A 144,179-nucleotide genomic window follows, 5' to 3' on the forward strand; every position below is an offset into this window, starting at 1 on the left:
GAGAGAAAATGGATCTAGGCTGGAAAATTTCTTCAAGTCAGTGAAAGTGTGCCACAGTTTCTTTCTCTGCAGGATCCCCACAGCTTCTGCAATAGGGGTTGTACGGAGTTCGAAGCTTCTCCCTGTGAGTACCAATCACCCAGTGACCAGTGAACACCGCAATGAGTTTGGAAATTGAATGGCGGGGGATTCCCATCACCTTAAGCGTTCTGTTTCTATCACAGTGTTTTCGAAATAGCACACGATGAGACAGAACTCCATCTTTCTTGCGCTTTTCTTAGAAAGAAATTGTGTAGTTTTCCTTTAACAACGGACAAAGGGACACCGATGTCTGAGAGGGGGACAGCTGAAACCGGTTCTGTCGACCCCTTCCTGGCAAGCTTGTCGGCAATTTCATTTCCCTCTATATTTCTGTGCCCAGGAACCAAATAAGGGAGATGTCTCCTGCTCGATCGAGATGTTTGAGTTCCTCCTTACAGGAGTTCACCAGAAGAGAGCTGCAATACGGCGACGACAGTGCCTTGATCGCAGCTTGGCTTTCGGAAAAAATATTAATGTCTCCCTCCTAACAGCGATCTTGAAGCATTTTGCATACCTGCAGGATCGCGAAGACCTCTGCTTGAAAAACGCTTCTCGTTTCCAGCAGGTTAAAGGAGACCGAAATGCTGGCTGATTTAGAGAAAACCCCTGCTCCCACTCCAGATTCCTTTTTGGATCCGTCAGTGTAAACAGTCTTGCCTGCTCGGAAAGATAGCCCTAGCACAACCCTCAAAACACAGTTTGCGGATGGAGATATCAGTGCGAATAACATAGAAGGAAGGGGAGATCTGCTTCAAGATGCTACTATGTCCTACAGGAAATTGTCTGCAGAGGCCAAGCTCCTTCAACGTGATAGCACTCTGAGCAGCAATGGATTTAACCTGCAGATCCACAGGAAGTATGTGCAGAAAATCATTGAGCGCAGCAGTAGGACTTGTTCTACAAGTACCAGTGATGCCCACACATGCAGTTCTCTGCACTCTCTCTAGTTCAGTGGTGTTGCATCCCTTCCGAAGAGCTACCCACCAAACTAGGCTAGTGACAACGCCCTCTCTTATCGAACCGGAAAACTTATTGAACAGCCTAGTATTTTTATAAGAGTCATTTGTCCTCCTCATTGTCGCATTTTTGGTTACTGTTTCTCTCTCTCTCTCTTTTATAAAGGAGCGAGCTGGATAGCCACAGGTGAAAACCCGTATTTCATTAGGGTCCACCTTCTGTCGATTCTCTCTTTAAAATATTATTTCCTCACAAAATTGCACATAACTAACTTCATTCAAGAAAATATTATAACTTGCAATAAAACTTATAGACGGATTAAGTGCTTAATCTTTATCTTATCTTTAGATATTGAAAATTTTTTCATTGACTGGAGTACTAACGCCTCAGAAACGTGTACAAATCATACAATTGTATTACAAAAATCGACGCTCTGTGAACAGTGCTCATCGCGCGCTAAGGCCAACGTATGGTGTTCAGAGATTTTTTTTTTTTTTTTTTTTTTTTTTTTTTTGCCTCCTTTATTAATTACACCTGTCGTATGACACTAAGTAATTCTTTCTGCAGCTTGGATTTTATAACATTAATCATTATCAATATTACATTTGGGTTAAGTTGTTGTGTGAGTTTACAAGTGTAGGTATGTGCATAGCTTTAAATTATTCTAGTTATCAGCTGAGTTGGGGTTGGTCGTTTGAGCCGCCTAGAGTTTGCCCTTTCTGCTGTTGGGAGTTGTCGCATGTCATTATTGGAATGGTTCATTAAACGGACAATATGATTTGTGCTGCGTTTGCGGATGATTTCTGCTATTGTTTCGATGTTGAGATCGCGATGAATGTCTTCGTTTGGGATGTACCAAGGTGCATTGGTTATAGTTCTGAGTATTTTTGATTGTAGTCGTTGAATAATGTTAATGTTACTTTTGCTTGCAGTACCCCAGATTTCTATGCCGTATGCCCAGATTGGCACAATCACAGTTTTGTATATAAGTATTTTATTCAGCAATGACAGTTTCGAACGCCTGCCAAGTAGCCAATATAGTTGTCGGAATCTGTTTTTTACCTCATTTCTTTTCATCGTAATATGTTCTTTCCAGAGAAGTTTGGAGTCAATAGTCATTCCAAGGTATTTTGCTTTGGTGTCTATTGGGATTTGTGAGTGGTTTATTGTCAGATTCTTGTGTCTTACTTTCTTGTTGGAATAAACTACATGAATTGTTTTGCCGCTATTGATTTGTATACCCCAAGCATTAAACCATGTTAGTGTTTTGTTCAAAATTTGTTGTAACTTGTTTGTTGCTGCTTCTAAGGTTTTATGAGTTGCCAATAGGACAGTGTCATCTGCAAAAGTTGCTATCATGTCGATACTTGCAGGCAGGGGAATATCAGCTGTGTACAGCACATATAGTACAGGCCCTAGTACACTGCCCTGAGGTACACCGGCTTCCATGAGTTGAATATTAGAGTATTTATCTCTATATTTCACATAAAAGAATCTGTTTGCTAAATAGCTTTTCATTAACAAATAGTAGTCGAGTGGAAGATACTGTTTAAGTTTAAATATTAAACCCTTGTGCCACACGCTGTCGAAAGCTTTCGCTACATCAAGATACACAGCAACACATGTATTTCTTTTGTCAATTTCTGATAATATTTTATTTGTTACTCTATGTACCTGTTCTATTGTTGAGTGTTTTTTACGAAATCCAAATTGGTGTGAGGGAAATAAGTTTCGCGCCTGTAGAATGGGGTCAAGGCGGTCAAGTATAAGCTTCTCAAAAAGTTTAGATAATGATGGTAATAAACTAATTGGTCTGTATGAAGAAGCTTCAGAGGCATCTTTATTGGGTTTGGGTATTGCGATGATTTCAGCAACCTTCCAAGGCAGTGGAAAATACTTCATTCGTAATGCTGAGTTAAATACATTTCTTAAGTACAGAGTTGCTTTGTCAGGTAACTCCTTTAGAATCCTTCCTGTGATTCCGTCATATCCTGGGGATTTATTTACGTCAATTTTTGTCTCAATTGCTATACGAATTTCTTTTGAAGTTATTTTCTTAATTGGTATGTTTATGTTATTTGTGAGGTGGGCATGAAATTCAGAATTGTCAATGTCTTGGTTGTTATGTTGATTTGTAAATGTTTTTTTTAAAATGATCAGCGAGTATATTTGCTTTTTCTTTTGGTGTTTTCGCCCAAGAATTTGTACTTGTCCTTAGAGGGGGTTGGTGCATAACTGCGTTTTCGATTTTTTTGCAGGCCTTCCATAGTGTATAGTTTGTAGCTCTAGTAGCTCCCAGTGATGCGATATATTTTTCAAATTTTTCGTCCTTGTCCACTTTTAATATATCTTTAATTTCTTTTGTTGCTGTATTCAGCCTTTTTTTGATATCTGGTGAGCGTGTAGATTGCCATTGTTGCCTTAGTTTTCGTTTTTCTCTGATTTTTTCCAAGATTTTATGGGGCAATTTGTGTTTGTTGTTACTCATCTTGATTATAGGTGTGGAAGTTGTTGTTGCATACACTATACTGTCATTGAAGTATGCGATTGCGGAGTCTATTTCTTTTTCGCTCTTTAGGGGGACTTTTATGTTAAGGCTTTGCTCCATAATTTCACGAAAATAGTTCCAGTTCGTATAATTATTGTAAAATGTATGTGTCTTGTACTTTAGGATAGGACTGGTTTCATAGCTTAAGAATATTGGAGAGTGGTCAGATGAGAGGTCAAAGCTTGGATTTATTTCCAGTTGCTCACTTTTAATATCTTTCGTAATATAAAAGTCAATTAAATCAGGTCGCTTCCGCATATCAGTTGGCCAGTAAGTTGGTTCTCCAGAGCTTAAAAAGTCACTTTTATTTTCTATTATTGCATCGTAAAGATTTTTTCCTTTCGTGTTTGTTATTCTGGATCCCCATAAGGTATTCTTTGCATTGAAGTCTCCGCCTGCAATAAAACGGCCTCCAAGAGTTTTAAGAAAGTCAAAGTATAGTGTCTTAGAATTTTTATGTTTAGGGGGGCAGTATATGGCAGAAAGGGTTAAATGACCACTAAAGTCCTCAATTTGTATAGATGTCGCTTGCAAGTAGTCCTGTCTATAATGGTTCACATCAATGCATTTAATGTCTTTGTTTATAATTACTGCCGTTCCACCATGTGCCTTGTCATCAGGGTGATTGGTGTGATAAATAGTATAGTTAGGAATGTTTAAATAATTTCTATCTGTGAAATGTGTTTCAGATATTAGAGCTGCGTCTATGTTATTGTTTTTTAGGAATGTTTTTAGTTCCAGTGCATGTTGGCTTAGACCGTTAGCGTTCCAAAGGACAATTCTTAATTTATCTTGTTCGTTCATTAAATTTAGCGCAAAGTAACGTGATCATGTTTATCATTGCAGACATTTGTGAGATTAATTGTTTCATCATATCTTTCAATTCTGAAATTTCTTTGTTTTCCGTTATAGTTGCTGCAATAGATTGAGCATCATTTTTAGTGTTTATGGCTGTTACTTGAGCGTAAGATAAATTTGGTGTTGTAGTACTGTGTTGGGTTGTCACATTGTCTAGTGTAGTTTGTGATGCAACTTTTTCTTGTGTGTTTGTAATTGTGGTGGGATTTTTGTGTCTGAGACTTGGAAATTGCTGTATTTTTAATGATTTATAAATCATGCATCCCTTGTAATTAGCTGTGTGGTTTTTACCACAGAGAGCACAATTTATTTCGTTAATGTCCTTGACTGGACATTCTATGGCTTTATGACTTCCAGCACATTTGACACACACAGGTGTTTTAAAACAAAAATTTTTTGTATGACCGTATTTTTGGCAGTTTGTGCATTGAGGCAAAGTGCGTTTTTGATGTGGAGGCTCAAATTTAATTTTGCAATGTAGTAGATGTGTGATAGTGTATATATCTTTGTTGTTGGGCTTGGTTTTTAATTCTAGTATAAACAGTGGCAAAGGTGATTTGGTAGTAGCGTGTAAGATGTTATGAATATTTGTAACCTCATGCCCAAGTTCACCTAATTCTTTTACAATTTCTCCTTTATCTGTGGAGTTGTGCAAGTTCCTCAGTATCACTTTAAATCCCCTTTGCTCTTTGGGCTTATATGTATAATACTGAGTATTTTTTCTTTTAATAGTTTAGAGATTTGTGTATAGTGGTATGACTCTTTGGGTTGAATTTTTACTTCATTGTTTTGCAGGACTTTCATTTCAAAAACGCAATTCGGAAGTTTGTTTAGCGCGTCGGTTAAATATTTGATGTATTCAACGTTCTGTACAAATATAGGTGGTGGTTTTGGAGTTTTGGATTTTTGCTGCTCATTAGTGTTGTTTGTCCCACTGTTTTGCGTTCCTTTTTCTTTTTCATCATCAAGAGAGAGTATATCAAATCTGTTTGATGTCAGAGTATGCGGGATTGATTTGTTATTTGTTGGTTTACTTAACCAGTAGGTTGTAATTGTTTTTTGGTTTGCTAATGCTTTATGTTTTTTGGTGGTTTTTGTTGTTTCTGTATTCTTATCTGGAGAATTACGTGTTCTCTTTGGAAGAGAAAGCTCTTTGTTGTTCTCACCTGCTTTTGCCTGCATAACTATGTTTGGGCATGTTGACATGATTGGCGAGTATGAGAAAATTGAAGAGTTTGTAGTAGCGGTTCTGCTTGTTGATGCTGATGTTGTAACTGTTGTGAATGTTGTTGCGCTTGTGAGAGCTACCAGACAAGTGGTGGGATGAGAAATGCTGATTAGTTGAATTGGAGTTTGGCATTGCTCATGCCATGAGTGAGGAGTTGTGGGTATAGAGTTAACGGCGGTTGCCAGGTGAGGTTGTACAGCTGATGACTTGCTCTTTATTTCACTTGCCGAGAACGGAACATTGTAGCTGAACTTAGCACTTGTTAGTTGCTCTTGCGCTGGTGAGCGGAGCCTCTCTTTGGGAGGAGAGCGCCCCACAGGCATTTTAAATGCTAAATTTTTTCACTAGTTGTTTTTATTATTTTTATGTTTTTATTTTGTTTGTATTTATATTTGCAAAACAAAGGTTGGGCTAAGATAGCACAAGATGTATTTTGTTGCAGTATTAAAGCGTCTATATCGCTGTATGTTTTTAAATATTGTACGATTGGTAGATTCACTACGAAACTTTCACAAAGCAAGAGCTAATAAAAGCACGTCTGCACCGAATCGATAAAACTCTATAAAAAGAGAGTTCAGAGATGAGGCCCATTTTCGACTTAATGGCTACGTCTATAAGCAAAATTGGCATATTTGGGCTGAAGAGCAGTTCAAAGCTATTCAAAAACAGCCATTACATTCATTTAAAAAAACAACCGTTTGGTGCAGCCTATTGGCTGGAGGAATCATCGGCCCATATTTCTTCAAGGTGAGGTTGGTGCTAACTGTGAAGGACGAACGTTATTCCGCCATCATAACCAATGTTTTGATGCCGGAAATTGAAGCTCGCGCTCTCCACAACATTTGGCTCCAACAAAACGGCGCTACTTGCCATACAGCCCGATTTACTGCGTCGTCGTCTCGTCTCAGACCAGTGGATTGACCACCAAGATCGTGTGATATCACACATTTGGACTTTTATTTGTGGAGGTATGTAAAGTCTAACTGCTTTGTGGAGGAACCAGCTTCGATTGAGGCATTGCCAACATTACTAAAATTATTAACGAGATACCGACCGAAGCCCCCCAGCGAGTTATTCAAAATTGGTGTTTACGAATGACCGGATTACAGCGTAGTTGTGGCCATCATCAGAAAGGGACTATCTTAAAAAATAAATACCATGGATTATTCTACACCAAACAAATAATAAAAATTGCCCAACCAGTTTGAATTTTCGTCGGCTTATTTCAATTTAAAATCTGATACGTCTAAATTACTCTTTACTATCTGAAAAGCTATTATTCACTACAAAAGGATGATGCTTTTTGCGTTATCTAATGTTTAAGGACCGGCGCCCTTCATTAGAACAAGCTACTCTATTACTATTACTGCTGGTTGGTTGGTTGGTGTAGGTGTTGTCTGAGCGACACACTCCAAACCCAATTAGTACAAAAAATGCCATTTTGATACGCCACTTGTAGAACCATTGCTTTTTATTAGTCGAACCATCTTGATTTTATTATAAATCTGCCTATGTCGTATATTTTCTTTTCTACAATTTCTTTGAAGTTGGCCATTGAGAATTCCCCCAGCGTTCTACGTCGTAGAGCACCCAGACTTGGCACTCACATAGATAGTTAAAAACTGTTAATCTAGATTTTTCTCGATTACAACTTCTACATTTATTGTTGTACAGCTACCCCATCTTCCCCGCATGGCCTCCAAAAGGCCAGTGGCCGGTTGTTGTTGACGTAGTTCTGAAAATTTTTGCTCGCGGCTTTCTTAACAATTCCACAACAGACGGGATTATTGAAATTGGGCCCCGTTTGCTTAGTTATTTTGCAGGTATCCAAGTTAGTCCATCTGTCGAGGGCTTGCTACTGGAATAGCGAGAAGATTTGCCTTTGCACACTCCTTGGGACAGCCTATTTCTACTGCTTCGGAATCGTTACAGAATGCCCTTGCCAGTTTATCAGCTTTCTCATTTCCTTCTATGTTCCTATGGCCAGGTATCCAGATGAGAATGATGCCTGTCGTGCACGCTAATGCATTCAGTTCTTTTATGGATTGTCTGACGATTTTTGAATCGGTTATAGGTGACTTTAAAGCTAAGATGGTTGCTTGACTATCTGAAAAATTACATACTTCCGGTGGTTGTTGCGGATGGTTATTAATTATCCTGAAAGCTTCACTTATCCTGAGAACTTCTGTTTGAAAAATACTACTCCAGTTCCCCAGATTGGAAGTTTGGAGGTCAGCGTAAAGTGCAGTTGTATTCTCTTTGACCTCTGAATTCAAATCCCATTCCTTTCGGGACTTTACTGCAAACTCTATTCTGAAGTCTAGAGTAGCGGTAGTGAAATCTGATGGGCTGCTAATAAGCCTTTGACTGTTTAAAATAACAAAATGATCAACATTCCAAAAACCACCTTCTTTTATCCTGAAGGTGGTATTCGTTGCTGTGAGTCGTAGTTGTAAGTTTATTGGTAACAGGTAGAGTGTCTGCTGGGCACGATCTCATAGTTACATTTATACCAACCCTATTGATTAATGGGCGTCTTAACTGAGGAATGTTGCTTTTGGTTGTAAACAACATTAATTGCGTTTTACTTGGGTTAACATTTAGGCTTGCGAGAAGTGGCCATCTACTTAGTTTCCCCAGAGCTCCTTCTAGTGTTTCGCTAATAGTAGAAGTAAATAAACTTGTTGCTAGAATCACGAAGTCACCAGCGTACGCGGCTATCTTCACTCCTCCTCTGTCGAGTCGCAGTAAATTCTTGTTTAGAGCTAGGGCTATTAGAAGCGGGCCTCTGCTTATAGATTGTGTAACCGATGCGTCTCCGTTTCATGCTAGATTTATTCTGTCCTGAAGCATACATCGGATCCAGTTACTCACACAGTCGTTGACTCAGATAGTTACTAACGAATCTATATGGTTTTAGCTGATATGTTGTTAAAGGCCCCTTCTATGTCTAGAAAAACTGCCATGGGAAAGTGTTTCTTATGTAATGACTTCTCAATGTGCCCAATAACTTCATGAAGAGCTGTTTCCGTACATTTCCCTTTCATGTAGGCATGGTGCGCTTCTCCATTTTCTACAGAGCTAATATGTATATCAAAGACTCTTTCTAGCGTTTTAAGGAGGAAGGAGGTAAGACTAATCGGTCGAAAATCCTTCGCTACTTCATGTTATTTCTTACCCGCCTTGGGTATGAAGACTACCTTAACTCTTCTTCAGCTCTCTGGGATGTAAGTTAAGTGATGACATGCTTTAAAGAAGCTTAAGAGCCAGATTTGTATGTGCTCCAAGAGCTTTTGAAGCATAATTGGCATAATGCCATCTGAAACTGCTGATTTATAAGGCTCGAGACTGTTAATTGAAAAGGCAATCTTTTCTTTACATACTATTTCATGTTGTGGAGGTTTTGGAACATTCCAGTTTCTTGGCATGTCATAGGAATTACCCACAGGAAAGTGGCGTTTAACTAATGCTTCTAGTGATTTCTGTGCAGAGCCCACTATCCAACCTCGCTTCTAATGAAGGTGGGACTGGAGCTTTCGTTAGACATTATCTTGCTCAGCCTTGCGGATTCTCTAGAGCTTTCTATTGATGTGCAATAGGATTGCCAAGATTCAGCTTTACTTTTCCTAAGTGCTTGCTTGAATTATTTCTGTTCCTCCTAACTTTCGTAAAAAGTTTACCTTAATTTATCTCTGAGCTTTTTAAATTCTCCGTTCCACCATGGTGGAGATTTATTTTTGATGTTGTTGTTGTAGCAGTAACTTTGCCCTGTCAGTGTAGTGTAATCAACGGTCGTCTTCGTCTAGCTCATCTAACGGTAAGCCCAGGAAACTGGCTGTTTCGAAAGGGTGGGTCCAGAGGGAGAGGGGTGTTAGATGAGTTGATGAGGCATGTGAAGAGGTGGGTAGTGTCGTGCGGGGTGCCTTACATGCCGGACATATGTTTAGTACGTCGGGGTCTATTCTGGATAAGTAGGAGTTTAACTTGCTACAGTATCCAGAACGTAGTTGTGCCAAGGTTACGCGCGACTCTCGTTGGAGCTCTTCGTCTGCGATGAGTGGTGGGTGGACTCCGCTAACGCCATTCGGGAGATTAAAGAAGTGGTAAGGATCTTCCGATGAATGTCGTTGATTGTCTGTCTGTACACTGTCCGATCCAGTAGCTATCGGTCGGTTTTGTCCTGGATCTCGTCCGCGTAATTGAGGAAGTGCCTCCTGACATGCCTGGGAGGTTGCTCAGGCTCACGAAGGTGTCTGCATGGGTGAGACCTGCGGTAACACCCTAGCAGGAACCACTTGCTGAGCAGTTTGTTATGCTCCTTTACAGGTAGCATATTGGCCTCGTCGTGTAGGCGTTGTATCGGGGACATCATAAGACATCCTGTCGTTGTCCTTATGCTGGTGTTTTGGCAGATCTGTAACTTCGTCCACTGCGTATCACTGGTTCCAGGCAACCAGACAGGGGCAGCATAATTTAGAACCGGTCGGCCTATTGCCTTTAAAGTCGACAGCAACATCTCTTTGTCTTTGCCCCAAGTGCTGGCGCCAAGCGACTTGAGGACCTTGTTGAGTTTTTGGACTGAAGTGGCAATAGCGGTAGTGTACGCAGAGAAAGAGAGCAAACTGTCAAAGGTAACTCCCAATATTTTGGAGTTGTTTACCGTCGGTATTGGTGTGTCATCGACTTTCACCTTAAGTTGCAGCTTGACCTCCTTGGTCCAGCTGGTGAAAAGGGTCGCCGTGGATTCAGTGGGGAAAGTTGTAAGTTCTTCGCAGTGCAGAAGCGAGAAAGGCTGGTGAGGTAGTCGTTTACCTTGGACCTCACGCCATCAATGACATTGCCCGACGCCATTATCGTGCAGTCGTCGGCGTAGGAGACCAGGGAGACTCCCTCTGGTGGCTGGGGAGTTTCGAGATGTAGAAGTTAAAAACCAAGGGCGAAAGGACACCACCCTGCTGAACTCTTTGCTTTATTTTCCTCTGTTTGGATGTTTGGTCTCGAAATGTCACCGAAGAAGATAGAATTTGATTCATATATAATCCCAACAAATGAATTAACAGCAGATAGATTCCGATTACTAGATGTAGATAATCGTGTTATTTTACCAATAAATTCACAAATTCGTATTTTAGTAACAGCCGCAGATGTAATCCATTCATGAACAGTACCCGCTCTTGGACGACTACTCAGGTAGTTCGCGGTCCACTTCTTCAGCCCTGACGTGTAGCGTGGCGTGGCTGACTGGTCGGTAGGTAGGTAGGCAGGTAAAATGGCAAGAGTGCAACAGGCACACTTCAAGTAGCCCTTACGTGCCGTGTTGATACCATAATGTGGACCATTACTTGTGCAAAGAAAAATTCTTGGGAAGAGAGCACCTTCTACAGCCATCCAGTGGAGGAGAGAAAATGGATCTAGGCTGGAAAATTTCTTCAAGTCAGTGAAAGTGTGCCACAGTTTCTTTCTCTGCGGGATCCCCACAGCTTCTGCAATAGGGGTTGTACGGAGTTCGAAGCTTCTCCCTGTGAGTACCAATCACCCAGTGACCAGTGAACACCGCAATGAGTTTGGAAATTGAATGGCGGGGGATTCCCATCACCTTAAGCGTTCTGTTTCTATCACAGTGTTTTCGAAATAGCACACGATGAGACAGAACTCCATCTTTCTTGCGCTTTTCTTAGAAAGAAATTGTGTAGTTTTCCTTTAACAACGGACAAAGGGACACCGATGTCTGAGAGGGGGACAGCTGAAACCGGTTCTGTCGACCCCTTCCTGGCAAGCTTGTCGGCAATTTCATTTCCCTCTATATTTCTGTGCCCAGGAACCAAATAAGGGAGATGTCTCCTGCTCGATCGAGATGTTTGAGTTCCTCCTTACAGGAGTTCACCAGAAGAGAGCTGCAATACGGCGACGACAGTGCCTTGATCGCAGCTTGGCTTTCGGAAAAAATATTAATGTCTCCCTCCTAACAGCGATCTTGAAGCATTTTGCATACCTGCAGGATCGCGAAGACCTCTGCTTGAAAAACGCTTCTCGTTTCCAGCAGGTTAAAGGAGACCGAAATGCTGGCTGATTTAGAGAAAACCCCTGCTCCCACTCCAGATTCCTTTTTGGATCCGTCAGTGTAAACAGTCTTGCCTGCTCGGAAAGATAGCCCTAGCACAACCCTCAAAACACAGTTTGCGGATGGAGATATCAGTGCGAATAACATAGAAGGAAGGGGAGATCTGCTTCAAGATGCTACTATGTCCTACAGGAAATTGTCTCCAGAGGCCAAGCTCTTTCAACGTGATAGCGCTCTGAGCAGCAATGGATTTAACCTGCAGATCCACAGTAAATATGTGCAGAATAACGTTGAGCGCAGCAGTGGGACTTGTTCTACAAGTACCAGTGATACCTACACATGCAGTTCTCTGCACTCTCTCTATTTTAGTGGCGTTGTATCCCTTCCGAAGAGCTACCCACCAAACTAGGCATCCATATGTTAAAATTGGAAAAACCGCTACGTTGTACATTCAAAGTACGACACGTGGCTTGAGACCCCATTTTTTGCCAAATATAGATTTACAGGCGTAGAATTCAATACTGGCCTTCTTCACTCGATTTGCTATGTGCAGCTTCCAGTGGAGCTTGGGGTCAAGTATTACATCAAGATACTTGACTTCCGATGCAAGTATAAGACACTGGTTGTTTAGTCTTGGAAACTTAAGAGGAGGAAGCTTGTGTTGACCCCGGGACCGCAACTGGCGGCCTAACTACTGAGTGGAGCCAGTGCACCTTCCAAATTTCAGCAATTACTGACGGGAAGGGTCCTGAGACCATTAGGACCAAGTCATCGGCATATGTTACCAGCTTAACTCCTCCCCTGTTTAAGCGAGTTAAAGCTTCATCCACAGCTACTAGCCAAAAGACAGGAGAGAGGACATCGCCCTGTGGTGTACCTCTATGAACGAGCCTAGTGATTCTATCCCCTCCTGCCCTAGGATGTATTTCCCTACCGCCAAGCAGGGACTAGATCCAGAGGTAGATAAATCTTTCTACCCCCAGCCGAATTAGAGCAGTGACAATTGACCCAGCCGTAATATTACAATTTTAAATGCGCCCTCTATGTGTATAAAGGCCGCTAAAGTGAATGGTTTTCCCTCTAGAGATTTCTCAACAGTCCCTACTACCTCATGTAAGGCTGTCTCGGTGGATTTCCCTTTCAGGTAAGCGTGTTGGGCTGGAGAAAGTCTGGTTTCCAAGTTCTCTCGAATGTGATAGTCGATTACTCTTTCGAACACCTTGAGAATAAAGGAGGTAAGGCATATGGGTCTGAAGCCCTTGGCCAAGACGTGGCCCCTCCTTCCTACTTTAGGAATGGTCTTCTTGGTTTTCATCCAGCTTGCAGGGACGTGGTTTAGCGAGATACACACCAAAGAGATCTTATGAAGAACGGGAACCTCCAACGGACGGACAGGACTGACTGTGTCGAGAGCCTTTTATAGATCCAATGCTACGAGGACAGTCCTCTCGGAGGGGCAGTGGTGGATGAGTCCGCGGTTTACCTGGGTGCTAATGACGGTGAGTGCAGTGGTGGTGCTTTGCACTCTTCGGAAGCCATGCCGGTGCGAGGATGGGGTCAGGTGTTTCTCATTTTAGACTCATTAGAGTGCTCCTCTCCTCGGAAATCTTTAGTAAAAGGCGAAATATTTATTCGACGCCAGAAGCCGAAAAGAAGCCAGAGTTTTGTTTTTTATTACACTGATTGGTGTGGATTTCTTATTCAGGGCTCTCCAACACATTAACTCTCATATCCAAATCAGCGGTGGAGTGTATCCCCGCTTCGGGTTTTCTACCCCCTAGTTTTCGATTGGATATTCAAATGAATTTATCGCAATTCGTTCTTTTCGGTTTTTTAAATATGGAGGGAGTACAAGTCCTGCCGTGGGGATTGAATACTATGAAACAGTGATCAGACACCGATACTCTATTTGGCACCATCCAATCTTCTACAGAAACAGTACTGCTCTCTGTCAACAGAGTAAGGTCTAGAACTTCCTCCCATCTTTGAAATCTATCTGTACTTGCGAAGATGAACGTCCGTTTGTTACCTCTATTACATATTACTAAGCTTAGTATTTAGAATAAAGTTAAGAAGTGACTCACCTCTATCGTTCGTTGCGCTGCTGTTCCATAAGGTATGTCTGGCATTCGCGTTACACCCGATCAAACAGATTTCCTGTTGGTACTGCTTAAAAGTGACTTTCAGTTCCCCCGGCGGTGCTTCGTTGTCGTTAGGCATGTAGGCTGAGACCAAAATTAGGTTCTGGAACTTAGGTTGCCGTAGCCGAATGGCTTGGAGCGTGACTACCAATCGGAATCCAGAGAGAACGTAGGTTCGAATCTCGGTGAGAGATCAAAATTAAGAAAAAGTTGTTTCGAATAGCGGTCGCCCCTCTGCAGGCAATGGCAAACCTCACAGTGTTCTTCTGCCATGAAAAAGTTCCTCATAAAAAATATCTGCTATTCGAAGTCGGCTTGAAATTGTAGGTCCCTCCTTTTGTGGAACAACATCAAGACGCACGTCACAAATAGGAGGAGGAGCTCGACCAAACACCCAAAGAGGGGGTACGGGCCAATTATATCCAGTTCCTTTATTTAAATTACCGTCATGTCTGGTGTGCTGCAATTGGAACATAGAAAAGCTTATATACCTTTCTTGATAAGAATGCGTCCCCTCTAATTACGTGCCTCTTTTCGGTAGAAAAGATTGTATGCGCTGCTGTTAAGCCACATGACTTTACTGTGTTTGACCCATGGCTCTTGGATGAGGCTAATATGAATATCTTGCCCACTGAGAAGGATATCTAGATTGCTGGTGGTTGTTTTTGAATGATTGAGATTTATCAGACGAATCTCAACATCCTTAATGGTACCGTATATGTATTTACCTCCATAAGTATCTGACTCGAAGCCAACCTCCTCTGTGTTGGGTCGCCTCGGAAGGATTTCATTTTGGCCATTCGAATGCCAAAGCAAATTTTGTTGTCCGCCTTGGACAATTCCTCCAATCATTCTTCACTGATGGTCAAAAGGAGAGAACGGTAGGTTTTATTGGCTTCTTCTACCTCAATCAGCTGCGATGTTGCCTGGTTTGTACATCGGCGGTAACCAAATGCGAGGTATGGATCTACTCGGGATCTCACTCCCCGCGATCAGCTTGAGCTTCAAGCCCGATACCGTGTCACTTAGCTTAGCGACACTGTCAAAGAGGAAATCCAGAGAAAACTAGTCTGAGTATTTGATTACCTTATAACCCGTAAAGGTTTCCGATGAATCAAACTCCGGATGAGGACCTTCGGGATTGTGAAGTGCGTAGTTCATTACGAGTCGAGACATTCCTACATCGATCTCCACATAATTATGCTGAACTGACTGCGGTGTTTTGGTGTCAACTTGTTGCTAATCCCCCTTTTTAGGCTTCTTGCTCATTACCGCTTTCATTATGAGAGCGGTTTCTTATTGGGCTTGACTAACGATGGGGGTAGCAGGTATGGGTGTACGTTCCTGGAACTTCTTGTACTTCTCTAGAACCGCCTCGTACCTTTGCTTGTCGACTTGGTCACGCTCACGCACTTTGCCGGCTGCTGCATTCTTGGCTATTCGTTGTTAAAAAATTTCGACACGTTTCGCAGCATCCCTCGCACGTACCCACCGCTACTAAACCAGCTGACGGTTGGTTTCGTCATCCATTGGATGGCGTCTGCCTTCAGTATTAAAATCAGTCGGCATGAAATGATGAGGTCAATGACTCCTGGCTCCCGGACTATTTCATATTTATGTATATGAGAATGTAAGTCGACACGAATGTTAGAAAATGACAAATATGTATGTGGTAAAGCTTATTACATAATATGGTATAATGACGAAAATCAAGCTGCAATGAGAGAAAAGTATTAAAATATTATAAATTAAATTATAATACTGAACTATGATATTAAACTACACAATTAATCTATAATTAAACTATATCCTGCAAATCAGATGCTGCTCCGAACGTCCTCCCCTCAGGGCTTCCAACAAATTCCTTAGTGGGGATGAGGCAGACTTTAACAGCTCGACGTGTAATGTCTGTGGATGTACGCAGAACAGGTACCCGTGCAACACGGTCCTCTCCAGGTGTGTCTTCGATGGCGCGCGCAAGAGGCCACTTAACAGGCGCTGAGTTTTTATCTTTAATGTATACCATATCGTTGATTTGCACATTGGGATGAGGGGTGCGCATTTTTTCTCTTTGTTGAAGAAGAGTGAGGTATTCTTCGCTCCATCGTTCAAAATAGCTGTTGGCAGTAAATGACACGCTGTCAGTGACCGAAACGATTGTAGTTTAGAAGCGTGATGTTAGGCTCAGGAACAGCTGTAAGCAGACCGCCAATAAGAAAATGGCCTGGAGTTAAAACATCAAGGTCTTCTGGATTTTCTAAAACAGGTAAAATAGGTCGAGAGTTAATTACAGCACAGATTTGACATACCATTATACGCAGCTCATCGGATCCAAGAATTGTAGAGCCAAGAGTGCGCGACAGGGGTTGTTTAGCCATTTTTACTGCGGCTTCCCACAAGCCGCCAAAATGTGGTGAACGAGGGGGTATGATTGGAATCTCAGTGTCCTTTGCCTTGCTCTGAAGAAAAGCGACCCTACTATATGCGCCAACTACCGGGGGATCAGTCTTATCGCCACCTCATGTAAGGTTCTGTTGAGGGTATTGTGTGGAAGACTAAAACCATATGCAAGCTCACTGATTAGACTTTATCTATGTGGTTTTAGACCTGCAAAACTGATTCGACTTTGCAAAATTATATTGAGCAACACGTCCAGCTCTATCAAGGTAAGGAAATACCTTTCCGCACCTTTCAATACCGCGCGAGGTTTCAGACAAGGCAACCCACTATCGTGCGACCTTTTCAACTTTCTTATAGAAGGGGTTTGCGGAGAGCCTGTGTTCTTCGAAATGAAACTGTTTTCGCCAAAAGTGTGCTGCTCCTTGCAAATGCTGATTACATTGACATCATAGGGAACTGCAAGCGAGATGTTACCGCAGCATTTTACGCTATCGAAAGAAGGTTAAATATAGTGGGTCTGGCGGTTAACGAGGGCAGGGCGAAGTATATGCTGTTCACTAGGAAAGATACACGGCGTTTTGGATCCAGCATTTCAGCGGACAACTGCACCTACGAAATCGTCAAGAAATTTATATATCTTGGCATTGCCCTTACAAAAACAAACAATATCAGCCTGGAGATAAACCGACGAATCACTTTTGCTAATAGGTCTAACTATGGTCTCAGTAAGCAAATGCAAAGCCGAGACCTCTCTCGACGGACAAAACTAACACTCTACAAGACTCATCTTGCCCGCACTACTCTATGGCACTGACGCATGGGTTGTGTCGCAGACTGATGCAGCAGCTCTTGCGGTATTCGAGAGAAGGATACTTCGGAAAATCTTCGGTTCTCTTCGAGTTTGCAATAACCGAATGAACCACTAGCTGAATGAGCTCTACGACGAGGTGGACATAGTGAAGAGCATCAATATTCAGCGTTTGCGATAGCTGGGCCACGTCGAGCGCATGGATGCATAAGCTCCAGCAAAGAAGGTGTTCTAATGGCAAGTTAGAGGACAACAACGTAGGGGAAGACCATGCCTCCGACGGAAGGACCAAGTTGCGGTAACCCTATTATCGCTTGTCGTAACAAATTGAAGAAGGTGCGCGCTAAATAGAGACGCCTTAATCCGGTCACGGATTGTGATCCTTAATCTGGCTATATAAGTAAGTAAGTAATTTAGGGCATGCGCAGTAGTTTTCCTACCTCTGAAAGGACAGAATTGCATTCGAATTGCCGCAAGTGCGGATGGTGTGTCTGCATGGCAATTCTTTTTATGAAAATGCATTATTCTGACTGATGTTAATTCGGAAGGATGATCGGAAGCCGCGCTTCGAAGCGCCAGGATATATGTTTTCGAATGTAAGATGCGATGATTTTAACGATCTTGCAATGGTGATAAACTTATGTACGTATCCAAAAATGCGTTGCATCATGATGAAGGACTTAACGGAAAGCGATATGTCGATTTGAATATTCATGGATACCAGAACTCTTTGACGAATTTCCGGGAGTTAAGTTTGGGGCACGCTGAACTTGGGCCAATTACACTCTTCCTCATGCATGAACGGGGGTCCATGCTTCCACAAGTTTGATTGTGGGAGTTCTTGGGAAGCGGCTCTTCTGTATAAGATGTCAGCAGGATTTAAGGAGGTGGGGACGTAACACCACTGCATACCTTCTGTAAGCTGCTGTACGGCACATACTCGGTTGGCGACGAATACGTCAAATTTAGACGGCTTTTCTTGTAACCAGGATAGTACCTAATCTGATCAGCCATAACAAGGACTCCCGAAAAGCGTCTGTTTAGTTATTTCAGCCATTAATTGTGCGAGTAAGGAGGTGGCACAAAGCTCCAGTTTAGGTACGGTTAGTGTCTTCAAAGGGGCGACACGAGCCTTGGAACAAAGGAAATGCACTTGAGCGTTGTCATCTCTGACTGGACGCGCATAAAAACAAATATCGAATGCTTGGAGACTGGCATCACAAAATACATGTAGTTCATGAGGGGCTCCAGGCTGCAATATGTAACGCGGGAATGATAAGTACTGTACATCTATGAAGTCTTTGCAAAAGGCCAATCTGTGTCCAGTGAGAGCGATAGACTGTCATCACATTCGACCTTGTCTCTCCACATCCGCTGTAAGAGAATTTTCGCCGTAGTCAGGGTGAGGCCGATTAAGCCTAACGGGTCGTAACAGCGAGCTATTGTAGATAATGCAGACCGCTTAAAAAATCTGGTACCTCCCAACGTTTTGATAATATTGCTACCGTCATCAAATTTAAGGAAGGTTTCCTTATTCGCATCAGAAATGTGATGAATAACGTCTGAGTTGTTGGAATGCTATTTCCGGAGATGAAATTTTCCACGGGCAAGGAGACTGGTGGTTTGGTGCATCATCTCTCGTTCTTCTTCAACTGAGCTTCCTCCGGAGATCAGGTTATCTACGTAGAAGGCGCGTTTAACAATTTGTGAACTCAAGGGAAAAGACGAGGAGGCTAGTTTATGCCATGCCCGTATAGCTAGGAACGCTGCGGGCTTCGTTCCATACGTGACCATAGTCTCGCCACAATACGCACTGAAACATGTTGTCGGGTGTAGGGACGCGAACGCAACAATACATCTTACAAGTGTCTCCAGTAAGTGCAATGGGAAACGTGCGAAAACGAATAAGTAGATACATCGAAAAGTTTGGGTTGAATGGTCGGCCCCGCCATTAGTATCTCCTTTAATGAAAAACCCGAGATTGTGGCAGCAGAACCATCAAAATCGACATTAAGCTTTTTTTTTTGAAGCTATCTTCCTTAACAACACAGTGATGTGATAAGAACTATTTGCATTCACGGACCTCCGCACCAGGGAGCAGCGATATGTGATTCAGTTCAACGTACTCCTTTATAAATGCCGAGTACTTTAGCTTTAAATCGGCATTGAGAGTTAACTTCCGCTCAAGGCTCTCAAATCGGCGCCTTGCTTGTGTAGATTCTGTGCCATTTTGCTGGAAATGCGCCTCGCAGTCGAGCTCCTCTTTTGTCGTTTTAGTGATTGGCTCAACGTGATCTACTTCCCAGAAGCGACGTACCAAATCGTCTTGTTGGGTATCAGCGTCGATGTCTCTCGAAGACCTTTGATTGGCGATAAATTACGAAAGCTTAGAAGTCGCCAAACCGAGAAGAGTTTTTTGAAGAACTCGAAATCCGGGCGCCAACCGTATCTTTCCAATACAAAGAAGTTCGAAATATAGTCCTGCTCCGATGAGTAAGTGAATACACTGTAGTATGTTGAAATCGGGATCACCTAGTTGCATGTTCGAAGGGACGCTCCAGTCCGCGATGCTCACTGAAAAGCCAGGTTGAAGTCAATGATTGTTTGCACAACGACAGAAGTGATGTGTGTTGAAAAGTCTGAAGCCCGCGACATCAGAACAACAGTTGACCGAATAGCCTTCAATTGACAGGTTGGCATCCCCGATGCCCGAAACTGCCACCGAATATTTGGTCCTACGAAGTTTTAATTGGTTAGCGAAATAAGTTGTGATACAATGGAGCTGGGAACCCGAGTCCAAAAGCGCCCGACATGGCACGGAGGTATCAGCACGATTTTTTACAAAAATTACTGCAAAGGCTAGAAGCACAGCATCAGATGGAGATCTCAAAGTGAGGGCATGAGCAGGGACAGATGATGTTGCAGCTATGGTGTTTGATTGCAATGTGGCTGGTTGCGTGACTGCGTCTGGCATAGAAGTTGAAGCGGAGGATGTGCGGTCAAAATGCAAAAGCGTGTGGTGTTTCAGTTGGCAAGCTCTTTAAGATCCAGATTTGCAATCTCTCATGTGCTGACCACCCTTTAGACAATTAAGTGAAAGCGAATGCTTCTTTGCTTCTTTTTGGCGAAGGTTTGGAGAAAGATTGGAAAATCGCTGACAGTGGTAAATTCTATAATCAGGGTACCGGCAAAACGTGCAACCACCTACTGAGGTATTTGAAGCGACAAATGATTTTCTTTTATTTCAGTTTTCCCGTTTCTGTCAACGTGATCCGTTTGGGTTTGTCTGGCATGCTCCACATTTTCGATGGTACGACACCGCTTTTCCAAACATGCAGCTAACTCATCTCACCATGGAAGCTCGTTGGTAGAGGAATTCTCTTCCGACTTGGATTGAGTAGCCTTGCCCAACTTATGGATTAGTACCTCAACTATGATGCAGTCAGCATCCTGTGACCCAGGCAACTGCAGCGCGCGTATGTGTGATCTAACTTTGTCCGTCAACTCCCGCAGTTAGCTTGTTATCAAAACGTTTTTTAAGTAAATCTGATGCATTTTTGTAATTAGCTTCGTTTATCTCCAGAGATTGGATATTGTCTAAAGCAGCACCACTCAAGCAGGAAGGCAGGTATTGCAGCTTATTGCTTTTCGTTAGGTTGCCATCGTTGTACACATAAATGACGGGGTTGAACACTCGGTGTAGGCGCCACTAAATTTAGGTAGCATTAGCAAAACCAAGCGAGAACGATTTCCATTCACGATGATCGACTGTGAGTCACCAGTGTTCACTCTAAATATTGAGCAGTGCTGACCTGTGCTACGTCTCCCAATCTCTCGTTGAAGGTTTGCCTTAAGTTTCACTAACGAAGCATCGAATTTGCAGGGTCGGTCCCTGACAATACACCCGCATTTCAATTTCTCCAAACTGGTGTGAGCGACAGTGAATGCTGATTTTAAATCACCCAATGATTCGACAATTGCCGCCGAACCGTACTCATCCATGCCTTGTAGCATTTAGTTGTGCATTTCTGCTGTTGTATGCTCAAGTCGACTAAAGACATAGTTTTCAGCTTTAAGAACGAAAAGCGATTTGAAGACGGTTACACACTTGTTGGTGCAGTATTTGGTGAATCATTTCTATAAAGACATGCCGAACGTTTTGCCTGAAGAAATTAACTGACCGATTATATCAATAGCGCACAAATGTATAGGCATGGTTCTATGTACACGAAAACCGTTGGAAAAGTGATCAAATAGAAAACGGTGCAAGTTAATTTTTAGCCGTAAATATAGTTTTCGGTTTTAACTGCTTTATTTTACAGGTCCCGTAAAAAATTACTAACGGGTTTATTCATAAAGTAGATATTAGGCACCACTACACCACAATAAGGAACTACCGTAACAAATATTTTCGAAGCCTTAACCAATATTTTTATGTTAAATAATTTTTAATAATTTTTTTTTATTTTTTTTTTTACACAAGTAAAACACACGACTATCAAGTCGGGGTTACCAAAATATGTTCGCATACCAATCTTTTTTGACAGCTATTATTTTTAAAATTAATTTAAACAGTTTTGTTTTCATAAAATTTATAATTTATTTCGAAATTCACAATTTACGTGGTCGTGTGTTTGCAATTTACAATTTTCACATTTACACCCGTTTTGGGTGTTTGGCCGAACTCCTCCTATTTGTGGCGCACTTCTTGAAGTTTTTTCACAAATGGAGGGACCTAAAGTTTTAAGCCGACTTCAGCAAATATTTTTTATGAGGAGTTTTTTAATGACAGAAATAAACTCGGAGGTTTGCTATTGCCTGCCGAGGGGCGACCGCTATTAGAAAAAACTTTTTCTTCCTTTTGATGTTTCACGGAGATCCGAACCTACGTTCTCGCCGAATTCCGAATGGTAGTCACGCACCCACCCATTCGGCTACGTCGGCCGTACACGATTTAATTAGTGCCGTATTTTCTGATATTTCTAAAAAGATTGGCGAGTAGTCAGAATACAGCAAACCTTCAGAAAGAAACAGATATTTGAATTTACATACATATATATTTTTATATTTGTTTTGTTCATAAATGAATTAATTTTAAAAGAATTAATAAAAAGACAAATTTTAATTTACAACTTTTTATTATCCAAAAAAAAAATACCATTAAAAATACACAACGGCCATGGGAAATACATGGGAATACAAATGCTATGTAAAATTCCATATTAAAATGTACAAAAATGTGTGACGTGGCCTCAGCATGAAAACGTGCGACGTGGCAGCCAACGTGTTAAATGAGAAAATGAACACACCGCAGCCTCTCATAAAGAGATCACGAAACTCACCCATAAAGTCCTCAACTTTGTCAACCACCAATAAAAAACAAACAACAACAACGAATTTGAGCCAAAGCAAATTACCAAACTACTGGCTCCGCGGCGATACAAAGTCCACAAATAAATTTGCATCTCTTGCTATTGTTGACGAAAATGAGAACAACGAAACAAATGCACAAGCGAACAGTGGGCAGAACACTGTTACTAATGCTCAAAATTTAAATAGCGAAAAAAATATTTATAATAAACCACCACCCGTATATGCGCAAGGTGTGGAATGCTTCAAGACACTAAAAAATGCTTAAAGTGCAATAGCAAATAGCAATTTTGTCCTAAAAATCCTAAGAAATAATGAAGTACGAGTTCAAACAAATGACTTAGGAACGCACACTCAAATACATCAAATGCTAAAACAAAAAGGGACAAAACTGCATACTTTCAAACCAAAAAATGAGAGGGGGTTCAAAGTAGTATTACGCAACATGCATCCTTCTGTGGACCAAGAAGAAATAGGGAGTGAAATAAAAGAAGAAAAAGGTCAGTAATATATTTAATATAACACAAAGAACAACAAAAAACCATTACCACCATTTTTTTATTGAACTGGAAACAAATACTAATAACAAAGACATTTACAACATAGACAAACTAATGCTCTGCATCGTATCGTTTGAGGCGCCACATCATAAAAGGATAATTGCACAATGCACGAAATGTTAGAAGTATGGACATACAAAAAATTATTGCACAAGAGACTCAGTATGTGTAAAATGTGCAGGAAAACATTTAACAAGCGAATGCAACAATCCGACCATTCAAGTGAAATGCGCACTATGTGGAGATAACCAATTACAAAGGCTGCGAAATATTAAAGCCATAAAAATTCAACGATTCCCACCTTTACGCAAAAAGCATGTCATAACAAACCAAAACACAAACATCACAAAATCAACCGTAATACCAGGTATAAGTTATGCTGATGCACAGGTAATAGAACCAAACTAACTATCAAACCTCAAAACAACAAAGGTATTGATTAACTCAATGACATAATTACAATGTTAATGAATAGCTCAGATGGACGAAAGTATGATATATTAATAACACAAAAACTCTTATCTGGAATGCAAATGGACTAGCTCGGCAATATTTAGCGCTGAAACGGTTTTTAATTGACAGAAAAATTTATATTGCGTTAATAGCAGAAACACATTTCACAGACAAAAGTTATTTAACATTTCCTGGATATAAATTATATGCAACTAATCATCCCGACGGAAAAGCTCATGGAGGAACAGCCATTATCATCAAAACAAACATAAAGCATACTGAAAGACTGCCCTATGTGTTACCTCACATCCAAGCAACGTCTATACAAATTGTTGACAACAGTGGACCCATATCAATATCCTCAATCTACTGTCCACCACGACCCTTGATAAAGACGGATGAATATGATGATTACTTTAAGACATTAGACAACAGATTCATTGCTGGAGGAGACTTAAACGCAAAGCAGACTGACTGGGATTCAAGGTTGACTAATAAAAAAGGTATATATTTAATTAACGCAATCCATAAAAAAATTGCAGGTTTATAAGTGCGGGTGAACCAACTTACTGGCCTACGGACGTTAAAAAAATTCCAGATTTAATCCACTTCTGTATAACAAAAAATATTAACCATAACCAGCTGAAGCTTAAAGCAAGTTATGAGCTATCTTCTGACCACTTGCCGATAATACTTAACTACACATCAAAAATTGATCCTATAGAGACAACATCCCAAATATTTACAACGAGGACGGACTGGGATGAGTATCGAAAACACATCTCCCAACGACCCATTCTAAGTACACCTTTGAAAACACAACTTGACATTGAGCGTAGCATCATACATTAGTGACATAGTTCTTGACGCAGGATTCAGATTCACACCGCAACAAAAACATTGCATACAAAAATTTTACATGACATTTCTATTAAGAAGCAAATCAACGAAAAAATAAAATTGAGAAAAAGATGGCAAACAACCAGATCTCCTGCAGACAAACAGAGGTAAACTTAGCCACAAAAAATTTGAAGGCTTGTTTTTGTGACATACAAAATAAGGAAATTGAAAAATATCTAAAAAATTTTACTCCTACACATGTCACATATTATTCCTTGTAGAAATGTACAAAAAAAATTAAAAACCACATGAAGCATCAATCCCCCGCTAAGAAAAGATGACAACACATGGTATTTTACAAATGATGAAAGAGTAGCGACATTGGGAAATTATTTTGAAAATGTCCTATCGAACGATGAATATAAACAAATTGACACGATTAGTAATGTTAGTACTGATCTTTTTCTTCTTAATTGGCGCGATAACCGCTTACGCGATTTTGGCCGAGATTAACAAAGCGCGCCAGTCGTTTCTTTCTCGTGCTAACCGGCGCCAATTGGACACACCAAGTGAAGCCAAGTCCTTCTCCACCTGATCTTTCCAACGCAGAGGAGGCCTTCCTCTTCCTCTGCTACCACCAGCTGGTACCGCATCGAATACTTTCAAAGCCGGAGCGTTTGTATCCATTCGGACGACATGACTCAGCCAACGAAGCCGCTGAATCTTTATTCGCTGCGCTATGTCTATGTCGTCGTAAAGCTCATACAGCTCATCGTTCCATCGTCTACGATGTTCGCCGTTGCCAACGTGCAAAGGTCCAAAAATCTTACGCAGAATCTTTCTCTCGAACACTCCAAGCGTCGCTTCATCGGATGTTGTCATCGTCCAAGTTTCTGCGCCATACGTTAGGACGGGCATGATGAGAGTCTTGTAGAGTGTTAGTTTTGTTCGTCGAGAGAGGACTTTACTGCTCAATTGCCTACTTAGTCCAAAGTAGCACTTGTTGGCAAGAGAGATTCTACGTTGGATTTCAAGGCTGACATTGTTATCGGTGTTAATGCTGGTTCCTAAATACACGAAGTCTTTTACAACCTCAAAATTATAACTGTCAACAGTGACGTGGGTGCCGATACGCGAGTGCGCCGACTGTTTGTTTGAAGACAGGAGGTACTTCGTTTTGTCGTCGTTCACCACCAAACCCATTCGCTTTGCCTCTTTATCCAGTTTGGAGAAGGCAGAACTAACAGCGCGGTTGTTAAGGCCGATGATGTCAATATCATCGGCATACGCCAGCAATTGTACGCTCTTATAAAAAATTGTGCCTGAGCGATTAAGTTCTGCGGCTCGTACGATGCTCTCCAACATCAGGTTAAAGAAGTCACACGACAGCGAGTCACCCTGTCTGAAACCTCGTTTGATATCAAACGGCTCGGAGAGGTCCTTCCCAATTCTGACGGCGCTGCTGGTGTTGAGCAACGTCATCTTACATAGCCGTATTAGTTTTGCGGGGATACTAAATTCAGACATAGCGGCATACAGGTAACTCCTTTCCGTACTGTCGAATGCAGCTTTGAAGTCGACGAAAAGATGGTGTGTGTCGATTCTCCTTTCATGGGTCTTTTCCAAGATTTGGCGTATTGTGAATATTTGGTCGATGGTAGACTTTCCAGGTCTGAAGCCACACTGATAAGGTCCAATCAGTTGGTTGACGGTGGGCTTCAGCCTTTCACACAATACGCTCGCTAGAACCTTATAGGCGATATTTAGAAGACTAATCCCGCGGTAATTGGCACAAATTGCAGGATCGCCCTTCTTATGGATTGGGCAGAGCACACTTAAATTCCAATCGGCAGGCATGCTTTCATCCGACCATATTCTGCATAGGAGCTGATGCATGCATCTTACCAGCTCTTCGCCGCCATGTTTGAATAGCTCAGCCGGCAGTCCGTCGGCGCCCGCGGCTTTGTTGTTCTTTAGCCGTGATATTGCTATTCTCACCTTGTCATGGTCGGGTAACGGAACGACAATTCCGTCGTCAACGATTGGGGTATCGGGATCTTCACATTCTCTATGACATGCGCAGCTGTCCCTCCATAATTTAAGATTGCTCTGTACGTCAGTCACCAGATCGCCGTCTTTGTTCTTACAGGACAACGCCCCGGTCTTAAAACCTTCTGTAAGCCGCCGAACTTTCTGGTAAAATTTTCGGGCGTTGTTCCTATTGGCCAGCATCTCAAGCTCCTCGCACTCACGTATTTCGGCCTCTCGTTTCTTCTGTCGGATAATACGTCTTTCTTCCTTTTTCAGCTCTCTGTAGCGATCCCACATGGCTCGCGTTACGCCCGATCGCAGCGTGGCTCTATAGGCGGCATCTTTTCTTTCGGCGGCAGCATGACATTCCTCGTCGTACCAATTGTTTTTTCGGGCATCATCCACGCTTTTAACTCTAATTTGAATTACTCTATTTGTATCTTAATTTTTGTTATAATTCTGTCCTGAGGTAGTTGACTATGACTGATCCTTCGATTTGCTATTACTTCATTATAGGTCCCTTTGTCATTAAAACTTATTTTCTACTTTTCAGTTCGATTAGCAATAAAAGCGTGTTTTTTAGTTTTTTTAAGCTATATTTTATTTTCTACTTTTTAGTTAGATTAGCAATAAAAGCGTGTTTTTTAGTTTTTTTTTAACAATTTTTTTTTTAGTATATGTAGGTGTTTACGAGTAATATACTATTACACAACCGCACACTAAATACTAACCTCAATGGTGGTGTGGAAACTAAAAATTTCCCAATTTTTGTTTAAAAAAATACCCAATTCATGTTTCTACCGGTATGGCAATATTGGCAAATGTTATAAAAAATGCACATTTTTCAGCGCTCTCACGAGAAAAAGAGTTTCCCATCTAGTCATGTATGTTGTGTGTTCCGAGTCGATCAGATTTTTAGAAGCCAGTGAAAATTAAGCTCAAAGATTCCGTTACAGTCATTCATACATACAACCCGAGCTAATAAAAGTGTGTTAAAAAAATAAAATATTAATCCTGGCAATCCTAATAAGGATAATGGAAAATTTATCTCACATGTCTCACACTGCACTCGTTCTTCGTGACTATTTCGCCAAAAATTCCACGCATATCGTTCCGCAACCACCGTATTCGCCTGATTTGGCTCCGTGCGACTTCTGGCTATTCCCAAAACTCAAGAGACCACTACCGGAAATGAACTATTTGGCATGTTTCGGGGATTGGAAAACTCGTTGGCATAAGTGTATTTCATCGAGAGGGCATTATTTTGAAGGGGATGAAATTGATTTACAAGAATAAATGACGATTTTTCATATTACAACCAAATTCACCTTACTTTTTGCCCACAGGTAAAAAAAGAAAATATTAATCCTGGCAATCCCAATAAGGATAATGGAAAATTTTTATCAAATTATTGCATTGTCATCGGTCCTTGATAGGTGAGCAAAATTTCAAGTCGATCAGATGTTTAGAAGCCAATGAAAATTAAGCTCAAAGATTCCGTTACATACATACATACATACATACAACCCGTCCTAATAAAAGTGTGTTAAAAATGTACTAGATGTCAGTATGACAGATGTATAATTAATGTAGGAAATAAAAAAAAAGATTTATAGATGTAGAGATTGTTGTTGCATGCACTATACCGTCATTGAAGTATACGATTGCAGGTTCCATTTCACTCTTTACTGGAACTTCAATGATAAGGCTTTTCGCCACGAGAGGTCAAAACTTGGGGTTATTTCCAGGTGCTCGCGTTTAATATATTTCGTGATATAAAAGTCAATCAAATCAAGTCGCCTCGACATATCAGTTGGTTATCCAGAGCTTAAAAAGTTACTTTTGCTTTCTATTATTACGTCATAAAATTTTTTTCCGTTTGTGTTCGCTTTCTTATGGTACGAATTCTGTCAATCAGCAATCAGCTGTTTGTAAGGAAAATAAAATGATTGCGGGAGTACCCGGATCCTTTCTACGTCAGATGAACAGTTTACTGAAAATTCTCGACTTCCAAAATAAATTGCTAAGAGTTTACTGAGTTTTGCTAAATTGATGTCTTTGGAATACATACATGTATATGCAAACTGAGAAATGGATTTCCTATAGTTCAAGTTTTTTTCTTTATTGTAAGTAATTGCCTAGGCTAAATTGTAAGTAATTGCCTAGGCTAAATGATTTAAAATCACTCTTCAAGGCACACCGGCGAAATAAAATGTTGTTAATAACTTTTTCTTCAATTTTTAAATATCCTTATTGTCATAACCTTTCTGTGGTTGGTTTGTAGTGTTTAGTTTGTTTTATATTAAAAATTAAAAATAAATAAATATCATAGAACAATATGTATATTTACTTAGTTCTGTAATATAAATTATTGCAATATATGGTATATTTCCTCCAATTTTTTAACGAGCATACATTTTTGTTCTATTAATAATCTTTTCAAGAGACGTGTTTTTATGCACACTTAGAAATTGAATTTTTTAACGGAAATATTAGAGAACATGTGGGCTGAGAATTGCTTCTGTCGTTGAAACCTACATATAAACTGAACTGTCCTATGTTACGACCGCTTCAGCTGCTAGCCAAAAATTTAAAACTACCGTCGCGCCATTACACAGCAATCATAAAACAGTTGACTACAGTAATGGTAGTTGACTACAGTAATGGTAAACAGAAGAGAGGGTAATGCAAAGAATTGGTCTGGTTGGTCTGGTTGCTGAAAAGGCAACCTTGAAACTATTTAGACAAATCGAAGAATCGTCCTGGTCACTCCCGAGTGAATGGCGATCAGGGACTTCTACATATGGCACCACCCTCCATTTTTCTGCAAGTATCGTAGGCCATTGAACAATAAGCTATATGAGCCTTACGATGACATGACATAGCGCGGGGTATAAAGATCCAGCGGCTGCGTTGGCTAGGTCACGTCATCATGCAGTGGGTGCTCCTTGGTATATCCGTAGCTCCGATCTCGAGCGCGACCTAAATATTGACTCGATCGCAGATACAATAAAAAAGCAGCAAAAGCCCGCGATACAAGATTTAAAAACCACGTCAATACGGACACCTCGTAATTGGAGAAGAAGATTAAAACGCAAATAGCCCGAAGATTTAATGGACTAAATATAATCTCACCTTAAGTGTTGTAGATATGTACTTTATACTATGAATTCAGAAAAAATTGCTCGTTAGTTAATAATATTTTTCTTTGCAAATAGTCGCAATCTAAACTTAAAATAAATAAAATTAAAAAAAAATTAAAAAAAGAAATGTTTAAATGTCGTGCGAATGGTGATATTGCTCTGGCTCTGGGAATAACGGAGGAAGAGGAAGGCCTCCTCAGCGTGGAAAGGTCAGGTAGAGAAGGACTTGTCTTCACTTGGTGTGTCCAACTTACGCCGGTTAGCACGAGAAAAAAACGAAGGGCACATTTTGTATTATTTGCATTAATACTAGATGATGTACTATCACATAAAAGACCAAGTCTTACAAATAAGAGCACATTTACCAAAAATTAAGAGGCTTGAAGTTTTTATGAAAATTATTATAAAAAGTATGAAACTTTAAGTTATATGGTCTCTGTTGTATTGTAGTAGGAACTCTATTTTTATAAAAAAAAAAATAAAATAAATAGTCAAAACTTTATAATATGTCGCGTTGGTATTATTGTGAAGACATTATTGGTATATACCTATGAAATAAGACTTTCAGCTATTAGTCCATAGATGACGCTTGGAGTATTTTTAAACCTTCCCAAATATCTTGTTTTTTTGTCTGTCATCTGTCAACAATATTCAGTTCATTGTTTGTTACGTTTCATACAACAATGCATTTTCGTCGCTCTTAAAAATTTCGAATTTGGTGCCTTCAAACTATGATTTGCCGACATCGTGAAACCACTTGTGAAAAGGAAGTCTTTTTTGCATCGAATCGTTACGGGTGATGAAAAATGGGTGTATTTCTCCAATCCCAAGCGTAAGCGATCGTTTGGTCCGCCCAGCCACAAGCCAAAAACAACGGCCAAACCAAATCGCTTCGATCGCAAGGCAATGCTGTGTGTTTTCTGGGATCAGCGTGGTATGATTTGATACGAACTATTAAAACCAGGTGAAACAGTATATGCCGATCGGCGTCATAAAGTAATTTTTCTTGATGACAATGCACCGGCACATCGAACAAGAGCGACTCGGGAATTGGTGGAGACGTACGATTGGGAACCGCTGGTGCATGCGGCTTACTCACCAGACTTAGCGCCTTCCGATTACACTGGCACACAAAACAAAAAGTTTGTACACCGGGTGCCACCTATCTGCGGCCATGTTTTTCGACCCGCTGAACATGAATTTCAAGTCAGTTTGGGCCGTCCAGCCTTCAATTACGAGTAAATTGCAAAAAACCCAAAAAATTAGCGAAAATTCGAATAAAATAGCAAAAATAGCAAAAAATGGATAAAATAGCAGAAAATTGCTGCTGAAAAAAATCTTTTAAACACAATTAAATAAATTTTATTGTACTGCTTATTAAAAAAAATACAAGATTAAAATCTGAAAATGCAAAAAAATTGTAAAATCTATGAAAATGCCGTATGAAAAGAATTAGAAGAACGATTTTCCTAACTTTCAAACTGTTGTCCGGTGGTATCGAACTCTTTTATTTTCAAATGATCTACGGAGAGGATTTCTCTTTCGTTTGTTATTATCTTTTGGTATATCTCTTTTGAGTCTCCAGCAATAGCCTGCCATCATGTTGATATTCAAATTTCCTTGATATCTAGTCTCCATTTCACTTATGTCTTGATGAAAGCGTTCTCCCTGTTCTTCACTGTACTCCCCAAGATTCTCAGGAAAGTAGTCGATGTGAGAATCTAGGAAGTGTAATTTTAGATTCATTAAGCATCCTAAGTTTTTGTAATTTGTCACTAATTCTTCGACTATTGTCCTGTAATTTTCACTTTTATTATTTCCTAAAAAGTTATGACACACATTTTTAAGCTTACCCAAGCTGCTCTCTCCGTATCATTCATTTTACCTATAAAATTAGCATCCTGAAATAGAGTTCTAATTTGGGGTCCATTAAAAATTCCCTGTTTTAATTTGGCATCACTTATCGCCGGAAACTGTTATCTCAAGCACTGAAAACAATCACCGTCCCTGTCCAGAGCTTTGACATATTGTTTCATGAGACCTAATTTGATGTGAAGTGGCGGTATCAGATAGCATGAAGGCTGAATTAATGGTGTTCGTATTACATTACCGACATTTAATTGCACTCTCGTAGGCCATTCTTTTTTCACATAGTGATTCTTTCTGTCTCTGCTATCCCACAAACATAGATAGCAAGGATATTTTGTGAATCCTGATTCTTGGCCTAAAAGAAGTGATGCGATTTAGAGATCCCCGAAAATTTGCCATTGGTGTTCTGAATACTTTATCTTGTCCAATACAATTTCCAAATTTTCATAGGTCTCCTTAAGCTTTGTCGAATGGGCTATTGGAATTGGCGCTAATATGTTTCCAATGTGAAGCAAGACAGCTTTGAGACTTCTAGTTGATGAATCTATAAAGAGTCTCCACTCATCGTCTTTATAGATATTAGGTTTTAATTCATCAACCAAGCTTTTAACATTGGAACAGTATACCACCGAGTTCTCATCGTCCTTTGTGAAAAACTTTCGGAACTCCGCTTTTCTATTCGGATAAAAATAAGTACGATCGAAATTAGTAAGTAACGGATCAAAATACATAAAAAATTATGCTTTCCTTAGATCTGAAATTTTTTTTTTTTTTGCCAAAACATCGAATTTTCGCAATTTTTTGGATTTGTTTGCAATTTACTCGAAATTGAAGACTGGACGGCCTAAACTGACTTGAAATTCGTATTCAGCGGGTCGAAAAACATGCCTGTAGATATGTGTCGCTAACGATGGCTATTATTTTGAAGATTAAATTTGTAACCATTTTTTGTTAATAAACGTTTGAAATTGAAAAAAGTCTTATTTCATAGGTATATACATATATTATTACATACATAACTTTATTCGAAATTTACTTACTTTTGCTCTTCTGCCAAGATTTTCTAATGTCTAATTATGAAAAGAGGTGTTTCAGGTTTCACAAATTTTATTTGCTTTATTTTTGCAGACAGTCATGTGATGATGTCCTCTCTCCACGGAGTGTGACTGAATATGTAAGACTAATAGTTTCTGTTCTTTTCCTTTTTTATGAAAATGATGATGTTCTTCTTATTCTCTTCATATTCATCAGGCGTTATTAGGATGTTTACTACTAACACATTCGATGAGCTGTATCCAAATAAAGGATGCTGTGAATTATCCGCTTGTGATGCCGGATGTGCGCATGCACTTTGTGATCCGTGATAATCTAATGGATACAAAAACCCATGCAGCAAAAAATTGGCAATATTTCAATAATGACGAGGTTGCGGTAGATAATGTAAACAATGAAGTCCAAAGCAAAACTATAATCTACAGTTTTGAAATGATATTGAGGGAATCAGTAATGCTACTTGAGAATAAAAATTTGACAATTACTATGAACATCAAGCCAGTGGTACGAAAGATTGCTATGATAGCGCAAGCAATTTCGTCGTCTTCGTCAGAACCGCAAAAAGTCTCACAATATGCTATTCATCTATTTCAGGCGGGCGGTGTAAAATATTTAAGTCGCGAAATTCTCCTTAAACAAAACATGAATATGCTGCACGACTTTAGGGCAACACAGGATACCGCTGCATCCACTATGACAGCTTCAATGTTTCAGAATAATTTTGATAGTTGCCAATCTTGCCAAATGCGTGAAAAAGCGAAACGCAAAAGCCTGGAATCAATAAAAAATCAAATATTAATGCGTTTGCAATTGTCTCGTTTGCCCAATATAACTAAACCCATCGCTGTGCCCCATATTATTATTGATAAGTTTTACAAAAACTTTAATGGCGTTCTAGTAGGGAATAGAAGAAGTGCCACTCTTCGTGATGTAGGATGGGATAAGTTTTCCAACACGCATTTGAGTGCTCCGAGGCGAATTGAAAAAGATGTGCCCTTCTTACCACACCATACCGAGCATGCCGCGAATTTTTTAACACATGCACGCCAGTTTCCATATGGCCAGCAGCAATATTATCAACATTTAAATAATCAACCGAAATATAAAACATTCCACAGACCACAAAACCAACAATTACACAATTCTCGCGTAGCTATTGTAAAGGATAATAGGGATACATTGCTGGAATTAACTGATTTGGAATACCACCAACACGATGATGTACAGAACGATGAACATCAACAGTACAGAAAACAGCAACAAATTTTCAGCAAAATACAGCAACAAGAACTGACTAATTACGCAAAAGGCCATCTGCTTAATACAGAAGAAAACGGAAGATTTTATCGAGCGTCGAACGATGACACCTACACTACACATTATGAACACATAAAAGACTATGATGATGAATCTTACTCGCATGTGAATAGCATTTACATTTTTCCGACGACGAGTAAGTAAAAATAGTTTTAAGTTATTGTAACTAATGCCGCAGTGAGATACATATTATTGTTTCTTCTTATGGTGTGTTCGACTATCATACAACGAACATACAACAATAATGTATAATGTAGTATTGCTGAGATAAAAAAAAAACTAGTACCACCCGTGGACGAAAATGTATCCAATATCATTTCTCACTATACTTGTAACTATAACATCATAATGATTGTCTTGACAAATGCCAAGTAACTCTGTATAAGAGAGAGTGTGTTTGGGATGCCTGAATTCAAAACGCATTTTTTTTAATTTTTACAGTGATAAAAAATGTTAATTTGTTGTTACCACAATATCAGATTTAAGCCCCGCCCCCTTTTTCAATATCTTATGCTTTCCCCTTACGAATGAGTTCTACTAGCAAAGCGCGAGTAGTGCCGACAAGTAGAATAATTGAGCCATAAGTTAGCTCATGGAGCTCACCGCTTGTGCTAGTTAAAAAAAAAATATGGTAGCACACGGTTTTGTGTAGAATATAGAAGGCTGAATGAAGTCACGAAAAAGAACAGTTACCCATTTTTACGACTATATGCCACTCTCGATAGAAAGCTGAATGAAGAAAAATGGTTTTCCACGCTTGATGTAAAAGGTGATTACTGGCAAGTTAAAATTGAGGATTCCAATCTTAAGAAGACAGAATGTAGCATAAATGATGGGTTGTGGCAGTTCTCTGTGAATCCATTCGGACTATCAAATGCAGCAGCAAACTTTGAGCGCCTGATGGAGCATGTCCTGAGCTGGCTCAAATGGAAAACATGTGTGGATGACATTATGGATATAAAATGTAGCGACCTTTTGAAAAACCTGGAAGAAGTTCGTCACCGCAATACCTCCACAGGATTACTATTGCTCGGAGTCTCCGTAATCTCACTAAGAAGAATTTCGCTTTTATGTGGCTCAAAGAATAGGAGAAAGCATTCCAGCAGCTAAAATAACTTTTTTGTATTGGGCCTATGTTAGCATATCTGATCGCGGTAGAAAAGATCATAAGGGAGGTAAGAAAAATTGTTCACATACTTTAGCAGAGTCTTCAGAAAACCGAAGATGAATAACTGCGTGACCCGGCGGGAACTGTTAGCTGTGGCTGAGTTCGTAAAACATTTCTACAAATACTTGTACGCACAACGATTCCAGTTAAGCACAGACCACGTATTTATAGAGTATAAATATTGTTCCAAATCGCGAAATGTGAGGGAATAGTTGACGTCAGATTGACGCAATTGCAACCCGAATATGAATGGGAACCAAGTGCAATAAGAAGAAATCACTTGAATGATCATGCCCTAGCAAAATACGCTACAGAGACCATCTAAAACTGAAATGACTAACGTGCGCGTGAGGGAAAGCGGAGACGGAAATAATTCCCCTAATCCCGTAATCTTATTATAGTTTCTAAATTCAGAACTAAAAAAAAAAACAAATAATTGGCGCGTACACTTCTGTTAGGTGTTTGGCCGAGCTCCTCCTCCTATTTGTGGTGTGCGTCTTGATGTTGTTCCACAAATGGAGGGACCTACAGTTTCAAGCCGACTCCGAACGGCAGATATTTTTATGAGGAGCTTTTTCATGGCAGAAATACACTCGGAGGTTTGCCATTGCCTGCCGAGGAGCGACCGTTATTAGAAAAATGTTTTTATTAATTTTGCTTTCATCGCGATTCGAAACGTTCAAAAGGCAGGAGTGTGGAAGACAATACTTTAGTACAACGCGGATTCATTTTTTGATTCTTCTTTCTCTTGATTGGACCGATACCCGCTTAGGCTATTTTGGCCGAGTTTAACAGAGCGCGCCCATCGTCTCGTCATGCTAACCAGCGCCAGTTGGAAACATCAAGTGAAGCCAGGTCCTTCTCCACCTGATCTTTCCAACTTTCCAACGTAGAGGAGGTATTCCTTTTCCTCTTCTACCACCTGCTGGTACCGCATCGAATAGCCGATGGGTCTTTATTCGCTGCGATATATCCATGTCATCGTAAAGCTCATACAGCTCATTGTTCCATGGCCTACGATATTCGCCGTTGCCAACGTGCATAGATCCAAAAATATTTCTCAGAATCTTTCTCTAAACACTCCAAGGGACGCCGCATCTTATGTTGTCATTATCCAAGCTTCTGCCCCATACGAAAGGATAGGCATGAAGAGAGCCTTGTACAATGTTAGATTTGTTCCTCGAGAGAGGACTTTACTGCTCAATAGCCTACTTAGTCCGAAATAGCATTTGACGGCCAGACAGACTCTACGTTGGATTTCAAGGCTGACATTGTTATCGGTGTTAATGCTGGTTCTTAAATAAACGGAGTATTTTACAACCTCGAAACCATAACTGTCAACAGTGACCGAGGCATACCTGTATGCCAACAATTGTCCGCTCTTATGAAAAATTGTGCCTGAGCGATTAAGTTCTGCTGCTCGCACGATCTTTTCCGGACCCAGGTTAAAAAAGTCATACGCCAAGAGTCATCCTGTTTTAAACCTCGATTGGCATCAAACGCCTCGGAGAGGTCCTTCCTAACATCATTTTATATTGGAGGTTGAATTAGTTTTAAAGGTGACACACAGATGGCGCTATTTATCACTTTATCGCGTTGGCAATACTGAATATATATTCATGACAAAGCCTCATCCCTAGGCTTTGTTTATCAGTATCTGTCATTTCGCTGAAGTATAAACAACGCAGTGTTTTCGTGCTCCGAGTATGTCAACTTTCGTGCCGTCGAAACGCAATTTGCGGGAAGCTTTGCTTTTCTGCTTCAATTTAAAAAAAAAAATACAGCCCAAGCCCGTGAATTGCTGCAGGAGGCCTACCCAGACCATACTCCGTCGATTTCAATATGTGAGTACTGGTTTCGACGATTCAAAAGTGGTGATTTTCACACCGAAGACAAGGAGCGTCTTGGCCAGCCCAAAAAGTTCGAGGACGCGGAATTGGGGGAATTGGTAAATGAGGACTCGTGCCAAGCCCAAGAAGAGCTTGCTGAATCATTGGGCGTTGATAAATCAACCGTTTGCAAGCGTCTCAAAGCGATGGGAATGATCCAAAAGCAAGGACATTGGGTCCCGTACGAGTTGAAGCTGCGCGACGTCGAACGGCGATTTTTTACGTGCGAATTGCTGATCGAGCGACAAAATCGGAAGGGTTTATTGCATCGGGTGGTGACTGGCGACGAAAAATGGATCCACTACGATAACCCAAAACGCAAAAAATCATGGGGTTTGCCCGGCCACGCATCAACGTCGACGGCCAAGCAGAATATTCACGGCAAGAAAATCATGCTCTGCATTTGGTGGGATCAGGTCGGCGTCGTATATTTTGAGCTGCTCCAACCGGGCGAAACAATCACGGGGGATCGTTACCGACTGCAATTGATGCGTTTAAGCCGGGCATTGAAAGAAAAATGGCCGGAAACGGTAAAAAGGCACGACAAGGTTATTTTGCAACATAACAACGCTCGGCCGCATGTTGCTCAACCTGTCAAAAAATACCTTGGAACGCTTGGCTGTGTTAGAAGTGTTACCCCACCCGCCGTATAGTCCAGACATAGCTCCCTCCGATTATCATTTGTTCCGGCATATGAGTCTCGATTTGGCGGACCAGCGGCTCTCCTCGTACGAGGCTACCAAAATATGGGTTGAGTCATGGATAGCCAAGCAGCGGCCAGAATTTTGGAGAAACCGCATCCGGAAATTGCCTGAAAGATGGGCGAAAGTTGTAGCTGGCGATGGCCAATACTTCGAATAAAATATTTTGTACCGTTTTTTCACAATAAAGCCCCAAATCTTCGAAAAAAACCTTTAAAACTAATTCAACCTCCAATATAACCGTAGTGATTTGCGGGGATACCAAATTTAGACAGCGTGGCTTACAGGCAACTCCTTCTCGTACTGTCGAATGCAGCTTTGAAGGCGGCAAAAAGATGGTGAGTATCGGTTCTCCTTTCATGGGTCTTTTCCAAGCTTTGGCCTTTTCGGAATATCTGGTGGATGGTGGATTTTCCAGCTCTTAAGACACACTGATGTGGGGCAATCAGTTAGTTGATGGTGAGGTTCAGCCTTTTACACACTACGCTCTATACAACTTTCTTCACGATATTTAGAAGACTAATCCCCAAAATATCGGTAATTGGTACATAGTGCAGTATCACCCTTCTTATGGAGTGTGCAGAGCACACTTTAATTCTAATCCGTGGGCATGCTTTCATCCGACCATATTTTGCAAAGGGGTTGATGCATGCACCTTAACAGCTCCTCGCCGTATGTTTGAATAGCTCAGCAGGTAGTCTGTCGGGCGTCTTTGTTGATCTTTAGCCGTGTTATCGATTTGGGTATGGAAGTTTACATATTCTGCAGTTGTCACTATATAGCAGATTTGGGAAGTGTTCCCTCCATAATTCAAGCACGTTCTAGATGTAAGTCACCAGATCGCCGTCTTTGCTCTTACATGTAAAAGCCCCGGTCTTGTAATGTTCAGTAAGTCGCCGAACTTTCTGGTGGAATTTTTCGGCGTTTTTCCTAATGGCCAGCATCTCAAGCTCCTCTCACTCACGTATTTCGGCCTCTTGTTTCTTCATCCTGATAATACGTCTATCTTCCTTTTGCAACTGCCGGTTGCGATCTCACATGCCTCACGTTGCGCCCGATCGTAGCGTGGATCTATAGGCAGCATCCCTTCTTTCTGCGGCTGCATGAAATCCTCCGTCATACCAATTGTTTTGTCGGGCTCGCCGAGATCTGATTTTTTCTTCGGCGGCGGAACGTATGGAACAATAAGTACTCCTTCATTGTTCCTGCATGCCGGGTTGTAGGGCCGTACTCTCAGAGAGCAGGAGTGAGGGTGGAGTGACAAATCTTCTGTCCGTCTGTTGCGATTGTCGGCTCATAGGAACGATCCAGGCGCTCAAAGAAGGAATTTTTAGGAGCACCGTCCTTCTCTTCCATAGTGGCCTGGGCGCAAATGAGCAATCCTTTGATAAGGATTATTGCGAGACACTCTTTCACGAACCGAACGAAAGTACTTGGTGGCGAGGTTTCTCTCCCACTATAAATCCAACTCCTTTACATTGTAGCTGTAGTAGACAACGCAAGGTGCAATGCTCTTCTTGCCTTGCCCCGTCCATTTCATGACTGGAATGGCAATGATGTCAGCCCGGAGTCTCATGAAGACATCAAACAGCCGGGTAGAGGCACCTAAGGGACCGGACATTCCAGGTGCATGCCCTCAAATCATAGTCCTTAGTTCATTTGCAGGGGTCGTCATCAGTATAGGAAGTTCTCATCCGAGACTTTGCGTGGTTGTTAATGGGGTAGTTTTTTACGACGTGGGTCCCACCTCCAGCGCACAACCAGATATCCTGGGATGTTTCACCTTCTCACATAAGCTTGCTCTCAAACGGATGTTCGGGAGCACACGCAGGGGATACTTAGGCGAAGCCTAGAAGTTGTGAGCTGCTTAGAACATATGTAGAAGAAACGTCGTGGCCACTCTTAAGTGAATGGTATTCACGAACTTTCCCCACTTGCGTGGACCCCTACACATGAAAGTATTGGCCAATCACCCGCAAGGATCATCTTTGGAAGCCATTGATTGATTTATTGATTTAGCGTTCGGAAGAGATGCCGCTCCTGTAATGGGCGAATGTAGTCATTGGGAAACACCTCAGGGTGACATGGACGAATAACTCTATCATACCCGGCTACTGACCGTAATGTGCACTCCGAAGGACTTAGCAAACATTCTGGGAAGGCAATGCAAAACTGGATAGAGGTAAGTTGTTCACCTGGATAGGTTAGCTCTGTTTGGTTAAAAAAATTTGGTCTGTAATCGACAATCAGGCTTAAGTGGAGGGCAGTGTGGCAAATCACGAAAGTTCGAGAATCGACTGGCATCATAACCGACCGAATGAAATACTAAAACAAAAACATGAATACCAGATGGCAAAACAGAATTTGCCGGAAAATACGAGTTAATACATCTAGAAATTACTATAGTTGTTTAACATGTGTATATAAGTATAAGCAGAAGTACATTAGCACAAGGAAATCAGTCAAAAATTCAACATGTGAACGAGTGAACAGACAAAGTCATATATTTATTTATTTATATATTTAAGTCTATGAATTACAATCCTTACAGACTATGATATAAAAGTTGCTCAGCGTAAACTAAAGGTATACATGTAATTAAAAACATCTATAATATAGAAATCAGGAGATTTAAAAATCCTACTCTTGAAAGCGAAAAATCGAGAAAAACATCATTATGAACTCAATTCCCGTAAAGCACGAGTATTTGGAGCATTACTGGCATACTTAGTTCTAAAGTTTCCCCCATAAAAAGGGTAGAAGTTCCTAAGAGATCGTTGGGGAACATGAAATCGAATCCTTTCCAACAAGTAGGGACAATCATTCACTCCAGTAATAACATTATGAGTAAAAGACAAACACAGACAGACCTACGAATTTCTAAGGACTTGAGACTTAAAAGCATGAGACGAGCAGAATATAACGGCATGGGATCAATAAAATACAGAGACCGAAGGACATATTTGAGAAATATTTTTTGCACACGTTCGATTCTATTGATAACCTGCTGACTACACAGCCTCAAAATAAACACAGCATATTCTAAATGAAATCTAACAAAAGACATATAGAGTAACTTAATAGTGTAGGGATAAGAGAACTTAGTGGCGTTCCGTCTGATGAAGCCCAACATCGAAAAAGATTTTGAAGTAATATAATTTATATGGTTATTAAAAGAGAATTTGTTGTCAAAGATAACGCCAAGGTCCTTAAACTCGCCAACACACTGAGACAAGGACACATGTCGAGATACTGTACTTAGTGCACAAAATGTTAGAGGTTTTCGAATAAGATATTTGAAAGCACTTAGATAAGTTCAGCGAAAGTCGTGAATTCTGGCACCACAAGTAAAGCCTATTCAAATCGGTTTGAAGTTTAGTGGGATCCTCTTGAGTCTTAATCGCTGAGAAGATCTTAAGGTCATCAGCATAAAGCAAAAATTTAGCATAAGAAAGACAACTTTTGATGTCATTAATAAATAACACAAATAAAAGCGGTCCCAAAATACCATCAATTGTTACAACGCAACGTCTATTGCTCGAAAAGTCGGTGTAAGTACAATCGACCTGGAAGCCAGCGGAGAAAGAATCAATGCAGTATTCACTAAAAACAGCCAGATTAGATACTGTAGACCTGTTAGCAATAAACCCATGCTGGTTAGGGCAAATTAAAGATTTAACCGCAAGGGTCAGCTTTGCATAGACCGCGTGCTCAAAAATTTTGGAAATAGTTGACAGCTTTGAAGTAGGCCTATAATTTCTAACGTCATTTGTATTGCCACTCTTAAAGAAGGGCGTAATGAAAGAGAGCTGCCACGCGTCAATAAAACACTCCGACGATAAAGATTTGTTGAAAATAATTTTCAGGGGATAGACCAAGGCCGGACAACTTTTTAACAAAACTGTTAAAAGCCCATCAGCATCAGTTTGAGAGGATGAATTTAACTTAACTAAAGCTTTATTAATACCCTCATGAGAGAGGAAAAGACTTCCAAAGTTCAGGGCATAAACTAAGTTAGAAGAAAAGTCGGACGGAGGATCAAGTTCTTCGTCAACACAATTGGATTTAAAAAACTCCGCAAATAAGTTTGCCGCTTCACTTGGGCTTCGCGCTTGACTATTATCGAAAAAGTGGGAACACTGGCACTACTCGTTCTACAATTTATGTATTTCTAAAAGATTTTGGGATTTGCTTTAATGTTTAACTCCATGTTGTTAATATAGCTATCATAGAGAGAACTATTTAAATCATTGAAATCCTTTAGCATTCGCTATCCCAATTAATGTCCAGTAATAAGTCATTGAAATTGGCAAAATCGCATAATGAATAATTGAATGATAACCTGTCATCAGACGGAATAGTAGCAAAACAGTAAAAGTCGAGTTTGACAACTAAGGGTAAATGGTGGTTATCTTTAGGAGTTATGGGATTCAAACATTCATTGATCTTGTAGTTTATGTTATCACTTACAAATATGAGGTCTAAGATTCTATTCAGAGAATTAGCAAAATTATTAATTTGAAATAAATTAAGAGTAAGTATATTATCAATAAAATATAATTCATGATTTGCAGTAACATTATTTGGTGTGAGAATAGAGTTAGAGACTCTAGTACGCCAGTTTATCTTACTTAAGTTGAAATCACCTAATACACATAAATGATTGTCATTAAGATTATTTAAGACTAGATATACAATGTTGTCAACATGCGCTTTATACAGCTCGTATGAACTTTCAGGCGAAAAATACGAGGCAAGTAGATATAAAGAGCCTTGTGAATTGGGACAACTTATGCAGACGCAGATCTGATCCAACAGAGAGTCAGCGTTCATGAGGGGGCACAAAAATGCGTTTAAGTTACACTTGATAGCAATAAGAACGCCACCCCCGCGCAAGCACCCTGTTTTTGCAGCATCCCTGTCTTTGCGAAAAACGTTAAATAAGTTCGGGTCGAAAAGTTCACTGTCGTGGAAACTTGTATTTAGCCAAGTCTCAACAAGAACGAAGATGTCGTAATCTAACTGCGCACAAGGGAATGTACATACTCAGCCGTTCTACGTATGCCGGATAAGTTCTGAAAATAGACCTTAAGACCACCACTAGGAAGATTCGAAGATGTTGTTATGCCGGTATCGGTGACCCTTTTAATACTGGTTAATGAAACATCCTTTTTAATCAGTTTGAAATAGGAAAGTAAATTTGTACTCAAGCCTGTATGCTTAGAGACGTAATCTTTAATAGCATCTTCAGATACGGAGGGAGAGAAAACAGCTAGGTGTAACCATTTGTATTTGACCGCGACATCCAAATCATTACAAGTATTTGTTCCTATTACTCGTACTTGGTTTTTGCTCCGTTTCTTATTGACAGTGGTCCACTGTGCATTATCAACCGGAGCAGCAGGCGAATGCACAGCGCGAAGTGTCAGGTGCAGCAGCGACTAGCGCAGAAATTTTGACATGTCTTTTGCTCCGTTTATTATTGACCGTCGTCCTTCTTCTTCTTAATGGGCGCGACAACCGCTTACGCTATTTTGGCCGTTTCTTTTTCGTGTTAACCGGCGCCAATGGGATACACTAAGTGAAGCCATGTCTTTCTCCACCTGATCTTTTCAACGCAGAGGAGGCCTTCCTCTTCCTCTGCTACCACCAGCTGGTACCGCATCGAATACTTTCAAAGCTGGAACGCTTGTATCCATTCGGACGACATGACCCAGCCAACGTAGCTGCTGGATCTTTATTCGCTGCGCTATGTCTATGTCGTCGTAAAGCTCATACAGCTCATCGTTCCATCGTCTGCGATATTCGCCGTTGCCAACGTGCAAAGGTCCAAAAATCTTACGGAGAATATTTCTCTCGAGCACTCCAAGCGTCGCTTCATCGGATGTTGTCATCGTCCAAGTTTCTGCGCCATACGTTAGGACGGGCATGATGAGAGTCTTGTAGAGTGTTAGTTTTGTTCGTCGAGAGAGGACTTTACTGCTCAGTTGCCTATTTAGCCCAAAGTAGCACTTGTTGGCAAGAGAGATTCTACGTTGGATTTCAAGGCTGACATTGTTATCGGTGTTAATGCTGGTTGCTAAATAAACGAAGGCTTTTAAAACCTAAACATCAGAATCGTTTTGTCCTCGTTCACCACCAGACCCATTCGCTTTGCCTCTTAATCCAGTTTTGAGAAGTCTGAACTAACAGCGCGGTTGTTAAGGCCGATGATGTCAATATCATCAGCATACGCCATCAATTGTACACTTTTATAAAATATTGTGCCTGAGCGAATAACTTCTGCGGCTCGTAGGATCCTTTCCAACATCAGGTTAAAGAAGTCACACGACAACGAGTCCCCTTATCTGAAACTTCGTTTGGTATCAAACGGCCCAGAGAGCTCCTTCCCAATTCTGACAGCGCTGGTGGTATTGAGCAACGTCATCTTGCATAGCCGTATTAGTTTTGCGGGGATACCAAATTCAGACATCGCGGCATATAGGTAACTCCTTTTCGTACTGTCGAATGCAGCTTTGAAATCGACGAATAGATGGTATGTGTCGATTCTTCTTTCATGGATATTTTCCAAGATTTGGCGTATCGTGAATATTTGGTCGATGGTAGACTTTCCAGGTCTAAAGCTACACTGATAAGGTACAATCAGTTGGTTGACGGTGGGCTTCAGCCTTTCACACAATACGCTCACTAGAGCCTTATAGGCGATATTTATTTAATTAATTAATTAATAGTTTAAAATATACAGTATTTCTTACAGTCTATGAAAACAGATTAATGCTGAATAAATTTATCAAAGTAAAATTAAACTTATAATTATTTAGTTTCAATTATAATGAGTGAAAGAAAAAGATAACATTTCATATTGTATAATTTACAGAGGAAGATTATTAGATAATATTAAAAATTTAGTTCAACAATGCATTTAGTACCAATTTGAAGTGGTTCTTTGTGGAAGCAAAATCTAGGCCAGTATGATTTGAAAACGAATTAAATTCTCCCAGAGTTCTAGAAATCGGAGCATTGGAAGCATAATTAGTTCTTACCATCCCTAACCAGAAAAAATCATGATTCCGTAAACTTCGCTGAGGAATATTGAAATTGATTTTCTCGAGTAGCGATGGGGCGTCAATAACCCCATTTATCAAATCGAAAAGGAAAGTCATGGAGAGAATAGTCCTTCTAATATTTAGTGATTTGAGATTAATGAGCAAGCACCAACTTTTGTAGGATGGAATTGGATCAGTGAAATTTAAAGAACGCAAAGCATAACGCACAAAATCTTTCTGGACACGTTCAAGCCTACTAATATGGCAAGCATAATATGGTCTCCAAATAAAGACGGCGTATCCCAACTTCGAACGTGCCAGAGACGTATATAAGAACTTTAGAGTATATGGATCAACAAGGTCCGAACTAAAACGTCGAATAAACGCAAGTACGGAATAAGACTTTGAAATGGTGTTATTTAAATGTTTTTGAAAAGAGAATTTAGAATCAAATACCATACCAAGATCAGTAATTTCACTTCGATTGGGTAAACTAGAACCACAAATGTGGTAGGAAGTGGGTATAAGAGAACAAGATTAACAACACATTTCCGGGAGGAGAGATAGGATTTAATCCATTTTAAAAGAGTGGAATGGAATCCTTTGGCATTCAGTTTGGCAATTAAAACCCTGTGATAAGCCTTATCAAATGCTTTTGAAAAGTCTGTGTAAACAGCTCACAGCTTTTTTTTAAAGATGATATACAATATTCAGAGAACACCGCAAGATTTGAAACAGTAGATCTATCTTTCATGAAGCCGTGTTGGTCTGCTGAAATATAACGATTAACTGCGAAATAAATTTTTTCTTTCACTATTAATTCAAATAATTTTGAAACCGCACTTTTGAATACTGCATTAATTGTTGTTACTTTCCAGGCATCTATGAATTCTCCTCGTTCAAGGGATTTGTTAAACATGAGGTAGGTAGGTGGGGTGGTTGTCATAAAGACATCCTTAGACCTTTCGCAGGTCCATTGTGATACCACTGGAGCTTATCGTTAATCTACGTGTTCCTTTTCAAACCATCCAGTAGCTTTAATAAACGAGCAGAACTTCGTTAGTTTTAAATGGGCTATGTCCGCTACATCGGTTAGAAATGCTGTGTCAAGAGTGCGCAGCCTTCTCATAGCTTAGCTTTCACACTCACATAAAAGGTGTCTGACTGTTTCCTCTTCTTCTGTATTAAGACAGCTTCTAGAGAAATCGAAGTACGAGAGTCCGAACCTTCTAGCGTGGCTGCCTATTAAACAATGACCAGTTAATACACCTATCATTTTTCTTATAGCTTCTCTGTTAAATCTTAGCAAGATCTTCGATCGACCGCTGTTCCAGTTCGGCATGTCTGTCTGCTTAGTTCGCATGTTGTGAGGTTTTACCAGCTTGTATTTACCTTTTTGATGGTTTCCCTGCCTATAAGTAATTTACAAGTGGCTATGGGCATGGGTATCAGCGCCTTATCCGGTTCGAGATCGAGCGTTGTACCGGTTCGTGCAAGTTCATCCGCCTTGCAGTTTCCTGCAATATTCCTGTGGCCTGGCACCCAGATAAGGTGCACCTTGTAGCACTTAGATACGTCATTTAGAACTGACGAGTGCCTTTTTGATTCAAGCGCTTTTATTGCCGCTTGACTGTCCAAGTAAATGAAGACTTCATTTGTGGATAATACTCTCGTTTTTATTTCTGTAAGTCCCTCTTTTATGGTAGAGACTTGCGCCTGAAATACACTGCAATAGTCAGGTAGGCGAAATGATTGGCATACTCCGAGTTAATCGGAGTAAACCCCTCCACCTACTTTGTTGTCCAGTTTTAAGCCATCTGTGTAGATGTTTAAATCATTTTTCTTTACAATAAACGCGTTATCCCATTCCTCTTTGGAAGGAAATACTGTGACAAAGGATTTATTTAAATTGATGTCGTTGGTCTTACAGAAATCCGTTGTGCCAGGAATGCAGGGCTGGCAGCTGTTTGCTTACGGAATTGCTCTATTGGTAAAATATTAAACTTAATATATAATGCACCTGTTGGTGTGGTCCTAAGGACCCCGCAGATGCAAAGACTGGCCATTCTTTGTACATGTACCATGGTTCTTTTAATGTATGATTTATCTAAAGCCGGCCACCATACTAATACGCCGTATGATAAGATTGGTCTGACAATTGCTGTGTAAAGTCAATATACGATAGTCCTTTCAGCTGTTTACAAGAGTATAGTGCTATTGTCGCCTTTTTTACTCTATATTCGACATTTGCCTTCCAAGTTAGTTTTCCGTCTAATATTAGACCTATGTAGCGGGCCTCATCACTAAATGACAGTGCCGTTCCACCTAGAGTCAGGGGAGCGATATTTGGAGTTTTATGTTTCCTGGTAGATATTTTGAGTTCAGTTTTATTGGGGTTGACGCTTAGCCCATTTGCTTTTGACCAGGTTTCAACCATGTTTTGTAAATCTTGCATGATTTCTCTAAGTGTATTGGGAAATTTCCCTCTTACTACCATTGCAACATCGTCCGCATATGCTACGACGTGTTGGCCTCTTTCTTCTAGGCTCTTTAGCAAGGATTTTAATGCCTGAACCCATAGAAGAGGGGATGAGGACTACATCCGGCTGATCTTCTGCCAGACGATCCAGGAGAGCAAGGCGGGCTTCCTTATAGTGGTGTAGGTTTATCTGAAGAAGATGCATCAGCTGTTAGCGTTATGTCTGGGTCTTCTTTATTTTCGCATAAAAGTTCCCTTTCGGAATACTTACGCTGTTGTAAGGAATACTTACGCTCCCGTTCGAAGTACAACCTCCCTAAGCCCATTTCTGAGCCTGAAGAGGCGTATTCTTCTTCGGTGGGATGGTCGTCTTCGCTCATTGGCTCTGTTTCGCTCATGGGCTCTAGTTCGCTGATGGGATTTCTACTTTTCTTCGTGGTGAGGAACTCTATTGCTTCCGTATCAGTTTTGTTGGTTGGTTGGTTGATTAAAGTGGTGATTCTTCCAGAATCCAACTAGCGCTTCCGCGCTATTTTGTTGCCACATCCTCGTTGCCAACTTGTTTAATGGTTTTTTACAGCATAACTATATCCAGTCTATGCGGTTAAGGAACCTTATTAGGTTGTTAACGTCTAAGCCAGATAGTTGTTCGAGATTCTCGAACACCGGTTGGCCCAGGGTTAACATTCTGTCCTTCCATAGGGCAGGGCATTCACAGAGGAAATGGAAGATTGTCTCCTTTTTCTCCGGTTGTTTACAACTATGACAGTATGTATTGTGAGGGATACCCATTTTGGCTGCTTGTTCTCCGATAGACCGAAAGCCAGTTATGACTGCCGTTAGTCTCCAGGCGTCCCGTCGTTTCATTCTTATTAATGCCGACGATTGCTTGAGGTTGTAGGTGGGCCATAACGTTCTGCTAATTTTGCACTTCGTCTGGACCTTCCCCCTACAGTCAACGATTCGGAGGTATTTTTGGGAAATTGTGCTCTTGACTGCACCTTATGGTGTGAGTACCGATTCTGCAAGAGCGTTATTCATGGCAGATCCCCCTCTTGTCAGTTCATCTGCTTTTCCGTTACCTTCAATGTTCCGATGTCCCGGGACCCAGATTAAGGTAACTCTGTGGTTTTCACTCAAGATGGTGAGGCTATTCCTACTTTGTTCCACCACTTTGGAGGTTGTTGTGGCCGAACCCAGTGCCTGGATTGCAGCTTGGCTATCCGAGTCAGTTTTGTAGATGTGAAGCTTTACTTTTACAAAACCGTATCTCAATTGCCCATCGCATTTCGCTAACGGTTCAATTGAGTTTTCTGTCAAGAGCAGGAGAGTCTACATGGTGGCGCGCTTCTGTTTTTTCGATTTTTCCACGCTGTTCTTGTTGCTTAGTGTTTTAATATACCTCCACTCCTGCGTTGGGATATCCAGATTGCAGACCCGAATGAGCTTCATTATCTCTACCCTGTCTTCGACAGTTGGAGGTAACCAGACCCTTGCTCGCGGCCTGGACGGAATATCCTTCCTGTCCACGACCACTAGCTTGGCATTTGGGTATACTTCGCCGACTTTGGAGATGGCCTCTTTGTACAGCTGAACCGATCTCTCATCGTCGCACGCTATTATTTTTATCTGGCCTTGGTGCCAGCCTAAATCTTCGCACGCAGGCGGGGGGCCGGGGTTCTCCAGAATAACCTTCAGTGCCACTTTCGTTAGCTCGGCCTCGATCCATTTCCATTGGGCCTTGGCGAGCATACCTTCAGGATGGTTCTCGTCCAGAACTCCTATGATAATTCGGTCTTTTGCAACCTCCGCAAATGATCTTCTGGGCGTCACGCCCATTGTTTTATGCCTTTTAGGTTAGGTTAGGTTGAAGCGGTTGTCCTGTGGGACACACTCAGGCTCATAGCCCATTGTGATGCCGCGTGGGGAGCTTGTCCCTATCTCTCCTAAAACCAGTGTGTGCTTTTCAAAAATTTTAAAATATCTCTGATTTCTATAGTACTGAGGTCTTCTAGCTCACTAAAAAATTGTCTACCCAGAATAGTAAACCTGCGTCTGGATAGAGCAGGGCAGTGGCACAGTAGGTGCGAGATTGTCTCTTCCTCGTCCTCATCTAGACAACTTCTACAGAAGTCATGTGTTTGCACACCCATCCTTTGGGCGTGTCTGCCTATTAGGCAGTGCCCCGTTATGACTGAGATCAATGTGCTAAGACTGTGTTTATTTTGACTTAGCAGAGATTCTGTGCGTTTAGCATTTAGAGTTGGCCAAAGTTGACGTGCGATTTTGCAGGTTGCTTCATTTCGCCATCTTTCGTTTGCTTTATTTACAATTTCTTCAAGGATGTGTAGCTTACATGTTTGTAAGGGTATCCCTATGTCATTATCTACGTGCTCGTCAGACAGTTTAGTGCCGGGTCTTGCTAGTTCATCGGCACTACAGTTACCCTCAATGTCGCGATGGCCAGGAACCCATGTTACCTTTAGGTGAAATGACTCAGTCATCTCGTTAAGAGATGTGCGGCATTTCATGGCTACCTTGGAGGTTGTCGACTGTTTTGTGAGGGATTTTTGGCTATCAGTGAAAATGTAGATATCATTTCCGGATATCGCATCACACTGTATCAGTGTCGCGGCTTTTATTATTGCCATCAGTTCAGCCTGAAAGACACTACAGTAGTCGGGGAGCAGAAAACAGAAGGAGATCCCCAGATGTTCAGAATATACACCTCCGCCCACCCTGCCCTCGAGCTTTGAGCCATCTGTGTAAACATGGATGGACTCGCCCTGTCTCACGTCGTCCCGTTCCCACTCTTCCCTTGAGGGTAGGAGGATCGTAAACGATGTAATGGCAAGTATAGGCGGGAGTGCATAGTCCCCCAGTTATTCTTAAAAACTTTGAGTTCATCCTTACGGTGCTGGACCACTGTACACCCACGCTAGGTCCGAGCGGACCTTTTTCTACTCACATTCCCTCAAGGGATGAGTGGGCGGAGTGCAACATTCGGCGGCATGGCAAACATGTTCACGGATGGCCCGAAGTTGGACGGAAGGGTTGGTGGGGGAGTATTCCGTAAGGAGCCTCCCATCAAACTCAAATTTAGGCTCCCGGACCACTGTAGTGTATTCCAAGCGGAGGTATCCGCAATTAAGGAAGCGGTGGACTGGTTCCTTAATTCGGTAATTACCGTTAAGGAAGTAAATATTTACTCCGATAGCCAATCGGCAATTAGGGCCTTGGGCTCGTTGTTTGTGCGTTCGAGATTAGTCGGGGAATGTCTGGCTTCTCTCTCGACTGCATCCGAATACTTCATCATCAGGCTCATTTGGGTTCCCGGTCACAGCGGCATAGAGGGAAACTGCTGGGCTGATGAGCTGGCTAGACAGGGAACTTTGGAGACGGTTTCGTCGCGTAATGAGAGAATTGGGGTTCCCCTGAGAACCTGTGGTCTGCTCCTGGAAAGATGGGCCTCGAGACAACTCAGCGAGCGCTGGGCTAGTGCGCAAACGTGCAAGGTCGCGAGATCCTTCTGGCCACGAGTAGATCGGGGACGCTCAAGGGAACTCCTAAGGCTAACAAAGCCCCAGCTCTCAAATTTGGTGGGCATCCTTACCGGACATTGTCCGTTAGGTGCTCACGCTGTAAGACTTGGGATTACCTCAAGTCCGTTCTGCAGAAACTGTCTGGAGGACGAGGTGGAATCATCTCAACACCTGCTTCTCAGCTGCCCTGCTCTCGTCTGGCAAAGACTTAGAAATCTGGGCTCCCACGTTTTCGCTACGCCTGCGGATATAGCCGGCGTAAGTATCATAAATTTGGTGAAGTTCATTAGTAGCTTGATACGGCTAACTACGAACGCAAATCAGCCCCCGTCGGCGCCGTCGTAAAATGTATGGTCATCATTGTACCTAATCCCAAGGCTCCTTCTTCCTTCCCATCTCCTCTCTCCTCTCCCATGTATGGCACCACAACGGACGAATTTCTTAACATTTGTCCAAGTGAGCCCTTTAGCTAGGGCAGCCATTTAACCTAACCCTATAGTCCACCAGTCCAGGAAGCCCCAGAGTGCCAGCCAGGATTTTACCGTGGTCATAATCCGTGTTTGACCACTTGTTTAGAGTGTTCAGCCTTATTGCCGCACTGCGTGCGTTATATATTGCCTGCAGATCTACCGGAAGGAGGTTTAGTGCCGCATATAATGCTTTCAATGGTGTGGTTGACATGGCACCGGTTATCAGAACAGATGCTAGTCTTTGCACCTTGTCAAGTTTCTTGATGTTCACACCCTTCTGAAGGGCATCTCACCATATTACTATACCGTAGTAGAGAATTGGCCTAACCACTGCTGTGTAGAGCCAATGTATCATTCTGGGTTCCAATCCCCATTTCTTCCCAATAAGCCTTCCGCAGGAGTACATTGCGGTCATAGCTTTTCGTGCTCTGTCTGCGACTGTGAGCCCCCAATTTAGCTTCCTATCTAGTATAAGTCCTAGATATTTTGCCCTTTCTATTACTCTAAGTGGTTTCCCTCCTAGGAATATTTGTTGAAGAGTAGGTGTTTTGTGTTTCCTACTAAAAAGTATCAGATCCGTTTTTTCCGGATTTACCTATAGTCCTCGACTTTTACACCAAAGTGATAGTCTGTTGAGAGATCTTTGTTGGAGGCCACATAATGTTGGAAGGTGTTTCCCCGAGATTGCTTTTACAATATCATCGGCATATGATATTATTTTACCACCAATTTTTTCCAGTTCTTGTAGAAGATTGTTGACAGTTAGGTTCCACAGAAGTGCAGAAATTACCCCACCTTGGGGTGTACCCCTGATCGGAAATTTTTTAAAAAATGTGTCACCCAAATTTGCGTTTATTGTTCGCCCAGTTAACATTCGTTCTATAAACGAGACTATTGCATTGCTTACTCCCATTTCCGTTAGCGAAGTGGTAATTGCTTCCGGATATATGTTATTGAAGGCACCCTCGATGTCTAGAAAGTGAACTAGCTCGACTGTGTGAACTAGCTCATGGAGCGCGGTTTCCACTGGTTTGCCTTTGCTGTATGCATGTTGGGAAGGTGATAGTTTGTGGCTAATCCTTCCGTTGATATGCACATCTAGCAACCGCTCTAAAGATTTTAACAAAAAGGATGATAGGCTAATTGGCCTGAAGTCCTTCGGTTTCGTATGTGTGGTTTTCCCTCCTTTGGGAATGAATACCACTTTTACTTCTGCCCATTTCTTGGGAATATAGTTAAGACGTATCGCTGCCTCAAAAATTAAGGCGAGTGTAGGTGCAATCATATCTTTTGTGTGTTGCAAATCAGCGGGAATGATTCCATCAGGTCCCGGTGATTTGTAAGGTTTGAAGCTGCCAATGGCAAGTTTTATGTTGTCCTCCGTTATGAAATCTGTTGGGGGGTTCTCGTAGTGAACTATAGGGTGGGTTCTACTGTCTTCGTTGCAGAGACAACCTGGAAAGTGCGTCTGCATTAGTAATTCTAGTGTTTCTTCACTGCTGGTTGTCCAGTTCCCATTCTCTCTTATGAGGTAGCTAGGGTTACTGGGACTTGTTGATACTACTTTCCGGAGTCTACTGGTCTCCAAAACGCTTTCTATCTTTTGACAGAAGTCTCTCCAAGACGCCGTTTTTGCTGCCCTTATGGCATACTTAAATCCACGCTGGCATTCTTTGTATTTGTCCCACGAGTTGGTTCTCCTCGCTTCGTTATACATAGTTCTGCATTCCCTTCTGAGGTTTGCTATATCAGTGGACCACCATGGAGGTTTCGGTTTTCCTCTTCTTGTTCTCTGAGGACATGCTGCTTTCGCAGCTTGTTGAAATGCTGAAGTCAGCCCATCAACCACTGAGTCGAGCTGTGGCTCGGAGTTAATTGTGTATGTCGCTGCTGGGAGATTGCTGGATAACGTGGTTTCAAACATCCCCCAGTTTGTGCGTCTGCGGTTTATAACCGGCTTGAACTGCTTAGTTGGCAATGAAATGGTGTACGTTAAGTACCTATGATCTGAGAAGGAGTTGTCCGTAGACACTCTCCAATCCTTTAAAATTTGGGACCCTCGTTCATTGACACACGTGATGTCTAGAACTTCACTTCTCCTAGGTGTTACAAACGTAGGGGTATCACCTATGTTACTAATATAAAGATTGTTACACATAATGAATTCAAAGATGTACTCACCACGTGCGTTTGTGTCTGAACTGCCCCAGACATGATGATGTGCATTAGCATCTGCTCCCAGTATGAATGGGGTGCCACATCTCGATGCTTCATGAACTGCGTCTCTTATGAGTTGGGATGGAGGGAGTTACTCCGCGTCGTGTGCCATATAAGATGAGGCAAGCCATATCGTCCTTCCGCAGGACTCCACTGCCGTGATTACGTTATTCGCATCGCTAAATTGTATTAGTAAATATACATTAATACATTTCTTTGCTAGTATGCACGACCTGGGTTTACCTTTGTCAGTGACATAGACCAATTTGTACTCTCTGCTGCTCAAACCGCAAACCCGATCTTTTACGACCCATGGTTCTTGGATGAGCACGATGTCCTCTTCTCTTTCTGCGAGACGAAGGATGAATGCGGCTGAGGCCGCCTTACTGTGGTGAAGATTGATTTGTACAATCTTCACCATCGCTATTGTAGGTTATTCAAGGGCAGCTAACCACGGTTTGGTCTGCGTTCTCTTCATCGGATATAGGGGGGAGAGACTCCTCCATAGTAGAGAGATCGGAGTATTGCCCCTTCATGTTCTCTAAGGTAACCCTTTCGAAGAGTTCGCCTACCATGCCGGAGTTGGAAGTCACCTCATCGTTGTCTGTGACAACCTCGTTTGCTTCCGCAGATGAAGTTATATTTTCTGCGGAGGTGCTCTTGCTAGCTACATCCTGTCTGTAGACATGGAGAGTCAGCGTTTGGAAGCCGTAATTGATCTTCCATTTCCTGTTGGCAAGTGGGTCCAAAGACTCCTCATTGAGGATTATCACGGCCAGTCTCCTCTTGCCGTCCACTTCGCCAATCTTTGCTACCTTCCAGTCGCTGGTAGGTAGTTCGGGGTTGCCTAGCTTTATTAGATCCAGGACTTCCTCTGGATCAGTATGGAAGTCTGGTATCTAGGCTCTCGATCTTGGCCGGTTGAGAATGTCTTCTCGGCGGACCACATCAAGGCGGGCCCCCGGCCAAGGTTCCCCTATGCGATTAATCGCTAGGGTGTATAGGTCCACGGAACGTTGTTCAGCGCACCTTATTAATTTGACGCGGGATTGAAACCATCCCGCATCCGAGCAGCTGGGTGGAGGTCCTGGATTTTCTTTCAGGATGTCCCTATACACCTTCCAGAGGCTCCTATTGATTAAGTCCCAGTTTGCTTGAGAGATCGCACCATCATGGGAACTGCGATCAATCACTGCCCGTACATGGCTTCCTTTCGCTACTTCCGCGAAAGACCTCTTCGGCGTGACTTTGGTCATTTGAGTGGCGGACACCTTGGTTCGTTTGGCTTCAGCCGATGTCCCTTCACTCGATCTCTTCCGCTTGCCTTGTGCGGAGTCCATTTCGGCCTTCTCCCGGTGTTCGGTAATGAAGGCTTCAGCCCACGCCTTAGAGTCTGACGGTTCCTCCGTCAGATCCTCTTCTCTAATGTCCTTCAGTCTCTCCAGGATTCTGAAGGCCGATCGCCTGGTACGATAGTACCTTTCTGACGCACTTATTTGCTTCCGGGGGTGGGTACTACCCGGGGCAGTGATAGTGCCAGAAAGGCAGACATCGGAAGCCATTGGCTTAGCCATGTGGTCTGATGCTGCCGACGTTGATGGGGGTGTTTCTCCTTTCGGAGTTCCCGTGCCAACTGGAGTGACAGGGACAGCAAGGTCTGCTTGTCTTTTGACAGGGCAGCTCTTGCTTCCCAAGGATTTTGTTGCGAGGGGGGGTCTATTGCTGGCACCAGACGTTGATGGAGTGTCATCTTCGACTTGTCTTAGGACAGGGTTAGGACTGTTGCCAGTGAGAGATCTCGCTGCCGTAAAGGCAGTCCCTGGAGGGACGGAGCGGGAGTTAGGCCCTGGCTTGGCCACAGGCTTCACTCCGCTTACATTAGTGGTCTTCCTTATTGAAAGACCTGACCTTCCTGAGGAATTTGGTCTTGATTTGTGGGTGCCTTGGTTGTCCGAGGCTAGGTTTTTTTTGGAATTCATTTCATTTCATAATCGTCCGCACTGCTCGACGTGGCGATCGTGGCGGACTAGGGTTTTTTAGGGGGGAGAGGGGAGATGTCGACCATGGCAGTCCCCCCTACCATGGCAAGGTCATTCTACCTCCTGAGGTGACCCAGTTTCAGAAAGGCGCCGTTAAAATACAGCCGGATACCCCTGGCTGCAAACCATCCATTGGGCACGGTGACGCGTAACACCCTGGATTAGGGGGGGTACAGGAGAGGAGATGATAGGATACCAGGTTAGGGATAGCAGTGGGGAGATCGTCGGTACGGTACTCTCCGCATGGTGATTGACTGGCCTCCGTCGTTTTCCGGATGGTTGGCCAGCCAATACCCATGTGGAGCTTTCCTCTTTGTTCGTGGTGGGTTAACCCTCATGATATGGGGGCTAAACCAGCACTTAAGCCTCATCCCCGCGGCAAGGAGACCAACTTGATGAGGTTATGCCTTTTTGCGCTTGGCTTATTTTCTTCCAAAGACCGCTGTCGTTTTGGAGCAGATTGTGCTGGCTTAAAGTCGGGGTTGAAATCAGGAATGATCGCTTTCGCTCTTCCAATCGCTTCTTTCAACTCCTGTGACATTTCGCTTTCCTTTGGGTGAGTTTCGTACACCCTCCTTAGGAGCCTAGCTGCGTTTCTGCGATCCTTGTAGCTCGCTTTCGCTGGGTCTACCAGCCTCACAAGCAGCCATCCTTCGGTACCGGAGCTAGCAGTAGCAGTGCTTCCAGGCGGGACCGTTTTTGGGGGCTGAATCGCAGTTGACTGCCGGGCTAGTGCACCTCTACTTGTACTTGGACCTGTGCCCAGTACTGATTGTGTAGTTACTGGCCTCGCTTTCGCTGTGGCTGTCGCTGTTTGCTTCGATCGACTTATTAAGCCAATCGATGGCGTTTTCTTTGAGCTCGGTCCGACCGTTGCTCTTATTGTGGAACTGATTGTTCCTATCGGTCTGTTAGAAGAAGGACCGATCTCCTTTTTTTGTTTATTTTTTAATGGTCACTTTGCATTTTTGGACCCACGAGTGTCGGAGAAAGGATGTCACCGGTGCATAACTCTGAACTACACGGGTAAGGTTAGTTATTACGGAGGGCGCCAGTTATCCGTAAGCTCCGTTCGAGACTTGGTTATTTATTAGAAAGGCCCCAAGCCTGACCGATTCTCGGCACGGGTCGTATCACACCTTAATCCAGCCCTTCACCCCCGACCACGTTAAAAGTACTCTGAGTAGTGCTGTACTATTGAGGAGTATCTAACCCTACCCATAGTACCCTTAACTTAGCTAAGTACCTCCTGAAAATAGGGTAACTGTGGTACTTATTACCAGCCGGCACCCTCAGGGAGGGTTCAGTGGAGGATTTCGCCGCTCGTTAAACATTAACAAAAGTGGATAGGCGATTGCAGAGCAGTTTTTAAGAAGGTACGAAGATAGCCCATCTACATCAGATTTTGTTGATGTTTTGAGTTGGCGAATTCCATCTTCAATATCAGAAAGCATAAAAGTTAAAAATTGATTGAGGAATTCATGTTCGAGTGAAACTCATGAATTAAATCAGAGCCTACTTGAAAATTTGAACAAAAAAAATCCGCAAAAAGATTGGCTGCATCTATAGAAATATGTGCTTGAGTTTCGTTGCAGAAGACAACCGAAGGAATACTTGAGCATGATTTCCTGGATCTAACATATCGCCAGAAGGAACTAGGATTTGATTTAATGTCCGATTCGAATTTGAGAATAAGTTCGCTTTAAGTCCCTATCCAAAGATTTAAGTTCTCTAGAGAAATATAGATATTTATCTCTATCTGTGATAGAATGAGAAAACTTAAACTTTTTGAAATATTTATTTCTCAATTTTTTTAGTTTTCTCAGTTCCTTGGTATGCCGCGGTACTCTATAACTAGTCCTATTTATCACAGGTATATTATTTTAACAGATATCACTTATATTATGCTTGAAAATATCATAACAATTGGCAACTTCAACCCCAGTAAATAAAGAATCCCAACCTAAAATATCAACTGCTGAATTATTTATATTAAAATCAAAGTTTCTAAAACAAAAATTGGTAGTCACATTCTCAGGATACAAATCATTAAACTCATAGAATTCTATATGAAGGATAAGTGGTACATGATGCAGACCAGGAGTAGACAGAGGGTCTACACATTCTAATAGAGAAAAATTTATATTATCATTAATGAAAATGAGATCGAGAATTCGAGAAATACTATTTGAGAAATTATTTATCTGAACCAGTCCAAAACCTAAAAAATTATCAATCAAATAAATTTCAGATATACTACTAACATTGTTTGGACATAATGCAGTACTATCATCTAAACTAGACCATTCAATATTACTCAGATTGAAGTCTCCAACAACACAAAATTTACCATTATTTGAGGTTAGAGCTAAAACGTTATCCACATGTGCTTTATACAGTGTATCAATACTTGACAGAGGAATATATGACGCACAAATCAAGATATTTGAAGCACCATTCACAGAGACACACAGCTGATTCAGGAGTGTATCATTGTTTTTCAGAGATAATAGTGATGAGCGGTACTTCCGTTGAACAGCTATTTAAACCCCTTCACCTCTGCAGAGACCAGTTTTCTCGACATCACGGCCTTTACGATATACATGGTATAAATTTGAATCAAAAAACTCATTATCGAAAAAGTTCTCATTTAACCATGTCTCGATGAGAACCAAAATATCATAATCGATGTGCGAACTAAACGCTAAAAGTTGATTAGATTTAGTTCTCAATCCAGAAACATTTTGAAAATACATGTTTAAATTTTTTTGAACATTCATAAGGGAACAATTTTTTATTGCTGATGCATTGGTGAATCGTTTTTTTTGAAGAAAATGAAAAGGTCGGATTTTTACATTCTCTGGCCACATGTCCACATTGAGCACCTTTTCAAAAGAGCATTTTGATACCCCCAATTTAAAATTAATTTTTCTAAGTGTATTAATTCTGTATCTTTTTTAACAAGTTTGTAGCAAAAGACTTAGTTTCAATTTCAGCATGCTTCGACCCATAAGTCAAGATATCACTTCCTTTGACATTGGACGAGAATGATGATAAGTATAGCCATTTAAATATTGGGACAACTTGTAGCTCATTATTGTTATTGGAACCAATCACAATAGGCTTATTAAATTTCCTTCTACTACTTTTTGTTACCATTTCCCACTGGGACTTCTGTCGTATTGCGGGCACAGATTCAGTAGCAGCATTTAAAACAGAAGTCGCAGAGACCTGAGATGAAGCAGCAACAGAAGCGAAGGTAACTTTTCCAGGTGCAGTAGTAGTAGCAGCGGCCGTCTTAGATGTAGACTTAGCTTTCTGAGAGCAAGAAATCCACATCTGCCTTAGTACACCAACACAATCAAGGTGAAAGAACTCATGACATTCCGCACACTGCACTTTCGGTTGAGGACGATCAACTTTTTGTCCATATACACACGGCATATATGTCTTGTTTTTTATTTACACTAATTTGAATTTAGTTCAGACTATAACAGGTATAGTCTTTTAATTTTTGATATTAACACTAAAATGTCATTATATATTATGTCAAAATAACTTTTGTATAGTAAAAATACAGAGCGATTAGAAAAACACGTCCGACATGTACCGCATACAATTGCAGAATTTAGAAGACTAATCCCGCGGCAATTGGCACATAATGGAGGATCACCCTTGTTATGGTTTGGGCAGAGCACACTTAAATTCCAATCGTCAGGCATGCTTTCATCCGACCATATTTCGCATAGAAGTGAAGCATGCACCTTACCAGCTCCTCGCCGCCATATGTGCCTAGCTCAGCGGGCAGTCTGTCGGCGCCCGAGTTATGGTTTCTATAGACTGCCCAGTTATGGTTTCCGTCTATTTTTTGAAACCTCGAGTTGCGGCCATAACCCCTTTTAATATCCTTCCTCTAAATAATAAATACTTTTTATTAAGTTTATGGAAACTTTTATTACAAATTTAGATTACGGAGTTTCTGCGACTTTTGCCAGTCGCCCTTCGCGGTTCAGCCACAACTGGCTTTTCTTAGATCTTTAGGTCTTAAATATAGCCTTAGTATATACATATTTAGATTGTAAATATGTGTGTTTGTGATGCTACTCAGCACCATCCAAATAGTCTACTTTTTGTTTAGACTTGCAGCAATTGTTTTACTGTGTCCTCTTATTTCACTCAAGTATGTTTTGCATACTTGAGTGTTGACACCAGTATGTTTGTTATCTGCATATACGTATGACTTCACGTCATTCGTATATGCAATGAACGGATTATACTTAAGCATATACATACATATGTATATTTATATTTCTAACTCTAAAGTGCTGAGTGGCATTCCTAAGGTTCATTTTACAATCATAAATTTTATTGGAATATGATTGTTTTCTTTTTCACTAATACTCATTTTACAATTAAAATATGGTTCTTTTCTTTTTGATAATTTTATGTGTGGGAGCGGGGCCATTCCACATAACTCCCCCACCGTTAGAGTTAGAACTCTCCTGAGTTCTTTCATTAATAAGTACATTTTGTTTGGGGTTGGTTTCCATTAACATAATTCCCCCTTCATTATAATTATTTTTATTAACAACTTTTACTTTTATATTCTTCCTTTTCCAATATACAATTATTATAATCAATAAGAGCAATAAACATATTGCTACTGTTACATTCATACCATATGAAACATTTTTATGGTATTTTAATTCTTTAATTTCTTTAATGTTTTCCATATTTGTTCTTCAATCATTTCTATGCTATCATTAAAATGATTATTTATTGCTATTTGCTTATTAACAGTTTCAATAATATTATGGTCATTTTCTTTTTGTACTTCTAAAAAAAAATTAATCAGTATCTCCATTATGGACTATGATACTAAACCTATCATCATCGTAATTATTTTCTGTGTCCAAATTAGGTATGTTCGCAAATTTTTGTGGTCTTTTTATATTAGACGGATGGACGTTTTGCAACGGATTAATTCGGAAATATGGTTGGTCCTTATGTCTTACTCTTTTGTAATTTTTTATGGGTCCTGATTCTCTGTATTCTGTATACTCTTCTCTATTGCTATTATGTTTTGCTATTACTTTTCTTTTTGCCAAATTAATTCTATCTTGTAATATGGATGGGCAAATGCTATCTTTGGCGAACCTTGGAGAACATTTGATGGTTGAGTGATATCGATCATTATAGTTCGCTATAACGATCTGCATCCTCATTTCCGTTGAAAGACTTGTATCATCAATTCCTGTTAATTTCTCCAACAGGGTTGAGTGAAGTCTCTCAATGTCTGCGTTACCAGTGTGATTATTGGGTTTTGTTAAATGGACATATTGAGGTCCAATATATCAATATGGATAATTTCGTTTTTATCCGTAGGGGTTTCCGTCAAATTGAATTTAGGTTTTATAGGTTTTCTATCATATTTTATTTGTGTGCATTTTTCACAGTTATTTATTATTAACTGAATATATTTAGGATTATTTTTCTACCATGCAATATCTTACTTTCAGCTTCAGGGCTATATGTTATTATAATTTGTGTCTTATATTTATTGACAATCTCTTCTTTTATAGCCAAATTTTCCAATAACTCTTCCTCTGCGGAATGTATCGTATCGGAAATTTCAAAATTCGATTTTTTTATCATTATTTTCGTTTATATCCTTAGATGCCATTAAAATTTGGTAACCTTTTGCAAGATCAATAGGGCTAAAGTACTGTGCTTTGCCCAGCTTGTCTAAGATTCCATGAATATTTGGCAAGGGATACTTATCGTCAAGGGTTATTTGATTAAGCCTACGATAATCAACCACTAAACGAAACTTTTTATTTCTTGATTTATCTTCTTTTTTTTTTTTTAACACTGTTATAATAGGAGAGCTATACCTACTCCAGCTTTTTTTGAATTATTTTATTTTGTATTACTCAGTGTGTCCCCATCTTTAAAAAATTATTTTTTCATATTTTTTTTAGCAATTTTTCAACTCCTTTACGATCATCTGATTCTTAGATGATCGAGTTGAATATATTGCAATTTCCCAGACTCCAATGCATAAACCTTTGGATCGTCTTTGAGAGGAATGATATTTTTACACCATTAAGGAGTTCAATTTCCTCCTTTTCTATATTTATCTTCTTTTTTTTACACTGTTATAATAGGAGAGCTATACCTACTCCTGCTTTTTTTTATTATACCTTGTTTTTCAATTCTTCAATTTGCCAGTTATGTGTGGAACAGTTACGTCTGCACCAGTTATGTTTGGGTCAGTAACGTCTGAGCCAGTTATTTTGGGTCTGTAACGTCTGAGCCAGTTATGTTTGGGTCAGTAACGTCGGAGCCAGTTATTTTGGGTCAGTACCGTCTGAGCCAGTTATGTTTGTTATGGTGCAAGCAAACGTACCTGCCTGAATTATTTTATTCTTTGAATAGGGCAACTTCTTTGTGTTGCCTTCAAAAGGATGTAGATATTTTAAGTCTTTCTCCACCTTTTGTCTTAAGGTGGTTCTTTGATATATAGCATTTGGCTGCAATAGTTGCGTTATCGCTACTAAACAAGCCTCCATATTTTGGGCCATTTGCTTTTCGAATCAACAAAGGAGTAGAAAAAAAATATATTTAAATTCAATTTTTTATTATTAGCGATTTACTTTTACCGCACTGGCATACATCTCATGCCTGATTATTAGTTTTTGCTTACTTGCTTCGAGAAAATTTCTTAATTGAGCTCTTAGGCTAATAACTTCATAACGTATGATTATTAGTTTTTGCTTACTTGCTTCGAGAAAATTTCTTAATTGATTTAACGTGCCCAAGCATTAAGTACGCTTGCTCTATTTTTTTTCCTGCACTGGGGCTCTTTCCACAATATTAAACATATTAAACCTGTTTCTATTTGTACGAAGATTATTGCCCGCAAATCGATTAACCATCCTCCTGAATCTTGTGGCACTAGGATCTACCTCCGTGAGGGTTGGATATTCAATCATATTCTTATCTTGGCGTAAATTACTGTACGTCATTTTTTTTTTTTTTTAACTAATTATAAACCTCTTTAAATTTGACACATTTTCTATATTTTTTTTTTCTTTTCCTTTTACTTCGTATTTCTTCTATGTTTCATATTTTCTCTTTACATTAACAATTTTTCACAAAAAAAAAAAAATTTTTTTTTTTTTCACTGTCGTTTTCAAGTATCATAACTTTTCGCAAAATGTTAAAAAATATATGTATCACTAGCTACTTACATAGACTCCTTTCGTCAATGGATGGATCAAAATTTTCAGGATCTCTGCTCTGCTTGGTCTTCACTTATTTGCTGTGATTTGGTTGATGTTTCCGGAGTGCTCACTGGTACTTGTTGAAATGGTTATTCTGCTGCTGTTATTTTGCTGCTGTTGTTTTGCTGCTGATGTTGCTGCTGTTGTTTTGCTGCTGATGTTGCTGCTGTAGTTTTGCTGCTGATGTTGCTTTTGCGTTTGATAGCGATCAAGGAAACAAGCGACCTCTTCGATGACAGAGATATCTGTTGCTGCTGCTTCTTTCACTGCTATTTTATAGTGCAGTTTTTAAATTTTTATGTGTAAATGCTTTCCTTCTTTAAAGATCCCTTAATAAGCAACCACCGTAGCCGAATGGGGTAGTGCCATCCGTATCGCGACTGCGCCAGTTATGGACTGCGCCAGTTACCGACTGCGCCAGTTATGGTTTCTATAGACTGCCCAGTTATCGTTTCCGTCTATTTTTTGAAACCTCGAGTTGCGGCCATAACCCCTTTTAATATCCTTCCTCTAAATAATAAATACTTTTTATTAAGTTTATGGAAACTTTTATTACAAATTTAGATTACGGAGTTTCTGCGACTTTTGCCAGTCGCCCTTCGCGGTTCAGCCACAACTGGCTTTTCTTAGATCTTTAGGTCTTAAATATAGCCTTAGTATATACATATTTAGATTGTAAATATGTGTGTTTGTGATGCTACTCAGCACCATCCAAATAGTCTACTTTTTGTTTAGACTTGCAGCAATTGTTTTACTGTGTCCTCTTATTTCACTCAAGTATGTTTTGCATACTTGAGTGTTGACACCAGTATGTTTGTTATCTGCATATACGTATGACTTCACGTCATTCGTATATGCAATGAACGGATTATACTTAAGCATATACATACATATGTATATTTATATTTCTAACTCTAAAGTGCTGAGTGGCATTCCTAAGGTTCATTTTACAATCATAAATTTTATTGGAATATGATTGTTTTCTTTTTCACTAATACTCATTTTACAATTAAAATATGGTTCTTTTCTTTTTGATAATTTTATGTGTGGGAGCGGGGCCATTCCACATAACTCCCGCGTCTTTGTTGTTCTTTAGCCGCGTTATCGCTATTCTCACCTTGTCATGGTCGGGTAGCGGAACGACAATTCCGTCGGCAACAATTGGGGTATCGGGATCTTCACATTCTCTTTGATATACCTAGCTGTCACTGTTTAACAAGTTCGAGAAGTGTTCCCTCCATAAGTTGAGATTGCTCTGGATGTCAGTCACCAGTTCGCCGTCTTTGTTCTTACAAGAAAATGCCCCGGTCCCAAAACATTCTGTAAGCCGCCGAACTTTCTAGGAGAATTTTCGGGCGTTGTTCCTATTGGCCAGCATCTCAAGCTCCTCGCCATCTCGTATTTCGGCCTCTTGTTTCTTCTTTCGGATAATACGTCTCTCTTCCTTTTTTAGCTCTCGGTAGCGATCCCATATGACGTGCGTTGCGCCCGATCGCAGCGTGGCTCTATAGGCAGCATCTTTTCTTTCTGCGGCAGCATGACATTCCTCGTCGTACCAATTGTTTTTTCGGGCTCGCCGGAATCCGATTTCTTCTTCGGCAACGGTACGTAGGGAACGAGAAATGTTGCTCTATTGCTCGTGCATGCCGGTTTGTTGGGTAGTAGTCTCTGAGAGCAGGAGTGATTGCAGCTTTTCGATGTTGAACATTCTTTACGTAGGTAGATGTACGTTTTTTGCTGCACATTCGAGTCGATGTTGGGTTGTCGGATCGTACGTACATTTAATACACTAGAAGCGTGTCTTCCATCTATCACAACATGATCGATCTGGTTTTGCGTTTTTAGATCAGGAAACAGCCGGGTGTATCTTGTTGTATCTTTTTATGCTGGAATCTGGTGCTGCAGACAACCATGTTTCGGGCTCCGGCGAAGTCGATCAGCCTCTACCCGTTACCGGATGTTTCGTTGTGCAGGCTGAATTTTCCGACTGTGGGACCAAAAATTCCCTCCTTGCCCACCCTGGCGTTGAAGTCGCCAAGCACGATTTTTATGTCGTGGCGGGGGCAGCGCTCATAGGAACGTTCGAAGCGCTCATAGAAGGAATCTTTGGTCGCATCGTCCTTCTCTTCCACCGGGGCGTGGGCGCAAATGAGCGAGATGTTAAAAAATCGCGCTTTGATGCGGATTATTGCGAGACACTCGTCCACCGGAGTGAACGACAGCACTTGGCGACGAAGTCTCTCTCCCACAACAAATCCGACACCGAATTTGCACTCCTTTACATGGCAGTTGTAGTAGACGTCGCGATGCCCTATGTTTTTCTTGCCCTGCCTCGTCTATCGCATATCTTGCATTGCAGTGATGTCAGCCTTTACTCTCACGAGTATTATATGTACAAAATATATTTTAAGATTCCTTTACCTATTGAACAATAATGAAAACGTACACCCGCAAAGTGTTAATTGTATAAAGGAAAATATAAAAATGATAACGCAAACGGGACAATACATCAGTTGCCACTAGCTACAATAACAATACGCGCTCTATATTATTGCAATGGAGCGCAGAGAGCACAGATTATTATATCAGCAGTACCATATCTTTTGCATCATGCGAGAGTGAAACAAACTCATCAACTTGTTCAGCTTTCTCTTGAAATACTACAACTACATCAGCAGAACTACCGATAGCGACTCATCTGACTGCCTCTACGCAATCAGCTTCAGCTTTCAACAAAAATAGACTTATGGATAGCCTTGCAACAGTCTTGCTTTTTGCTGTAGTGTGTATATGTTTATATGAAGGATGGTTCCGTGTGTAGAAGTCCACGCCACTGGGTAAAGCAACCTGATTTCCATTCACTTAGGAGTGGCCAGGACAATTCTTCTGCATACGGTTCAAGCAGCTCACAACTTCCAGGTTTCGCCAAAGTAACCACTGGATAGCTCCCGAACAATCCTGCACCGCGTAAAAATCCTTCATCAATGGAAAGCAAAACAAAGCGTCGGATTGGAACTTCCTATTCTGATGATGACCTCTTCAAACGAAAAAAGGACTATGACTTGTGGGCATGCACCTGGAATGTACGGTCCCTTAATTTGGAAGGTGCGTCAGCCCGGCTGTTTGATGTTCTCGTGAGAGTACGGGCTTACATAACTGCCATTCAAGTGAAGAGCGTTGGAACAGCCCATCGACTGAGTATAGTCAACGCTCCTTCCAATATATAAGCCTTTATTGAGGGGAAGGGTTCTGAAACAAGTGGGACCAAGTCATCGGCATATGGTACTAACTTTACACCACCCATGTTTGAATGAGTTAGAACTTCGTCAATAGCTCCATGCAGTAATCTAGACTCTCCGGCCATAGCATTAATTTCCCTACAGCTTAGCAGGGACGAGATGTAGAAACAGATAAGACTTTCTCTAGCGAGTTCAGTGCATTGACAATTGACCCAGCTCTAACGTTATTGAAAGCGCCCTCTATGTCTATAAAGACGAGCAAAGTGCAAGCAAATTATTTCCCTTCCAGAGATTTCTCTACAGTCCCTGCTACCTCATCTAAAGCTGTTTCGGTAGATTTCATTTTTAAGTAAGCATGCTGAGCTGAAGATAATTTGGTTGCAGAGCGCTCTAGAATGTGATAGTCGATCGCTCTCTCAAACACCTTCAGAATAAAGGAGGTAAGATTTATAGGCCTGAAGTCCTTGGCTAAGACGAGACCCCTCCTTCCTGCCTTGGGAATGAAGACAAATCTGGTTTTCTTGCAGCTATCAGAAACATGGTTTAACGTTACACGCCAAAAAGATCTTATGAAGGGCAGGAACCACCTCTTAAGTATCAATGGCATAATACCGTCAATACCTGGAGATTTAAATGGGAAAAGCTTTCGATGTCCCAGTTGATTCTGCTCACAGAGTGGGCAGATGCAGGAGGGAACCCTAAGCAACCTCTCCTGTCGACTCGCGCCATCATTATAAAGTGGAGCAGAATTTTCGGGAAAATAGGCATCAAAAAAAATTTGTAAAGACTCTTCGGCAGATTCTCTCTTTTTTACCGGAATGGTCTTTGGAGAAGATCTTGCTGAGTCTTTCACGGATTAAATGAATTCGCAGTACTTTTTCCAGGAGCTGCGCTTAGCATGTCTAATGGTTTTCTTAAATGTTCTCAAAATTACCCAGTAAGCTTGAAAGTTTTTAATTTGATAACTGTCATTGAAAGCTCTCCTAACCTTCTCTTTCAAGTTGGTCAGCGTCTTGCTCTTTCAGGAAGGAAAGTTTCTCTTGCTTCACTTGGGGGCGGTGCACTGATCGCCATAAAGATCAATTTATCAGCTATCAAATAATGACAGCTTTGGGATTGGATTCTTAGCTCTCACCGTAAATTATTTGTTTCTTATATTTCTCTAACTACGTATATTCCTACTTATTTAATATAATTCAAAGTAATACCTTATTCAATAAGTTAATCACAACTTCGGATTTTATACTCGTCGATGAAGATTCAATATTTAATTTATTCGAATGCCTCTTTCCAATAAGTAAAACAGCCCAACATCATGTGCCTTTTATCAGAACGCTATTAGCATTTCTTTTAATTTTCGTAATGCTAATTATAAAAAATTTAACGCGAAGTTATAAGATTGGAAATCCATTCTCAAGTCAAGTGATTTAGCTGATTGTTTGGAAAATTTTCTTTGCAAAATTCATTATGTTTTTTCGAACAACCTTTCAGTGAAAGAAAACCCTAAAGTCTTTTGGAAATACATTCGTTCCAAAAAGGGTTGTTCCAATATTCCAACCTGTATAACTTCCAATGGGCTATTTTTATAATCACTGACCGATTATCTCAGTCTTTCTGCATACTATTGAAAGTCACATTTCCTAGTGGAAAGTAATATTGACGATTTTTGCTCTTATTTTCTTAATAGAAATTCGCAATTTGTGTATACATATACAGGGTCCGCCATATAACTTTACGGAATTAAAAATGCTACAATATAAAAAAGAAACTACTCAATATTTTTCCAACTGTTTTCTTTATTAATTTACAGAGCAATGAGCGATCTTTAAATCGGCCCGCCCTAATATATATATATATATAATTGGCGCGTATACCCGTTTTGGGTGTTTGGCCGAGCTCCTCCTCCTATTTGTGGTGTGTTGTTCCACAAATGGAGGGACCCACAGTTTCAAGACGACTCCGATATTTTTGGCAGGTATTTTTATGAGGAGCTTTTTCATGGCAGAAATACACTCGGAGGTTTGCCATTGCCTGCCGAAGGGCGACCGCTATTAGAAAAATATTTTTCTTAATTTTGCTGTTTCACCGAAATGCGAACCAACGTTCTCTCTGTGAATTCCGAATGGTAATCACGCACCAACCAATTCGGCTACGAAGGCCGCCGTAATATATATAAAGGGTTTTTCAGTTAGAGTGCTTCAACTTTAGAACTTTTTTGAATAAAACACAAACGGTTTGACTTTTTTAACTAATTTTTTTTTTATTATCGAGTTTGAACATATACATTTAAGTATAAAATTCGATTTCTTTTGCATGACCACCGCGTGCACGTTTTACGAAGTCCAATCGTTGAACCCAATTTTCGACCACTCTTTTGCATAAATCGGCCGAAATTCCAGCAATTTCGCGTTCAATATTGGCTCTGAGCTCACAAATCGTTGCCGGCTTGTTACTGTAGACCAATGACTTTACATAACCCCAAAACGGGACGGCTTGTTAAATGGACCGTAAAATGGCCGTAATGCTCTTAAAGTAGCAGCAACAGAACGATTATTTTCATAAAAAATTTGCACGATTTGCAATCGTTGCTCAAGTGTGTAGCGTTCCATGATGAAATGTATACTAATGAAGTTTACAAATGACAAGCGAAAAATAAAAAATATTGCGTCGTTCGCCCTCCCTATCGGAAAAAAGTTGAAGCGCACCTATTGAATAACCCTATATATATATATATTTAATCTATTTTTTTCATCTTTCTCCGAGTCTGGTAACGATTACTCTTATTTTTAAATCGGGTAGTGGTATGTAAGGAATTATGGATTAATGCTCATATCTCGAATTAGTGAAATACTTTGCCTACAAAATTCATTTTAGAGCAACACCGGTTTCTCTGAATATTGTGTTTTAGCATTTAAAAGTGGTCTTCAAATTGACACCATTTATATAGACTCTTCGAAAGAGAGTATTACTCGTACATGCAAGTCTATTGCATAAAATCGAATGCATTGGTTTCCACCCTGTTTTCAACAGATTGTTGTTTGTTGCAATAGTCGTTCTCTTTCATAGAGTTCTCAAACGTTCCACAAGGTCCAATTTTATTTACTCTTTTTATTAATGACATTGGTACCAGTTTCAAATATTCGAATTTTATAAATTATGTAGATGATTTTAAGTTGTTTTTTTCGTATTATGTCTGTGAGACCTATATGCATCTCTTGCAATAGAATTTCAGTAATTTTCTCAATTGGAATCGCAGGAAAAAATTATGACCGGAATTGAATGGTACTGATCTGAACAACGTGAATTTTCAACAAGACGGCGCTACGTGCCCCACAACCAACGAAACCATTGATCTTTTACGGGAAAAGATTCCGGACCGTGTTATCTCTCAAAGAGGTGATCACAATTGGCCACCGAGATTAAGCACCTTGTGACTTTTTTCTTTGCGGTCACGTGAAAGAGAAGAGGCTGTTGGCGTGGACCAGCCCAGGGCCGATTCAAGGCCTCAAAGATGGAATTCGTGAGGCTTTCGAGGACATAGGGCAGCCACTTTGCAATTCGGTTATGGAAAATTTCATGAAAAGAATATTGTCCTGTAAGCGTGGTCGCGGTGGTCATTTGCCTGATGGTATTTTCCACTATTAACGGCATACCTTCCTCTATATAATGAAATAAACATCCCATCATTTATATTCAAAAAATATCATTTTTCTTTGAATATCAAAATAACACCTCTTATTGGATAACCCTATGTAATGAATATTAACAAATGTTTCATAAAAACCAGTCGAACAATCTTAATTCGAATTATAGCGAAGACTAATCAACACAGACACATTTTTTACCAAAAGTTAACTGCGAGAGTCTGAATTATGTAAATTTAGCAGCAGTCGATTAGAATTCGTTTGTGATTAGAAACAAAGAATCCTAACGATGTACGCTAGCTTTTTAATATGAATATTTGAATTTTTTCCAAATCATCCAATATTATATGCATATATGTATTATGCCGTGCCAAAAAATATGAATTATGAAGTGTCAAAGAAAATTTTTTCATAATTTACTTAAACAACTTTTTAGGTGTTTACTATGAAGTAGTACATTATTCTTCGATGTGTGAATTTTAATGTTCAAGAGGAAAAGTATGTAATACATTTTAGAAATAAAAAGTGCATATTGACAGAAAAATATTGTATAACGATTTGCGGCTTTGGTCCATTATTATGAACAGCGCTGCACAATTCGCAGAAGCTTCAATATTAAATATTTGGAACTTTGGGCTTCAGCGCTCTGACTTCAAGAGAGCAACTAGTAGCTTATAAAAAATTTCTGTCCCGGACATTTCGATACTAAAGACAATTTCGAAACAATTATTTTTTGTTCTCTGATAGTAGGTAAATATTGATAAAAAGTGCACAAAAACATATGTATATAGCTGCAAAGTTAGAAACTTACTCTGAAATTAGAGTGCGGCTTATTTGGAGGCTACTGTACATAGATATGTACATTCAGCCTTCGGATGAAGCCCAACGTGCTAAATATTTAATATTGAAGCTTCTTTGAACTGCAGTTCATAACAACAGGGACCAAAGGCGCAAATTGTTGAACTAATAGTTTTCAGTCAATATGAGTTTTTTATTTCTAAAATTTATTATATACATACTCTTCCTCTTGAACATTAAAAATCATATATCGAATAATAATGTTCTACTTCATAGTAAAGACCTAAAAAGATGTTTAAGTAAATTATTAAGCAATTTTGTTGACGCTATATAATTCCAAATTTTTGGCACAATGCTGTGAGCATAAATGTGCGCTGGATTCTTTGGGAATTTTTGCGAATCGTAATATTTTTGCTGTGCCAAGTGCGCGCAGCCGCATACATACATATGTATATGTATTCCCATATTTGAATTAGCAAATGTCATTTTCCTGAGTGCTTGGTAATGAAGCAATTCTCTATGAAGGATTTGATTCGGTTGAAGGAAATTTAACAAAGTTTTAAGAGAGATGCGTTAGATAGACAAAATATGTTTATATATTTTTGGATGATTTGCTCTTTCTAAGCCACCATTGAACTTAGCATATTTGTTTTTTATGATAAAGTGCATGTAGCTAGTCTACAGTATTAACATTCTTTCATCTTACTTACAAACGAATTTTACTCAACTGCTGTTTAACTTGCCTAGCTGTGTATCTATGTTAATGTTATGTTGGTGAAAAATAAGTCTGTGGTGAACCCGCAAAACGAGTACCCTCAAAATTCCATGCGTTCCCGTCATTTAGATTTCTCTATACATTAACGTTCTCTGGCAACATTGTCACCGAAATTATACCAAGCTTAGCGACAAATGGATACGTGAAATTATTTTTTAGTTGTAATAAGCTCTTGAAATAAATAACAGCGCATAGCGTTTAAATCAATAACTGGCGCCCAACGCAAAAAGTTAATTTCTTAAATAACGCGAAAGATTTTAACGAAAAAAATTAAAGCCGTTTAAGTGAACGACAAAGAGTAATACAACTCTTAAAAACTTAAGAAAAAGAGGACTTCAACCAGCCTTTCAACTTCTGCCATCAACAAAATTTAATAATGATTAACCACTTATGCATATAAATACTCAGTGATCAATATAAAGCGAGGAAAAAACAGAAGAAAATTAAATGAATTTACACGTAGCATTAAATTTACATTTTTTCTAATAAGCGCATATCAAGGCTACAAATATAAGTGTTTAAGAAACTATTGCCTATTTTTTTTTTGTACTCAAGTCAGAGAAAAATCAAAATGAACGAAGAGCAGTTAAGAATAATGGTGACTTCTGCGGTCAGTCCAGCTACCGAAAGAACTAGGGAGGCATTTGAAAGGACAATAAATCAACTGACGGAAAGAATGAGGATTTTAGAGCCTTCAGTATCGGTTGAGAAATATCAAGCGGTGACTATAGACCCGGCCGTTCGATGCAAGGAGTCACTCGATATTATAAAATCTCTGCCCGAATTCAATGGGGAATTGTTGGGCTATGTAAGTGGAGGGGAAACAATGAAATTTCTAATTGACACCGGTGTGTCTAAAGTTATATTAAAGTAATGTGAGTTAAGAATGTCACAAACTTCTTCAAGGTCAGGTCCACTCATGATTGCGACGAAATTAAACAGAAATTCACCGTAAATATTTTGACAAAAATTCCCAATTTTTTATCCTTCTATCACAGTAGGCATTTGATGGGACTATCAGTTTCGATTTACTTAATGAAATTAATTCTATACTTGATATGAAAAAAGGTATGTTCCTATATGGCAAAGAAAACACACATGCAGTTCCTGAGAAGAGGAGTAATGAAATGATTTCGCAGATTCTGTGGAAACACGCGGAAGTGTTTGCTAATGCAAACGGAGTACCGCCATATAATACCAACATATTTGCTACAATCAGGATAGTGAACAACTAGCCGGTTTATCCAAAATCATATCCAATGACAGTTTCGGAATTTGCAAATGAAAAAGTTTTAAAGTTATTAAGAGATGGCATTATACGCCCACCGTGATTGCCCTCATAAAGGAATACATGAAGACAGTAAAAAGAAAAGGCGTATGGTAATTGACTTTCGGAAGTTATATGCGAAAACAACAAGCGACAGGTACCCCATTTCTGATACTTCGTAGTTTTGACCAATATGGGAAAGTCTGAAATTTTCCCTACTCTGGATTTAAAAACAGGCTTTCATCAGATCATCTTAGCAAAAAAGGATAGAGGAAAAACGGCAATGACAAGTACGAGTTTTGTAGACTTCAGTTTGGCTTGAAAAATGCCCCAGGATTTCTTCAAAGGGTGATAGGCGACATATTAAGGGACGAAATCAGGAAATGCTGTCATGTCTACATCGATAATGTGATAATTTTCACTAACAACAAGAAACGACACTATAAAGATTTAGAAAGAATCTTAACAAGATTTTACGAAGCAAATATGCGGATTTCAATGGAAATATCTAAGTTTATGAGAAAGGAAGCTGAATTTCTAGGTTTTATTGCTTCAAGTGAACGCACCAAAACATGCTCGGATAAGACCACGGGTTAACAGGTTACTATATGAAATTTAGGTAAACGATTCTTCGGTCAGTATAAGTGGTACTTTTCTAATAACCTTACAAAAAATCGCATAAATTATACGGTATTTTTCAACTGCAAAGCAATGGCAGCACTCCACTCAGGAATTCCGCAGTTCGTCAATATAACGGAACATTTGGAAATTCTTTTTTATGTAAAGTCAACCTTTAAATCCTTGGGAATTTCGAAAAATTGCATCAGGCAATTCAATCAGGCTTGATTTAACACATGAAGACCTCGCCACCACCTCCCCACAAGGAAAACGATGGCTTAGAAATTCTGCCAGAGTGTAAGCGTGAGAACGCTCGGGTTAGCTTGTTCATACGCCAAATAATTTAACACCTAAAACCCCTCGCCACAACGACGTCACAGATCAGACGATGGCGTAGCAACTCTGCCAGAGTGTAAGCGCGGGAAAATCTAAAACACTCAGGCCCATTGTATTTAAAGATCTGGAAGGTGAAAGGGTAGATAATCAAGGAGGAAAGGAGAGAAGTAATAGGAGGAAAAAGATGGGATAAAATGGAGGAATAGAGATTTTCCAGATTTTTTGATAAATCTGAAAATATCCTCCAGTTTGAGAGAACGAATTGTAGATTGTAGACTGAGAAAATATTCAGTGCCATACGCCGTCTCCAGGCGATCGGGACGTGAATAATTCCAATGATAGTCATATGTTGGATTGTGTGCTGTAATAATACCGACCACCAAACGAACGTCTTTTCTTTCAAGTTTTAGAAGAAAGTCCGACAGTTTTCTGTTCGGGCTTATCACAAAATACTACATAATCCCGGACCCCCTTCTTGATTCCTGCAAACCTGGTTCCGATTACTGGCTCTGGTCCCTGTGGAGGAACCGCTGATCCACAGTTGGATAATTCATCGGCAATTTTATTCCTTTGAACCCCGCAGTGTCCTGGAACCCATATAAGTATGGGTTTATTCTATCTTGCAACAGAATTAAGCTTCTTCTTACATTATTGAACAATTTTTGGGGTCTCCACTTGACTGTCACTAAAGACTCTAATCTCTTTCCCACTCCATCTCCTCCAAAAGGTTTTCCGTTTGGAAAGCAGTTGCCATTCCTCCCATAGCGTAATGATACTTATTACTCTGGTTTAAGTTTTACCATCGTTAAAGAAAATATCCGTCAAGCCTCTTTCAATGCACTCTGGATTATTCTATTACCCTTGCAATGGATATTTTACATCAAATTTCTTTCCAAATGAGACTATGGGTATCATCCTTAGATGCCAAAAACAGTGGATACTGCTCAGATAGCATTTTAAATTTATCTCTGTGTCAGAGCCCATATTTATGGAGCCTACACATTGCTTTTATTTCTTCCTGTTGTATCTTAAGATCCAAAGGGAGCAAATCAAGCATAGCATTTAGGGTATCGCCGGAGGTTGTACTCATGGCCCCCGTAGTGCATAAACACACACTTCTTTCCAGCCTGAATAGTTTCCTAAGTGGATACTTAACCATAGCCCGTCTCCACCAAACCACAGAAGAATGAGTGATGATTGGTTTAGTAAGTGCTGTATATATCCGACAGATGACAACAGGTTTCAGATCCCAGGTTTTGCCAAAGGCTCTACTGTACTGTTGAAAGATCCTCAATGCGCCATGTGCCTTCACCGAAACATCTGTTTTCCAAGTCAGCTTCTTATCCAAGATTACTCCTAGATATTTAACTTTCTCAGGTAGGCTGAGTGTTACACTTTTCAGTGCTGGAAGACTAAGTCCATCCAGTTTCCATTTTCTCGTGAACAAAGAAGTCTTGTACGGATTGACGAAGGTCTTGTCTCATGCATCAGTCGTCGGTTTTATCCAGAATTCTCCGCACTTTCATACAAACGATGAAGCACCACAGCCGCGGTGGGGCATCCTTGCTTAGCCCTGACGGTAATTAGTTTGTCACAAGAACGTATTAGGCTGATTTCCATGTTCCATCAGGTCCAGGAGACTAAAAATTTTCAAAGGAAGATAAGAAAAATCTTATCGATTCCTCTGTCACCATCCGACTAGCAATAAATCAGCTATACCTAGAGATTCCACCATTGTTACAGTTATTTTCAATTTGGAAATGTTATATGCACCGTCTGGTTTTCGAATGGGATCCAGCCTTACTGAGCGGTCTAGTTGAATCACCTTACAAAGTCTAGCTGTTTCCTTCATTTCTTAGACTTTTCTAAATTGGCGAGATAACCGCTTAAGTGATTTTGGCCGAGTTTAATAAAGTGCTCAGTCGCTTCTTTCTCGTGCTAACCGGCGTCAGTTGGACACACCAAGTGAAGCCAGGTGCTTATCCACCTCATCTTTCCAAAGCAGAGGAGGCCTTCCTCCTCTACCACCAGCTGGTACCGCATCGAATACCTTAAGAGCCGGATCGTTTATATCCATTCGGATGACATGACACAGCCAACGTAGCCGCTGAATCTTTATTCCCTGTGCTATGTCTATGTCGTCGTAGGACTCATCCTTCAAACGCGTGCGATATGCGCCGTTGCCAACGTGAAAAGGTCCACAAATCTTTCGCTCAAACACTCCAAACGTCGCTTCATTGGATGTTGTCTTCGTCAACGCTTCTGCGTCATACGTTAGCACGAGCATGGTGAGAGCCTTGTAGAGTGTTAGTTTTGTTCGTCGGGAGAGGACTTAACTACTCATTGCCGTACTTAGTCCAAAGTAGCACTTGTTGGATTGGATAATGTTGGTTCCTAAATGTACGAAGTCTTTTACAACCTCGAAATTATAACTCTCAACAGTGACGTGGGTGCCGATACACGATTGCGCCGATTGTTTTTTTGAAGACAGGAGGTACTTCGTGTTGTCCTCGTTCACCACCAACCCATTCGCTTTGCCTCTTAATCCAGTTTGAAGAAGTCCGAAGTAACAGCGCGGTTGTTAAGGACGATGATGTCAATATCACCCTGTCACCGAGTGACCTTGTCTGAAACTTCATTTGGTATCAAACGGCTCGGAGAGGTCCTCCCCAATTCTGACAGCGCTGCTGGTATTGAACTACGTCATCTTGCATAGCCGTACTAGTTTTGCGGGGATACCAAATTCAGATATTGCGGCGTATAGGTAACTCCTTTTCGTACTATCGAATGCAGCTTTGAAGTGGACGAATAGATGGTATGTGTCGATTCTCCTTTTCATGGGAGAATGCTTCGCCTTCTCACGTTGGCTCACCTCCGAACGGGACTGTAGATTGTACTACTCACTTGTCTCACTTTTTTCTTGTATACTTTCTGTGTAAGTCGATAATTGATCCAGTCCTCTCTGCTTCGGTTTTTAAGGCCTTATAAAGAAGTTTTCTGGTCTGTACATGAAGCTTCGAAAGCTCAGCGTTCCACCAAGGGACCGTGTTCCCCTCTCTGCTTTTCCTGAGGCAGCACAGTTCTCCACAGCAACTGATTAAAGTACCGTATAATTTTTCAGTAGCCTTCAATCATCTTTTTTTCAGGAAATAATTAATTAATAATTAATTAAAAAATAAAATACGCATTTGTCTTATTTGTAATAGTTATTGTAACAAACTTTCATTATTTGTGATCCTTTTTTAATTTAGCTTTAATTCCAAATTCTACCACCGGACATCCTTTTTCGGAGAATTCGATTAATAATTTTAGATTTAATTTTTTATGGAATAATCTAGTTTTAACAGCGAGTACATTTAAAGAATAACGAATGCAAATGAAATTCTCTTAGTTTTGCTCTCAAATATATGATGTTTAATATCTACGCTCCTTTGTGGGTAGTTGATATGTATCAACTACTAGTAGTACTATCAACTACTACTAAATAGTAACACGAAAAAAAGTTACAAAGTTATTTAAATATTTTTTTTATGGTTAACTATATAACAACATTCAACTTATTAAACATAAAATGCATAATTAATTCTAGATCACAGCATTTGAGTATGCAAGATTTGTTTTAATTTACAATATACATATATATATTTTGTTTGAATCGCTAAACTCACCAACTTGAAAAGTCTACGCTCATTTATAAAAAATTTAAAGTATTCAAAAATATCTCAAAAAAATATGCACGTTTTAATAGCTTTTTTGTACCACGACGTTTCAACATTTCCTTACGCCTTTGAGTTTACGAATTTGGTAGTCTCTTCGACGGCAATCTGATCCCACTCCTCCCATAAAACATCGTTCAAGATCGTTGCTTTTAATTTGGTGTTTCTGTATATTTTTTCCAGAACCTCCCATAGGCGTTCAATAGGGTTTAAACATAACAATTGTGGAGTTGTTGGCCATAGCTTGGGAACATTATAGAGAAGCCATAACCTTACTATAAGAGCCGTATGCTTGGGGTCGTTCATTTGATAACCTTAACAACTCGCCTTTGCTATAAAATATCCAAATAAGCAAACTTATCCATTATTGAACCAATAAACTGAAATTTGCTCACGCCACCAGCTTCCATACATCCCCATACCATCACCCCACTCGCACTATATTTCACTATTGGCAATTAATTTTTTTTATTGAACGCTGAACGAGATTTCCCCCACACATTTTTTCTTGCCATGATAACAATAATATGTTCATTTGCGAAAGCAATGCGTTTCTGCCTATTTATTAGGGGAATAAATGGCTTCTTCCTAGCAACTCTTCCATGATAGCCGGTTTTTCTTAAGACTCTTCTCGCAGTTGATGCACTAATATATTTTTAAAAGTTATTATTGTATCTTTCACTTTTGAAGAAGTTATCTTTGCGTCTTTCTAAACAAGCCCTAAAATACTGCACTTTTCTATTTTGTTAATTTACGAGGGCGCCCTGCTCTTGGCCTTGAAGTTATATTATTTATTTATTTCACGGGTTAATGAATTAAACCTAAACAGTGTGATTTAAGCATCAGCGGCAAAGACCATCGGCTTTCTAAATTGTAATTAGTAATATATAATACATCAACTACATACATATGTTAAAAGAGTATCACACTTCAAAATATATATTTAGTTGAGTTCTTTTTTGTTAGTGGTTTTAACTTTTTTAGTGTTTGTTCTAAATCGTTATTACTTACTTCTTGGCGAATACCATCAACTTCTGGACAATTCTTTTATATATGGATTATGGTAAGATCATTGATACTCGTATTGTAATAGGGACAAGTGGATGGCTGAGATTTGTCGAAGAGGTACTTTTGTGTTAAGCTCGTGTGGCCAAGACGAAGACGTGTATGTATAACAATCTGCCTTCTAGGTAGCCCAACGGGAAATTTAGGTGCTGACCGACCAGGTTTTATTGTTTTGTATCTATTGGTATAATTTTTCCAGTATAGATTCGAAAATTTTAAGTTATGGTTGTAATAGACGGAGAGCTCATGACCAAAAAACCCAACATATTTTATACTTCTTGAAATTTTGTGTGAGATTAGTTTTTTAATATAGAATCGATATCCGGCGGGCTGGCTGCTCAATAGCGGTCTTAATTATGCGTTTTTATTTTTTAAAATTGTTAATAAAAAACATTTACTCAACATATTTTATACCACTTGAAATTGTAACAGAATTTCATTTACGGTCTGTATAAAATGAAGCGATGGTTGCCAGCCCATTCTCGTGGTCCCAAAGTGCTGCCAGCCCATGTTGAAAGTGCGTTGATGGAAGCACAAGTCAACATATTTTATACCGGCTTTCTTTTTTACACAACATTGGCAATACAATAAATTGATGAAATGTGTAGAGCTAGCCCATTCTGATGGTCCCATCACATGGAAAATTTGGAAAATTTCATTCCTGTGCGTGCGAGCGAGACCGACTCACGTGAATGTGGGCGCGCGAGAGATAGCGTATATTGTTCATATTCTGTCTCCGTACAGTCTTGCAAAAATGGGAAGGATGAAAGGTTTGTTCATCAAAAAATTAGAGAATGGGATTTTTTTTTTTCTTTTTCTTAAAAAAGTTTTTATTTCCAATTTATTATTCCTTTATTTATTTATTTAATTTATTAAATGAATAGAAAAAGAAAACAAAATTAAATTTTGAATTTTCTATGTCAGAAATAGATTCCGAATCTGAACTGAAATAGTCATTTTCTATTTCTTCAGCTTCAGCATCTGAAAGAAAATCATACCGTCAATCAAAATACCTGATAGTTGCAATATTTCGGACTATGAATGAAGGCGTAAAATACTATACCTGATTCAATGTTGTCATTCGTTGAAGGAGTTTCTATGACAGCTCCAAGGACTGATTGAGGGAATTGGTCGCCATCAAACCAATTAAAAGAAAGAAATTCTCCATTTCTCACCCAGCCATTCGATTCTGGGAGATAACAAGTTGAAAATTTCAAATAAGCGTTTCGCCATGTATTTCCAATATATTGAGCTCGGAGAAGTTGCTGATGTAACTCGGTTTTACATGGCGGTAAAGACGATGCGTCGAAATTTTTCAGCTGTTTCTTCGTTTACATTTGACGCTTTATATGTCTTCCAGAATTTAGAAAAGCGACCGCTGTTCACGTCATTTATGTTTGTTAAATTGTACATTTCGCATACAAATTTTTCCAGCATTTTAAATATATCATTTTTTGTTGCAATGGAGTTTATATTCCCCAGTTCAATAAAAGCATTTTGATATTCCGGTGATTTTTTTAATATCTGGAAAGGTCTTTTCTTGCCTTTTCTGTAAAAGTCCGGACTGTAATCACAGCCGGTCAGGGCATGGAATCCTGGTAAACTCTGGCATAGGGATGGTCCGAGTTGTTCACTGAGATCACTGATATCTGGCACCAATTAATGTCTCGCCAACTGATATCTCTGTTGTTTTGGAAACCATGATCCGCAGCCAAAAAATAGCCACTGAACTGGGACAGTCTCACATTGATGTCACCTACGACTTAGCTATTGATAAAGTGGCAATGCAGATCCAAGCAACAGAAGAACCACGATTTGACAATTTATTTATCCATCTAGGTGCGTTCCACATAATGCTCGCTTATTTTAAAGCCATAGGCAAATATATCACAGATTGTGGTCTCATGGACGTTGCCGTTGAAAGCGATATTATTGCTGGCGGCTCGGTAAATAGTTTTGTGATTGGAAATATTTTAATAGATGCAAAAGGATACACCCAATGATGGCTTTGGGCTTACAGTGCCTTATGTTTGAAGCATTCGTAAAGCATGAAAATATAAATTATTGTGATGAAGTACGTTCTACCTTAGATGTATATAAGAACGTAGACAGTTACTTCCTTGATGTAGTCAAGAATCGGGATGTTTCAATGTTGTTGACTAAATACTTCAAATACCAAGAAGATTGCTTGAATGGAAAATTTGGAAAAACGCAGCAATTTTACACAATGTACATAAATCTCGTCCATCATTATCTTACACTAAGTCGAAGTATTAGGACTGGAGACTTCATACTTTTCAAATACATATTATCGAAAATAGCAAACATTTTCTTTGTATCCAACCAGCCGAATTATGCACGTTGGCTAGTCAGATATATCGACAATTTGAACAAGATTGAGGAAACGCACCCATCGTTACATGTTGCCATAAAAGAAGGCTTCTTTGGCATAAAACGAACCGACAAAGTTTTCTCAAGACAACCGATTGATATAACCTTAGAACAAACAATTAATGCCGATGCAGCAAAACGATTGACGGGAATAATCCATTTCACAAATTCCATTTCTGCCCGGCAACGTTGGGCAAAAGTCATGCTATTCGTGCTGCCATCATTTCCCATGTATATGAAACTGCTGGTTTGAAGAAACGTCCCGATATCATAACGCAACTGGAACCGCATATCATCAAAAGAGATTCTAATCAACTCCGAAATTGCAAGACTGTACGGAGAGACAGAATATGAACAATATACGCTCTCTCTCGCGCGCCCACATTCACGTGAGTCGGTCTCGCTCGCACGCACAGGAATGAAATTTTCCAAATTTTCCATGTGATGGGACCATCAGAATGTGCTGGCTCTACACATTTCATCAATTTATTGTATTGCCAATGTTGTGTAAAAAAGAAAGCCGGTATAAAATATGTTGACTTGTGCTTCCATCAACGCACTTTCAACATGGGCTGGCAGCACTTTGGGACCACGAGAATGGGCTGGCAACCATCGCTTTATTTTTTTTATACCACTCGAAATTCTGTTAAAATTTCAAGTGGTATAAAATATGTTGAGTAAATGTTTTTTATTAACAACTAGCAAACCCGGCCCGCTTCGCTGGGCAAAGACATGGTGGGTCCACGTTTTGGCATATATTTCGAGACCCTAGTCATCAATAGGTATGAAAATTACCCCACATTAAAGCACTTATCGACAGCTTTCATTTGATGCCCATATTGCACATCCACAACCAAAGGTTACCCGGGCCCACGTTTTGACCTATATCTCGAGACCCCAGTCACGGAGCCGCATGAGAAATACTCTGTACTAAAGCATTCACCAACAGCTTCCAATTGATATCCATATTGTACAAACACATTCTAGGGTCCACGTGTTGGTCTCTATCTCGGGACCCTAGTCACGGAGCGGCATGAAAAATACTCTGAACTAAAGCATTCACCAACAGCTTTCATTTGATACCCATATTGTATATACACATCCGAAGGTTACCCGGGTCCACGTTTTGACCTATATCTCGGGACCCCAGTCACGGAGCGGCATGAGAAATACTCTGTACTAAAGCATTCACCAACAGCTTCCATTTGATATCCATATTGTACAAACACATTCTAGGGTCCACGTGTTGGTCTCTATCTCGGGACCCTAGTCACGGAGCGGCATGAAAAATACTCTGAACTAAAGCATTCACCAACAGCTTCCATTTGATACCCATATTGTATATACACATCCGAAGGTTACCCGGGCCCACATTTTGACCTATATCTCGAGACCCCAGTCACGGAGCGGCATGAGAAATACTCTGTACTAAAGCATTCACCAACAGCTTCCAATTGATATCCATATTGTACAAACACATTCTAGGGTCCACGTGTTGGTCTCTATCTCGGGACCCTAGTCACGGAGCGGCATGAAAAATACTCTGAACTAAAGCATTCACCAACAGCTTTCATTTGATACCCATATTGTATATACACATCCGAAGGTTACCCGGGTTCACGTTTTGACCTATATCTCGTGACCCCAGTCACGGAGCGGCATGAGAAATACTCTGTACTAAAGCATTCACCAACAGCTTCCATTTGATATCCATATTGTACAAACACATTCTAGGGTCCACGTGTTGGTCTCTATTTCGGGACCCTAGTCACGGAGCGGCATGAAAAATACTCTGAACTAAAGCATTCACCAACAGCTTCCATTTGATACCCATATTGTACATACACATCCGAAGGTTACCCGGGTCCACGTTTTGACCTATATCTCGAGACCCCAGTCTCGGAGCGGCATGAAAAATACTCTGTACTAAAGCATTCACCAACGGCTTCAATTTGATATTCATATTGTACAAACACATTCTAGGGTCCACGTTTTGGTCTCTATCTCGAGACCCTAGTCACGGAGCGGCATGAAAAATACTCTGAACTAAAGCATTCACCAACAGCTTTCATTTGATACCCATATTGTATATACACATCCGAAGGTTACCCGGGTCCACGTTTTGACCATTTTCCCGGCAATTATTCGAATTTTTCTCACCTTTAAAACCTTCCCTAGACCTCCACGAATAATTCAAGACCAAGATAAGATAAATCCGTTCAGCCATTCTCGAGTTATAAGCGAACATAGGGACAGATTTTCACATTTATATATATAGATTTTAAAAAATAAAAACGCATAATTAAGACCGCTATTGAGCAGCCAGCCCGCCGGATATCGATTCTAGTATTAAAAAACTAATCTCACACAAAATTTCAAGAAGTATAAAATATGTTGGGTTTTTTGGTCATGAGCTCTTAGACTATAAACTGCTCTTTTAATGTATTTTTTGGTTAGTATGTTGGTCAATCCCAGTGTTCATCTAGTTGCCATTTTTGCTGCGTTATCCGCAAGAGTGTTGCCTGGCATCCCAATATGGCTGAGCACCCAGAGTAGCTTGATGGTGTCTGGGTTTTCTACTAAAGTGTTCCGTATTTCAGAAGTTATTTGGTTGGACTCATTCATATTTAAAATTGATTGATTCACGGATAGGGAGTCAGAGCATATTAAGTACTTGGTACGCTTGTTTTTGACTAAATGTCTAACATGAAGGATGGCTGCTGCCTCAGCGGTAAAAACAGAGGCCTACGGAGGTAGTAAGCTCAGTATGATGGTAGATCCGTTATCGACAACGCTGTAACCAATAACTTCAGTCTCTTTCGGTGCATCAGTATATAAAAATATCCATCTGGCAAGAGAGTTACAGATTTTTGTATTAAGATTCTTGTATTAAGGCGCTGGGAGGGTTGTTCTCCTCTTTGTGCTCTGTAAGGTTTTGAAGTAACCAAGTAGGCGAAAGCGGACTGAAAGAAGCCCTTAAGTTTAAATTCATATCCAGTTCTTTGGTGAAGTGTAGAAGGTTTTGCAGAGCTGATACTTTTTTGGTTGACGTTTTACTTTAATTTTATATTTTACGAGTATAATAGTTTTCAGAGGTGAACTAGTATCAGAGTTTTATAAGTAAGCGTCCCGAAAGGTAGGAGATGCGCTCCTTTAGTTGAGGTAATCCGGATTCAGCAAGTACATATGTTGGTAATTGAGGTTGTGCGGACGGCTCCTAAGGAACGGCGAGCTGCTAAGTGGTATATGGATGAAGTTTTTGATAACTTATTATTTATAGTAGATCCGAAAATTGGTACGCCATAATCTATTTTTGATAAAATTAACAATTTTTATTAGCGCATTTGTATTACTTTCTAACTTAAGGCTACTGAGACATTTAATTACATATAATCTATTTTGAAGTGATGTACAAAAATATTTAACAAGATCTTTCCACATGTATCTATTATTAAATATTATACCAAAGATTTTAAGGAAGTGAAGATTGTACAATTTGATTATTGAAGCTAATTATTAAATTGTAACAATAAAAAGGTCATCTGCATAAATAATATGACACAAATATATGTTGTGATTAATTATTCCGCTTAGGTGATTATACACTATTAGAAAAAGTGGATAAAGAGGAATTTGGCGATAAATCGGATGTGACTCCGTTCACTTTTACGCGTATTTTTCTTTACAAACTTTGATAATCCTTGAACCGAAAGAAAGTGAAAGATAAAAAGAAAGATATTATAAAAAATATGTTATAGTCAAAATATTTTACGCATCAGTGCTAATCCAATAGAAGGAAAGTGCATAAAAACAAGCCAATTTTGTGACTAATAAAGCAAATATTTCTTCAATAAAAATCTTAGCAGTGAACAATGCTACAAAAGCAATGCTTAGTGTCACAAAAAACAAAAAAAAAACGAAAACTGCAAAATCATCTATGAGTCCAACTCAACCAGGTGAAAATGAGTACGGCCTAATAGCATGCAAACTATTTGGTTTCTGTTAAGAGTTGCCAAAGGACTTTTTAACCTAAATAAAAAAACCAACACATATGTAAACATGCCAATTGATCAGCCCCCACCCACAGTGGGCGGTCTCTTACAACAACAACAAAAATTACACCAACAATACCCTACCTAAGAGGGAAAAAGTCAGCAAATGTCCATACAAATAGAACACCAATCACTGCAAAAGCAACATCCATCTGCCTCGTGGCAGGCCCCAAATTCGCTGAGCACGAAATGCGTTGCCCCTAATCAAAATCAGTTGCAAATAGCCCAAAACTCAATATAAAGCAACAGATAGAGCAGCTTCAGCAGCAACTCCATCTGCTTTCTCAACAGGAGTCTCCCGTACAGCTTTCACCCAACAAGTCTATAAGTAGTGATGTGCAATTCTAAGAAATAAAAGAGCGACCCCGAGAAAGACCAGGTAAGCTCAAAATAAACCAATAACAACCCGTACTTGACCAGTTTTGGGTAGGTAGCTCGGAACATTAGAAATCGAGGAGGTACATGAAAACCCTAGGATAAAATGTCAAAACCTCTGCCACTATTCGTTGAGAAAGTTAACAATATCACCCCACTGATGAAGCTTCTAACAGAAAAGGCTACAGTCTCGTATGCCCTAAAGCTCATAAATATTGTGCAGGTTTAAGTACATATGGCCATTCTTGCGATAAAATCGTCCTAAAACCACAATAAAATAATCATTGCAAATCATTGAATTTTATTATAAAAAGACGTGTTCTGTTAAGAAAGTTTATCACGCGCTTCTTCTATTTTATGATCAGTTTAATCGACCCACTGAAGCGGCTATTCGAGCTATTGTGACTAAATTTAGAACCAAATTTACATTATTGGGCATCAAACCACCAATGCGCTTACGTAGAGTACGAACTGAAGAAAATATCGCAGCTGTATCGGCCAGTGTTAATGATGACCATCAATTGTCGATTCGTCGCCGTTCGCAGCAATTGGGCCTCTGTTACTCAACAACGTGGAAAATTTTGCGAAAGGATTTAGGTGTGAAGCCTTTCAAATACAGCTGGTGCATGAATTGAAGCCAAACGACCTACCGCAACGCAGAATTTTCGGTGAATGGGACCTTGGAAAGTTGGCCGAAGATCCACTTTTTTATCGAAAAATTGTGTTCAGCGACGAAGCTTATTTTTGGAACAATGGGTACATAAATGAGCAGAATTGTCGATTTTGGAGTGAAGATCAGCCAGAAGAATTGTGAGAGCTACCAATGTATCCAGAAAAACAGTTTGGTGGGGTTTATGGGCTGGAGGTATCATTGGACCGTACTTCTTCAAAGATGCTGCGAATCGTAACGTAACTGTGAATGGTGAGCGCTACCGTGATATGATATCCAACTTTTTTTTGCCAAAAATGCTAGAGCTTGACTTGCATGACATGTGGTTTCAGCAAGACGGTGCCACATGGCACACAGCACGCGTAACAATGGACTTGTTGAGAGGCGAGTTCGGTGAACATTTTATTTCACGTTCGGGTCCTGTTAATTGGCCACCCAGATCGTGCGATATAACGTCTTTAGATTATTTTTTGTGGGGCTATGTTAAATTTCATTTCTATTCAGACAAGCTTACTTCAATTTACGCATTGGACGACAATATTTAAGCATCTATATGTGAGATACCGGCCGAAACATTGGAAAGAGTATGCGTATTGATTGTTGCGGTATACAGACGTGTTTTGGTTCGCTCCACAATTTGTGTTTATTTTCTAGCGAATCCGCTAAATTAATTCAATTTGTGCCTATTTTAAAAACATGCCTTGCACATGCAAGCAAAAAGTCGACCGTGGTCAGCCGAAAATACAATGTTCCAAATGCAAGGAACTTTTCCATTTGAAATGTGCTAACCTGTCGGAAGCTGATGCTGACGTTTTTGTGAAGTTTGAACGTGATTTTCTTTGTGCAGTTTGCATTAAATTGCGGCGAAACTCAATTCGCTCCCCGCCTCCACCCCGAAACACACCTGATGCATTGCCGCCTGTGGATGATCTGGATATTGCGATTGTGCCAGAAAAACAACAAGGACCATCTGTTCCGCCCGTTTTTTAAAAGGTAAACAATAGTCAACAGAAAGACAAAAAAATGGAATCTGCGCTCATTGCTGTTGTGCAAGAATTAGCTGGGCTTAGAGCAGAGAATGTTCGTGTGCTTTCTCTGCTGCAATCTCTTCACGACGATAAGCAAATGCTACTGGGAAAGGTTGATAATAGGAGTGGGGCTATTTTCGAATAATATTCGAATAAACATTATTCGTATAAAACGAATAATACTATTCGTTTCAAATAATTCGAATAGTTCATTATTCGAATACCTTACTATTCGAATACCTCACTATATCGTCCCCTTAGTATAACAATAGCCTATGTGCTCATAGGCTATTATTTTTTTTATTGAATTTTTGGATTCTCCATCGTCGATTTTATATGTGGTCAAAATTTTTTCAAATTCTAGTTCCACAAAGTGGGTCAAAACGTCAGTCAAAAAATAATAAGTATTTACAGACATAACGAGATTTGAGTGAGAGCTACTTTCGACAAAAAGTTTGAAATTCATTTTCTCAAAACATCAAAAAATTTATAGGCTATTTTAATACTAAGGGGACGATATATTCATTTATATCAGGGAGAAAATGCTTTTAAAAATATAAAAATTACATTGGCCCTTCTCATGGTGCTAATCAGTTTTTTTCGAATTTTGAACATTGTGATTTTTTGATTTGACCGCTTCATGTTTCAATTAGCTAATATGATAATATTTGTTTGGTATTGTTCTTCATAAAACATCGACAGGTATACATACTTATATGTATGTGCATAACTAAATGTGCATAAAAACATCAGAGCGTTTCTAAAAAAATATTTGGTTTTCCCTCGTAACAATTCTTGTGTTTAGACGCCTTAATATTAATATTACGGTGGCCCGCACCGCACTTTTCAATTTCCCATATAAATTCTATGGAGAAATATGACTTCACATTTTCTATGTCCGCATCGGTTTTAACATTCTCGGTAACGGATCGAAATAATGGGGTTCTCTCAAACGATAAATATGGAGCCTTAAAATCTTCTTTTGCTTAATCTACAGATTTAGAAGTTATTCAAGGCCAATAATAGGATAGAATTATATATGTACTTATTTATGTACACATGCAGATTGCTTTGAAATTGGATTGATGCGCAAATGCATGTGTGTATGTATCTATGTATGTATGTAATTTCAAAAAATTACGCTATAGAAGAAATTAAATAAAAATATCACTTACTTTTTGTTGCTAATGTGTGTACAACAGATGCATGACAACAACAACAGATACATGACATATGTATGTATATGTACATGTACCTATCCTGCTGAGTGGTCAATAGTAGGTAGATATTTCTTTGTATATTTAGTTATAAGACACTATTTGTAATAAATAATTATCATAGTAAATGGTTTTTGAAGTATTTATGTACGTATGCTTTTGCTAAAGGCAAAATACCTTAACGCTCTTCCTTTTAAAGTAAACAATTTTTTTTAATTCGATAATAAAATATATATTATTTATTTCTCTTAAAAAGAAGTCTGAAATAGATTACGTATTTCAGTGTCACATGAAGTTTATTTTCTTATTAATAAATAAATAATGAATTTAAACTTAATTAATTCTAAAATCTGTTTAAATATTTATTTCCTTTTGTTTTGGTGTAGAAATACTAAAGCTGATACTAAGTATTGTTTTAATTTACTCCTTGAAGGTTGGACAATATTACCAGCACTAGAAAAAACTCTCTCGGAACTTGCTGATGTAGCTGGTATTGCAAGATATTTCTTGGCTAGTAGTGAAAGGATGTGATACTGCTTTTCGTGATCCTTCCACCAAACTCTCGCCTCTAAATTATGGTTAATTTGAGGCTCAGAAATATACTTTTAAAACTCACTTTGCATTTCATTTATGTTATCGCCACCAAGAAGTATATCCATAACTGTTGGAGTATCATCTGCGACCGAAGTTGGCGGCATGTTCAAACAAGACTGATAAATTTCCTTTGCCGTTGTGAAGATCTTTGTTCTAAACTCCTCGGAACTTTCAAAAAGTAAGTTCTTATGTCGCGGATTTAAGAATGATGCGCTGTGAGATGGGTCCACGCAACGTGTCTCCAACGTAGTATTCAGTCCAAACCTTTGAATTAAGTCAAATGAAATTTCATTTTTGAGATCCGTTACAAAACTGGTATCATTGCAGTTCACGTTGAGGTGTTTCCTCACTAAACTATTCATGATGGGCTGAACGAGAGATATTGTAATTTTGGATTCAGAACACAAAACAGCTGTTGCATTTGCTAATGGCTTCAGCAAATTTGAAACCTCACTTAACTTAAGCCACTCGTCCTCGAAAATTTCTATTTTTTGGGCCGTACGACCATCAAAAATTTCTCGATCTGCGAGCACTGCCACCAATGAGGGTCTCAGCCTTAATAGCCGCTCGACCATATAAAAGCTGGAGTTCCATCTTGTCGTGCAACTTTGTATCAGCAACAGTACGGGTTTTTCAAGTTGCTGAAGGTGTTTCTCCTTTTTTAATAAATGTCTGCAGTCTTCCATCTCCATGCCCTTTTTTATGCTTAATTGCAGTGTATGTGCTGCACAAACAACGCTGTCTATGTTGTCCAAATTCCTAACGGCGTTTGTAATATTTTTTGCATTATCGTGGACTATAGCTGAAACTCTTGCGGAAATTGCCCACTCCTCTATAGAGTCCAGAATGAAGCTTCGCAAGTTTTCCGAAGTGTGGCTTGTACTCAATTCTTCTGTTTTCAGGTTCATTGAATGAAGGGCCCAGTCGGAATCAAAATAATGCGCTGCAAAGAAATTTGTTAGCAAAAAAGTACTTGTGTAATACAATTTTTTATTTTTATGTAATGGTAAATAAAGGCAATATTTCGGCTGTGTAAGAAACGAAACGGGAGGATGGTTCCATGTGTAGAAGTCCGCGCAAGTGGAGAAAAATACTGATCGCCATTCACTTGGGAGTGGCCAGGACGATTCTTCTACATATGGTTCAAGCAGCTCACAACGTCCGGGATTAGCCCACGTATCCTCTGGTTAGCTTCCGAACACCCGTTCGGGAGTGAGCTAACGTGAGAAGGTGAAGCATCCCAGCATAGCTGGTTGTGCGCTGGGTTTGGGACCCGCCACTTAAAAAGCCCCCCCCCCCCCCCCAATGAAAACAGCAACAAAGCGTCGGATGAGAACTTCCAACACTGATCACGACCCCTGCAAACGAAATAAGGAATACGATTTGAGGGCATGCTGGTTGATGTCCTCGTGAGAGTAAAGGCTGACATCACTGCCATCCAAGAGATGCGATGGACGGGGCAAGGTAAGAAAAACATAGGATCTTGCGACGTCTTACAGCTGCCATGTAAAGGAGCGCAAATTCGGTGTCGGATTTGTTGTGGGAGAGAGACTTCGTCGCCAAGTACTGTCGTTCACTCCGGTGGACGAGCGTCTCGCAATAATCCGCATCAAAGCGCGATTTTTTAACATCTCGCTAATTTGCGCCCACGCCCCGATGGAAGAGAAGGACGATGCGACCAAGGATTCTTTCTATGAGCGCTTGGAACGTTCCTATGAGCGCTGCCCCCGCCACGACATAAAAATCGTGCTTGGCGACTTCAACGCCAGGGTGGGCAAGGAGGGAATTTTTGGTCCCACAGTCGGAAAATTCAGCCTACACAACGAAACATCCGGTAACGGACAGAGGCTGATCGACTTCGCCGGGGCCCGAAACATGGTAGTCTGTAGCACCAGATTCCAGCATAAAAAGATACACCAAGCTACCTGGCTGTCTCCTGATCGAAAAACGCGAAACCAGATCGATCATGTTGGGATAGATGGAAGACACGCTTCTAGTGTATTAGATGTACGTACGATCCGAGGAGCCAACATCGACTCGGATCATTACCTTGTTGCAGCCAAACTGCGCACACGCCTCTGTGCAGCAAAAAACGTACATCTACCTACGCAAAGAATGTTCGACATCGAAAAGCTGCAATCACAACAGACAGCCAGAAGATTCACCACTCGACTCTCACTCCTGCTCTCGGAGAGCACTGCCCAACACACCGGCATGCGCGAGCAATGGAGCAACATTTCTCGTTCCCTACGTACCGCCGCCGAAGAAGAAATCGGATTCCGGCGAGCCCGAAAAAACAATTGGTCGACGAGGAATGTCATGCTGCCGCAGAAAGAAAGGTTGCCGCCTATAGAGCCACGCTGCGATCGGGCGCAACGCGAGCCATGTGGGATCCCTACAGAGAGCTGAAAAAGGAAGAGAGACGTATTATCCGACAGAAGAAACGAGAGGCCGAAATACGTGAGTGCGAGGAGCTTGAGATGCTGGCCAATAGGAACAACGCCCGAAAATTCTACCAGAAAGTTCGGCGGCTTACAGATGGTTTTAAGACCGGGGCGTTTTGCTGTAAGAACAAAGACGGCGATCTGGTGACTGACGTACAGAGCAATCTTAAATTATGGAGGGAACACTTCTCGAACCTGTTAAACGGTGACAGCTGCGCATGTCACAGAGAATGTGAAGATCCCGATACCCCAATCGATGACGACGGAATTGTCGTTCCGTTACCCGACCATGACGAGGTGAGAATAGCAATAGCACGGCTAAAGAACAACAAAGCCGCGGGCGCCGACGGACTGCCGGCTGAGCTATTCAAACATGGCGGCGAGGAGCTGGTAAGGTGCATGCATCAGCTCCTATGCAGAATATGGTCGGATGAAATCATGCCTGCCGATTGGAATTTAAGTGTGCTCTGCCCAATCCATAAGAAAGGCGATCCTGCAATTTGTGCCAATTACCGCGGGATTAGTCTTCTAAATATCGCCTATAAGGTTCTAGCGAGCGTATTGTGTGAAAGGCTGAAGCCCACCGTCAACCAACTGATTGGACCTTATCAGTGTGGCTTCAGACCTGGAAAGTCTACCATCGACCAAATATTCACAATACGCCAAATCTTGGAAAAGACCCATGAAAGGAGAATCGACACACACCATCTTTTCGTCGACTTTAAAGCTGCATTCGACAGTACGGAAAGGAGTTACCTGTATGCCGCTATGTCTGAATTTGGTATCCCCGCAAAACTAATACGGCTATGTAAGATGACGTTGCTCAACACCAGCAGCGCCGTCAGAATTGGGAAGGACCTCTTCGAGCCGTTTGATACCAAACGAGGTTTCAGACAGGGTGACTCGCTGTCGTGTGACTTGTTTAACCTAATGTTAGAGAGCATCGTACGAGCCGCAGAACTTAATCGCTCAGGCACAATATTTTATAAGAGCGTACAATTGTTGGCGTATGCCGATGATATTGATATCATCGGCCTTAACAACCGCGCTGTTAGTTCTGCCTTCTCCAAACTGGATAAAGAGGCAAAGCGAATGGGTTTGGTGGTGAACGAGGACAAAACGAAGTACCTCCTGTCTTCAAACAAACAATCGGCGCACTCGCGTATCGGCACCCACGTCACTGTAGACAGCTATAATTTCGAGGTTGTAAAAGACTTCGTGTATTTAGGAACCAGCATTAACACCGATAACAATGTCAGCCTTGAAATCCAACGTAGAATCTCTCTTGCCAACAAGTGCTACTTTGGACTAAGTAGGCAACTGAGCAGTAAAGTCCTCTCTCGACGAACAAAACTAACACTCTACAAGACTCTCATCATGCCCGTCCTAACGTATGGCGCAGAAGCTTGGACGATGACAACATCCGATGAAGCGACGCTTGGAGTGTTCGAGAGAAAGATTCTGCGTAAGATTTTTGGACCTTTGCACGTTGGCAACGGCGAATATCGCAGACGATGGAACGATGAGCTGTATGAGCTCTACGACGACATAGACATAGCGCAGCGAATAAAGATCCAGCGGCTTCGTTGGCTGGGTCATGTCGTCCGAATGGATACAAACGCTCCGGCTTTGAAAGTATTCTATGCGGTACCAGCTGGTGGTAGTAGAGGAAGAGGAAGGCCTCCTCTGCGTTGGAAAGATCAGGTGGAGGAGGACTTGGCTTCACTTGGTGTGTCCAACTGGCGCCGGTTAGCACGAGATAGAAACGAATGGCGCGCTTTGTTAAACTCGGCCAAAATCGCGTAAGCGGTTATCGCGCCAATTAAGAAGAAGAAGAAGAAACGAAACTTTTTTCGCCTTAACTCTTACAAAATATCGCCCGAAAACTGGTCGCAATCAAACTATAAATATATTTTATGTAAACAACTTACCTGTTATTGTGACATAGGAATCCAATGCCCTTGAAGTCCAACCATCTGTGGTCAGAGCTATATGTGTCTCAACCTTCCCAATGATACTTTGAGCTTTGACTAAGCTCCGACAAGGAACTTTGTACCCTGGCTCCAAAACACTCATTAGCGATCTAAATCCTTCATTTTCAACAAAGGATGTCGGCAGCATATCCATTGTTAACATTTTCGTTAACGCCTGGGTAATTAGTTCTTGGCGGTCTTGGGTAATACTTGTGAAACTGCTGGTTGAAGTACTAACCCGTGACTGCCGCTTCCGGTTTGGAGGCAAAATTTCTTCTAAATCATCTGTAGCACGGCTGCTCGAAGGTTCCGGTTGATTATCAACTCCATAACTGAGTTTATGCTTGAAGTTATAATGGTTGCATAAACAAGTGGTGGATCCCATTCGTTTCAGCATATCACCACAATAATTGCAGGAGGCCTCACCGGTATTTTCCACGATTGTAAAATGTTGCCAAACTTTGCTTCTGGGCATTATTATTATTATTTTTATTTGTCTTGATGATTAGATTGGCTGAACGTTCTTGCTTGAGGTTCTTGAGTTTAATGAGCGATCTGCCTGAAATGTCCATCTATATAATTCTCATCGCCAGTTACCTAAGCGTATGCATGGTCGTAGGACTGTCTGCACTCGTTTATCGGGCTTAGGTCAGTCAGTAGCAGGTGGAGTATATGAGTATATGTATGTGCATATAATGGTACTGCGAAAAGCAAAAAACCCTAAAAGAAAATAATTTCATGTCTCAAGCAAGAGTAGTCCGCTAATCTAAGTAAATATTTACCAAAATATGAAACAAAAACAAAGCGCCGACACAATAAAAAGTAGGCAGTATTTTCATTTAACACGTTCCCTGTCCGCTGAGCCCCATATGGTTCAGTAAACGTGCGCCTGATAAGCACTGATACGTTCCTGAGCCATATGTGTGTCAGCATAGAAAAAGTTCCCTGAACCACATGTGTTTCATGAACATGCAGAAGCAAAAATGGACCATATGTGTTTCAGATAGAAATACCCTACATCCGTTTTTTTTTTTAATTATTATTATTACTAAAGCTATCCTATGACTACAAAAAAAACAAATTATTCAAAAAACCCTTTTGGACTTGTCGGTCAATTTTGCATTTTTGCATTGCGACAGGTGAGCCACATATGGTTCAGGAAACGTGCGCCTGATAAGCACTGATACGTTCCTGAGCCATATGTGTGTCAGCATAGAAAAAGTTCCCTGAACCACATGTGTTTCATGAACATGCAGAAGCAAAAATGGACCATATGTGTTTCAGGTAGAAATACCCTACATCCGTTTTTTTTGTTTAGTTATTATTATTACTAAAGCTATCCTATGACTACAAAAAAACACATTTTTCAGGGAACGTGTTAATATAAGCCTTTGCGTGGTTTTTGAATTTGCATACATAGGTACATGCACTTGTACAGAAACCGATTAGTAGTCCGCTAATCTAAGTAAATATTTACCAAAAATATTCGAATAGTGAAGTATTTAAATAGTAAGGTATTTGAATAGTGAGGTGGTATTCGAATTGTAAGGTATTCGAATAGTAAGGTATTCGAATAGTAAGGTATTCGAATAGTGAGGTATTCGAATAGTGAAGTATTCGAATAGCATTATTCGAATAAACGAATAAAAAATTCGAATAAATATTATTCGAATTACGAATACCTCTCGAATAAAAGATTTTATTATTCGAATAATTTTTATTCGAATAGTCCCACCCCTAGTTGATAACCTACAATCCGAAATTCTCTCTATGAAGAGATTATTTAATAACTGCTTTACTGCAGTAAATCCTGAGGCTGTTAATGTGCCTATTTGTGCTGATGGTAAGACTAGCTGTATCTCGCGCGCTGCTAACACAACAAATCCAATGTCAACAACTGTGTCAACTATTTCTGCTGCCAACAATTATACATCGAATGCTGCTGCTGACGCCTCCGCTGCTATCTCATACGCTGCTGCTGCCTCTGCCTCTGAGGCTTTGTCGCCGTCTGTTGTGACTTTCGTTCGCAATCGCTCTCAGCTATTGCCTCGCCCAATTGTTGCTAGTGGAGTTGATGCTCCCTCCGTTAATGTTAAGAGCGCAAATAATAATTTACCTTCGCGGATAATTGCTTCTCAACTTCCAAACTCTTCGCAGGCTCCCACTGATTCTGCCTGGGACTCTGTTGAGACTAAAGAGAGTAAACGTAAGAAAAATCAATTACGTGTTGTTGGATCTGGTGTGAACAACGAACTTGAGGTGAAGTGAGTAAAATAAATTGGTGTGCTAGTGCCTCTAACTCTATTCTCATATCAAATAATGTAACTGCAAACCATGAATTATATCTTATTGATAATATTCTTAGTCTTAATTTATTTCAAATTAATAATTTTGTTAATTCTCTGAATAGAATCTTAGACCTCATATTTGTAAATGATAACATAAACTACGAGATCAATGAATGTTTGAATTCCATAACTCCTAAAGGTAAGCATCATTTACCCTTAGTTGTCAAAACCGACTTTTACTGTTTTACTACTATTGCATCTGATGTCAGGCTATCATTCAATTATTCTTTATGCGATTTTGTCAATTTCAATGACTTATTACTTGACATTAATTGGGATAATTTATTTGCTGAACTTGACACATCTAGTAGTTTTTCTGCTTTTAAGTCCATTTTGTCTAAACTCTGCTTAGATAACATTCCGCTCAGAAAGAAAAAGCCCTATAAATTGCCCTGGTATTCTAAGTCTTTGAAAAAGATTAAACATCTTAAAAATAATTATTTTAAGAAGTTTAAATCTACGAAGAATCATTTGTACTTCGTTAAATATAAGCAAGCGTTAAAGGAGTTCAACGATTTAAATAAATCTCTCTATAACAGCTATATTACCAATACAGAGCACGGTTTGCTTTTTTGGTTTTAAATGGACGAAAATTGTACCTCAAATTTTTTTGTTGATTATAATAAAGTATGAAATTTGATGAATTTTCAGCCCAAAAAAAAAGAAATTCTTAGAGCGCTTTTTGAAAAAAGTGAAAAAAACGAAAAAATCGAATAATATAAAATATCCATATAATTAACGTTACATAAAATAAAAATATTGTATTGTGAAAATATTGACTATATTTTTCATGTAATAATTGATAATATTTTAATATCTATTGAAAATATTGACAATTATATGCAAAAGAAAATATATATCTACGAAAAACAATAATTAAAAGATTGTTTAACTGATCATCTTTCAAAACGTTATACATCTTGCTTATGATTTAGAACTTAATACTTATTCCTAATAACTTTCCTAATAACTTATTCTTATCCTAAAGATTTAAAAAGTTTATATATAAGACATCATGCTCTTTGTTTACTTTCAAAATTCTGCATATGATTGTGATGCGCGTGGAAGCAAAACAATGCAATGCGCTGTTGACACCCGGTCGGTATCTTTAATGTTGTTGAGTGAACCTTTCTTGCATAAGATATTTTATTCTTTTAAGCAGTAAAATTTTATTTTGTTTTTTGCTATGGTGAAAAATACATGTCCTTTAAGTTTTGCAATATTCTTCGTTTGTTAAAAAAGTTGACATTCTTTATTTTATAATGGCGCGGTTATCGTATAAGAAGGCTGGAACTCACGAACAAAATCGTTATAATATAGATTATGTTTAATTTGTTTGAAAAAGGCTCAAGTACTTATTGAAGTTAAAGGAGTGCTAAAAACAAAAATTTTAAATTTGTTGAGGGGTTACAATACAAATGATGAGAGATTACCAGCTGTCGTGTGTGCTAGTTGCAAATTGAAAGTGTATCGTTCATCTAACAATAACTGTGACGAAGAAAAATATAAATTGAAGTTACCTGATTACTGTGAATTTATGCCGCTGCAAAGAAATACTCGAAATTCTGTCATAAAAAAATGCGAATGTCGTTTATGTGAATTAGTGGGAATGCCAACAATTTTCGCAAATTTTCACAAAAATAATACTCTAAAAACAATAAAATCGACAAATAATAACAAAAAATGTGAAAACTGCCTAGGTTATTTACGATCAGGACATAAGTGTACTCCTAGTATTTTAATCCCTAATGTCAAAGAGAAAATTGAAAATAATTGTAATGTAACAGAAAAAGAGCAGTTAATTAGTTCATTGTTGAAGAGTGTTATAAATGAGAAAAATACCAGCACTAAAAAGAAGACGGAAGATAAAAATCTGGTTGTATTGTCACAAACTCGCGGTAAGCCGTTAATTTTGGATGTTAAACCAAAAATGACAAAAAATTCAAAAATTTCTAATGATGAGCTATATAAATTACAGAGTGATTTAAATTGCAGCAATAATACGATCTATAAGATAGCAAAAGCAGTTCGTAAAGGATCAAACAGTAATCGAATTATTGAACCACATTTGAGAAACAAAATTGTCGGAAAGAATCACAAACTAGATTCATTCTTTGAAGAACGCGATTTTCCATTTATACGTGAGAAGGCTAAAAATGTAACTCAGGAACCAGAGCGAGTTATAATTTGTAAAGATACAAAAGGTTTCATAAATTTCGTATGTGGAGAGCGTGAGCAAAACGCCGATGAACTACATTTTAAATTTGGCATCGATGGAGGAGGTGGATTCTTAAAAATATGTGTCTCATTACAGATTAAAGAAGAATCAAAAACAATGAAAATTCAAAATTCTACGAAAAAATTTAAATCTTCTGGTGTCAAAAAAGTTTTACTTCTATGTGCTGCACCTAACGTTCAAGAGAATTTTACAAATGTTAAACTCATTTGGTCAGCTTTGGACATAAATGATCTTCTCGGCATCGTTGCAACTGATCTTAAATTAGCAAACATCATCACTGGATTAATGACTCATACTAGTACACATCCATGCACATGATGCGACGCTCAGAGTGGTAAATTAAATCTTTGTGGTAACTCTAGAAGTATTGGAAACTGTGTAAGAAATTATGAATGCTGGATTCACGAAGGTAAAAACTATAAAAAAGCCAAAAATTACAAAAATTGTGTTAATCTTCCAGTTTTTTCATCGCTTGATTCACGAAAAGAAATTTTAGACATTATTCCGCCTCCCGAGTTGCATTTGATGATTGGAGCAGTAAACACTATATTCAATGACATGATGATAAAATTTGAAGAAGTAAGTTTACTGTGGGCCAAAAATTGTCACGTTGAAAGGTCGCTAACTTACGGTTCTCCTGCCTTTGAAGGTAATCAATGCAAAAAACTTTTGGATAGTGTCGATAAACTAAGAGCTATATGTAATTTGGAGTGCCTTAAATTTGTAAAAGCTTTTGAAAATTTAAAGAAAGTTGTTGACAGTTGCTTTTCTTCAGTATTAAAGGACACGTATCAAAATGATATCGACGAATTCCAGAAAAGCTTCCTGGATCTTGGTACTTCAGTAACTCCAAAAATTCACGCTTTGTTTCATCATGTGCCACAATTTTGTTTGAAAAACAAATGCGGATTAGGGTTTTACAGTGAACAAGCTGTAGAATCTTTGCATCATGACTTTAGTGCAAGTTGGAACAATTATAAGGTATTAAAAAGTCATCCAAATTATTCTAAGCATTTGCAACGTGCTGTTTGTGAATACAATTGTCATCATATTTGAATTGGTTATGATCAAAAGTTCGTAAAAAAATAATAAAATATCAAATATATTTTATGTTCATGTAAAAATTCATAATAAAAATATCTACAATAACACATTTTTACTTTATTTCATGTTAATTACTTGCTTATTTTATACTATTCCATTATCTTTCGTTTTTTTCACTTTTTACAAAAAGCGCTCTAAGAATTTCTTTTTTTTTGGGCTGAAAATTCATCAAATTTCATACTTTATTATAATCAACAAAAAAATTTGAGGTACAATTTTCGTCCATTTAAAACCAAAAAAGCAAACCGTGAGAGTTAAACATTAAAGCAAATCCCAAGCGCGAAGCCCAACTGAAACGGCAAACTTGTTTGCTGAATTTTTTAAATCTAATTTTGTTGACGACGAACTTGATCGCCCATCCGACTTTTCTTCTGACTTAGATTATGCCCTGAACTTTGGAGGTCTTTGCCTCTCTTCTGAGGATATTAGTAACGCTTTAATTAAATTGAAATCATCCTCTCAAACTGATGCTGATGGACTTTCAGCAGTTTTGATAAAAAATTGTCCAGCCTTCGTCTATCCTCTGGAAATTATTTTCAACAAATCTTTATCGTCGGGTTGTTTCATTGACGCATGGAAATTCTATTTCATTACGCCCTTCTTTAAGAGTGGCAATAAAAATGACGTTAGAAATTATAGACCTATCTCTAAGCTGTCAACTGTTTCCAAAATTTTTGAGCACGCGGTCTATGCAAAGCTGAGTTTTGCCGTTAAATCTTTAATTTGCCCTAATCAGCATGGGTTTATTGCTAACAGATCTACAGTATCTAATCTGGCTGTTTTTAGTGAATACTGCATTGATTCTTTCTCCGCTGGCTTCCAGGTCGACTGTATTTACACCGACTTTTCGAAAGCCTTCGACAAAGTTTCTCATAGAATCTTAGTCAAAAAATTAGCTAGTCTTGGCTTTCATTCTACATTTCTGCAATGGATAAAATCTTATTTGAGCAATAGACGCTGTGTTGTAACAATCGATGGTATTTCATCTACCTCCTTTGCTGCCACCTCAGGTGTTCCGCAAGGAAGTATCTTGGGATCGCTTTTATTTGTGTTATTTATTAATGACATCAAAAGTTGTTTCACATTTGCTAAATTTTTGCTTTATGCTGATGACCTTAAGATCTTCTCAGCGATCAAGACGCAAGAGGATGCCATTAAACTTCAAGCCGATATGAATAGGCTTTACTTATGGTCCCAATTTTCACGACTGTCGCTGAACTTATCTAAGTGCTTCCAAATATCTTACTCGAAAACATCTAACATTTTGTGCACTAAGTACAGTATCTCGACATGTGTCCTGCAGTGTGTTGGCGAGTTTAAGGACCTTGGCGTTATCTTCGATAACAAATTCTCTTTTAATAGCCATATAAATTATATTACTTCAAAATCTTTTTCGATGTTGGGCTTCGTCAGACGGAACGCCACTAAGTTCTCTGATCCCTATACCATTAAGTTACTCTATACATCTTTTGTTAGATCTCATTTAGAATATGCTGCTTTTATTTGGAGACCTTGTAGTCAGCAAGCTATGAATAGAATCGAACGTGTGCAAAAAATATTTCTCAAATATGCCCTTCGGTCCTTGAATTTTATTGATCCCATGCCATCATATTCTGCTCGTCTCATGCTTATAAGTTTCAAGTCCTTAGAGATTCGTAGGTATATACCAGAGTTCCCCAAACTTTTTTGTGTCGTAGACCCCTTGCCATGTTTTTCCGTGTTGGGTAGACCCCCTACTTACCTGATCTTGTTTTCCTGTAAATTTCTAACTGTAGTGAAGTTTAGTGTTAAAAACTTAAAGTAAAAACACATGTTAACTTATACATTTATTAATTGCATATTAATTGAATTTAAATTAAAACTACTCAAAATAAAATTTTGTATCTGTTATGTAAAATATAATACGTAGCAGAAAATAAACTATAAATAAAATAACATAAGCAGTAAGTAAATTTTGTAAGGGTTAATCTTAAATCTCCACGGCTAATGATGTGCAGTCTGTTCCGTTTTTCGTTAGGAGATTGGTAACAGCGCTGGACCCCCTTTCCACTAAGTATGACGATGGAAAGGAAACTAAAAATTTCCTCACTATATTCCATAATACCGGATAAGTAACGGGTATGTTGTTTTGTAGCCAAAATTGTTGATATCCGTTTTTAAACTGAACCTTAAGATCTTCGTTTGTACTTAGTTCAGTCTCTTGTATTATGACATTCGTTTCTTCTATGTCACCATATGGATTAATTATCCACGGTGATATTACCATAGTCAAAATATCCTCAAACCTAGATTCAAAATCTGAATAGAGGGCGTTTAAATGTTGAACGTAAGTTGAAACGTCGTCTTCCTGGCAGCTTGTCTGTGACAAATTGGCGAACTTAGAAAATTCGCCCCGTCCAATATTTTGCTTCATTAGTTTAACTCTGGCAAGAAACGCTGATAAGATGGACTTTGTTTTAATCAAATTTAAACTGTCGCCTTGTAATTGCAAATTAACCATATTCAATTTTCTAAACAAATCTGTTAAATAGGCGATGTGTGTTTTCCTCTTCATTAAATTTTCTTTCAAATTTTTATCTTTAGTACCCAGAAATCCTAAAATAGTCTCAAAAATTGCAAAAAATCTTGTAAACATAAGCCTTTCGACAGCCAGCGTACTTCAGTGTAAAGGAGTAATTGATGAAAGTGTTCGTCCTTTTCTTCACACAACTGCGCAAATAACCGCGAATTCAACGCGTTGCTTCGGATTCGAAGCAAATTTTTAGCAACTAAATGTTGTCGATGGATGACGCAATGTATTGCTAACACCCCTGGCACATTTTGTTTTAAATAGCTTATAAATCCACAATAACGTCCAACCATGACAGGTGCTCCATCTGTAGCTACTGATATTATAAGTATTTGATAGAGGAATTGCTTTTACAATGAAGTAATCCGTGTCGGTTTTCAAAGTTCTTGCGAAGAGTATTTCTTCGTAGATTTCTCGATTCATAATAAAACGAACATATGCCAATAATAATGCTGCATATCAGGTAAAGTTGACTCGTCCAGTTGTAGAGAGAAGTGGGTCGTTTGCAAATAATTACATAAGAAGCTTTCAATATCAGAACTCATTTCATCAATACGTCTTTCAACAGTATTGTTGCTTAAGGGAATTTTTTTAATGATATCAGATGCAGGTTTGTGTAAAACAGTTTTTAAAACCTCTTCAACGGCTGGCAAGATTAACTTCTCTCCGATAGTATGCGGTTTTCCGGATTTTGCTATAAGTAACGAGATATTGTAAGACGCTCGCAAACCATCATCATTTCTTTGTGACGTCGAAACAAACATTCTGTCCAGTGTAGATGTTTTCTGAAATTCATCTTCGAGTGTTTGAAAGTATTTCAAATCTTTCTCTGTTTTATCAGGGTGGCATCTTCTCAGATGATCTTGCAGTTTAGATGGTTTCATAGCATCATTGCTCAAAACTTTGTTGCATAAAAGGCACATAGGCAATTGTTTGCCCGGCAATGATGGAATGAAGCCAAATTTCAAATAATCAATACTGTACTGTCTACATTTCTTTTTGTATTCGGATATGGCATCAGTCATCTGTGGGCAAAATTAAATTATTTAAATAAGACAAAAAATCCAGCAGCTGTATATTAAAAATATTTTTTGATTTTTCCGAAAACATTCCATAATTCGAACATCTTCTTGCAACAATTAGCTCGAATTTCGGAGATTGCACTGTAATTATAATACCGATTGCTAAAACTTTTAAAAAGAAACTATTGAGGAGTACCTACTCGTGTAATTTTGCATGATTGAATATTAAACTACTAATAACTAAAGTCATGATTGGCGTAATTTATCTATCTTTGCTAACTACGAGTACAAAACTAAAATTTAATAAAAAATAATGTACCTACTTTTCTCCAGCACTCTCAAACAAAATAACACTGACTCACTATAATTTGTAATCTGTTTATATTTTTCAAAATATTTTCTTAGCACTTTCCTTTTCAAGATTCAGGAAACGAATATTGAATAAACGTATTTTCCCCACATTCGTATTTATAGAGTGACGAAATGAACAAGTTGCCGCCTTACTTCCAACCTTCACTTCTGTCGTTCTTTCCCGCCAACTCATCTTCGTTCATTCGTCGCTTCAGTGTTGTCCGAGTAGTGCCGTCCTCGTCTAAGTTTGGGGTCGATATAGACCACTTTGGAAATCACTGGTCTATACTGTGTCTGTCTTTTACTCATAATATTATTACTGGAGTAATTGATTGTCCCTACTTGTTGGAAAGGATTCGATTTAATGTTCCCCAGCGATCTCTTAGGAACTTCTACCCTTATTATGGGGGAAACTTTAGAACTACGTATGCCAGTAATGCTCCCATTACTCGTGATTTACGGGAATTAAATGCCGTTCATAATGATGTTCTTCTTGATTTCTCGCTTTCAAGAATAGCACTTTTAAATCTTTTGAATTCTATATTATAGTTACAATAGTTAGTAGCTAGTATAGTTTTTAAATACATGTAATATATTTGTAGTTTAATCTAAGCAACTTTTGTATCATAGTCTGTAAGGATTGTAATTCATAGACTTAAATAAATAAATAAATAAATAAATGAAATTGGATTAAGCGGATGGACAATTTGAAGCGCAGGTGTGGTCAACATTTGCATCAAGTAATCTTCAAACATTAAATTATATGGACTGTACTATTAGCTTCATTTTACTTTGTCTTGGCCCGATGTTTGCCATTAATCTACTTAGCATACCCGTGACCTTTGCTGCGTCCTCAGCGTTCCGGGCTGGTATCGTCCGCGAATCCCACTAGATATGTATATTCTGCTATTTTTATGCTCAATATCTCGTCGTGGCTCAGATTCCAGAGATCGGGGTCGAGAAAAGATCCTAGAGCTGCGCCAGACGTTACCGCTTTTGTTTTCCGGCCATCTGGTGTGTCACAGTTCACGCTCACTTAGGCAGCTTTGGAGAATCCTTAGTAGGTATGCAGGTATTCGAAAGCTTTCTCGTATTGCCTTTGTAATGTCTGTCCATCGTGAGCTGTTAACGGTGTTTCGTACATCAAGCGTTGCCAGGTCGGTGATGCGGTTTGGGTAGTGGCGTCTGCGTTGAGCGCTACTACAAAAATGTAAACTGAAAATGGTTAAATTATGCCTAATAAAGTTAGTGAAATTTATTTTTTACAATAATAACTTCATTTATCCATTTTATTCCTATTTAAATTTACCTTTTTTTTTTGTCGGGACAACTGGCAAGTGCAGCACTCAGACATTAATTAAGTCCATTGTACTACACTTGGATTCCCTTTTAATTTTCTTTAAAACTACCCGATCTCCGAAGAAATCTGAGTAGATCTTGTGGTGCCAAGGAGCCAAGATGGTCGCTTCTTAACACATCAGTGCCAAAGACCTCAAACCTGATTCGAGCGAAGGCAGGGCAGACATGAAGTGGACCGCCGTCTCATCCTCCTCTTCACAAGCTGGGAAGAGTACACTGTCTGAGATGCCCAACCTTTCCATGTGCTTCGCCCATCATCAGTCCAACCAGCCGTCTGCACTCCCCTCTGCTTAATGACAGAAGGGTTTGCGACAGTCGATCGGACATGACAGGTAACATCAGTTTAGTCCATCTGCAGCCTCTCTCAGCCTGCCAAGCTCACATGTGGGTGGTAGTTACCCATTTGCTAACCGTGGCTTCGATGGCAGCAGAAGGGAGTGGCAAAACGGGCTCTGGGCCAAAGAAGTTAGCCTCAGAGCCCATCTTAGCTAAGGAGTTAGAGGTCTCGTTACCCGCGATACCCACGCGTCCCGGGACCCATATTAGCATCAGGCTATTATGTCTACCGACATAGTTCAGACTGGATTTACAGGACTGCACTACCCTTGATGTGGTTGGAGGGCTGTCTAAGGCCATAAGCGCAGCTTGGCTGTCGCTGCAAACACATATAGATCAGCCTCTCCATCGCTTTTCCACAACAAAGTTCATCGCTTCTTGAACTGCATACACCTCCGCCTGAAACACAGATGCATGCATTCCAAGAGCAAAGTGCAGTTTTGTCCCGCTGAATTCCACGTAGACCCCAGTACCGGAGCTATGCTCGGTCCTGGAGCCATCCGTAAAGATGCGAAAACAGTGTTTGCCGGGCTCATTTTCAGAGTCTTCCCACAACTGAGCCTCTGGTAGCATTACACTGTATCTCTTTTCAAGTACGACTCTTGATGGCATAGAGAGAATCATTGGATCGACGATCATGCCTTCTCTGTGTTCCAATGCCGGACAGGGTCCGTACCAATTCCTATTGTGTTTCAGTCTGCAGATGGCCTTAAAGGCCTCTTCTTGGATGAAAGCATCAAGTGGTGGTAAGCCAATCAGAGCATCTAATGCCGGGCCTGAAGTAGTCGGAAAAGCTCCGGTGCAACAGATGGCCACAGTGCGTTGTAGTCTCGATAAGGTCCTCCTGATTCCCACTAGAGAGAGTATACTCATCCAGACCACTGATGCATAGGTGATAATAGGTCTTATCATAGCCGTGTAGGTCCATAGGACCTTGCCAGAATGCTGTCAGTGCTTTGGATGTCTTTGTTTCAACGTGTGATTTCCATAGGAGCTCACTATCGAGGATTACTTCAAGATATTTAATTTCCTTGGATATCAAGCTTCTACCTTCTGGTGAAAAGGACAATACCAGTCTTGGCGGGATTTGCCGATAGCCTATTCGCACAGCACCAATTATCAATCCGATCCAGAGTTTTCTGCACTTTCCTGCAGATTTTCAATTTACTAGCACCCGGTCTACGCCGTGCCTACTAGCAGAGTTGCACATACTGTCAAAAATGGCATTATCAAACGCCCGCTCTATGTCTAAAAAGACGCCCATAGCGTAGTCCCTCCTGTCGATGGCCAGCTCTACCCTAGCAACAAGGTTTTGCATTGCCGACTCGCAGGATTTTCCACTCTGATAATAATGCTGAAATGGAGACAGAAGGTGAGCCTTCAGCGACTTCTGACGTATGCGAAATTCCACCAGTCGTTCGAGACTTTTCAGCATGAAAGAGGTCATGCTGTTGGGTCTAAAGCTTTTGGGGCTGGTGTAGTCGTATTTTCCAACCTTTGGGATGAAAGGGACCCTCACCATCCTCCAAGAGCGTGGTATGTAAGCCAGTGCCAGGCATGCCGAGAAGATTTTCTTCAGGGCTGCTGTCACGGACTCTGCACCTTCCTTCAGCATGGCAGGATATATGCGATCTGGTCCGGGCGACTTGTAGCCGCCAAAAGATTTGATGGCAAATCGAATGGCGGCCTCATTCACCACAGATCTGGCAACGAATCAGTCATTCCAAGAAGGTCTAACAGCTCTGACAACTGCCTCTATCAATAAGGGCTGTTGCCGGCTGACGCTTATCTGATTACCAGGAATGTGAGATTCCATCAGCAAGCAGAGTGTCTCACTTTGCCGCTCCGTGAAACAGCCATTAGATTTCCTAAGTGACCCCAGATTGCAGAATTCCCTATATGAGGCTCTTTTCGATTCTCGAATAAGCCTCTTGTAGTTCTTCTGAACATGACGGTATCGCTCCCAGTCCTCTGCAAGGTTAGTCTTGAGGACCCGGTTTAGAAGTTTTCTCGACTCACACCTCAACATCTGGAGCTCTCGATTCCCCCAAGGAACGGGAGTCTGGTTAGAGAGAGGTCGAGTGGAGTTTCTCAACTGCCGCCTCAATGGCCTGTTCTTTTCGAAGTCTTAGTGGCGCAACGTCAAGGTCCCGCAATACCTCCCTAAACTTCAGATAGTCTGGTTTTCTGGGGTCTCTAGAGGGCAATGGCATTTGTGCCTCCTCGCCACACTGAAACTCAATGTACCTGTGGCCCGAGCACGAATCTTCAGCAAGGACTCTCCAGTTCTTGATTGACCACCCAAGTTTTGAGTTTGATAGGGTTAGATCAATCACCTCCTGGCTTATAGCTGTTACAAACGTTGGCTGTGAGCCCTTGTTATGTATGTCTAGGCAAGAGGACGTGATACATTCGAATAGTCGAGAGCCCCGTCCATTGCACTTGCTGCTGCCCCAGATTGTATGCTGGGCATTAGCATCGCAACATAGGATGAGGCCCAGACTGCGCCACTCACAGAACCTCACGAGACTAGTGGCCTTTCCGGGTGGTGGCCCTTCCAGAGCATCGTAAGGAAAATAAGCACATGGAATCACAAACTTCGACCATCCGCGTCTACCTCTGTAACACACCTCATCTGCTACCAGGTCTTGGCAACAGAATTGCTCAAGACCCGTCACAGGGAGATGGGATGATACTATAAGACCGGTCCTAGGCCTACTCGAACTCCTGTCATTTAATAACGTGGCCCCTAAGGACCCAGGGCTCTTGCACTGTTGTAATGTGGGGTAATGTGTGCAGCTGCGTAAGCCTTGTACTTAGTAGTGCAGTAGCGGCTGTGGAATGCTGCAAGTTAATCTGCGTCACCGTTAAGGGACGGTAGTAGGAATCGTCCGAACCAATCATTTGGGAAATACATGGAAGCTGACCGTCCCAAAGAAAAGACTCAAACGGTTCCCGTACCGTGAGCCCATGACTTCAACACTGGCCTTCCCGGTTTTTGCTCTTGGTGTACGAGAGGACTCGCCAAAGCTTCGTGTTGATGCCCGGATTCTGGGCACGTAGACAGGATGGGACATCCGCCGTAGACAGGTCTAGATCCGAAATCCAGCAAATGGCCTTCCTGAGGGGTACACTCTCCGCGCTGTAGACTGCGAAGCGAGTGGTCCCCATGGGGGGCACGTTATTGACCGCGGTCCTGATCCACTCGAAGTTTTCCAGAGACGCGCACGTCACTTTTATGGTGCCGTCTTTTGTCTCGTAGCCCTTCGCGTTGGCTTCAGGACCGGAGGCAATAACCTGACGCATCAGTTGACTTTTGCAGTATTTGATTTCTGCATCCGTCAGCTGATGGTGAGGCCCCAGTTTTCCAATCACAGCCACAGGTCGGGGGCCAGCAGCCTTCTCGCTATAGGATGGCTTGGCCGCACCCTTGGATGTGCTTGCGTGAAGGTCCAGCTCCCCATCGTTCACTGACGAAGATTTTGTCGGGCAGAGAGCTGTACTGGACATTTTGTCGAGACGCCGATAGGGACGTGGCTCCGCAGAACCTTTTCCCGCCACATTGACTAACGTTAAGACCACGCTCGTACCTTGAGGGGTCGTGGCTTGGCCATTGGCGGTAACCGCAGGAAGGGAGGTGTGCTGCTTTCAGCCACCGTCCTTCTCCGCTTACCTCGAGGGCAAGACCACTTGGGAGCGCCCGTGCCCACCTAGGATTCGGTAGCTTCCGTGGGTGTCACTTCCGCTGACCGAGGTCTTTTGGAAGACACAGACGCAGATGGGCCGGCAGAGCCACATGAGAATTTCTCCCGCATGAGCCTTGACGCCGCTTTCTTCTCTCCCTCCTTGCCACGTTCTTCGATTTCCGTGCTTTCGTGGGAGGTCGTACAGCCGCCGAAGAGACCTCAAAACTCAGGCCCTCCGGAACAGGGAAACGTTTCTAAGACTCTGAAGGAGAGGAGATTGCGATAGCAACCCCCGTCTCCTCCAGGATGCGCTCTCGCTCGTAGAGCTGAGAGACTTGGGTAATGGTTGGGGCCTCCAGAATCCATGCCCCTGCCGCCCAAGCGGGTGGATTGCCACTTGTGTTGATTCCACCTGGAGTAATAGATCCTTTGTTTTCCATTACCATGTTTGGTTTTTTTTCGGGACTCCTCTGTAGACAGTTTGGTTCGCGGGTGGCACCCTGATTCTATGCCAACTTTGAGTCATCACACGAGTGTTGCACCCACCCCATCAGGGAAGGCCACTCGTGTGATGCCAGGTCTTCTCAATCCACCACCTGGGACGCGCCCGATGGGAGATCAGGCAACTCCACACGGGTAACTTGCTTTCAAAATTTTTAGAATAAGTGTATTTGTTTTTATCTAATGAGCATGCTCAAATTTGGCCAAGTGAACGATTTCATATAAATACAAGTATTCATAGGCAGCTGTTGATACAACACCAAAGTTTATGTATACGGGCTTTATTTGTATTTTGTTTATTTTGATCGAGGCATATCCTCAGCATCATTTGTGAGCAAAAATTTGTTACGAGTACACGTTCTATTAGGGAAAGGTAAAAGTAAAGGTAAGCAATGGCCCTGAAAAATTTGACAAAGCCTTGTGAATGCTATTTAGTGAAGAATATAATAACTGAAATTTTCAAAACGCATTTTCATAAAATATACAACTCGTCAACTTCGTAAATTGTTTCCAACATTATAAAAGAAAACAACCATCGCAATAATATATCAAGGAGGCCGAAAAAAAACGGGCAGTACGATTGCAAGAAACATAAAGGAATATCACTTTAAAGTGATCCACAATTAATAAAAGAGCTTAGGGTTTGGTATTGTGTTTGGGTTAGTCGGTCATAAGGGCCATGTTGTAGTCTTTTTTCCTTATTGATCTGGGGCCGCTTCATCGTATTAATGCCACTGAAATGGATTTTATTGGCCTTTACAATCCCGAGACCTTAAACCCATAGAGAACTTAGAGGAAATTGAAAAAAAGGGAAGAGCTCTGGATTTACCACGAAATATTAAGTTTTTATTTTATATACATATACATATAAGTGGCACGTACACCCTTTTTTCGGTTTTGGCCGAGCTCCTCCTCATATATGTGGCGTGCGTCTTGATGTTGTTCCACAAATGGAGGGACCTACATTTTCAAGCTGACTCCGAACGGTAGCTATTTTTATTAAGAGCATTTTCATAAAATAATATGAAATTAGGAGTCAGTATGATATTATTAATATGATGAAATTAAGAATCGATATGACCACGTTTTGCCTTGACTATGCCTTTTAGACGGTCCAGTCAAGGATAATACCTAGGTACTTCAGCTTGTCGGAAAGCATCAAAGGAGCGCCCCCTAGTAAGGGAAGTTGAGCTCTGGGTATTTTATGCTTCCACGTAAACAGGGCGAGCTCCATTTTAAGAGGATTCACCGACAGGCTGTAGTCCGTTGCCCATCTAACAACTACGTTCAGATATTCCTGCATCAAATTGTACAGAGTATCCACAAATTTTCCTCTAACATCTGCGGAGGCAATTGCCCCGCAGCCCCCTCTTACCAGCTCCTCCAGCAAGTCATTCGCAGCAACAACCCAGAGAAATGGTGAGAGAACACCACCTTGCGGAGTGCCCCTCCTCACCTGCCGGCGGGTAGAGATGCCGACCCACTCTGCCGCGACTGTTCTGTCGCTAAGCATTTTGTAGATAAATCTAATAAAGTCGCTTCCGACCCCCAGTTTATGCAGAGACTTAGTGATTCCTCCGGAACGACGTTATTAAAATCACCCTCAATATTGAGGAAGGTGCCCGCCGCAAACTCTTTCTGAAAAGAGACTCATCAATCTCTTTCACAATGGTATGCAAGGCAGATTCTACCAACAAACTATCACTGTATTTTTGCTTACCACAAAGAATTGTGACAGACCGCCGTACTGCGTTCACATCGGCTGCATTCAGTAATTTTTGCCAAACGAATAACATTCAACACATTATGGTAGCAGTACGAACGCCGCGCTCGAACGGCTTAGCAGAGCACGTAAATCAAGCAGTGTTGGCATACTTAAGGACAGTGACTAACGACGCAAAGGACTGGGATACACATATTCGTATGGTGCAATGGTCACTAAATACAAAAGTTAAACTAACAACGAAATTTGCACCGATCGACCTAGTTTGCGATTTTCCGCTTCGCGATCTGAGTCGAAATAACATATTGGCAGCGCTGCAAATGGAAGATGAGCAACTACATATGAACGGGCGACGAAGTGAAGCAATTCGTAATATCAGAACAGCTGGAGTTATATGGAAGGCCAAATTGGGCGCTAGACATAAGAAACCAGTGCCATATAAGGAAGGGTCTTTGGCCCCCTTAGAAGTTCCACCACCAAGTACAGGTGAATCCAGAAAACTCCAACCAAAGTACAAGGGCCCATATATTGTTAAGAAAGCCCTACGATTCGACGGCAGTCTGTTCTACGTTACCGAAACGACCCGGATTTATATCCGGCCAAGGATTGCCACTCCAGCAGCATTCCCGTATGTAAGTATGGGGAATGTTTATGCTGCTACAACAAAAACATTCGACCGATATGTCATCGAAGATATTGAAGGTATGTAATGCTCGCAGAGAAATTACAGTACAATTGCAACAGCAGAGAAGATGAAGCCATGCTGTGCTTCATTCCCTGAAATTGATAATGATGATGTTCATGAAGCTGGTTAACTCGGAACGAGTTTCTGTCAGGAGAGGCCGAGCTGTCATCACTATTTCTATAGAATATGGCATCCCTGTATAAGTTAATACCACAAAAGCTAAAGTTGACGTTCACATGCGCGAGGCAATTTCTGCTGACGCTATGTCAGCTAACTTTGGGTGTCATATCACCCAAAGTCAGAAATCGTGGGAAACAGGTATGGCACATGTTTGATGCATGTGACAACATTCCGCCGCAAGCTTAGGTTAAGAACAAAATGTCAAATTAAAGTTAGTTCGTTTTAGACTCAATAAAGTAAAGATGTGCCTATGAGCACATAAAAAAAATATTTTTTTTAAGTTTTAATCTGATGAGAGGCTAACTGGCGCCCAACGTTTTTCGGTTAAAGTGCGGAAAAAGTATTTAAAAGTTTTGGTCAATTGCCTAAAAGGAGCAGAGTATCAGTGCGAAAAAAAATAAAATTTGAATATTATTTCGGTCCGTTCGCCAAAATAAGCCACCGTACCGTACGCACAATACTTATACAAATTAAGCCAGCCCGCGAAAAACAAACATAAAGAAAGAGAAGTCGCCGAGCTGCAAGGATATCCCGCAAAAAAATTAACCGGAACGAACCAAGGCTGTTGTGTCCGTCCGCAGGCAACCACGCAACGTCGTCTCCTGTCCAGGACCCCCAGTAGAACGAAATAAAACGCTCAAAAAGGACAACTCCGCCAGGAGCAGCGAGGGATTAAGAGTAAGAAACTAGAAATAAGAATTAAAAAAAAATTAAAGTTTATGAGAATAATTGAATAATAATATAATGCAAAATTGTTAAAAAAAAATAAAACAGAAACTAAAATTTGTGAAAATAATTAAGTAATAATATAGTGTAAATTTGTTTAAACAAGAACGTTAAAATTTATTAAATTAATAGGATAATAATAACAAAATACAATAAAGTTGGACATAAAACAATCCTTTAATCGAAAAATTCTTGCTGCAATTTTAACGATACCCTAATTTCGGGAAGAAGAGAAAAAACAAGATAAATATTTTTTTTCGCTCTTTTTTACTTCAAAAATAAAAAAAATAGCATACAATGGCTACAAATAATAATATAATTAGGCCACCTGTATTGACTGGTCAATTACAACCAAACACAGAAATGCCAAGGGAAATGAGTACCCAGATTGCAGAATTAGTAAATAGATTAGTTGAGGCTAGATTAGGACAAAGACAAACCCCAACAATAGAGGTTGATCAGACAATTACCATGACCAACTCAAACAATATAGGGGAACTAGACAAAATTCCCGACGTGGTTCGAAGCCTTCGAGAATTCTCTGGCGAACCAAAGGAATTCAGTTCTTGGAAAAAGAGTGTAGAAAGGATAATACAGATTTACGAGCCCATCTGCGGTAGCCCAAAATACTTCGGTATTTTAAGCGTAATTCGAAATAAAATCACAGGTCAAGCGGACGCAGCTTTAGAATCTTATAATACGCCTTTAAATTGGAAGGCAATTTGCAAGTGCCTCACCCTCCACTATGCGGATCAAAAAGACTTCGGTACCCTTGAGTACCAAATGAATTCACTTCTTCAAGGACAGTTGACCACACAACAATTTTACCAAAACGTTTACTCACATTTATCCCTAATTTTAAATAAGATATCATGTATGGACATGAGTCACGAAACACTATGCATCATGACCCAAACATATAGAAATAAAGCTCTCGATACATTCATTCGTGGTTTGAACGGAGATTTACCCAAGTTGCTAGGAATGAGAGAACCAGCTGATCTCCCTCAAGCCTTACATCTTTGTCTGAAATTGGAAAATCAATATTTCAGGACAAATTACGCTCATGGATTACCAAAAAATCTTCAAAATCCTCATCAAAATCATCCTGTAATCCTCCCTAGGAATCCTATTAATCGTATCAATCCAAATAATAGAGGAACCCGAAATTTTAATCCAGAATTAGCATATCTCCCACAGCCTCCAAGAAATCCTTACACTGCCGCAAACCCTGGTTTCGGATATAATTATAATATATTATATAAATCGATCGTCGCAAAATAATAATTATCAGAGAAAAAGACCAGCATCCACACAGCTTTTCACAGACAAAAGGCAGCGCAATTTCAACATAGAAACCCAAGACTATGAAAACGCTATGGACAACGATGAATTCTTACACGACTATATTTATCCTTCCGAAAATCCTGAAGAGAACTATCCAACAGAATGCGACTTCTCAAAAAATATTGATTTTACAGATATTCATTTTTTAGGATGAATAAATCTTCATTGCCTTACATAGAATGCAAAACAAGTGATGGAGAGTTAATGAAAATACTAATAGACACTGGATCTAATAAAAATTATGTGCAGCCCCAGTTTGCAAAAAAACCTGTTAAAAATAAAAACCCATTCTTCGCAACCTCTGTAGGAGGAAATATATCTATCACACATCATACTTTTGCAAATGTTTTCGGATTGGAAAACACCACCGTAAATTTTTTTTTGTTACCAACATTAAAATCATTTCACGCCTTTATAGGGAATGATTCATTAAAATAATTAGACGCCGTAATACACGCAAAGGATAACTACATGTCAATAGGCAACAAATTAAATTGAAACAACAATCCTCACAAGACGTAAATCTTATCAATATTAGAACAGAACATTTAAATAAAATCCAAAAAGCGAAACTGCAAGACGTAGATTCAATCCAACGTAGAATCTCTCTTGCCAACAAGTGCTACTTTGGACTAAGTAGGCAACTGAGTAGTAAAGTCCTCTCTCGACGAACAAAACTAACACTCTACAAGACTCTCATCATGCCCGTCCTAACGTATGGCGCAGAAGCTTGGACGATGACAACATCCGATGAAGCGACGCTTGGAGTGTTCGAGAGAAAGATTCTGCGTAAGATTTTTGGACCTTTGCACGTTGGCAACGGCGAATATCGCAGACGATGGAACGATGAGCTGTATGAGCTTTACGACGACATAGACATAGCGCAGCGAATAAAGATCCAGCGGCTACGTTGGCTGGGTCATGTCGTCCGAATGGATACAAACGCTCCGGCTTTGAAAGTATTCGATGCGGTACCAGCTGGTGGTAGCAGAGGAAGAGGGCGGCCTCCACTGCGTTGGAAAGATCAGGTGGAGAAGGACTTGGCTTCACTTGGTGTGTCCAACTGGCGCCGGTTAGCACGAGAAAGAAACGACTGGCGCGCTTTGTTAAACTCGGCCAAAATCGCGTAAGCGGTTATAGCGCCAATTAAGAAGAAGAAGAAACTGCAAGACTTAGTGAATGATTTTAAGACGTTATTTGCCGACCCCGAAGAAAAGTTAACTTTTACTACCACAGTAAAAGGCGAGATTCGCACTACAACAGACAGACCAGTTTATTCCAAAAGTTATCCCTACCCAATGTGCTTAAAAGAGCAAGTAGAAAAACAAATTAAAGAATACTTACGTGATGGAATCATTCGACAATCTAGATCGCCCTATAATGCCCCCGTATAGGTCGTACCCAAGAAATTGGACGCATCAGGAGAAAAGAAATATCGAATGGTAGTTGACTATAGGAAGTTGAATCTAGTGACGGTGCCCGAAAAATATCCCATTCCTGAAATAAATGATGTATTGTCACAACTTGGCAAAAACAAATACTTTTCAACAATCGATTTAAAGAGCGGATTTCATCAAATTCCACTTAAAGAATCGGATGTTGAAAAAACCGCATTTTCTATTAACAACGGCAAGTATGAGTTTACTCGATTGCCTTTTGGGCTGAAAAATGCCCTCTCTATATTTCAAAGGACCCTCGATGACATTCTCAGGGATCATATAGGTAAGCGATGCTATGTTTACATAGATGATATCATTATCTTCAGTAAAGACCTAGAAACTCATTTCAATGACATTACAATTATTTTCGAGACTCTAGAGAAAGCCAACCTAAAAATACAATTAGATAAGAGCGAATTTCTAAAAACCGAGAAGGCCTCAAAACAAATCCGAAGAAAACCGAAGCAATAATGAACTTTCCAGAACCCCGAACGTTAAAAGATCTTCGTTCCTTTCTGGAACTTTCAGGGTACTATCGCCGCTTTATCAAAGATTACGCGATGCTGGCAAAACCCCTTACAGTCCTTTTGAGGGGGGAGGATGGCCGTGTGCCCAAAAACATTTCGAAAAAAACACTCATATCTCTCACTGCAAATGAGGTGATACTCATACACCCCGACTATTCAAAGGAATTCCAATTAACAACAGATGCGTCTGACTGCGCAGTCGGAGCAGTACTCTCGCAAAATGATAAACCCATTGCATTCATTTCACTAACCTAACTAATCTGGGCCTTAAACAACTTACGAAACTTCTTTTACGGATCAACCAAAATTAAGATATTTACTTACCACCAACCGCTGACGTACGCACTTAGTACTAAGAATAACAACAATAAAATGAAAAGGTGGAAAGCCATCCGGGAGGAATATGATTACGAACTCCAATATAAACTAGGAAAGGCAAATGTGGTTGATGATGCACTTTCACGGCCGCCCCAAATAAATACACTGGCAGCAACTATACATAGCGATGAAAGTTCCAATCATAACCTAATACCCATAACGGAAGCACCTATAAATGCATTTAAAAATCAAATATTTTTAAATGTCGAAGTAATTTCTTCTTATCGATTCAATATAATTTTCCCCACATATCACGGGCATACTATAACTGAAATTGATTACTCTCAAGAGAAACTTATTGAAATATTAAAACGATATTTAAATCCATCAGTCGTAAATGGCTTAAGCACAGACGAACCCACTCTTGGCAAAATACAAGAAATTTACCCTTTACACTTCAGTAACTATAAAATCAGATTCACGCGCAGGTTTTTAACTGACTTGACAGATGAAGCTCAGCAAGAGAATGAAATCCTAAATGAACACAAACGAGCACATCGCAGCTCACGCGAAAATAAACAACAGCTTCTACGATCATACGACTTTCCTAAAATGCAAGCAAAAATAGACTCCATGTAAAACAATGTAAAATTTTTAAAACGCAATAGACAAGTTTTCTAAATATGTGCAGGTGAAATTAGTTAAATCAAGAGCTACGCAACATATTAAAGAACCTCTTAGAAGATTATTGATGTGTTTCGGGATACCGGAAAAAATAGTTATTGACAATGAAAAATCATTAGGATCAGCCTCGATAACCCATCTCTTAGAAGATCAATTAAATATATAGAAATATTCAAATGTCCAACTTATACCATTACAGTAAACGGCCAAATCTTACGATTCCACAGCACTTTATCAGAAATAATGCGTTGTCTGAAGGCAGAAAGGATTCACTCATCCTTTTCAGATCTCCTCGACAAATCTATTTGGAAGTACAATTATTCAATTCACTCTACCACGAACCAAAAGCCTGTAGAACTATTTTTCGGAAGACGTGTAATGTCTGACCCTCTCCAAATCGAAGCTGAAAAGCAAAAGAACATTCAGAGGCTCAAAGACTAGCAGGATAATGATCTAAATTATCACAACAAAAAAAGAAAACCGTACAAAAACTATAATGTAGGCGATTTGATATACGTTAAGACAGATAAAAGAATTGGAAATAAACCCTCTTGTCGTTATACAGAAGAAATTGTAGCGGAAAATAAAAATAGCACAGTTACTACAAACTCAGGAAGAATAGTACATAAAGGATTAATAAGAAACTAGATGGAAAAATGTAACTAGGAAAGAAGGAAATTAACCCACTTCTGGTTGATAAGAATTACTTTTATTCACAGGAAACAACATGGCAATTCTTATAGGACTCGCACTCCTCCTTAAACTAATGACGACATGCCTCTGCGAAACCCAAATATTGGACTCCAGCAATTCCCAAATAATCGCAATCGATAAGGGAATTACCTTACTACAAACCGATACATTTAAACTCATACATACAATTAGCCTTGACCAATATGAAAATGCGATCCTGGAGATAGAAGCTACAATCAAAAATTACGTGACCCAGAAGGATTACAATTACCCCTTCCTCAAACATGACATAGAACTGCTTAAAAACATCCTTAGAGGACTTAAACCGAGACGAAAACGATCATTGAACATCCTTGGGACTGCTTGGAAATGGCTAGCAGGCACACCAGACCACGCCGATTTCCAATTAATATCCGATCAGACAAACAATTTATTGAACAACAACGGCAAGCAAGTTATAATAAATAGGCTAACCATTAATCGATTAAACGAAATTTCATAAATAACAAATACCCTTTTAAACACAGTCCAGTCAAGTGAAATAGCAAAAAAAGAGGTTATCCGAAATTAAGAACACAAACTTAAGATAATTAAAGATGAATTGGTTCAGATAGATTACTCAATACAGTGGGCCAAAGCAAGTATTATCAATTCCTTTATTTTATCAAATTTTGAAATTAACAATACTAAAAATATTTTTAAGGAACAAAAGATGCCTTTTGTAAACCTAATAGAAGCCCTGGAATTTAGCGAAGTAAAAATAGCTTCAAACCAGTCAACTTTGTTGTACATTGAATTGTTGCCATTAACAGGAAAAAATAGTTGCAAAAAGTTGTTATTAAAACCTGTAAATCCGTGTCACTACAAGGAACCTTCCTAATTCACCATAGTAACTCCACTATCATGGTACAAAATCAAACATTTAAGAGCAAACAACTATCAGCCGCTAAACCTTTACCTGCAATAGCACTAATTTCAAATGCAACAAATGTCTTCGAGGAAGCCTTATCCTTACAGATGTTAAAAGAATTACATATTACTAATACCCAAGAGTTGAGAAGAATCAAGTACAAATACGGTGCAAGTCTATCCACTAATTTCATCATCCTTGCCATAATTATTGGTCTACTATCTTATAAAACATACTCCAACAGAAGGAACTATAAGATAAAAATACAAACAAAAAATAATAAAGGAGACATTCCCAGTACCTCGCATCACAACAATGAGGACACTGTTGAACCTAAAGGGGGAAGAGTTAATCCCACCAAAGCTAAAGTTGACGTTTACACGCGAGTTATGTTCCTATCTTTTAAAGGATAGAAAAAAAGCAATACACTACTTTCTTTCACCATTGAATTGCAACTGATTCTTTTATTAAAAGTGTTTAAAAATGAAACTTATAATTTAATTACAAAATTGCTTATTCTGCATTTAATACTAACTTAATCAATTTCTCAATAATGTTAATATTGCTTAATTAGCATTTTACAAGTTTTTGTTAATTCGGCAATCGGTAATATGAAGCTTATAAATTTATTGTAAAATTGCTTATTCTGTATTTTAATAATTCTCATGAACTCAATTTAATTACAATTTGCTTATTCTATATTATATTTTAATAGTAATTCTTATGAATTCAAATTACAAATTACTTATTCTATATTTTAACAATAATTCTTATGATTTTAATTTAGTTCATTGACTTAGTTATTATATATGTAACCTTGGAGGTTTGGTAGGTAGTTGTGTTATGGGGGTTTCCATAACTCCTCCCCCCTTAGAGTAAAGTGAAGGCCACAAGGAAGACGTAGGGGCTGGAACGTTTAGTTGAAGGTCAGGCGTGAATTGAATTTTAGCTCTTATCCTTGCGATGTAAACAAGTGTGGCGGTAAATATGATGCTCAATGAACAGGTTGTTAGGATAATAATGTTGTTTTTCTTTGATGTTGTTTCGTGACTTTCTAGTTGATAGCTTCTAAGTCTGTAGACGCTCAGTTTGTTGGTTATTGTTTTTGCGTTTACTTCGGAATAGCTTATGAGGGGTAGAAAAAGTTCGTCTCTGTAAAACATGCGGTTGTCTTTGTAGATTTCGCCGTTGACATTGATTGAACAGTTGTTGTAGTAGAGGAGAGCTGTACCCTTAACTTCGAAAGTGTCGTTGTTGTAGCTAGTTGTTACGGTAGTCTTGTTTATATTGATGAAGAGAATATAGTTTGGTTCAGGTTGTATGATTAGGTTTATATTGCCAACATCTTCTAGGTCGCACAGAGCATCTTTGTTGCTTATTATTTGTCCAATGCAGGTGGAGTTGGTTGTATATTCAGTATATGGTGATTTTTTGCAGTAGTAGGAGTTCTCGACTCTTGGACAAGGTTCGTTAAAAAATTGGATGTGGTTTTTATTGTATGTTAAGTATGGTTTTATTTTTATCTTTTTAGTGTTATTTAAGGGGAGTGGAAGTACATGATAAAGTTCATAGTTTTCTTTTGATAGATTTGGTATTTGTACATTAAATATAATATTTGTTATTATTATAATATGCTTGTAGTCCAAGTAGTTCGCATATTTGCTCTTTAGAGCTAATTTTTATTGACTGATTTTCCATATAGTTATATATTTGGTCTAGCTCTGTAGTGCTTAGTATGAATTGCGATATCACATTTAGTTTTGCTAGGACAATTGATTCCGCTATGCTTTCTAAGTGGTTGTTTAAAAGGTCTATATTATAATTAATTTGGCTGATATACTGAAGTTCAAAAAGTTGGTCATCTCCTTTCAAGATATTGTTTGCTATTTTGTTTATGTATGTTTCTATTTTATCATGTCCCTTGTTTATGTGGATAGTGACGTTTTGCAATCTTTCTTGCATGATTGAATTTATTTGGTTCTGGTTATTCAGTATAGTCTCGATATGTGTTGTATTAGTTTTAATGTCTTGAAATTGTTTATTTATGGAAAGTGCGTCATTGACATCCATATTCCCCGTGATGAATTTCACGGCTGTCCCTAGTCCGTTGATGAGTCCACGTTTATGTCGTTTATGTGGTGTAAGTGTCTGTACTTTATTTTCTAGTTCCTTGAGTTTTAACCTAGTTACTTTTGTCAAGCTTGTAGTTCTGTGGGTGTTCTCGAAGACTGAGACAGTGTCCGGTATTTTATTGACAGTTTTAGTGTATTCGTCCAGGTTAACAATATGTATGAGGTTATTGTGATTAGTGATTATTCTTGCAGGTCCTAATCGGAATCTAACTACTTTCTGATGTATGTTTATTTCTGTTATGTCTATCGTTTGAGGAAATGCTAGTGGTATCCCATGAATGAAGAAAAGATTTAATTAGAAGTTTTTGGTTTTGTGTGTATCTTTTTTAATTTTGACTTGTCAAATTTGTTGTTATGTTCTGTAATTATAGATACGCTATTGTTTTTCTTCAGTTTGTGTTTTGTAAATCTGGGTGTAATTTTATTACGTTTTGCTTCTTTTCGATAAATGGTTTGATTTTCTAAATTTTCCGAGTCTGACCGGGTTTCGTTCAGTTTGTTTATCCTATTGCTAGTTGCATTTTTCATTTTTTCTTTGATTTGTGGGTATAAAACATTTTGGAATTCGTTAAGTTTTGTAATGTATTCATGTTCGTTGTTGAAAGTGACAGTATTATTAAATTTGAAGGTTCTACCGAAAAATAGTTCGAATGGGGTAAATTTCGTAGTACTGTGAATTGAGTTGTTGTAGGTGATTAACGTTTCTGTAAGTATGTCGTCATGGTCTTCGCTGAGGTGATTCTCTTTTCTGGTAGTTAATACAATTCTGTATATTTCCGTTAGGGTGGAATGTAGTCTTTCTACAGGAGCGTTGCTCGTGCTCTGTTGAAATGAGGTAATATGCAAGTGAATTTAGAATTGCCTACAAAATTCTTTGAAAATATTGGCTGTGAACTCCGAGCTTTGGTCAGCAACTATTTTCCTTGGAATACCGTAAAGGTTAATGAATTGTTTTAGAGATTTTAGTATACATACAGAATGTCTTGATGGGAGTGTGTGTGCTGCTGCAAATTTTGAGAATTTGTCAATAACTGTTAGCATTTGTTTGTGGTTTATGCTGTAGATGTCTATATGTAAGATATCTAAAGGTTTTAAAGGGGTTTCCGGTTTTTCAAACAAGGGTTTTGGGGGATTTCTGTCATATTTAAGGGTTTGGCATTTGTCACAGTTGTTAACAATCTGTGTTATTTTGTTTTTCATAAAAGGGAAATAAAATTGTCTTTTAAGATGGAGAAGCATTTCGTTAATTCCGCGGTGATTATTATTTTATGGTAATTCTTTATTAGTTCCTCTTGTTTGTCAGTGTCTGTTATGTCGTTAAGTATTTCTTTACATTGTATTACAACATTTTATTATTTGAAACGAAACATTTTATTATTTGAAAAATATTTTGAATAAACGGACTGAATAATGCGAAAAGTGTCATCGTCAGCAAATATAGTGGACAACTTATTTGGATTGAGAAATTTTTTAAAAATATCTATTATTATTTCTTCTGTGTATAAAGGTTTCCTGAATATCCTACGTTGCTTGTTTTTGAATGGCATAATAACTGACATTTCTGGAGTTTCTGATGATTTTTCGAATATGAGCTGTAGGTTAAAGTCGTTTAGGGGTTTCTCAGAGATATATATGCCGTTATTTAAATTTTCTTCTGCTGAATGCACTATGGTACCAGACGTACCTTTATTTGAAGCAGCATCATTTACGTTTATTTCTATCTATTATTTATCTATTTTTATTCAACTTAGGGCATCAGCATTTGTATTTAATTTTCCTTTCTTGTATACTATCTCGTAGTCAAATTCTTCCAGTTTGAGGCGCCACCTGACCAGTTTTGAATTAGGCTCTTTTAAACTCATTATCCACGTGAGTGGTCTATGATCAGTCACAATAAAGAACTTACGTCCAAACAGGTAAGGGTGGAAATATTTTGTCGCCCATACTATCGCCAATAGTTCTTTTTCTATTGTTGAATAATTGGATTCGGATTCTGAGAGGGTTCGACTAGGTTTATCGTTTCCTATGCGACCTTGGTATAGTATAGCTCCTAACGCGAAGTTGATTGCGTCCGTGGTTAGTATAAAGGGTTTTGCAAAATCAGGATGCTGTAGAATGGGGTCGTTAGTTAGATAGACTTACATGTTTCAAAAGCGTTGATGTATTTCTCATTAAAGTCTATGTTTTTACCCTTCTTGAGGTATTCCGTTAGGGGTTTGGTTAATTTGGAAAAATCCTGAATGAATTTTCGGTAATACCCGACGAGGCCAATGATTAGAAAATTTTTTATAACATCAATTTTTGTCGGATTGGGTCGTATTCCCTTTGTTGATATAATGTGCCCGAGAAACTTTGTTTCTTTTTTTAGAAATTCGGATTTATCTGTTTGAATTTTAAGGTTGGATGATCGAAGCTTATCGAAAACTAACTGGATGTTTTGTATGTGTTCTTGTAGGGATGTGGAATAGATAATAATATCGTCTAGATAGACTAGGCATATTTTACCTACTAGTTCACCTAGAACGTTATCCATGACTCTTTGGAAGGTGCATGGTGCGTTTTCGAGTCCAAAAGGCATTCTAAGATACTCAAAATGTCCGCCTTCTACTGTGAATGCAGTTTTTGGTATGTCTTTATCATGCATCTCAATTTGGTGAAACCCACTTGCCAAATTAAGTGTGGTAAAGTACATACATTTACCTAGTTTTTCTAGAATTTCGCTTATATTGGGGAGGGGGTATCTATCGGATATGGTTTTCTCATTAAATTTCCTGTAATCTATTACCAGCCGCCATTTTTGTTTACCGCTGGCATCGAGTTTTTTTGGAGCTATCCATACAGGGGAACTCCAGGGAGAATAATTTGGGCGTATTATTCCCTGTTCTCACATATCTGCTATTTGTTTTTTTCTTCAGATTTGTGTAATTGAGGGTATCTTGTTATTTTTGCTTGACTTGATTGGTGAAAGTCAATTTTGTATTTTCCTTAAAAAAGATATCTTTATAATTTTGGCAGAGTTTTAGTAGGTGTAATTTTTCTTCACTGTTTAAATGCTCTGTTCTAAGTGTTTCTAAAATATCGTATTCACAGTTTCCTGTTTGAATTGATTCGAAGTTAAAGGCTTCTATGAACTCATGACAGTTGTATTTAGTAACTTTCAATGGTTGCTCTATGTATAATATCTGTTGTTCGTCCGAAATGTTAATAATTTCGAGTAGGCTGTGCCAGCCTTTTGCTTGGTATATACCTTCAGGTATATAAAGTGAAGCAGTGATAAAAGTTTTTTCTATGTAGATATCTCCGTTCCTCACGTCTACTGGAATTTTTTTTATAAGTTTGGAATTATCGGGAATAATATGCTTCCCTGATGAGACATTCGGCTTAAATTCTAAAAGAATTATTGAGTTTTTTGTTAGAATTAAATTTTTTTGCAAATCTATTTGGATTTTTGTGAAAGGATGTCAATGCCTATCAGTCCATCAAAATAAATATGAAAATTAAATAAAAGGAATCTTAGTTCACCTGGTTCGTTAAACTCAACGAAGTTTGGAAGTCTAACCTCTTTGTTTAGTTCATATTTGTTGAGGATCGTTGTTATAGTAATTGGTTTACATGTTATTTGATCTGAAGGATTTATAAACTTTGGGTTTATAAATGATGAGGAGGCTCCCGTGTCAATTAGGAATTTAAGAGGTCGTCCGAATGGGGAAGAGATATTAATGTAGCCTAACTCGCTACCATGCTTATTTATATCTAGGTATCCTGTCTGTTGTTTGAGGTTAAGTCGCGAAAATTTGTGTTGTCCTCAATGTTCGAATGATCTTTTGTTTCTTGGTACTGATCTAAGTTTTGTTGGTAACCTGCGATTGGTGGTAATGAATCTAGATAGTTGTTGCTTTGAAGGTTATAAAGCTCCCTTTTCTTATATTGACTTCCGGATGCGAGAGTACGCATCGTGTGGTCAGTTTTAAAGGATATTTGAGTTGTTATTGGTGCTTGAGTTTTCACATAGCTGGAGCTAACATCCATAGGCTCTGGTTTACTGTATCCTTGAAACGTGTTACCTCTAAATAGGTTCTGGCTGCAGTTTTGGTTCGGGAAGTTGGAGTTTATCCTACGTTGAAAGGTTTGGGCGTTATAATTTACTATTTCTTTTGACTGTTGGGGACGTGTATATTGATTGTTTTATGTAAACTGGTTTTGCTGCGGAAAAGGTGTAAATCTATTATTATACCTGTTTCCACCATAAAACGAATTGTATGGCCTTGGCTGCCATTTATTTTGGGTTGTAATGGGATCTGTTTTCATATAAAAAATGTTTTGTTCTTTAATGCATAATGAAAATGCTTCTGCTGGTGAGTCTGGCTTGGATGCCCTTATAGTCGAGCCTAGTGGTTCCCTTAATCCAATCAGAAAGCTATTTAGACTCATTTCAGAATAAAGTTCTTTCTTAGATCTTACAACCCTTTCGTCTCTTTCGTGTATTTGGATATTGTTAAGTAGAGCTGCCTGGATTTCTATTATTTCGCTGTAAAATTTTTCTACATTATTGAATTTTTGGCGAATATTATGGAGGTCTCTAATTAGAGAAGTTTCGGTCCTTTTATCTGAGTAGTGTCGGATAAGGTTTTGTTTAATGTCATCCCAAATAAGAGGTGTTCCGTACATATTTAACACCTCATTAGCTTGTCCGATGATTTTGTTGCGGATGGCTCGCAATAGTATCTGACCCTGTGGTGTTGCATCACAGGCTGTTATGTGAAGCAAAATTTCTTCGACGTTGTTAATAAATTTATATAAGAGTCTTGGGTTGCCTTCGTATGTTGGCAAATCCTTTATAGCGTCTGGATTACGGAGAGATTCAAGAGAGAATCTAAGGGGAAAATTTGGGATAGGGTTGACTACAGTGTTTGGCTGTTCGCTTGGAGGAGTAGCCATATTATTTGCTTCTAATCGAAAAGATGTATCAAAGGAGATTCTTCGGATATTGAACTTAAACTCCTATTTTTAAAAAGTATTCCTAGTGTATTTGGGTATGGTCTAAATGAAATAGATTTACCTGTTTTCCGCTTGTTCATTTACTAGCAGTATAGTTATTTTTTTTTGCTCTATGGGAAATCAATCAATACGTGAATAATATTTAATTTTTTTTTTTTGTTTATTTATAACAATAAATTATAATATAGTTCTTAAAAATATATGTATATATATATATTTTTTTTTTGTATGTAGGAATATGTATATTTGTTTTTTTTTATTGTATTTTTTGTTTCTTAATTCCTATTTTTTCTTTAATGTGTTCAAAAATTCTTTTTATTTTACATGTATGTATATATATCTTCCTCGTTTTGTTCTGTATTTGAAATAGATACAATATTTCCTTTTCTTGTTTTTATTTTGTTTTTTCAAAATTTTGATTTTATTAAAAATTTCCACTGTCTCAGTTTTCCCATATTACTTTATTATTGTATTTATTTATTTACTTTTATGGGCTCTTCTAACCTGGAGGGTCTGGCTTTACGGCTACGGAATCGCAGATTTGAGTTTCTGTTATACTTTAGGGTCCTTCGATAGGAATCTCAGTTTATTGTATTTGGTTAAGGCTGTACAAGCCTGTTTGTAATAATAATAAAGTTTTTTTTTATAGGCTCTTCTAACCTGGAGGGTCCGGCTTTAAGGCTACGGAATCGCAGATTTGAGTTTCTGTTATACTGAAGGGTCCTTCGATAGGAATCTCAGTTTATTGTATTTAATTAAGGCTGTACAAGCCTGTTTATAATAAATTTTTTATTTTTTTGTTTTTATTATATATATTTACTTATACACATCACAATTTTTACTCACCAAATTAACAGTACGATTTACCCTCACAGACCTTCAGGGGGTACTTTAAATTTTCCTTCGATATTCCCTCCAAGTTATTTTCGTACTGCTTCTGTGATGTTCCCTCACAGTCCTTCAGGAATTGTTTTTACTGTAAATCGAAGTCGTCCACCAGGCCTAAGCCGACTGCGCCAGTTATGTTCATATTTTTTAAAGGATAGAAAAAAAGCAATACACTACTTTCTTTCACCACTGAATTACAACTGATTCTTTTATTAAAAGTGTTTAAACTTAAAACTTAAACTTAAAAGTATTGAAACTTATAATTTAATTACAAAATTGCTTATTCTGCATTTAATACTAACAAAATCAATTTCTCAATAATGTTAATATTGCTTAATTAGCATTTTACAAGTTTTTGTTAATTCGGCAATCGGTAATATGAAGCTTATAAATTTATTGTAAAATTGCTTATTCTGTATTTTAATAATTCTTATGAACTCAATTTAATTACAATTTGCTTATTCTATATTTTAATAGTAATTCTTATGAACTCAAATTACAAATTGCTTATTCTATATTTTAACAATAATTCTTATGATTTTAATTTAGTTCATTGACTTAGTTATTATATATGTAACCTTGGAGGTTTGGTTGGTGGTTGTGTTATGGGGGTTTCCATAACTCGCGCGAGGCAATATCTGCTGACGCTATGTCTGCTAACTTTGGGTGTCATATCACCCAAAGTCAGAAATCGTGAGAAACAGGTATGGCACATGTTTGATGCATGTGACAACATTCCGCCGCAAGCTTAAGTTAAGAACAAAATGTCAAATTTAAGTTAGTTCGTTTTAGACTCAATAAAGTAAAGATGTGCCTATGAGCACATAAAAAAATATTTTTTTTAAGTTTTAATCTGATGAGAGGTTAACTTATATTAATTTTATATAATTTGCTTATCATTCATTGTTCATGCTATTTAAACACAGTTCATTCTTTTGTGTGGATATGATTTCATTTTATGTAAAAGTAAAAACAGTCATAAAGTGACTTCAATAAAGCTGGTTATCCTGAATCTGTCTGGTCACATAAGCACAAATTTTGTTCTTTAGAATCTTTGCTGCTTTGAAAATACATATTTCGAAATTAATGAATGAATTATTTATTTATGCAGGTATTTTTTATTTATTTTAATTTAAGTTTTATTTCTTATGAAGTATTTTATAGTATTTTCTTTTAGTCTGCCATATTTTTTTTATCTAATTATTTGTATGTCACATAAAAGTAGATTTAAATTCGTGGCGTGCACGTATTTACGTATCTAGTCACCTTTACTTAAAAACAAACGTTAAAACACATACATATATACATATTTATATATTATTTTACAGATTAATACATTTGAAAAAATTATAATCAAACGAATTCTTTTGAACATTCTATTCGAACATGTTACCGTACATACATTTGAGCATACCATATGTGCATGTGGTCGAACATACATTTATGTCTGTACGGGCTTAACATCTACATATGTTTTCCAAAAGTCAATATGATAGTATTAATATAGAATAATGTTTATGCAAATTCACTTTGGAATGAACGCCTATTAGATCATACTGAGATACAAGTAAAAATTATAACTTATATCATTTGATTTTCAATCATAATTCAGTTCATTGCCATATTATAATTCAGTTCATAGCCATATTATAACAAATAACATTCTCTAAAAGTAAAAAATAATTTGTTGGGCTGCTCAATCACTGCTGACGAAATGGTTAAAATGCTTAATAAAACGAAAGCAAATAAGACGCCTGAGCTTGATCATATGAATATTTCAAAAATTCATCCAGTGAGTTTTTGAACCAGATTGTGGAAATTTACTGTAAGTTATAATACGTTCACATATGTATGCGGCCGCCGTAGCCGAATGGGTTGGTGCGTGATTACCATTCTTAATTCACAGATAGAAGCGCAATTAGCTGCTAAGGTTGCAAAAAATTATGGCACCAATGCGCATGGGATATTCTATATTACATTTTATAATAAGTAATAAGAGGACAAAACGTCTATGGACACACGCTTTTTTCTGTAAAATGATTACATAATTAATAATATTTAACATAAAAATGTATTAGAATTATGTTTACAGACCTGTTTTCTTTGCCGGCATCCATTTCATTCAGTTTTTATTTTGATGTTTCTCTTTACATTCGTAATAATAATTATCGATAACACAGAAAACACAGGGTTGTATTTCAAAAAGTATTGTTATTATCTAGGATTATTTTATAATCTCAGATTTTGAGGGAGAAATTTTGTATGGGAAATCGCGCTTTTTAATTACGGATTTTGGGTTGAGCGCGAGTGGGAGGCATCTTCTAAACAAATTTGCTTTTGCCGATTTTGAAAAAAGGTGATAGAGGGGAAATCACAAATTACAGAGGAATATCTTTTATGAATTGCTGTGCAAAAATTCTAATAGGTGTTTTAAATGTTTAAAGTCAGAAGTAATTGCATTATGCTTAATGGTCTTTACAATAAAAACTGCTTTTTATGCAATTAAGTTAAATGAGAATGAAACAATCCAACATTTTCTTGGACGGTGCACAATATTACAACAATACCGTTGTACCTTCTTTGGAAAGATCATTCTGAGAAATACCGAAATAGTGTAAATGATTTTCAATGGACAAAATTAATCAAGTTTATTACTGGTGCTTTAAGGTACAGGTAATTTGTTACAAATGAATAGGTATGTATTACAAATAAATATATATCTAATTCTTCCGGCAGACGTCTTTTGAACTCATTGCTGTATGTTAATTTAAATGAAGTAAAAAATATTGTAAATAGTTTTGTAAAAAATAAGTGAATCTATCTATATATCTATATGCTATTTTGCATTTACATATGTACGAGAAATGCAGAAACCATTTTTTCAAAAATATTACTTTTTTTTATTTCTCAACATAGTTTAGAAAGATACACGGAAAAACTTTAGTATAATGTATATCGCTTTGGAGAAAACGGTAAAAAGGGGGTGATAGAGGGGTGTATCCCCATCTCAAAACTGAAAACAGAACCTGCCGGAGGCTTATAGTTTTTAAGTAATTTAATGTTAAAGTTCTCTAATTTAGCGAAAAGTTGGTGTTGCCATACACCTGAACTGAAAACGAAGTTCGCACGCAGGGATGTTCAGTGGAAGGTTCATTGTAAAACTGCAGTGATTTTTGGTATAATTTAAAGTTGAGAAATAATTTTGAAAATAAAAACATACAACTTATTTATACTTAAAAACAATGATATTAAGCGTATCACAAAAAATAATAAAGTAATTAAAATTAAATTAAATTAATTAACAATGTATTTTTGCGTAGAACTCTTTATCGTGTGGGCGGCCTTCGGCCGCGCTTCAAAAAAATAACCCTCATCAGTCCAACTCCGGTTACGCAATCCACAGTATTTTTGCGTAGAACTCCTTTTCGCTTGGGCGGCCTTCGGCCGCGCTTCAAAAAATAACCCTCATCAGTCCAACTCCGGCCACGCAATCCACAGTATTTTTGCGTAGAACTCCTTTTCGCGTGGGCGGCCTTCGGCCGCACTTCAAAAAAATAACCCTCATCAGTCCAACTCTGGCTACGCAATCCACAGTATTTTTGCGTAGAACTCCTTTTCGCGTGGGCGGCTTTCGGCCGCGCTTCAAAAAATAACCCTCATCAGTCCAACTCCGGCTACGCAATGCACAGTATTTTTGCGTAAAACTCCTTTCCGTGTTAAAACCATTGAACCCAAAATTAAAACGTCATATGCGTGTATGTAGTAAGAAGGCACAATAACCCCCACCCCCATGATTAACACTAAACTCAAGAACTTATTTTTTGTTTTCATTTGCAGGCATCCGGCAACACCATACTGTTGGCATTCCAACGCTTAAAATTGGAATGTGATTGCATAGGCAAATGAATTTGCATTTAATTTTAATAGATATAATTAGAATATTAGCATAAAAATCGGTAAAAACACGCGTGTGAGAGTATATTTGGTGAATTTTAGTGAAATGTTAAAAAATATAGAGTGTAATGTGGCAAATTATAGTGAAATTCCCGAGGGCATTTTGAATGTAAATAATTAAAAAATTATTAATATATTTCCCGAATAATTTAAAGTTATAAAGAGTGTTCCTTAACACCTCACTAACATCTCACCAAGTTTCATTAAAAAAAACATTATAGTTTGCCAGAAATTCCAAAATATACATTGTTCTAAATTCCAGCCAGATACACTTCTCCCAACGCTGCGGCCATTGTTTTATTGTCGAACTCTCCAAAACTCCAGATCGAGTGAATACGGGGGGTATGGCAGCAATTCATACAGTTTGGCGGCGATAACTCCGAATGAATGTGCTGGTGCGTTAAAATGATGAAACGGCACCTTCCTTTTCGTCAAATGCGGTTGTGTATGCTGCAATTTTTTGTGAAAGCGGTCCAATAACTCACTGTAGTATCGTCCAGTGATTGTCACCATGGAATTTCCGGCCGAGAGGACTGTCTTCGCCTTTTTTGTAGCAGAAGCACCGGGAGAAATACATTATTTTGATTATTCCGAAAAATTGGATCTCGTTTAAATTGCTCCAAACACTGCTTCGTAGTTAACAGCCGCTACCGCTTGTTGTCCACCATGACCAATAGCGGCACCCATCGGGCCGACAATTTTTTCATCACCAACTTATCATGTCAAATATTAATTGCCGTCGACACACCTATGGCCTCTTTTACTTCGCGCATGTTCGTTCGTCGATCAGCGAGAATAATGTTATCGACTTTTTGAATTATTTCCTCAGTAACCACGTCTGCCGGGCATCTTGGTCGTTCCTCATTAAAAACGAATGTTCGTCCACGATTAAATTCGTTGAACCAATATCTAACCAGAGAATGTTACTGCAATGAGAAGGTGCAAATGTTACTGTGAGCTTTTTTTAGTACAATTGAGATTTGAAAGATTTGAAGTAAGGAAATTTAGCACACCGAGTTTATAGACACCTCACTGACTTTTCCCCACACAAGAATTAGAAACACCACACATCTTTCACCTCTACACACAACACATTTCTCACCTCGACATTAAACCAATTAAATTTTTACTATTTTCGTATTTTTGAAAAATAATAAGCGAATACGTAAAATTTATTACATAATTTTTTTCAATTACATAAAAAAAAAAACGAATTTAAAAAAAAAATTATTAATAAAAAAAAGTTTGCGCCGGGAATTGAAATGAGTCTAACATGTGGCGATGAAAAATAGGCGGTGCATTTATTTCTTCGACTGCTTATTTTTTTACCATTTTGTTACTTTTGAAATGATAAGCGGATACATAAAATTTATTACACATGTTTTTACGATTACATTAAAAAAAAAAAAAATTTAAAACGAAAAAAAAAATTTGCGCCGAGAATTGATGGCGAGTCACATGGGGAGGATAAATACGCAGAGCGTTTATTTCTGCGCCTGCGTTGTGAACAAAAGGTTTGTGATGTCTACGTAGATATGTATGCGCGCGACGCGAATAAGTTTTAATAAATTCTGAAAGTAATTCATGAAGTTTTTCATTACATACATTCATACCCTATATGTACATAAATGATGGTATATGACAATATATTATACATAATATGTATGTATGTACATGCCAATAGGAGGTATTTGCATTCAGTAAATAAAACGGTTTAAGATAAATCAACACTTATTTTATATTGTATGTCACTTTATAGTTAATGTATTCGACAGCATTTACATACATATGTATGTATGTATGTACATTTGTATATGAAAAACAATAATGCACAAGCGTAAGAACATCATCTTCCTTTCATACCTACATATGTACATATGCATGTATGCCCAATAACCTTGACTTATGTACATATGTACACATGTCAGAGCACATCACATTCTTACAAGAAATCAAATACACATACGCACTAGTGAACGAGTTTCTTTCTAACAAGGGCAAAAACAATTCTGCCCTATGTATGTATATATACCCACTTTATGTCCTAGCATATATACATACATACTTATATACCTACTTGCCTTCTAAACTTCCTACAAAATAATTGTAGTCATATGTTATATATATGTTATATATGTTACTACATCCATGCTCGTTCATACATTCAAGCATACATATATGCGCGAGCACAGCGCTCCCTTCTTGATTCCGTGTACTTTTGTCTTTCACAGTCGATATTCCTAATATTGTACTTACAAAAACACAATACTTTGATAGACGCAAATGCAACAGCAAGCGCAACGCGATGGCCGCTTTGCCACCACACATTCTAAAATGTTCTAGAACACAACAAAAACACATACCTCACATGCGCATGTCGCCCGAAGCTAAAAGCGACTACTACTAAGCCTAGCGACTACAAAAACAAAATACATTCGTAGACGCAGTCGCAGCGGCCATGATTCTATCAGCGACGGCGCTGAACAATTTAGAACAAAAATAAAAAGTTCATTCATAAGTTCGAGCTCATATTTCAATTTCATTCATAAAACGAGCCGCCATTCGAAAATAGTCAATATTGGAATATTTCGCGTGGAATTATTTGCCAATCTATACTAATATTATAAAGAGGAAAACTTTGTTTGTTTGTTTGTTTGTTTGTTTGTAACGAATAGGCTGAAAAACTGCTGGACCGATTTTAAAAATTCTTTCACCATTCGAAAACTACATTATCCAAGAGTAACATGGATTACATTTTATTTTGGAAAAAAATAGGGTTCCGTAAGATATTTGGATTTTTAGGACACAAACTGAAAAAAGTCTTATATATAAAATAAAGTCAACTTTTTGTGTGTGTTCGCTAACCGGCCGTGTCTGCACCGAAATAAACCAAACTTACACACATTGCTAAGAAGGTATTGAAGATGGTTTCCGTATAGTTTGGATACCTATTGGTTTATAGGGCTCGAGATATAGGTCAAAACGTGGACCCGGGTAACCTTCGGATGTGTATGTACAATATGGGTATCAAGTGGAAGCTGTTGGTGAATGCTTTAGTTCAGAGTATTTTTCATGCCGCTCCGTGACTGGGGTCTCGAGATATAGGTCAAAACGTGGACCCGGGTAACCTTTGGTTGTGTATGTACAATATCGGTATCAAATGAAAGCTGTTGGTGAATGCTTTAGTACAGAGTATTTTTCATGCCGCTCCGTGACTGGGGTCTCGAGATATAGGTCAAAACGTGGACCCGGGTAACCTCTGGTTGTGTATGTGCAATATGGGTATCAAATGAAAGCTGTTGATAAGTGCTTTAATACGGGGTAATTTTCATACCTATTGATGACTAGGGTCTCGAAATATATGCCAAAACGTGGACCCGCCGTGTCCTTGCACCGAATTAAACCAAACTTACACACATTGATGGTTTCCGTATAGTTTGGATACCTATTGGTAGATAGGGTCTCGAGATATAGGTCAAAACGTGGACCCGGGTAACCTTCGGATGTGTATGTACAATATGGGTATCAAATGGAAGCTGTTGGTGAATGCTTTAGTTCAGAGTATCTTTCATGCCGCTCAGTGACTAGGGTCTCGAGATAGAGACCAAAACGTGGACCCTAGAATGTGTTTGTACAATATGGATATCAAATGAAAGCTGTTGATAAGTGCTTTAATACGGGGTAATTTTCATACCTATTGATGACTAGGGTCTCGAAATATATGCCAAAACGTGGACCCGCCGTGTCTTTGCACCGAATTAAACCAAACTTATGCACATTGTTAAGTAAGTATTGAAAATGGGTTTCGTAAAGTTTGGTTGTAATTCGGAGCACTGGCAACGGGTACAGCGTTCTTTTGAGCCAGCCATAATGTCGCTTACTTTTTTAACGCTTGGGGCGGAACTGAACTGTCAAATTGACAGTGTGAGTTACAATGTGTCAATATTTCTTTCTGATTTGAATGCCATAAGGAAAAAACGTAAGTGCAACATGTAAAAATTGTTTGTGAATTTTCTTGGAGTGGATTTTGGAACAGTGAATAATTTCTTACGAAATTTGAGAATTTAATGTGAAATCCGAATGAAATTATGTGTTCGTGGGAAAAACAATTTTTTTCGTTTTTTTTTTTTAAATATTAACCCTCTACTGCATGGACATGTTTAAAATAATGAAAATAAATAAAACACCGTAAATTTATGTTGATTAAGGGTAATTTATTGCGTATTTAACAAAAATTAAAAAATTCACTTGGCGGTTTGGAAGAAAAAAAATGATTGGGTGAAAAAAATTTATTGGGTGTGGAAACTTGTAAAAGAGTTCCTTTTGTCGTTGTAGCACAAGAACACATTGCACTTTTCGCAAAAAGTGTATGAGCGAAAAGAGCAGTCATTTTGACAAAGTTGTCGGTTTTTCATCCATTTCGGGAAATGGCCTATTCCGTCCGCCCGCACAGAACTCAAGGGGAAATCCTATCGCTTTCTTCTTTTACTGCTGGTAGGTATATTTTCTCTACTTGCCGATGGAGAGTTTGAGGGTGTGGATATAGGTCGTCCTCGTTTTTTCAATTTACCAACTTTGCAAAGATGTTCAGCTATTGCAAACTTGAAGTCAAACAATGGCATATATGCTTTCGTCTTTCGACGCCACAAAATCCAAGCATTGACAACGCACATATCAATCATATGAAAAAGAATCTTTTTATACTATTTTTTTGTCCTCAGTTGTATTCTATAAAGGCCTAGTAAAGAATCCAGTAAATCAACGCCACCCATATAATGATTATATACATCACTTGCCCTAGGAGAATTGATTTCAATATACTTCTTCTCTCTTTTACAGTACCGTTTTTTCGTTGACATAGGGTGACATCCGACATAGGTTGAAAGAATATTTAGCACTTTGTTGTCAAACCAAGTGACGAGACCAAGTTCAACTCCATCAATATCTGCTACTTTTTCAACAATACTTCCACGGCCTAACTTTTTCATTTCTTTTTCGGTTGGCATCTTACAATTTGTTACACGATTTAACCTTACTGTGCCTAAAGGTAATATACCATTTTTCATTAGATACACCTGAAGCTTCGGACTGTTAAACCAATTATCAAAAAATAGTTAATAGTTTTTTCCTTTTGGTATTGTAGCTGCTAGTCTCGTTACAACATTTCCACTTACTCCTATATTTGGGGCTCCTTCCGGAAATGTATCGCTTTGAGCTCCGGCAAATATATCAAAATCGTAACTGAAACCTGAAACTCCGCTCAAGACAAAATTTTTGAATCCCCATTTGTGGGGTTTAGCTGGATTGTACTGTTTGAGGTGATGGCGGCACTTTGTGGGAATTATTTGTTCATCAACCACTAAATGTTCTTCTTTGGGTACAAGCAACAATCGAGCACGAATTTTGTCTAACAATGGTCGAATCTTAAAGAGCTTATCAAACCCGAGTTCACCAGGTGATCTTATATTTTCATTATTATTGAAGTGTAAAAATCGTTTGATGTTTTCCCATCTGTTACATATCATTGCGTTACGTACAAATTCTTGGCCAATGAATGTGTTCCAATAATGTCTGGATGATGGTAGTTTTATAAAGACATGTATATTGTTATGCCTGAAATAATTTTTATAAGTAATCTTTTTAACTTTTTTTCTTGAACTCACCTATAAACTGATCAATTTCGTTCCGAGTAATATTGGCAGGTTTATTTATATCCATTTGTAATGCAATTAAATTCGATTGTTCTACAATAAAGTTCATCAAATCGTCATTGAAAATAAAATTAAACATATCTGCTGGTGTCTCCACTTCCTCAATAAAGTCAGGAAGGTTTGAATCTCCTTGAAATGGAAAATTTTCACTGGAATAAGGAGGCAAACAAATTTCTTTCCAAATTGGAGGTCTGGGCTTTTTAGCAGATTTTGCATTTGATGTAGAAGGCTTGTTATAGTCATCTGAGTCATCGGTATCATCAGTCTCTGGTACATAAATATGCTCCTGTTCTGGCGGTTTACTTATAAAGTCTTCTTCGTCGGTATCAGATATGTAGTCATCATCACTTTGATCACCTCTATTAACTTCATAAACATACTTTAAGTTACCATAAAATGATCGTACATTCATTTCTAGGAAATTCCATTGCGATTTATCAAAAAACAGAAATATGTATACACATATATGTATTAGTTCATTATTTACCTTAGTGCATGAAACGCCATATATGGCTTCGTCAGTTTTTACAAAAAATCAAACACAAGATACTTACTTTTCATATAAATTATATTTTTATTCAAAAAATAACTTCACTTTCTATACAAATATATATTTTTTGCTGTAGTCTTGCTTTTATTTTTTATGCAATAGTGCACATAAATCACTTCAAAATTTGCTTTTGTTCTCACACTTGAAGCACTCAAAAACAGATAACGGAAATGGTAGCTAAAACCCTTGTTGACAATATTTAGTTTTGCGTATGAGAAGAAAACAAAGCATAGAATGTGATAATATTATTCTCTTTTGATTAAGTCCCGTTTTTATAAAAATACAACACAATCAAAAGTAAAAGCCATATTTGGCGTTATATGCGGTAGAGGGTTAATGGATAATGGTTAGAAAAGCTCCAATGCTTAATAAAACATATAAATTGGAACGAAAAATTGATGGATGATCAGGAAAAAAGACGATTGTTTCTTAGTTATTCATATGCGTTGATTTGAAATTTAAAAACAATCTTCTTTTTTCCTGATTTTCAATTTATATTTTATATTTACTCAAAAACAAATAGAAAAACAAAAAATATTGTTAATGCCAAAGCGCTTGAATAAAGAATAAAGAAATAAATAATATGAAAACCATATATTTTCTGTTCTAAACCATATCTATTCTATTTTAGTGTGCCCAGCGAAGGGGGCCGGGTTTGCTGGTATTTGATAAATCTTAAATTTTTGTCATGTCGAGTGGCCGCGGCTCCGTATGTATGTATGCACCCTTATATGTATGTAAATATGTCTTCTAACTGTTCGACAGTCGCGAGTTAATGCGACTTAGATTCCTTGAACAAGTCCAGCGAATCACACATTTCTGTTTGCAAAGCCGCATATATGTACCCTATGATCAAAAAGTACCGGGAATGTTTAAATAAAACATAACAGAGTTAAATTTCAGGCAAATTTATATTATCTCCTTCAAAATATGACCCGTCTGAAGCAACACACATGTGCCAACGTTTAACCCAGTCCTCCAAACACCCCCGGCAGGCCGACATGGCCTTCAGCTCCTTTGTCGTATTCTCTTCGATCTTTTTGATCGGTGCGATGGCGCGTTATCATCTCGCAAAATCCAAGAATTGTTTGCTCACATTTCCGGCCATTTTCAACATGCAGCATCTCTCAAAGGCTTCAAAACGGATGAAAAATATTCTTTATTGACTGTCTGGCCCGATGGAAGGTACTCATGGTGCACTACGCCTTGGCAATCGAAGAAAACAGTCAACATCACCTTCCCGGTTCTTTTTGCTCATAGGATATACATATCCCATCTTTTCACTGACGGACAAGAAGACGGTCGCAGTTGTTGTTTTTTGTATGCATACATTTTGCGTTCGTTGAAGGTTTGTATATATTTATATACATATATTTATATACATATGCGTGTATGCGCGTTTGGCTTTCTGGATGCATCCATGGATATTAGAATATTTTCTCATCAATATATGTATGTAAGTAGTTCAGATTTGACTGAAGAGATTAAATATAGGAATGCATATTCTTATGATTGCCTTTATGGCTGTTTTACATATAAATCAATTCAAAAGAAGTATGAATAATGTTATATATAATAGAAAATAAATTTCTAAATAACAGGTATTAGAAAAACCTGAATACACTATTTTAAATAAATTCTAATTAAACCAAATACAAAAAATTAAATAAAAATATCGAAGAAAGAAAAGTGTGTACAGGACTTGAACCTGAGTCAAACATGATACTATGTACCGCATATTGAACACGTCTTTCACGATTGCGGTAATCTATAATGACTAATGAACTTTTCTAAATCACTCATTTATTCGATTCGCAGTTTTATATGCACATATTCTGCGTTAGTTGAAAGTTTGTGTGCGTAATTATATGCATATGTATGTGTGTATGCGCGTTTGGCTTTCTGGACGGATATTAGAATGATATTTTCTCATCAATATAATTTGGATTTGATGAAATAGATTATAGACATATGTACATATTTTCTGTTTTGATTGATTTATATAAAAATCAGGTCATATCCAGTATGAACTATTTTATACCGAAAAGAAATTTCCATTTATGAAATACAAAAAAAAACAGTAAGTAAAGTATTAAAGAAATTTTAATTAAAATAAACTCAAAAATTTTACCAAACTTCCCTGGTTTGAATTGTAAAAAAAAAATGTGCAAGAAAAAAAATATGACTTCAGGACTTGAACCTGAACTAAATACGTGCCAAAAAACAAAACGAATAATTCCGCCGACTTTAGCTTCTGCACCACAAATTAACTGCCGCGCGGCCTTCTTAATCGCAAATTTATTCGCTTCGCTGTGGGCATGAAATAAGTCGATTTCCTTAGTAGTGTGCCGAAAAATCTTATGAAATTCCTCAGTAGTTTGGTAAACGCAGAAAAAATCTGAATTCCTGTCCTAGCGTGGTAAATAAATATAGAAACCCTCCACTCGCGTCATTTGCGTGGTAAATATCTGCAATTCCCCACTAGTGAGCAAAGTTGAATTTGAAATTACCTTAGTATGAATCTACAAATTAGTACTCGAAAAAAGCTCATTTAACATTTGCTCCTTCTCATTGCATTAACATTCTCTGATCTAACTGTGACCATAGATGGCGAAGCTTCCCTAGACAGCATCCAACTTTGCTTTTATCTCCTCGCATTTTTTACAATTCAAAAACAAATTACCGAACGATATTACTCTTTTTCCATCTTTGTGAAAATCACGAAACACGTCTTACTCGAATACCTACCAAATCCAAACCAACCTATCAGTCAGTCTGAAATTTGTTTTGCCGTCGTTTGATAGATGGCAGCACTTGATGCTAATAACGACTACCCTCAGGAACGCCCTCTGTCATCAAATACGAGTATTTATTGAACCGGCCTCGTACATACTATATGTATATAAGTTAAAAAAAACGGAGTGGTTTTTATATTTAGGTCGCGGTACCATAAGCCTTTATTCAAAATTAAATAAAGAACCACCCAAGACTTTACAATTTTTACAATGTTTATACTAAAACTAAACCTGTGCTGCAACTACATTTGCTGTTGTGGCCTATTTCCATGCTGCGACAATATTGCGTGTGGTAGTTGGGTGCGAACGTGCTGAGTTGGTCTTCTGCCAGTAGGTGGCCTAGTTTCAAATGACTGTTGAGTTTACGGAATTTAAATGTGGACGTCGGGTGCGTTGTGCTGAGCTGGTCTTCTGCTAGTTGGTGGCCTATATAATTGCGTACCACTTTGCGGAAGCGTTTTGCCGTGAGTCGTAGGATTGTGATGGGTAATCATATTTCGATCGTCATATGCGCTGTTGCGCTTGATATGGGTAAACTTGGTGCTGATAATTTACAATAAGTTTCGGAGGACATGAGTACGTTGTGATCGTATTTCCCACGACATGTGTGATATTGGGTTTTCCGGAATTGCTTCCTGAGTGCTCCAGTGCAGATCTAAAAGAACCCGCTAATTTATTATGGGTAGTCGTATTACACGCGACTTGGGCGGCGTTGGTTTATCCTAAGTTAACTTGTATGTATATTATCAAGTGGTAAATCTCTTCATTTTTAATGTAAACTTGATGATTGAAAATAATTAATTTGCTTTTACGATTTTCATCATTTTTATCAATCTTTACAAAAATATCATTTGAAACCGACATATGTAAATACACCTAATAAAATGTTGTTATGGAGGCATATACAAATCACTGTTCAACATCAAGATATATCGTGTCTAAGCAATTCCATAAATGAAAGTCCCCAACCAAGTTTTTAACAAAATATTTCAAAGTGATTTTAAGTGCGCTGTGAACTTGGTTCAGCCACAGCAAACTCTATTTAAAATTGGCAAAAAGACGAGTACCGCTGAATAGTAGTGCAATATTATGGTCAACATTTTGTTTCTTAACAGGCATAAAAACCTTTCTTAAGAAACAGGTAAAAAGTAAGTTGGTTAAAATTTTTCTAAGGCATTTTACTTAATCGAAATCTTCTTTTTTTCAACGACTTAGGAGCGTTGCTTTCGCTGAAGCACTAGTTTGAAAAAGTCCAATAATTGAATCTTATGTCCTTATAGTCACCAGTAAACCAGCTAGGTGTTCTATGGGTTTCAACTCGTATCCTCGACAGTCGGTTCTACGTTACCGAAACGACCCGGATTTATATCCGGCCAAGGACTGTCACTCCAACAGCATTCCCCGTATGTAAGTATGGGGAATGTTTATGCTGCTACAACAACAACAACGGGTTTCAGCTCCAACTTCTTCTGGTTCATATTTAAAAAAAATTCATAATTTTCAGCATTTCACATTTTTGTCCTTACAAATAGATACGTACATATGTATGTATGTACATTCATACGAAAAAGTATCATTCTTATGAGAACGTAAAAAAAACAAACGCACACACAACAAGGCATACGTTATTCACAAGCTCCTAATAAAAAATATCTGCCGCTCGGAGTCGGAGGAGCTCGGCCAAACACCCAAAACGGGTGTACTACGACAATATTTCCCTTGCCCTGTGCACATATAAAAAGTAATCCACAACATGTACGTGCATATAAGTCGGCACTCGCGGCATTCTCTGGATTTGGTGTTAGGCAAAATAAAATAACAGCAGACTTGTACCAGAGAGTGTTAATGCAATGAGAAGGTGCAAATGTTACTGTGAGCTTTTTTTAGTACAATTGAGATTTGAAAGATTTGTAGTAAGGAAGTTTAGCACACTGAGTTTATAGACACCTCACTGACTTTTCCCCACACAAAAATTAGAAACACCACACATCTTTCACTTCAACACACAGCATAATTTTTTTTCAATTACATTAAAAAAAAAAAAACGAATTTAAAAAAAAAAAATTATTAATAAAAAAAGTTTGCGCCGGGAATTGATATCGAGTCTAGCATGTGGCGAGGAAAAATAGGCGGTGCTTTTATTTCTTCGACTGCTTATTTTTTTACCATTTTGTTACTTTTGAAATGATAAGCGGATACATAAAATTTATTAAAAATTTTTTTACGATTACATTAAAAAAAAAAAAAAATTTAAAAACGAAAAAAAAAAAATTTGCGCCGAGAATTGATGGCGAGTCACGTGGGGAGGATAAATACGCAGAGCGTTTATTTCTGCGCCTGCGTTGTGAACAAAAGGTTTGTGATGTCTACGTAGATATGTATGCGCGACTTATGTATCCTTAAGGATCGTATTATAAAAAAAATAATAATTTATTAGTTTTTGGAGCTTAAGCTCTTTATTCTTTTGAGTTCTGATTCTAACTGAATACAATTCTTTTTAAAATGCAATTTATATTTGTTTTACAATTAAAAGTGCTTATTCTACTTTACATATTATTGGTTTCTAAAAATGCTTATTGCTTACTTGCAGTTTGTCGTTGGCAAATGGTTCATTCGCTTTATTGCTTACTTTAGGTTTCTGGTTACAATTTGTCAACGACAAATAGTTCATTGGCTTTATTGTTTACTTTAGGTCTCTAGTTACAATTTGTCAACGACAAATAGTTCATTGGCTTTTGTTAGTTTTAAGAAAGTGTCGATTGCACAACTTTAGTTGGGTAATCGACCTTTTATTATTTTTGCCAATTAATATTTATTTTTGGTGAAGTCGGAGCTGCCTCTGACGTAACTATTTTTGGTGAAGTCGGAGCTGCCTCTGACGTAACTCCTTCCCCCCTTGTAATAAAATTCTCCTGAATTTTTTCGTTTAGTTTTCTTTGAATTTTTACCATATAGCCAATGACCATTGTGAACAACAAAAGTAGTACAGTTATAATTATAAATATGGTGAGAATTGACTTATTGCTATATTTTTTATGATATTTTAATTCCTCTATTTCTTTAACATTTTCAATTTCACTTAAAACTATTTCATCGAATGTAATAATTTCTTTTTTGTATTCTCTTATTTTCTTACAATTATTTTTATAAATGCACAAATTAGATTTTTTTGTTTCTTTTATGTTAGGGTTTTGCTTATATTCATAAACTTCTCCATTATAGTGTACAACTTCTTGTGGTTTAAAGTTTAGCTGTGTAAAATTTGTGTCTGGGATTGGTGTAATGAGGGATCTCTTAACAGTAAATGTATCTTTTGGAAATTTTATGACAAATATTATCTTGTCCTCTTTGTACTTTGCGACTCCTAGTTGCATGTACTGAAGTTCATAAAAATCTATTTTAAAATCGTTAATTTCTTTGTTCGTTAAAATGTTGCTAGTCATTACGTTAATTTTTGCGGAAACTATATTATTTTGAATGTGTTCTAAATTGTCCGATAGAATCTTTAATTTGAGCAAAATGTCTAAGTGATTTACCTGATTCAGTATTTCGTCATTGTGTTTCCTTATCGTATTAAAGTGCTCTGAAATAGTTTTTCTGTCTACGTCTATTGTTGATTTAAGTCTGTTTAATGTCTGATTAAAATAGTCATTTATGTATATATGTTTATTTAGGTTATTTATTATCTTGTGATTATTTTCGTCTATCAGTTTTAGATGTTCCTCAATATCTGTTCGGTCGTCATCATTCATTGTTCCTGCAATCCATTTTAGTCCTGAGCCTATTGCATTAAATAATCCTCTTTTATTCCTGTTGTTATGTAAAGTTTGTGCCCTTGCTTTAATTTTTTCTAGCTTATGTTCGAGAAGTATTTTGTTTTTAGTAGGGTGCAAGTGTTTTATCTCTGTTTCTAAAGTATTAACTATTTCCATTATTTCTTTAATATCAATTATATGAATAATTTTGTTATAATTTAAAATTATTTGTGTTTCTTCTAATTTAATTTCTGCGAAGCCATTAGAATTGCTAATTGGTTGGATTGTCAAGGATGCCATTGTCATTGGTAGTAAAATCGTTACCATAACGGTTAATGTCCATTTGACCTGAAAATTTATTTCTACGTTTAATATTTGTAGGGTGTACGCCTGCTAATTTTAACCTACGATAACGAGGCTCGTATTTATGTCTTATTGTTTTGTAGTTTTTAACAAAACCTTCCTCATCTGTCCTTTCGTAATTTTCCCTGTTTTCATTTCTCTTATTAACTATACGCTGTTTTGCCTCCTTTATTCTGTGTTCTATTACACTTTTGTCTACTCTTCCTTCTACGATATCTATCGGTTTTTCTTTAACTACAGAGTGAATAGACTTGTTATACCATTCCACACATTTAAAAATTCGTTCTTGTGTTGAAAGTGAAGAATTGTCAGATTCTAATCCCCTATATTTTTCTGAAATTGTACTGTGTAATCTTTCTATATCCGCGTTTCCAAAGTGATTGTTAGGCTTAGTAAAATGAACCTCAATTTCTTCTTGTCTAAAAAAATCTTTAACATTGGTAGAATTAAATTCGTTATCTGTGATTACTTTGAGAGGTTTACTTCTAACTGATAGGAATTCTCTTAATTTTTCAACAATTGTTGTACTGTTTCTATCTTTTAAATATATTGCAATTGCATGTTTGGAAAATTTGTCTATGAATGTTATAAAACTGTGTCTCTTAATTGTATATACATCTAGATGTATAATTTGATTAACGTCTGATGGAGTTTCAGTAATATGAAATTTCGGTTTTATAGGTTTACGATCGTATTTTGATTTATTACAAGTATCACAATTGTTAATATATTTGTGAGCCAAGGTTTTCAAATTTTTAAAATAAATCTTCTTTTTTAGTCCTTCATAGTTTTCTGTTATACCACCGTGACCTGTTTCAAGTTTATGGTATTTAGCGATTTGTTTATAAGTCTCATCTTCGTTAGCCATATCTTTTGCATGATAGCTACACCTGTAAAACTGTATACTGTTGCCAAAAAGGTCAATCAGTTTTAGTTGTACTTGATTATAATTTTCGTCAGATAATTCAGAAAAAATTCCTACTTTACCATTTTTTAAGAATCTTCTAAAGATGTCGGTCATGAAGTTTGACTCGATATCGTCCCTACTGACAAAAATTTTCCTTTTTCCGTGAATAATTTCTATTTCCTTTGTTTTGTATTCTGCTAATATTATTTGAGTCATAAACCTGTTTACGACCGTATCTAAAATTGGGAAATGGTCATTTTGTTCTTCTTGTTGCGAATGGATTGTCGCTGTTGTACTTATATTGTCCTCGTCGTTAACTGCATAGATTTCTCCTGTATTAGAATCAATTCGGCTCAAAAAGTCTGCAATTTTATTCTCTTTGCCTTTAATGTGGTTCATGTTTATGTTATATTCGCCTAGTTCCATTAACCATCTTTGTAGTCTGGGGTTGATATCTTTTCCTTTATGTTTAGTATGCAGCCAGACTAAAGGCTGATGATCAGTTAAAAGTTCAAAAGGCCTTCCGTAAATATATGGCCTATAATACTTTGTGGCCCAAACAATTGCCAAAAGTTCTTTTTCGACCGCAGCATATTTCCTTTCGTGCTCGTTGAGGGTCCTG

At 38.8% G+C, this 144,179-nt stretch overlaps 1 protein-coding gene and 1 pseudogene across 1 annotated transcript; one reads left to right on the forward strand and one right to left on the reverse strand.

The window, feature by feature from the left end:
- Positions 1–13,298: 13,298 nt before the first annotated feature.
- On the reverse strand, positions 13,299–13,398 carry LOC129251043 (U5 spliceosomal RNA; annotated as a pseudogene).
- A 19,082-nt stretch (positions 13,399–32,480) lies between these two features.
- LOC129250652 (uncharacterized) lies at positions 32,481–115,856 on the forward strand. Its single transcript, XM_054890254.1, has 7 exons — positions 32,481–32,522; positions 32,600–32,905; positions 32,996–33,854; positions 94,562–95,021; positions 95,168–95,244; positions 110,086–110,506; positions 115,706–115,856. The coding sequence occupies exons 2-7, from the start codon at positions 32,633–32,635 to the stop codon at positions 115,854–115,856; spliced, it is 2,241 nt and encodes a 746-aa protein (XP_054746229.1). The 5' UTR covers positions 32,481–32,522; positions 32,600–32,632.
- Positions 115,857–144,179: the final 28,323 nt, after the last annotated feature.

This window comes from Anastrepha obliqua, chromosome 6 (assembly GCF_027943255.1).
Source record: "Anastrepha obliqua isolate idAnaObli1 chromosome 6, idAnaObli1_1.0, whole genome shotgun sequence".
Taxonomy (NCBI): Eukaryota; Metazoa; Arthropoda; class Insecta; order Diptera; family Tephritidae; genus Anastrepha; species Anastrepha obliqua.

Coding starts and splice junctions, on each gene's coding strand:
- LOC129250652 (XM_054890254.1), top strand. CDS start 32,633: ATGAGCTGTATCCAAATAAAGGATGCTGTGAATTATCCGCTTGTGATG. Junction 33,855..94,561: donor TTACATTTTTCCGACGACGA/GTAAGTAAAAAT, acceptor GCTTTACTGCAG/TAAATCCTGAGGCTGTTAAT. Junction 95,245..110,085: donor GAATTCCATAACTCCTAAAG/GTAAGCATCATT, acceptor ACATTATGGTAG/CAGTACGAACGCCGCGCTCG.